We start from the raw sequence: 125569 nt of genomic DNA on the forward strand, positions 1-125569 counted from the left end.
GTATGTTGGACTCATTATCAATGTATTCACTTCGTTAATGAATATCCACTTTTGTCGGGTAGATTTTGTGCATTATTTGCTTTTTTTTGAGTTATCATACTTCAGGGTTCAGTGGTACTTGATCTTTTGCTAGCCGATATCTTTGGCTTAGTGGGCTCAGCATTATATTGGATGGCCAATTTCTTCAACTTTGTGGCCTTGGCCTTTGGCTTTGGTTCTCATTGGTTGAAGTCTTCGGCTTTGGCCTTGATCTTAGGCTAGACTCGGTCTTTAGCTTTGATTCTTGTCGAATGAGGTTTTGGATTAGTGGCCTCAGGTTTATTCTGGCTGAGGTGCTTCCAAGTTCTCAACGTTATTGGGGAGCTCGATGGCACCTAGTCTTGAAGGGCTTCACGCTCTTTGACTAGGCTAGTCATGGTCCTTAGTAAGCTTTACTCTGACTACAAGTCAAGAGGGTGCATAGAGTTCGATAGCCGTCCTATAGCCATTATGTGGTGGGACATACCAGGTTCTAGCGACTCTATGGAGGGTCACGGTGAAGGCCTTGCACATGAGACCCTCGGATGAGCCATGCAACATCATCATTGTCTTGAACCCTTCATTATGGTCGTTTGGGTCCGAGGCCCCATCGTACTTCTCAAAGTGAGGAGGTTAGCATCCGACTAGGGGAAGCTCATCAACGATTTCTTGGATGAAGATGGGCTCTTCTGCGGGTTGCCAACCGTGACGATGCTCTATTGGTCGGGCCATCGGAGGGGCCACGTTGTGATTTGCTTGGCTAGATTCTAATTCAATCAACCATTGTTGTAGGTCCTTGATTTTAGCGTCCCTTTTCGCCAATGCCGCATTGATGGACTTCTTTACTTTCGGAGCTACTTGCTGATCACATATTGAGCTAGATTCAACTATCGAGATTGGAAGTTACTGCATGCACTGGCCAAGTTGTTCTCGCACTAGAATCCTTGTGCGAAAGTGATGTGATTTACTTCCGACACCAGCTGTCAAGTTGGGCCTCGTGCCAACCTGCGTGGTGCATTTTGGAGTCCTCAATACGAAGGTTGGCCATGACAAGGCGAGTGGTCAGGGGTCGACTATTGTCTAATCCTGGAGCTCCCAAGGCGAAGAGTAGCGGAGTGAACGGGATCACCAAGATGGAGAATGGGTTCCAAAGCGGTGGAATTCATTCTTAGGGCATGGTTGCTTTTGGCATACGATGAGAAGTTTGGAAAATGACTTTTTGTACATTTTCCACAAATGGTGCCAATTTGATGTTATCCGATTCAAGGTGTTCCGAACTAAGGATGCTGTCAGATAGTCTCGCCAACTGGACGAGGCCGAGGTAGAAGGACGAAGCCGAAAACCAAAATTTGCAACCAAATGAAGAGTCAGAGGCCCGATGAATTATTCCTCGGGTAGGTATTCCAATGCTCAACTTAGTAGAATAAAGAGGGATGTGGTTGAGACGAGTAGATTGAGGCAATGCTAGTATGAGCCAAAGAGATAGTGAAAAGATAGATTTAAAATGAGGTTGTTGAGATGAGAGCTTGTGTCCTAAATGGATAGGGATTATGGGGTTGTTGAGATGAGGGCATCCACTAAGATATTTCAAAGGTTCCCTCTTCTCCGACGGAGTTTGCTCCGTTATCCCTATAGGATATTGTTTCTTAATTATGCTCTTCTATCATAAGTAACATTAACATGACCCGACCCGATAGAGAACGACCACATAAATAGCCACGGAACATCCTTGAAAAATTCAACCATCACCCGAACACATCATACCATTGTTACTACTACTAATCGGCCGGATGTATCTATGTATACGTATATCATCATCATTATGTTTATTTTGATACCAACCGTCTCAACTGTTTCTACATGATTTTGGGTGGGTTGGACGCAAATCCTAGCCTCCTAGCTAGGGTATTGGGAGGAGATACCTCATTTTGCAATTTGTACAGTTTAATAACAATAAAACCACCCATTAATGGATTTGAGTAGATGTCCAGCATAGCATTTTAAAATGAAAAAAGAAAATGTCATTCCAATTTGACTATAAATCACTAATAAAGAAATTCTTTGTTATTGACTTTGGTGGAAGAGGAATGAGTGGAGTGAAAAGATGAGCAGCATTTTGCCTTTCGCGCGCCGAGATTGAATAAGCGTGATGAACGCATGCACCAAGTTCCAGTTGGATTGCAACGACTGAAATGTGAAACTGATTTGATCCGTGATAGTCGGCGAGAGAGGGAGACCAAAACAAAAGCGGAGAATCAAGTAAAGTAAAAGGCGAGTTTACCAAAATCTGCAAATTTGCGCTGTGGAGCCATCACCCAACACCCATGACCCATGTAGCATTTGAGATTCCCAATGAACAAAGGGACCCCACTCACATGTGCAGTGCAGACGATGGGTTTGTCGATACTTGATTGTGAGTCTCTTGAAGTGATTGATACCTTTTTCTTATTAAGGTGTGTTGTGATGGCCGTTTAGGAATACCTTAGGACTATACTTTGTTAATAATATCTTCATCCCTTACTAATTACCCTCATTTCAAATAATTGTCTCTTTCAATTTCATAGATATAAAAGACAAAGAGATCAGGCAACGACACTTGATTCAACAGTTGCATAGCTATTACGACGTCCTAATCACATAATCTCTAACAGTATAACCTTGACCTCTTCTCTATACCATTCACCTTTCGAAAAGCATTTAGGTTATGTTTGGTTTGAAGGAAAAACTAAAGAAAAGAAAAAAAAAGGTTAAAAAAACTTTTATAAATCTTCTATAAGTTTTTTGACCTTTCCCTACTTTTTCCTTCAAACCAAACATCACTTTGTAACATCAGTTTCTCCCTTCTCTCGCGTCACGTCCAGAGTAAAAACTGCCTGGTAAAATATAAGGGGCTGGTCGATCACTCTTGAGTCTTGATCTGCCATCCATGAAGAGTTCTCACATCCATGTCCACGCAACATCACCGCCACAACCTCAACAGCTTGAGCTTGAATTTGGCCACCATTTAACTGTAATGCCCTCCAGCAGACCGACATGTGTTTTGTGGGGTGGGTTTGGGTACTTCTCTTTTCACATCCACCAACTTGATGAGAGAGCCAACCTATATTCAACAACAGTAGTATTGTTATTGTTGTACGCATTGTCCCATTCCATTCGATTGTTCAAATCGTTTGAATAAATTAATATTTAAAACAAAAAGAAAAACAAATTATCTTTACCGCAAACATATTCATTTAAATGATTTAAATGTCCAACTATGATAGCGAAAAAATATGATACCTAGATAATTTAACCAATCAAACCGCATCATCAAAATGACCAATTAGATCATATTCAATAAAAAAATCGAAAAAAAAAAAAACCAAAGCAAGAAAGGGAAAGTGAATTGGGATTTTCTCACAACAGAAACTGTCCCAACAGACTGTCAACTTGATTTGTGTCCTCTCGCATCTCACCATGAGACAGACCCATCATGTCTGAATCTGCGATGGGTAGACACAGGTTGTATTAGTGAAAGTTGTTTGGTATTATCCCCTTCATGCATCATATGAATTGCCTAATTTCAAATATAATACCAAAAAGGTATGATACCGATGACCAATCAACCACTAATATCATAAAAGTAAAAATCAATCAAGTGGTATTCATCGATCAAAAGTCAGGACGGAGGGTTTGATTAGTAAATCCTAGTGTTTTCAAAACCGGATTAGATCCGAGGGTCACATTGGAAGAATTAGAAATTGGTCCGTTCAAAACCATTTTTTGGCAAAAAAATCATTGATTTAGTCAATGAACTACTGGTTGGGGTGATTGAACTGTTGAATCATCGATTGAATAATGTTTTTTTGTCATTTTTATTTTTTTTTAATTCTTTTATCTTTTTTATCAGAACGGGTCATCCATTCGGATCAGACAGTTGGACTGTTCGACTTGAGAACTGGTTCCCAAAAACAGTTTCCTATCCAGTCCAATTTTAAAAACCTTAATAAAAACTCTAGTATCAAAATTAAATTACTTCGATGTAATTGAAATTAATTGATTGGTATTAGGATGTTAGTTGGTTCAAAGTATCAATTCATTATATAAACAAAAAATTGCATATCTAGATTTTATAGCATATAATACTCTTTTTTTATTTGTTATAATTTGTTACATATCTACAAATAGGAATATTAGCCTGAATATTAATATTTCCAGATGTTAAAAGGTCCAAACTCTCAAAAAATAGCACATTAATTGGTCCAAAAAATTGATACCTATTAGACCACGCACACTAATGCATTCCAATATTTCGAACCTTGATCTCGTAGCTTACATCCTTGGATTGATTTTGGGCCAGATTTGATGACTGGGATTAATTTGGTCCCTTGTACATTATTTAAGGCCATTTTGATAGACCAGATCTCATGATTTATTTGAATATGTCACACTTTTACATGGTCTGCGTAATTTCATATTTTACTTTAATAAGGTTAAAAATAATTGAAACATTGGAAAATTACTTATATGGTTGAGATTCGTCCACTTGTCCTAAAAAACCATTTTGATGTCCATTTGATTGGGTGCAACATTTTTTTTTTAATTAATTGTTTGAAAGATGATACATGCAATCCATTAGGCTGTGTTTGGAAAGGATGCAAATATGTGTGAAAGCAGATATGTAGAGTGTAAAACAGTCATATAAATTGTAAAGTTATGTTAGTTTTGCATTGACAAATTTATCTTCTTACCAAACAGACTTTTAGATGTAATGGATGCAAACATGAATTCCAATAAAACATATGCTTTTTTTATCAAAAGCCCACTTGAATGCAAATTTACATTTTTTTATTGATGTACTTTTACATCTTATTATCAATGTAAATATACATTAGTCTGTCATTTGTTAATGTAAAAATGTAATGTTTTCAAATAAACAGAGTGCAAATTTACCCTAAACTGGAATTTACACTCTATTTGCATTGTTTCCAAATGCAGCCTTAAGGGGTAACTGAAACAAGTCAGTTCCCTGTTACATGCCTTAGTAATTGGTTAGTTGATGAGCTGAAGCATTTCCTTGTCTATGTACTGCATCTCTTTACGACTTATGTTTCCAGTTGGTCATGTTGGAGATTCTGGTAATGATCTACACAATAGTTAGTGCAACAGAATGGCCTGTTAGCTGCTGTATGTTCTCTTCTTAGCATCCTGAAGACTCAACTCAGTATGATAGCTTGCCATTTTGTTTCAAATGGATGTTGAGCCGAGATCCTGTGCACTGCTGCTGCAAATACGTGGTCTGAATTTTTAAGTAATACATACGAACTGGCAGCACGACTACATGAGTGTATGAATGAGATCATACACATCAACAAATAGTTTGTACTTCAGATCTTGTTGAGGGTTCCTGTTATCCGGGAAAAAAAAGGCATTCCCTGTGCTTCAGTTTTTTAGATTGGTCATCATAGCTAACTATATCATGGTCTGTAAAAGTGGAAATAGGGTGATAACAAAGGTGATGAATGCTCCAAACAATCCAATCAGACACATTATTGGATTATGAAGATGTTTGTGATTGTGGTGTTTATTGTTGAAAAAATCAGAAGTATAGCAAAAACTATGCACTTTAATGTTCATTTGTGTAGAAACGCCAACAATCCAATGGAATACTGGAGATTTTTTTTGTGATAGAAGTCTGTATAAGTGTATGACTGGGGACAATTGTTATGGCATCTCCTCTGCGCTAGCACATTACAATTGTTTTTTTTTTTTTTTTAATTTGCCCTGTTTTTATTGCATTGCAGCTACATTTTTTTTTCAATTAACCAATATTTGGTTCCAACTATCTGGGGTAATAATTGCAATCAAATTCTCTACTAAAAAAATAGGGTAAATTGCTGAAGCCTCATCTGGACTTTGGTAATTGTAATCATCTCTCCTGAACTCTCTGACAGTTACAAGTAAACCCCACCTGTTATAATCTTCTAAAAAGAGACAAAAATGCCCAAATTACCCATATAATTACTATTGAGGCTGTTTTCTACAGAAAAGAAAAATCAATACAAACTTTATAAGCAACAAAAAAATAGAGAATAAAGTTGCAGGCTTGCAGTTTTACCTTTGAATAATTGATAATGAAGGAAAATTTTGAAAAATAAATCAATTTCAAAAAAGAGATTAGAAGGGTTTGGGATAAGGATTCATATGTAGAGAAAACTTGGAAAATAAACATTTTGGTCAGAGTAACTATATGGGTATTTTGGGCACTTTATGCCTCTTTTTAGAAGAATCTAACAAAAGGGATCTACTTGCAACTACGTCTAAAAGTTCAGGGGAGATGATTGCAATTACCAAATTTCATGAAATGTTTCAGCAACAACCAGAAACTTAAGGGGAGGTTTTAGCAATTTACCTTAAAAAATATAGATTGTGATACACCTCCAGATGGGATCCATAAAAAAGATGCCAACTGGCTCAATTGGTAATGGTCTCTCACTAATAGACCCGTCTATGGGCCAGGCTGCAGACCTGACTTACACTGTGTCGGGCTCGGACTTCGGGCCAGGCCCATTCAAATTTTAGTAAAATCCAAGTCCAAGCCCGACCCATGAACAGGTATACTCACTGGCTTCAAAGACTTAAAATTGATTTTCGCCCTCACCATTGTTGTGGGCTATGGGCTTTGGGCTTGGGGACAGGCTACACCTATTGTGAACTTCCTACATAAACCAGTCACTTGGTAACAGCTGTTTCATTACACAGGTGTGAATACGTTGGGCGACCTGCATCTTATCACCTCATGATGTAGATCTAAACCCTAAACCTTAAAATCTAAGCTTTAAACCCTTAAACCCTAAATCCTATGCCCTTAAATCTTAATCCTTAAAGCTTTAAATCAAAACTCTAAACCTTTAAACCCTAACCCTAAATCTTAAACCTTAAACCCTAAAATCTAAAATCTAAATTCTTAAATTCTAAACCCTAAAATCAATGCGTAAAATGGCTATGGTAGGATGTATGTCCTCCAACATGGTACCAAAAATACCTATTGATGAGAAATATCTTGTAGGCAATTCTGGAGTGACAATGTACATGCTTTACTGGCCCTCATCATCATTTTGGCATTGGTTTTCTTGATTCAAGATTATTTTAGTTTTCTGGAAAGCTGGTGGCCATCATCAGCATTCCATTCCAGACCCCAATTCCAGTGAACCAAATGGACCCTTAGTAATTGTTGAATGAATTAACATATGGGCCTTTTCAAAAGAGATTATTTTGGTTATCAGTTTCAATTTTCAGATTAGAAAATTCAGTTAATCAATAAAATCAAATTAACTGAATTTCATTATACCGGGTATCTATATTATATATGTAAAGCAAGGTTGTTCACGTCACCCTTGCTCTCTTTTCCCACTTCCTCCTTTCTTGCTTCCACCTCAAATGTCCCTTCCTCCATTCCCCTTTCCCTGCCTTCCCACTAAGCCAAGTCGCCAGTCAACCTATCTTATTAGGCCACATCATCCTTCGTATCAATAATACAAATCTCTCTCTCTCTCTCTCTCTCTCTCTCTCTCTCTCTCTCTCATTCATGTTCCCTATCTTCCCCACCTAAAGTGTCTCTTAATCTATGTCACACGCTCATAAACCATCTAATTTTAACATCTCTTTCCCTCCTTATCTCTCTATTTCTATCTCTATCTCTCTCCACCTTTTAAATACATGCATTTAACTTTTCATTAATGTATCAAAATATTAATGTTTAGGTTAAAACTGTTTTTCTAAAAACTATTTAAATTAAAACTTAAATATTGAAATAAGATCAATAAAAATTTATCTAAAATACTAATAAGAGAAAAATAGATCATGCAACAAGATAAATAATAAACACAAAGTAATAAAACTTAGTAGTTAATTAAAATTTTATTATAATTATAAATAATATTTTAATATTGCCATTACAAAATCTATGGTCATCTACTAAAACACCCTCTATAGTTTCATGGATTTACTAAAACCTATCATATAACTTATCTTTTGTGAAAACACCCCCTATAGTTTGCAAGGAGTTTACTTAGTCAACCTTTCATTAGATGACAATGAAAAATGACAGTTTTGACCCTAATGTCCATTTGAATAAACTTAATCAAAAGAAAATAAAATTAAAAATATCATTTTTGCCTCTAATAAGACACAAGAAACCACTCTATTTGGCTATATTTGGTCAATTTTGTTTTTTTGTGTGAAGTGTTACAGGTACTTTTGGAATAAACAATCATGGGCCCATGCACTTGAACATTTTCTACTAAATTTAGGTGATCATGTTATTGTCTTTAGATGGAAAAACAAACACTTATTAGTGATCATATTCTTATGATCAATACCTTGTACTTTGGCTTGAGTGACAATTTGGTCCCCGAACTTTAAAATGCGACAACCCAGTATCCAACTTAAAAATGCGACAATCTAGCACCTAACCGTTAACTGGCTATTAAGTGGCATGCAAAAAGACACAAATGCTCTTCAAGTGTCATCTAATTTTCTTTATCAACCATATGCTAAAATCAGAACCAACCATCAAATTCAAATTTTTGAACTTTGATATGGATTCGAATAGAGAAAACACATTACTCTGTAGTACCCAAATGAAAAAGCTCCTCTTTCTGGATCTTTTCTATGGGTTATAGCTAAAGAACACACTTCTTCCATAACACAAAAATGAGAAAGCAAGACTTTTCTTTTGTTATGGCTTGGATCACAACAATAACCCTGAATCAAGAACAGAGAAAACTCATTAATATCCAAAATGCATATGGGAAAAGAAAGCTTTTTTCAGCTTTTTGGAGGATAAGAGTGGTCTCTGAACATGAGAGATGATGAAGTGGCAGAGAAGTGAGAAGAGAAAAGAATTTAACGCTAAAAGCTAAGAAGAAGATGTTTAAGTAACCTGAAATCTGGTAAGGCGTTTGCACTGTAGCTAGGCTGAAGAAGTAAAAACTAAAAGGAAGATGATATTAGTGGCGATTGTGGCGGAGCTGCTTGAGCAGTACATGGCGCTGCTGGTTAGGGTATTACATCAAATGTTTCACGCACCCCCTTTTCCATGGCGTTTGCATTTCATTTTTTCTTATTCTTACACCATCTCCCCACCACAATCTCAATTGCATATGGAGGGGGCTGTCTATCTCTATTTCTCGTTACTGTAATTTGTTTTTTGCGATCTGAATGGTGCATACATAATAGTAATTTTATTTTCAGTCTCAATATTTCTTCTGCTCGCCACAGTTTATGATTTTAATCTCTCTCCCTCTCGTTTTCTCCCCCTCCCTCAATTATGAACAGAGATGAAGAGGATGAACAGTGTGTTTTATTTTCAAGGGTAATTTTAATATATTCTAAAGTCTCAAATCGCACATGAGGTCACATGATATACATAACCGACGAGCCATTAACAGCAGGTACTAGATTGTCACATTTCAAAAGTTCAGGTACTGGACTGTCGCATTTTAAGGTTTGGGGAATAAATTGTCACTCAAGCCAAAATTGATCGAGAATTTTCCCTAAAATTAATATAATATAATAAAATAGTAAAAATTAAGATAAATAATAAAAAATAATACAAATTTATCTAGCAACACATAACCCAAAAATAATTTGGATAGGACTTGGTACCACTTGGCCGAATTGACATTGTTATAAGGCTCCTGCCACAATTTCTTCCAACAACACCCGTGCAACAGGGCTTGACTAATATATACAAAATAAAATTCAGTTTTGTTATTTTGGCATTGCCTTAATTCAATTTGAGGGTCCATTTGGTTTATAGTCATAATTGGAATCCGAATCAAAATCAAAATCCTTCGGAGTCGAAATCAGAATGATCCATTCCCATAGTCTGTTTGGTTTAGACATGATTGGGAATGGGAATGGGAATTTAAACAAGTAGGAATAAGATTTCATTCCCAAGGGAGGGGCAGGGAATGACCATTCCCTTAAATGGTGGAATGCCATTCCAGCAGGAATGAGAATGAGATTCCAATTCCACCCAAGGTTCTAAATATCAACCCGGGATGGTGTATCAGCCTATGTCTGTACATTTTTTTTAAGTTTTATTTATTTTTCGAAATCGGTTCAAAGGGGTCGGTTTAATGCCCGGCTACCCTCTAAACCAGTGGTTGACCCGATACAACCCTTGGAGGGGCGTATTGGTAAGCCATCGACATGATATGTATCAGTCAATACGGGCCAATACATATCGACAATTTGAACATTGATCCCGCCCAACCAAACAGTTGTAATCAGAATAGCCCATTCCGGTTTCAATTCCAGATCCTATTCTCACAAACCAAACGGAGCCCAAATTCTGTTTTTAACCAAAATAAACCGAATGCTTTTTTATTTGATAGAAAAAATAAACCAAATGCTGACACAAACTTAAATGGTTTTATATGACAGAAAAATACGGACAGGCCCAATGCAAATTTCCGATTTCCACTGCAGAGTTATAAACATTCAAAATGTCAAAAAAAAACCCATTCTACACACAATTGCCTGTGCATTGACATCAATTCCAAATTGGCAACCACCCCTACTATACTTTAGGCCTAAAAATTCTGACGTTAAGCTGAACCGTCGTTCTCCCGTTATCAAGCTGACCTTGATGGCTGTGTAACGATGATGATACATCCAGAGAAGTGGGAGATTGAATGGTTGTGGGGCATACACAATGAGGACGTGGGGCCTTATTATTGATTACACAAGCCCATCTCACAGCTAATCCTTGGTTTGTCAAATCAGACCTTAAAATGGGTTTAGTAGATTCTAAACCACTATATTCATGTAATCGCAGGACTATAAATCCACCTTTAGAACTTTTTTTATATTTCTTTTGAAGGGCTACAAGGGGAGTAGACCATCCCCCAAACCAGGTGCAGGCGGGAGTTGATCCCAAGCGTAACATGCTGCAAGCATTGATAGAAGGCCGGAGTTGATCCCAACCGCTAGGACTATTATACGATCTTTTCAACTTCCTTCCAATTAGAGGTGTAAATTGGGCCGTGCCACTTATGGCCCGGCACTGTTTGGCGCAATTTTGGACCAACTCGACATGATGGCATGTGGATCGTGCCAGGCCCGGTATGATGGTCTTTGTCGTATTGGACCTAAGGTTTTAGGTCTGTGGGCCAGATTGGCATGGCATGACCAAATAGGCCGTGCCACTCGCAGCCTGGCCTGGCATGGCCCATATATACTATTTATATATTTTTTTATCTATATATATTTTATATATTTATATATATAATATATAATATGTAATATATTATATATTATATAAATTATAATTGTATAATAATATATAGTATATGAACAATTGTTTTTAATTTTATTATACTAATTTATTTAATTATTATATATAAGTAATTGTATACATTAAAATTCATATAAAATTAAAATTTAAAAAAAAATCAATTAAATAGACAAAAATAGTTTTGACCCGATCTATGGCCCAACTTGAGCCCAGGATTAACCCACGCGCCAACCCAACCCGCAGCATAACACGATATGGCACAGGCCTGTATAGGCTTGGGCCATGAGCCGTGTAGGGCTGACCCCCAATTTTTTGGTGGCATGACCTGTGACGGCCTACAGGCCGTGCCATGCAGTTTGTACGGGCCACCCGCGGGCATGTGCCAGCCCGACACAGCCCACTATACTTCCAATAAGGTCCATTGTAACTTGTAAGCGTAGCATGCTGCATGCATTGATAGAAGGCTGGACTCTTTTTAAGGGTTATATCTTTATAGGGAATAAATGAGAGAGACGTGCAATTGAGCAAATATAATTAAAGATTGCCCCCACTGGTAATCTGGTATCAAACACAAAAGAAGCGAATTTGGATTTAGTAGTTACTGAACCGTTTTCACACCGTCCTCACAACCTTTTGCGGTCGTGTTTCGGAAACATGAAGCTTGGCCTCTTGGCCTATTCTGTGGAACACACGTATGAATTATTTTATTTCTGGGGAGACCTGTATACTTGGGGTCTATCTCTTTGCCAGTGGACACCAAGTGGCTTAACCTGTATTGCCCAGTCACTTGCAGATGGACATACAAGAAAAAATATCCATGCAAGAGGAGACAACCCAACCAACCGCACACGGCACACGTATCCCAAGCTCCTAATGATAATAAGCTAATAACAGAACAAATGTAGAAACGAACGATGGATCTTAGTACTTTCTCCAGACTCAAACATACAATAGCAGTTCAAGTGTATACCACCTCTGATCCACAACAATTCAAATTTGATTTTGATCCCAATCCGATAATATTATCTTATTTTTATAAGCAAAGTCTGTATTTTGCATTTTCAGTAAAGAGTCAGACATTAGTCTCTTCCTCTGTTCATATTTACTGCCCTAATTGAAGGGGAAGACAACCTTAGACTACAGTACCAGAATGGAAAACCTAGACCAATATCAAGAGACTGCAATTTAGCGGTATCAGAACCTGCACGTTTGCACTTTGCACATCCTGCAAACCAGGGTAACCATGTATTTGACCAATCTCCACTAACAGTTCATTGACCTACCTAGTCCTTCGGCATGGAAGAGCAATATAGGCAAACCGGCAAATGCACTAACAGCGTTTTGAACTCGTATGTCTTAACCTCATGCAACAAAAGAGCACCATCATATGCAACCACAGCTGTAACTCGGTTACGTGATAATAAAGATGGAGAGAAGTAGAGAACTACAACCTAAAGGCTGGGATACAGAACATGTCTTACCTGACATGTAGGAATCAGAGGATTCAATGATTCAAAGATTTCAGACAGGACAAGGTCCATTAAAACGTGGAAGAAACAAAATGTCGCAGGTGGGATATGAAACATAAGAGTTCAGAAACAAAATGTCGCATTTGAACTACAATCTAAAGCATCAACCACCCCATAAAAACACTACTAGATCAACCACAAAAGCATTCCTGGGTAACCAGAGATTAAAACTCAAAAAGATTACAAGCCAAAAATTCCATAACTATCCAAGATGCATTTAACTTATCTGGAATGGACTTCCAAATTTGCAATTTCGTGGCCGAGTCAGAAGTCCTATGGAGCACCATGGGTTTCATTTTTTTTTTTTTTTCTTTGGTGGAAAACCATGGGTTTAATTAGCAAATATTTATAAAGTCGCGTCCCACATGTTTATAGTGTTGGACATGCATTTCCTTGGAGCGTAGGATGATGACAATGATGACTGATGAGTGATGAAAAAAATTAGACGATAGCAGTATGGCACATAACAACCAACCCGAAATTTGAAGTAGATACAACTTACAAGGAATATACCAAATTCCTACATTATGGTGAATTACCCCGTCAGGAGGCAGAAAAAGATGACGTTAATGCTTATACAATTTATTTCCATCTATTCTACACAGCCTGCCATTGCAGAGGGGGTGGTAAAAGAAAAAATGACTTATAGTACCCCAAAGGTGGCTATTTGACCCTTCATCTGCCCTTTCTTGCATCTCTATGACATGGGTACCATTGTTGAGCAAAAACTCATAATTTTGCTGCATCATCACAACCAGGAGCATCAGAACGATTGGCAATAGATGACCCTCTTGATGCAGGGACACAAGACCATGCTAGAGCTGCAGCACCAACACTAATGGTTATTCCAACTGAACTCCAAATCCACCTCCACCTTCTTTTTCTCCTTTGCCTACGCTGCCGAACCATTTCTTCATTTACAAAAGAAGAGAAAGGTCAAACTATCAATAACAAAGTTTTACTTTTATATAAATAAGCAAAAGATAAAGTCTGTAGTCCCTACCTTCATACAAGCATATTTACCTGGTTTTGGGGTAGATTCAACATAGAACCAACATGCCTTTTTTATTAATTTTGTTATGCTGAGCACAAGCTTGGATTATTTTCATTAAATAAATGATTCTGGAAAACAACATCCAAGAAAAACTCAATATAAATGTGAACTAGATTAATCCCATTTGTGGTCCATAATTAGTCCAACCAAACCAGGTAGGTGTCTAGATGAGTACATAATAGCTATTTAATGAAATTCAGCTGGGAGTAAGCAGATTCATAAATATCAACAAATTTATCTTTTGCAAATTGCAATGCTTCTTTAAGCTATGGACCACTGCATGGTAAAATAATAAAATCTTGGGATGACAAGTATGAGAAAAACCAAAGCCAAAGGTTATGTCTGTATCCAGTCCACTCCACCATGTTCATGGGAAAAAGAAACACTTGGAATAAATAAATAAATAAATAAATTATTTAACGAATACTTGGTTCAGGTAGAGAGAAAAAATTTGTTTCCTAATTATGTAGTAAGAGATATGACATATGACCTTAGAAAGAACAGAATGCACAAATAAAAGTACTCCTATTGCCAATCCACTATGGTGGGACAAGGCAGATGATGGTGATTATGAATAAAAAGCTTACAGTAGCATGAAAGAAAAATAAATAAATAGCGTATCTTTCTGCATTATGATATGAATGTGAAACCAAATAATGAAAATTCTGTATCAAAGAAAACATAGCATGCATGGATGGTATTTGGTCGAGTTCAGGGAAAGGAGGAAAAAGGAAGCAAAAAAGTTGAAAAAAATGGACAATCAGGCCCATCTTTTACTATTAAGTTGAAGTACAAATATCAGGAATTCAGGATTAACCAATGCAGGAGAAAAGAAAGAAGTCAAGAAATCTTACCAATAGCTTCTTGGTTCCTTTGAGACATCTCGTGATTTACAGCTTCATAATAATGTAGCCTGTCCCATAATCGAGCTATCTCAAAGTTCTTCAACTCAATCTGAGATTCCATTTTTTCCTCAGCCTCAGCCTTTGCAGATCCTCTCCCAATGGATTGGGATACAAACCGTGCAACACAGATCTGTTGGCACAGATCTTCTCCCAGATCAAAATCTGAATTCTCACCTTCAACAGCACTGCTTGAAGCTGTTGGCAGTGTCAACCCCACAAGGGATAAATGTTGCCCTATCCTTTGCCATTGCCTTTGCATGTTACTGAGGGCTTCTTCTGCTTGCTTCCGCTTTTCAATCTCTGATAACAAGTTCAATCTTGTATCACGAAGTTCAGCTTCAATGTCAGAAAGAGATGACTGCCTACCACCTTCACTAGAGAGCTCTATACCAAATAAGAAATTGAGTTAGCCTGCCTATTTTGTAATTATGAAGTAACAGTAAAAGGCAATTTTCCAAAAACTGAAATGCATAACCAATCTTTGTGATTGGTGATCAATCTTTAAGTGTTAAATTAAACTAAATGCTTGAGAATCATCAGGTTATGCTAATCAAGACTTAGGTTAAGTTTAACTCATGGATGTAAGAGAATTACTTTGAAACCCTAAAATAATCAATATGCTACACAGAGATATTGAAGGAATACATCTTATGAATTAGACAAAGTACTCCACAATCATCAAATTCAGATCAACAAACCAATTTCAATTCATGATTGGAAAAAATAATTATTAAAACCTTAAAAAAGTCACTATGCTATGCAAGGCTCTAGAAATAATACTGAGAACTCAATTTAATACAGAGAAAAGAAGATAGAGAAGATAAAAAATCAACTAGTTAAAAGAAAATTATTTAAAACAAATTCACAATTTTTGTGTACTAAATTAAGCTTTTATTAGGCTCAGGTTCCAATTCTAATTGAAGCTGAGACATGTACCAGCCTTTAAAGGGACAGTTGATATGCATATCAGAAATAGCTAATTGTATGGCATCAATATAAATGCACTCATCTACCATAGTTTTAAAAATGAAGCATCCACAGAATGTCCTTATCATGACATATGCACAATAGTTACTGTTCAGGTGGCACTACCTCCACCCAAACAAGAAAGTGAGGCACCAAGACTTCTATGGCAGCCAATATAGAGTGCTTCCAGCATAGAGTCCAAATCAGAAAGGGGTAGAAGAAGCCTCAGAACCAAGACTTATAAGATAGCCAAGATCCCAATACAGAGCATGTTTCCAGCAAAGTCACAAGTCAGATAGGGGTAGTGGCCTTCAACAAACTCTCCAAGAGAATGTTCCCAGTTCCCCTTTATAAAAACATATATATATATATATAATAACGATAATATCATAAAATAAAACTATATGCAACTTCTGTCAAACTTGTCTTGATGAACATCAAATTACTGAACCTTAACTAGGCTCCAAAAGGAATCCAAGTAGAACTAAATCTTTTTCAGCTCAGCACCCTAACCAGTGGACTGTAATCATACAAGTCATTGATCAGGCCCCATTTATAAATGGGTGCCACTACCACCATAAAGATTGTGCAACTTTGCCTTGATCTAACTAGTTGAATCCAACCATCTAATACATGTTACTTTGACTTGCCTGGGAAAAATAATGAAAAATATGAAGTTTAAATTAGAAAGTATAACCAAAATAAACAAGTCCGTCCATTCTTACCAATTGTTGTTAATGTTTACGACAGGGACCTGTATGACAAAGGCAAGTAGTATTCCGGTTCTTCAAATACTGCCATGCAGATATGAGAACCTTTTCTCTTTCATTTTTTCCCCTTGGTACGAGATAATGAGGATGAAATACAATAGAAACAAGGGAAGAGAGAATAATTACCATCCCAAGCGTCATAAAACTCGCCCATTGGTGTAGTGAGCTTCAAAGGACGTTCGGTGCCCCTGGTGTCCTCTTCATCAATATTGCTAGTGAAACTTATCGATTCCTGAGGATCAAAGAAATCTTCACACTCATCTCTCCCATCAACAGTTGCGCCCAGCTTTGATTCAGTCACACCCAACCCATCATTGAGATTTCTGTTTCCTGGCTCCCCGTCACGGAAGCCATTCACAACAACCTCCTTGGCTGAAGTTGTTTCTACAACCTCGATATCCATATTATCCCCGTTTGCGTCAACCTTCATTTCCTCTGTACCTTGCTGTTGCAATGAGACATCATCCTGGACAAAGCTCTTTAGAAGTCGAGGCCCGCGTCTTTTGTGATTAACAATATACGGGGAGGGAGGGAAGGATGAAGGGGAATCGGGAAGAGGAGTTGGTACAGGAGTGGCATAGAGCGTTGGCGATATCTGTGGCAGGTGTGTTCTCTTTTCTGTTCGACTGTCCGGCTTCGTATTGAGTGGTTTGGGAATAGATTTTGGAGCTCCGTGTTCTAACAACCTATCTAAAGCAACCGCTGTAAGCGTCGGAGGCATGGCTTTTGCACCACCAAACGATATAAACAGAGCAGGGTAGTCTTTCAGAGAAGGGAAAAAAAAAAAGTTTCAGAGCCTTGTAGTTCAACTCCAGTCAAATACAAAGAAACCCTAGAATCGAAGCCCAAGCAGACATGATATATTGTCTATCGTTTGTAGTTATGACTTATGACCACATAGAACTGAAACCTGGTCGTGAAGATTGCCCTCATGGAATTGCAAAACCCAAAAAGTCATCCTAGGCGAAGAACCTCCAAGCAGCTGAAGCCATTAATTCAAAACTTTTCAATATCTGAATGGAATCTGAGCCAACAACTACGAACAGAGACCTCAAATAAGAAGGACGAAAGAAGAAAACGGGCAAAGAATTTCATGCTGAAGATTCTGAGAAAGATGTGGCAATTGTAAAGCGCTATGTAAACAAACAAAAAGGGTTTGTTACCTGGAAACCTTCGCGGTGATTTGCACCGAGAGATGCTCGGATATACATCAACAACCAGAGGTTTTTATTTGAAGTTTTATGGCATAAGCTTGTGATTCTCATCCCGCCAATGAACCTTCGCTCTCCTCGAATATACGGGGGAGAGAGAGAGCGTGCGGCGGAAAAAGAGTTATTATTATTATTAGGGTAAATTAGAAAGACCTCCTGTAATTTGCTTTGCAACAAACACCCCTCTTGTACTATAATCGTGAGACAAAGACCCTTATGTTAGCTTTTTATCCAAAAAAAAACCGTTGTAATATTTTTCAATACCTATATTACCCTCGAACGAAAATTCATCTTCCCCACCTCACGATACACTAACAGTAGCGGCATTAATCTCAATTATCTCAAATTTCTTCAAATTTATCTCTCTCTCTATCTCTTCTCTCTCTTTCTATTCTTACCCTTCCTAGTGAGAAGTGATACAAAGCTATCACGGATTTGGTGTTTTTCTCTTCAAGCGCCAGGCTGACATCACCGTAGACGAAAAATGGTGACACCGACTAGTGTTTTTCTCGTAGCCAACATTCAGTATGGTGGGGCGATAATATCACCGATAGCCGACATCCACTCACTCTTGACTTCACATTCGAATAACCACCATCTACATTAACTTTCAGAAAATTCCCAGGTGGGGGAGTCCATCGATACAATGGGCCAGGAGTGCTAATGTAACTCTTAACAACTGGCTAGTGGCGCGAACAAATCTGATGGAATTAGAGTCCATAAAGTCGATCCCTAACTCTAACAGTCTGAGACTGTAATGGAATCATTGATATGATTGATAGTCATGGTGTGAGGGTCAAAGATACCTGAGCTAACATTAATGAGGGAGTCCATTGTGATTTGAGAGTTTAACTCCACCACTTGTTGAAGTTCTACGGGATGAGGTAGCCAAAGTTCATGGAGGATTCTCACCTCACTCCCATCCCCAATTAAATAACAATCTCTTAAGCAAAGCAAATCTTTGCAACCGGCCACGTTGATCCAAATCTTTGCAGTGGAAGATAGAAGAGATTCTTAGGGTTGTTAGTGAGAACAGAGAAAGAGATCTCGAGGTTCCGCCAGATTTGGAGCCAAAATTCTGAGTGGTTCTTACAGCCATTCACACCAGTGCACTTAGACTTTTATCCTCGAGATCTATTAGTGTATCATAAGCAGTGCACTCTGGATTTCTACGGGGAAGATGAACAATGTTTTTCTTGTTTGAGGGTAATATAGAGATTAAAAGATATGATAGCAGAAAGGGATTTTTGTCTCGGGTCATAGTACAAGGGAGTATTTGTTGTAAAATAAAGAACAAGGAGGTATTTATCACAACCCCCATAGGACTGGGGGTCTTTATAATTTACCCTTATTATTATTATTATTATTTATGCTTGATTTGAAAAAAACATAAATACAAATACATATAAAATATAAGGTTTTACACTCTTTATATTTATATTTATACTAATGCAAATACAAATATACAAAATACAAAACCTTATATTTTATATTATTTTTTATATATTTATATTTATACTCCTTCCAAATGAGCCTTAGGTTTTAATGGGCTAACGATTAACACCACTTCTCATCCTCTTATTTTGAGGGGATAAATTATAATTTATAAATACCCCTGTGAATTTCATTTGTGACAAAGACCTTTCGAATTTTACGTTGTGAGAAAGACTGAAAGACTCTCTCTGTTAGCTTCCCATCATATCGGTTAACTTTAAAAATGATTATTATTTGCTGTTTAAAGCTTTTCAGATCCCAAATTACCGTTTTATTATTTGTTCCAAACTTTTAGTGTTTACACTTTCATAACCTAATAATTTCTGAAAATATTGATTGTTTTTATATAGTTAAAATAGTTGGTGTGTAATATGTGTATAAATTATTCTTCTCCAACAATAGCGTAAAATTTGTGGATGATTTTTTGGTGTTGTTGGAGATTATTTTATATATGATGATGGTATATTTTGAAGAGCTTTACCCTTTTTTTGTCATTTTGAAAATTTCATTACATGCCTTTTGTCGTCTTTAATTACAAAAAAGAAAGTTATTTTGGTAGTTTTGTCGCAACCTAAGAATTTAGGGAGTCTTTATCAAAAAAAAAATACAGAGGTATTTTGTCATTTACCCGCCCTCCCTTCTCTCATTGTCCTCCACACCGCAGAATTTGAAATAACATATTTTTCAGGAGCACAAATTTTGTGTCAAGCTTTTTTTTTCTTTTTTCTGTGTGGTAATCAAGAAGGGTATATATTGTGTGAAGCGAAGGACCAAACTTTGATCCATTGTACATCGAAAAAGCAACACGTGTTAAATTTGATGCACCCTTAAATGATTGTTGACTAGTAGGCCTTTGATAAGAGCTGAACCGGGTGGTCTGAAACTCTGAATCCTTTGTCACTTTGTCATCTAGGGAAAGCCAGTAACCTTAATGGCTGAAACGACTGCCCGTTGGAATTGGGTTGACTAGACACTTGAATATTTTATATTTTATTCCTTAAAAGCAAAGTATTAATCTATTCTAATTTTTAATAATTAAGTACTTAGTCATTCAGTTCAATTATTCAGCTCTTGTGCAGTTAGTTGTGCTCACTCTCATACTCTTGTGCAGTTGTGTAAACCCATCAAGTCACAAAAAAAAAAAAAATGCAGGGTTAGTATACCAAAGAATTAATCAGAAACATTGACATTTGAAAGATATTAAGTTTTAGGGAGTTAGAAGGAATACAAGTATAAAATCTTATTATGGCTCAGTTTAGAAATAATATATATAGTATAAATACATACAAAATAATATAAAATGCAAGGTTTTGTACTTCTTCCAAACTGAGCCTATGTAAAAATCATCAGAGCTAAATCCTTTGTTTTTCACCAAATTAACTTTTTCTTATTTCAAAATACAAATATTCATCCCACTATGAGGATTACCACCAAGTGATACTTCCAGTTCACGAAAGCAATCAATTCCAACCAAATGTGCAGTTTTGCATCATACTGTACGTCCTGTGTGTATGCACTATTATTAAGTTATTTTTTTATTCAACTGGATTAAGGTTAAATGTATAAATTGTATTTCGAATGGTAACCGGCAGCAGCTGGCATGTCTCCCATTGTATTAATAAAATTCTGAAGACCACTTTTGCTTTTAATTTATTTCAACTTTCAACCAGCTAGCGTGATCTTTCTTAATTTTAAAAAAAGGGGATTTAATGCGTTGACTCCATTTTACACATGGGAAGGAAAGCAGATATCATTCAGCCATTCAAATAACTTCGTTGAAATTCAAATTGCTCTCCCTCTATGATATATTAATTTATATATATGTATATGCGTATGTGTATATACAAAAGGGAATTTGATAAGATAAATTATATAAGATTTAGAGTCCAAATATTTTATTAAATAATATATTTTTTATTTTTAAAACATGAAAATGTCAAATAATGTTAAGTAATACAAGGTTAATTTAATTAATCTCTTTTTTTTTTATTTTACAAAAATCAACTTCTCACTTATTTTAATAAAATAACGTCTCTTCATGTGTTTATATTATTATGCCTTCTCAAATCAATAATCCAGAAAATATTATATATTATACAGGTCAATATTATACTTTTAAGTGTGCGTAATTCCCTAATATATTGAAAGATTGTAAATCATATCCACCAATTACAATATGCTTTGACCAAAACCCCAAAAACCTACGATTTCCGTAACTGTGACGTATCGATTAATAATAATAAGAGCGCCCATGGTATTCACCAGACAAAACATGATTGTTTATTGTTTATATGTGTTAAGGGTATCATCCTCAGAGTTTAGTTGCTTATCAAACAAACGAAGAAAAAAAACCTTAAGAGTTGAGTCAACTCAACTTGTAATATACAATTTATATGGGTTCATTATTATATCCGAAAAATTTATTAACGAATCAATCAGAATCATAAATATATTAGTTGGTTTTTATTCACCAGCGGGTTTTGAGGAGTTCACATCTCCGCCCCACTGTGTATATCCACCATGTATTGGGAATATTTCCCAGTGATACTACCAGTCTCCATAATATCATTATCGGGAGATGTTCTCAATACATGGTGGAGATATGATCTCGGTTTTGAGTGGTCATATGATTCATATCTTTTCCAGGTCATAGATTATTTCATTTTATATAACTAATCAACCCAAAAGTGGTATTTATCAAAATTCAAGAGGATTTTAATTAGTCAAAGCTCTTTCAATATCATATTTTTTCGGCATCATAGATTTTTTCAAATATTGCATTCGAGTCATGAAACGTAAGCCCAAATTCATAACGATTAGAAAAAGATTTTACCAATGCAAGCATCTTTCAAAATAAGTCTAGATCTTCTCTCAATAATAAATAAATAAAAATAAAAAGAAATAAATAAATAAATAATCTTTACCACAAGTTCTAGCATGATTTGTGTAGACACATCCCATACATAGTGAGTCTTAACAGTTTTTATTGGGAGGAGATCCAAACCATACTAGACTGCACCTTTAAGACTAGACATTTCAATATGACATTTTATTTGATTATGGGGGTATTTGATATGTGGATGACAAATTGCATGATGTAGATTAATCAATTAAGCTCCACTGTGGTATTATTGAAACTACAATGGGGATGTTTGGAACCATAGCCGTTTTTAAAAAAACGATGCCACGTTGGATCTGTATAGACGTTTCAATAAACGCTCGTGCATCTCATTGTTTGGTTCAATTGATTATTAAAAAATTGGGCATGCCTTGAAAATTGGGACCGCACTGATGCATGAAACGCTATCAGTGAACCATTTCCCCCAACAGTTGACTGATGTGTATCCTATGTGGTGCTTACCTGTCAGCACATACATGAAAAACGGTAATGAAAATCACCTTATCAAATAGCATAGTGTTGCTCACTGCCTATGTGGAAAAAGCATTTTTTTTTTTTTTGTGAAAAACAGGTCTTGGAAGTATGAGTATTTTTTTTCTTGAAAATCGATCCCAAAAAGTGTCCACGCTTCCAAGCACCATGAATGTTTTAATATCATACTGCACTTCTATAACAGCAAGTATTTTGTACACTAATATAGATGGTGTGGATGCCTTGTAAGCAAAATAATATTGATCATTTGTTGCAAAATTTTATAAGAATATTTAAATATATTGTGGTGTTAACTGATCCATGTTAAAAAAAAACGTACCACTAAAGATGTAGGGTGGACTAGAACAAATCAACAATGGTTTTGTTCACAATACATAATACTCCTCAAACTTGGTAGGGATTTGCTACAAATATAGTGCTCCCAACACTGTCCCAACATGCCACTACAAAGGATCGTTGGGAGCAGAACTGAACTCTTGACACTATATTTTAAAGGGAAAATTCCCAATCACTAACTTGTACTTTGGCTTGAGTGACAATTTAGTCCCTGAACATTAAAATGTGACAATCCAGTATCCAAACTTTCAAAATTTGACAATCCAGTACATGTTGTTAACCAATCCATTAATCAGCCGTTAAATGACATTTGAAAAGTCAAAAATGCCCTTTGAATGCCATCTAATTCTCTTTAACAAGCATTCGAAGGGCATTTTTTACTTTTCAAATGTCACTTAACAACTAATTAACAGACTGGTTAACGACAGGTACTGAATTGTCACATTTTGAAAGTTCAGGTACTTGATTGTCACATTTTGAAAGTTTGGGTACTGAATTATTACATTTTAAAGTCCGATGACCAAAATTTCACTCGAGCCAAAGTACATGATACCGATCAGGATTTTCCCCTATTTTAAATTTGACTTTGTCCATTTTATTTGTAAGAAGTAAAATCAAAGGACTTCCACTTAAAAGAGGAAGGAGATAGGAATGAATTGGATTTGGCCTTCACAAAACTATCTTTGCATTATCCTCATAGCCCCTTGCAGTTATGTATTAGAAATATCTCCCATAAATAAAAAGATACAAATACAAAGATGTTCCCAATACACTAAAAAAACCTGAGTACGGTATGAATACGGTTTTGTGAGGATTGGATCCATCCTTGGTGGGAGCAGGGGAAGAGGGCTCTAACCATCTAGGAATCTAGATGTGTGGTTTCCATTTAAATGAACAGGTATTGAAGTAGAAGGTGGTGAAATTTTGCATCAATTTTCAGTATAAAATTTTTACCTCCAATGAGAACAAAAAAGACAATAAAACAAAAATAAACTTTGTATCAAATATAAATAGGTAAATTTCTTAAACTACCCTTATGGTTTAGTTAATTGATTAAGTATACTCCTACTATTTGAAAACTGACTGACATATATAATGACTTATATTCCGTTAAATTCATATATAAGTGACTTACCGCTTGCATCCATTAATATTCCGTTAAATTCATATATAAGTGCATTACCGCTTGCATCCATTAATATTCCGTTAAATTCATATATAAGTGACTTATACTTTATTTTAAATCCCAATTTTACCCCTACTGTCTTCTTCCTTTGAGCAGCAAACCAAACTGGTTCAGTCCTTTAAGGAACCCAAACGAGGTGCAAAGCCATTCTCTTCTTCTCTAAAGTCTGAGCAATCCTAAGCAAACTAAGCTCGGTGAGGGTTGAGCAGGGATTCTTGGGTGGTATCTACTAGTTCGGACTTGAAAGCTGAGTAACAACATTTGTGCGGATTCGAAGAAACCCAAATCTGAGATATGAGAGATACTCAGATTTGAGATCCAGTCATCATCCGGTGTTCTAATAGTTCTAGAACCGCAAAAAAAATAAAATGGGAGAGATTGAATAATCTATAGTTGAGTGTAAAATAGTCTTTTTAATATTATCGTTGAAAAAAAAGTATTAATTAGCTAATTAGCTAAACTAAGACTAGTTAATAAATACTAACCATAATTACAAATAAATAAAATCAAAATTGGGCCCGTCTATAACCAAACGTTACTTCCCAAAAAACACTACAACCAAACGTAGCCAAATGCGGGCCGTACAGGTCATAGGCTGATCAATGCAACAGCGATATTTGGGCCCGTCTTCGGTCAATGCGGGTCATAGTCGTATACATAAAAATATCCTATATCTGTGGTGTTGATGGTTTTCAACGGTCAGCAAGGGAAGAATAGCACTACAGCCAAGCCAAGTGTCTGGAAACAGGATTCACCTGACCCGATTCATTCGATTCGCGGTCTGCTTGTTCCATGACACGTTTCACATTGTCTTGAAGTCGCAGAAAGTTGGTGACGGGTGTATTTGAATTCTGACGACGGAACGATAACAGAGAAGGTTTTGGAAAAGAGGAAGAGGAGGAGGAAAGGTGAAAGATGGATCTTAGGCACGTAGAGAGCATTTTGAAAGACTCGGAGAACGGTGGGTTGGTAAAGAAGAAAGAAGCACTGGTTTCGAAGCTTGACGATAGAAATGAAGTCGATTTCGGCACTGCTCTCCAGTTGTTTCTAGATCATATTTCTGTGGATTCAATCGTAGGGATCAGAAATTCACAAGGTAATTTCGTAGATGTCTTATGGTTTTTGCTATATAAACGGGAATTCTGCATGTTATCTTCTCTTTGATTTTTTTTTTTTAATTTAATGATAGTTCTGGAGCTGAACTCGGATGATTGCTTGCAAGATGCAATCCGTTTATTGTACGAAAAAAATGTATCGGGGGCTCTTATTGCAGGTGTCCTGGAATCCGATTCCACTGGGAGATACTCGGATCGATATGTTGGCTTCGTTCAGTTTGCTAGCATGGTTCTATGGTCTCTTGAGGTAATTCATTCCCACGACCTTGTACTTATTAGTGATCACCGTTTTCCAGATCTTTGTCAGAGGGAATATTAATTCACGGTGTCTTGATCTCATATATATGTGCTGTTCGAGTCAAGTATCCCTCATCTTTTATACTCTCTCCGAGACTTGGAATTAATTCAAATTCATGTTTTGGCTTCCCTCATTGCAAGTTGTATGGAATGTAGACGTTTTTTTTTTTTCTTTCATGCTGTAGCTCAAATTCAAAACAAGAATTCACGCGCTTGCGACCTCCTCGATCTAGCCAGTATATATATAATGGGTAAAGACAAACATCTCTTCGTTTGATCAAATACCAAGAGCCATCTCGATTTAATGATCATTAACGTGTGTCATGTAGCCTTTGGGGATTAGAAGTATCTTTCTCTTGTTCATTACTTGATGGTTTAATTTGGGAGAATTGATCAGTAAGCCTTTCAAGTGCTAGTTTTATGACACTGCTGTTGTTTGCATTTATGTGCAAACCAGGAACGTGAGAAAACAAATGCTGACATAATAAACGACGATGGGGAGACAATAAATATCAATGAGTTCTTCTCCATGCTGGAACAAATCCCTCAAATTGGGAAAACCAAGGTACGTATATATGTTTAATGCAACCATGCAAGAAAGGTTCACAATAATTATCAATACTTATATTTGCATGCAATGAATTTATATCAAGAGTTTTGTGGATTTTCTAAAGAAAGATTCAAAAACTATCAGGCCACTCTTTCCGGGCCAACGATGTAGAGAGATGCTTACTTAAAGTCATGAACAGGTTGGAGATCTAGCAAAGTCATTTCTATGGTACCCCTTCCTCCCTGTATATACAGATGATACATTCTTTCATGTCCTATTACTCTTCTCAAAGCATCGGCTTCAAGTTGTGCCAGTCATTGAGCGTTCCAATTCTTGTGTCCTTGGTTTTGTTACGCAGGTATGCTAATCTTTGTGGCTCGATGTCCATATATAGCATTGCAGTTGAACGTATTAGTTGGTGTTCAGGTTATTGACCTGTTCAATTTTATACTGAAACTGGCTCACCACTTAGTGGGCAGACAATAACACAGTGTTAGTGGTAACTCAAAAACTAACCACTGCTAGGTTCTCTAGGAGCAACCTAGATCATTAATTTCCACTAGGAATCAGGTACTAGGGCACTATGAAAATGGAATAAGATAAACTAGTAAACATGAGCGTAGATGGACTCATTATTTTGTATTGGGATCTAACAAGTACTTACGTACCTTCTCTTTCATTGCATTAATTCCATGAAAGAGCTCTAACGTGGTGAAAGAAAATTGCTGGAAGATATACTTTAATAATCATAACATCTTCTGATCATGTTGACAAATGATTATCCTTTTTGGTCGGAATAATTATCTTTATTTTAAAATGCAGTCAAATGCTTACGGTAATCAATATTACAAGGTTACTGAGTTTAGAGGTGGTGGGGGTATATAAATGAACGTGTGTATATGCACATATTCCTTAATCCTTGGTTATTTTCCATGTAATTTTCCTCCATGGGAAAACTACAGGGCAAAGACCAAGTGAAACAGTTGTTGAACACTTCAACTTTTTTTCTCTCTATTTTTAGTGGTGATAATGTGCTTTGTGCCTTTGTTTTAGAATGCAGTGGTGCAACTACTCCTTCAATCCAGTGGACTGGAATTTTTTGATCGCATAGCAAACAAAGCTCTGTCAGAGTTCCGGTATGTCAATCAGTGAAATAAAAACCTAAAGAGTAGCTACAATGAAATGGACTCTGCTGAAATAAGATGGTTGTCCATTGCTGGTTCATTTCATTGCCTCTTATAACTTGTTTACTGTTCACCATTAGAATTTAAGTTATTTCATTATACATAGATGAACTTAGGCAATGCTCTAGTATCCTTATCCATGCCATTCTGCTGGGGGTGAGATCTGACCTTTCGTGTGATAACCTAACAACTATCAGACCATTTGACCAACTGCCTTCTTTTGTGAAGTCAAAACTATCAACCACATAATGAAGCATGTAGTGGTATATAATGGATGACTACAATCATCTTATCATGCCAATTTCTATAGACTACTCTGCAATCCATGGATGATGACTTTCAGTTCTTCCAAGCAAGAAATAACTTCAGGTATGGGTGAGAGATGGTCTAGCAGCTAGAGAATCAATACAAACTGGACAAAAAGAGGTTTATGTGCCGGATATCAGAGGAAATAATAAACTTTTGTAAAAGTATAAAATTATAAATTATTTCTAGAGCACAATTTTGGATATACAAATAAGGTGCTCATTCCAGTGAAATCAGATTATGATAAAAACATATAATGCAGTACCTTAACTTATTGAAAAAAGTGTTTATGAGAATTATTCTGTTCAGGTTTGAGAGAGGGCGGTATACTTCTTATGTATATGGAGATCAGAGTTTAGCGCATGCTCTGCATATCTTGTGGGAAAACCAGGTTGATGGAATTCCGGTTGTCAACAGGGAGACAAAGAAGTTAATTGGCACTGTAAGGAGCAATGATGTCCATCTTCTACTGGACAACATTAAGTTATTTCATAACAGAAAGTAAGTTTGATATTTGATTTATTATTTCTTTTGGTAATTGATAAAGCTATTTACCATCCCATTAGATGATTGAGAACAATGGGTATTTGAACAATTGGGTAGTTCAGATTGGATCTCACAATAAGAGCTGGTTATCTAAGATCTAAGAAATGACAGATGGGTGAAAGGAAATGCAATTATTATGCTAGCTACCTGATGGGTATCCATTGGTGTCCAACACCTTGCAATGACCATCAACTCATCGAATACACCTATAGATTTACTCATCCCAACCTGATTGCCATCCTAATTCTTTGGGGTTGACTAATGAACCTCTGATGATTAATCCCCCAAGGGAAGTTTCTATTCCCATGGCCCAATGAACAATGACAAGGTGTAAGAAAATACCTTTTCTTTAGTGCCTACTTGATCTGTATTATGAAAGAGGACCATAAACTGGATGGACTAAGGTGTATTATGAAACAAGGGCATTATGAAAACACTGTCTACCATGATTATTGGGTTGAAATGTGCTGTTTGTTTGACAGTGTAATGGGTACAAACTACAAAATACAGTAAAGACTAGCATTAAAAAAATATCAACAGGGAGCATGATGGTTGAAATGATGCATGTTTCAATACAAATGCAGGATTATGAATGTAGAGGAGTTCATTCATTTGGATGTGGATGTCCCAAGCAAAGACCCCACCTTGGATCTCACAATCAACAAAGAACTAGGGACACTCATTTCTGCGGGTAATCTCCGCATAAAGGATGATTTCCACACAAGAATGGACTTCCCAGTTACCAATAGGAAAACAGACACACTCAAGCAAGTCATGGAGGTTCTGACAGGGTCAGCTAGCAATCGTAGCTTCCTGGTTGATGAATTCCAGAGCATAGTAGGAGTGGTGACATTGAGAGACATAATCATGCAATTCGCTCCCCCACTTATAGATTCAAGAATCAATGGAGGTGGTTTCTTTGAATCCGCTCTAGAGCAGGCAGGATGTCATATGGAAAATGGTATAATGAAAACTCACCGTTGATTTCTTTCCCCTTGCATTTGCATCACCTTTTTCCTTTTACCCTCTTTTTAGTCACAGAACCACTCATCTTTGACAATTCCACCAGTTTCTGGAGACAGTACATATACAAAAGAATATCATTTGACTCTAGTGGCATGACTTTTTTTCCCTCAACTCAACATCTTAAAATGTAGATAACTTTATGAAGAAAGAATCGGCAGGTCCAAAAACTAGAAGTGGATTATAAAGCTGAATTGCATGCAGAGTAGGGATCCAAGATTGAGGTAAATTTGCCAGTTCTGCTCCATTGAATATATATGATTAGTGGCATTTTCATGATTTTTTTTTGTAGATATCTACCTAATTGCCTGGTTCACTAGGGTTTTTTTCTTGGGGCAAATTATTTAAATATGCGTGTGGTTTCATTGAACTAATTTAATATACTCTATGGTTTCCAAGCCCACTTAAATATACCTTACTAAAGCATTTAACCATTAATGTTGATGGAAAAAAATTAAGGACAAAAATGCCTTTGATTGTTCTTTAAATTTTCAAAACATGCACTTGACTTTATGATGGCTTGCCATGCTTGCTGGCTCTTCCCAAATGTGGCCTTGGAGTTAAGTCAGATGAATCTGAAAATTTTAGCAGTCTTAATGCTGATATTGCCATTGCCCCAAATGTTTCTGAACCTTTTTTTTCTGAAATTGACCCCACAAAAGTTAGTTAATTATCAAGAAAATTTGGCATGATTTTCTTTCTGTTGAAACAAATTTCACTATGGTGAGCCTATGGAAGTGAAAGATGATCTTTGTCCAGATTGCCGTGGGAAGACTGTATCTCTCACTCTGGCCTTTTCAGAGAACACAATGTTTGTGTCTCAGAGCACCACAGTTCACTCTGGGATAAATTTGGAAGAAAATAAATCCTTACATGAAATTGGGTCTGAGATGGAAGCATCTGAAATGCCAGAAAGTCCTAGCAGGAGAGAAGCCATGGCTGTTCAGAATGAAATGAAATAAAGAATGTTGTGCTAGATGAAAGTTGCAATATTTATCATTCTCAAAGTTTCTTGCCAGGCAATTCTCTTCCAAGATCAATTGTGGAGGAAGGGAAGCATCATTCTGTCAGGAAATGGTTGGTTAGACAACAGGTGATTTGAGTCAATCTAACAAAGACACTGCAGACAGGCAATTGCAGCATTTTAATAACCATCTCGAAGTGGTTGGCCAGACAACAGTTGGTTCCAGCCAATCTAACAGAGTAACAGTGACACTATGGACCAGCAATTACAGCATCCTCATAACCATCCAAGCTTAAAATTTGATGTTTCAGAAGGCTCAAGTAGTATTAAGTGTCCTGTTGTTCAAGGGAGGACTTTTGCTGCTACCAGAATACCTTATGATGATCCCTCCTATGCGAGAGATGCTCAATTGCGCATGGCAGTGCTTCAGCATCTTCCTTCGTTGATTGGAGCTCTTCCAGACAGGAGTCCCGTGTGCATAAGCATTTAAGTGGCAAGAAGGCTGGCTTGGAGAATTGAAGGCATGATTTGTATACAAAAGCTCAAAGCACTGGATTCTCTTCCTCTGGAATCTCAAACCATGCACATCAAATTATTGCCAAGGGCACGAGCGAAAAAACTTCTGATGCGTCTGTTAGAAATATGGAATTCAAGGCTTTGAAAGGGGATGATACTAGTTACTGATGAGGAAGATGTAACTTCAGAAGTTGTTGAGGTGGCTGTTATAGATTTATCTTTTGTCAATCCAGCGGTTTTCGAGGACTATAAATTGAGTGCATAGAGAATTACAGAACAGAAAATCCTTCTGTCTCAGAATTATCAAGCATTCAATTAAAGGATGCTTCGTTAACAGCATTTCCAACTGACAGAGTGTGTTTCATCTGGTCTTTCTGAGGACTTCTTAAACTAAACAAGGGGTGCCTCAGTTTCGGAGATGGACATAAAAGATATCATTCTAGAATCCTCCAGAGAGAAAAAGAAAACAGTGTCAGTGGCTTCGATGATGTTGAGGCTCCTGGTCATGACTTTCAAGTTGCATATCTGCAGAATTAGAAAAGGGCAAATTTCTTAAACTATGGTTTAGCTAATTGAGCAACTATACCCTTATTGTCTTGTCATCGTCATAAAATTAAACTATGACAAAGGGGAAGAACAGAGAATTAAACTATGGTTTAATTATTGTCTTGTCATCGTCATAAAATTTTAACTGGATGAAATGTCAATTTTAGTCTTCCGTTAAATCCTATCTTTCCTCCAAACCTTCTCATCTTCCGTCAAATCAACTGTCTTTTTTCTCTGGATCAAGGTCTTTACGAAGCTGTTCTGCTTCTGGAGCAAGATCTTCCCTCATGCAAGCCTTATCGGAATTTCTTCACCACCGCCATTGCAATTGTTATGGTAATCACGCTCCCCCAGATCTCTCTCTCTCTCTCTCTCTCTCTCTCTCTCTGTTCTTCCCCTTTGTCATGGTAATCATCCTCGGTCTGCCCTCCTTTGACAAAAAGTTAAACCCTTGTTTCAATTAAAGCCAATTGGTACTCCACAGATACGGCCACCATGTGAGAACAGAGGACTTTAGAGAGGATTTTCTCTTGGATGTCTGGATGATTGAAGCTGATTGGGTTAGATTGGATGAGGCATCGAAAGTGCTGGTGAGTTGTGAGAAGCGAACCGTTCCAGCGGTTTCAAATCCATATACACGTTAGAGGATTTTCTCTTGGATCTCCGAATAATTGAAGTTGAGTGAGTTAGATTGGATGAGGCATCGACAACGCTGGTGAATTGTGAGAAGCGAATCATTCCAGCGGTTTCAAATTCATATCCACGTTAGTGGTAACCACCAGGTAGCATTCGTCTCCTCATATCAGAGATTGTCCACAATACTTTTGATATCCACCTTCTCTCTGGAGTTTCATCGAATGGCATTCAAGAAATTGCTAAAACCCGTCACCAAACCTTTGCAATCTTCTTCATCGGCTTGTATTATTTCTATAGAGAACCCTAATCTAGCCTCTTCCTCACCTGCTTGTGTTATCTCTATAGAGAACGCTAATCTAGCCAGACTACCTAGAAATTCGTCACCTGTCCCTCTCCCAAGAATCCCACTCTCCTTCATGTCTCAGTGCAACTATGGGAATCGAAGTAGGGGATTTTCAGGCAAGGGTTGTAAATCTGTCTGAAACGCTGGGAAGAGGTTCTCAATGACTTTGATCTTCCAATCGTACATGGCATCTCTAGGATTCGAAAGATTTTCCGCTTTGGGATCAAGAGTGGTGGTGCTCTCCAAGTTTGAGATGCATTTGTTGATCTCCACTGGTGGTGCCGCCAATTCTGCCTGGCAAATGGTGCCAAGGGTTTCACCTTCTCCCTGTTGGCCATGATGGGTTCTTGGGAAGATGGAGAGAGAGAGAGGTCGAAGGAGGAAAGGGTGCTGATGTTATGCCGCTGCATCGAGAGGAAGGGGACGAAGGTGAGATTGGGTTTTCAAAAAAAAAAAATAAACGTGGTATCATATGTGTACGGATCTAGATGGAATATTAACAGACTAATTAACGACAGGGTAGAGCAAGTAAGGGTAATTTAAGACAATAGTTAAACATTAAGGGTACAATTAGTCAATTACTTAAATGATAGGGGTAGTTTAAGAAATTTGTCCATTAGAAGCCTTTGAACTAAGTTAGGGTTCGAAACCATAGGTATACAATTATATCCATATTTATATCTATAAATTATTATTAAATGTGTGAATGAGAGTGAAACTTCTGTTTGATTAAAATAATTCAATTTTTACCAAAACAAAAACCTCTATTTTTTAATTTGGTCACTTTCTAATTGAAAGGACAGAAATGTAGATTGAATGATTCTTTTTTACTTATTCAAACTTCTCTTATTTAGTTTTATATTTAAATCTATATTTATACTAATGTTAAACGTATGAATGAAAGTGTGGAACTTTTATAACTAAAATATCCTAATTTTTGAATTTGGTCCCTTTCTGATTGATAAAAATGTAATTTGAATAACTACTTTTTTCCTCATTCAAAATTTTCTCCTTAAGTCTTATATTTAATCTATAAACTCCCATCAACATTCATTGAATCTTATATTAAATAACTACAAAATAAGTGTGACAAAGAATAATTGTTTTTATTGATGATAAAAAAATAATATTAACAATAAATGGAATTGTTTTCATATGTAGTGGCAAGTTAAAATTCAATATTTTGGGCCAAATGTGTCAATCCTTGATTAGGCACATTTTTAATATCGTATAATCATTGTATTTAACAAAAATAAATGTGTCAAATAAGAATTATTTTATAAATATAAAAACATAAAAAATTATAGAAAATTTTGGGAATATATTTTCAACACTTATTAGTTTAGGGTAAAAGACTTGAATCTCTCCTAAAGTTTGGGTCTTTCATAAATATTGAAACCTCTCCTGTTGATGTTATGTCTAATAGATTAATCAGAAGTTTCTTTTATCCTTATTAATTCTTCAAAATTTCAAAATATTGGAATCTCTCTTGCTCGAACATAATAATGGCATCATAGATATGTGTTCTCAAGCACAAACTAAGAAAAAAAAGGATGAACATTCATATTAAAAACAAGAGGAAATTTCTAAGGGAAAAAGAAAAAAGAAATGCATATGTTTGGGTTTTTGGAAGCCACGTGATTTTTTTTTTTTTTTGAAAATTTTATCACTATTCAAGCAGGATATAGATTACTCTTTTTAGGGTATTTTGGTTAGTATAAAACCATATGTTTTATCTAAGGTCAATCTTGATATTTAAAAATGTTAAGGTAATGACATCTTCAATTTCAGATAACATTCTAGCGAGATAACAAAAGGGGGTGTGGATGCAATGATGTAGGAAAGTTCAGGGGAGGACAGTGCTATTAGCATAAAGTAGGTATTGAACCATAACTTTCACAAAGTAGAGAGGGGAGGTTTGAGCAATTTATCCATGATCTAATCTATTTAATCCACCTAACTCTTTTCTCTTCATGCTTTTGATTTTTGACCCCAGAAAAAAGTAGCAAATTTTCTATTTAGTTGCTTGCAAATGGATTCTGAGAGCTTAAATATGTTCATCAAGTGCATTAGAGTTGAGGGACCTTGATAAGAACCTCCCAACTCGCTGAGGATAAAGTTCTCTTCAACCCACTAATTTTGCTTGTAAATACCTCCTTTATGCTTCAGCCAGGAGGCAAAGGAATTTTGACCCCTCCTCCCCCATTGTCTCAAATGCCCAATATCCTGGAGATCATTTTTTAAAGGGAAATTGCAAATTAGTACTATCTTGTACTTTAGGGGTAGTTTCACTTTAGTACCAAAACTTTAAAATGTGCCACTACAATACTTGAACTCTCAAAAACCACCACCGTAATCCTTCAAAAGCCTAAACCCACAATCATTCCTCTCTCCACTCTTATTGTTCTCTCTTTTCCCTTTCATCATCTTCCCTCCACCCTATGTTGTTGATGTCAATCAAGTCTCCAAGCAAGAGATAAAGGATTACAAGGCACCTCGAGTAGGGACTTGATGATTTGCAATCTAGTCGCTCCTTGCTGGAAGGCAGTTCGGACGTCGAACTAGCTACGTGGCCAGGTCAAATTGCAAGGCAAGAAGATCAGAGTGTTCTGGGATGCTTTACTCGGTGTGGGCACTCTGATGCTTAAGTTAGCAAAGGAGATTTAAAGAGAGCTAATTGCTTGTAAGTATGAGAATATGAGAGCTAAATCACACGTACCATGTGAGGCTAGATGCGAAGTCTTTATATAGGCAAGCTATTGTGGGCCTCACAATGTATGTTCGAGATCACCGACCTATCTAGCCCGGAGTTAGCTTCGCACCCAAAGATTGACTCCAAGTAAGTTGATAAAGCTTATCCAGGTCCATTCAATTTGGGCACGGTGAAGATAAGATCTATTGATGTGTGCCATGATCCTGAGGAGATCGGAGACAACTAGCTTGCTTCTAAAAGAAGGCTATGTGGCATCTCGGCACATTGGTGAGTGTGGCAAGCTGCTTAAGCCCTGGTCTTAGTTGAGTGACCCGAGGTGAGTAGGATTGCTAAGGTGTCCGAGATTGCTGAAGTGTTGCCATTCACTACGTCACTCCACATGTCATTGCTTCATTGGACAAGCCAAGAAGGTTGGTGTAGGTTAATCCACATTGAGGATTAGTATAGATTCAGTTTCCTTTGCAAAAGCGCATAATCAAGGTTAATGCGCATAAAGTCATTGGACCAAGGGAAGTAAGGGTAGATATGGAGGAAGAAAAACGATTTGGTTTGTTCAAGAATTAAAGCAAAGGCTTCATCACCAATACGACCATATCATACCAAAATGTTCCAATCAAAGGTAGGAAGTTATTTCTAGCAAGATTCAAAGTATCGATACGTATCATATCAGGAGCACCCCGATACACCCCTATAGAGGGTGTATCAGGGTTTTGATTGGTTCAAGGGGTGGACCTTAAATCGCCCCCCCTAAATCGGATTTGAAAAAGAGAAAAAAAAAAGTATTCATACTGTCCGATATGCCTCTAGCCCCTTTACCGGCATATCGATATTTAGAAGGAAAAATTCCCGATTAGTACCCTGTACTTTGGCCTAGTGCCACTTTGGTCCCCGAGCTTTAAAATGCAACAATTCAGTACCCAAACTTTTAAAATGCGACAATCAAGTACTTGTCGTTAACTAGTTGTTAACCGGTCGTTAAGTGACATTTGAAAAAGATAGAGATGCCCTTCAAGTGTTATTTAATTTTCTTTATCAACCATCTAAACGTTGACGAAAAAATAACAATCCCAAATTCTTGCCTCTTCCACTCAAGAAAATTAGGGTTATGTTTGAGTGGGCATTCTAGGGACCCCAACTTTCTTGAATAGAAGAGGCAAGGATCTGAGAATGTTAATTTGTTTGTCAATGTTTGGATGGTTGATAAAGCGGTTGTTTGCCATCGTTGCCGTTTCCTGGAGCAACGGCGTCACATAAAAAAAAATGGTGCTCCAGGAAATGAGCATTTGTTTGGAACCGTTTTTCCATAAAAAATGGTGCTCCAAGCCATGCCTTGAAAATCGGTAAGCCATAGCTTGGAGCAACACCAAATTTGGCGTTTCCTGGAACTACAGCTCGTTGTTGCCAATAGGGCAATGATGTGGCACTGGATAATGGGTACCAGTGCTGAAAACGTTTCATGGAGCATTGGTACCAAATAGAAAAAGTTGTTGTTGCTCTAGGAAATGTCCTACCTAGCAGCAATGGTTCCAAACAAAAATGGAAGGCACGGTGCTTCCAACCACACATCAGCAGCACCGTTTTTTATGCATCTGCAACATCAATGCCAAACATGTATAAAGAAAATTAGATGACACTCAAAGGACAATGTCTTTTTCAAATGCCACTTAACGATTACTTAACAATTAGTTAAAAGCAGATATTGGATTGTCATGTTTTAAAAGTTTGGGTACTAAATTGCCACATTTTAAAGTTCGGAAACCAAAATAGCACTAGGTCTAAAATACAAGGTACTAATCAAGAATTTTCCCTATTTAGAACCTTGGTTTCTAGTACATCCATGGTGATTGGTGTCCCAACTCCCAACTTTGATGTTTCAAATGTTATAGGTAGAAGTAAAATTCCATTGCCAACAATGAAGTATCAAATCAAGGTCTTGAAACAGAAAGGGACGAAATTTGTCCCTAGCCATTCGTCTGCGACAACCTAGCTAGAAGGGATATTGGAGATTAGCTGGTTAGGAACCATTATTGATACTTGGATATTGGTCCCGGACCAGACCAGACGGTCGAACCGGAAAAAATGGGAACCAGTTCTGTTTCCCCCCAAAACCGGATTTTCTCAAAAAAAAAAAACATTGATTTTGGTCAGAAAACTGCTGAACTGGGCGATTAATCGTTCGAACGGTTTTGATTGTTTTTAATTTTTAATTTTTTTGTCAGAATAAACCGACCATTTGGTTCGAACAGCCAGACTGTTTGACCCGATAATCGGACCCCTGACCGGTTCGGTCTTTGGGTCGGTTTTAAAAACCATGATTGGTCTGCATGAGGATAATTAGGATTTTTGGGTTTGCATTGTACATAGTAACGCAACCTAGTTCCAAGGTTTTGATGAACTTGATGGACAAAGATGGTGATGGGTGATTGTTGCCCGACCAGTTGAACGTAGTTTATACCCATCTGGCTAGAGATATCAGCATTTGTTAATGAAAAGAAAATGGGTTAGAGATGAATAAAGAAAGAATAAAACCCTTATTTCAGTTCTTTTTTTCAAAAACCAACGGAAGCTAGGAGACTGAAGGAAGAATAGAAGAAAAAGCATCGTCGCCATCACTCCATTTCGGCATTATGTTTCCATTCCCTGTTGCTTCTTTTGTTGGAACAGAACTCTAGAACAATGTAGGACCAACAAGGGGGAAAACACCACCACTTAACCCACCAATATTCAGTTTATTCTGAGCATATAAGTCTTGAGAGAGATCAATCAAAGTAGTAGGGCACCATCAATCAGATTGCTAGAAGAGCTTGGTAGTTTTATTATGACAGTAAAGGATAATTTGATAATTTTACTATCCACAGTAATGTTCATTACTGGACTAAAGTGGCAATTTTTGAGAATTCAAATACTATAGTCTATAGTGGCATGTCTTTAAGTTCGGGCATTAAATGAGATTACCTCCAAAGTACATGATACTAATCGGCAATTTACCTTTATTAAAACAGGAAAGGGTATTTAAACCAATTTACCTCATATTTATGGAAATTAATAATTTGGCTAGAGGCTTTTGCATACGAATCTGCTTTGAACAACGAGCATTTTGGACTTGTGCTTAAGAATGTTAAACAGTCATCCGCGTAAAGGAAGTGCGTGAGATGCTCTTTCTTCCCCAAACAAAGGCTTCAGCTCTCCTGCCTCTATCGCTGAGGAAGAAAATTTTGTCGTCGTAATGGGAAAATCTATGATGCCGAACAGATATGATACCGGAAGAATTCTGATTTCTGACCAACATGCATTTGCTTCCCTTTTGAACTTTTTTTTATTCAATCATCGTCAAGTACTGGGAAATTTTCAAAGCCAGTCTTTTTGAGCTGTAGGATCAGATAGATTGAATGCGTAAACTGTAAATCCAATCAAGTTATTGGCTCTGCTCCCAATAAAAGATCATTCTAACACGATCTATGTTCGCACATCAGACATGGTGGAACGTGTTCGGATGGCTTTTAGTTGGGAACAGATCCCAAATTCCCAACTCGTCACTTCGCTTGGCATCCCTCACGTATCCTGTTCCCACTTCCCACCTCTTAATCCCCCTCCAATGTCGCTCCGGGTCTGTTACCAACAGAGTGTTCCCACATCCTTACACACAGAACACCACCGCCATGTATTGAAAATATCTCCCTATAAATAAAAAATACCAATACAGAAATTTTCCTGAAGAACGGCTCCGAAAGGCTGTGATCATGGTGTGAGGACTGTTCTGTGAAGACTGAATTCATACTTAAAAAAAAAAAAGGCCAATAAATGTAACAAATGCCAGCAGAGGTAAACCATTGTTTTCCAGGAAAGTTGAAATATGAGAGAACCAAACAAATCAAATTATGATGCGGAACTAGGAATTGCAGAATATATATCAATACTTGACACAGGCCTCCAAATCCCAGACAACAAACTTCCTCTCTGATCTCACAAAGTCGAGAGGAGTTTTAACTGTTCATCTTCTTCCATCAGGCAGCAAGTAATCTTAGAGTAACCTTAGAACCCCTCTGTATTCCAAACTACAGACGTCCCTCTTTTCCTGAACTCACATGGACGGAAACCACTCATGGCCTTCCCCACCAATGCCATAGCAGCAATACTTGGAAATTGCTTCCTTTCTAGTTCCTCTGAAGCGGCCTTGGAACCGTGTGGTTCACAAACATAAGTTGATGCTGGCTTCATCAATGGCGCCACTGCATGATGGCGACACCATCTCTGAATCCAAGAATGTGATAGATCCCAACTTTCCTTCATCAAACCCATGGAAGAACATTCCCCACTAGTCAATAACATCACGGCTTTATCTGATTCCATCTGTCCCTTCCCAAAACGTTTACCCAATATGGGCTCAAAGGTACTTCTGCCATAATTCATGACTGTGCCAAACAACTTATTTACTTTTACATTGGATGATGCATCTCCCAGTTTTGAACTTTTGGTATCGTGAGCAAGAGAGTTGGAAGCACTTGGCTTGAGACGCTTAACCCATCTGTTGCCAGGATCCAGGCCTTGAGCGCTCTCCTGTTGAGGACTAAAGATTGAATCATCAGGCTGCTCAGTGTGGGAAAGAAGGTAATCCACATCCAAACTCTCAGTTCTTGATGTGCTCAACCATCCGTTATCCATTGTGCCTGCTGCAGCTGAAGAGGCAGGAGCCTCCTGGCTCCCATCAAAAACTTCTGTCTGTGCTTTTATACTTTCAATTTCTTTAAATGAAGCCGTCTTTACTTCAGCTTTTGTGGAACCATGGTCGACCATGACACACTGCAAAACATGCCGTTGATGATGATTGAGTTATCCATTTTCCAAATTAGCCTCGCCACATGATGGGCATAGATACATGTGATGGAAAATGGCCAATGTTAGAAATAGTAATTTTTTTATAAACTATTTCATAAAATTTTGGTTCCATACTTTAAAGCAGAGACTTTTTTTTTTTTTTTGGGGGGGGGGGGTCGCTGTTTAGAAAACACAAGTTTTGAATCCTGATCATACACGATTAGACATGTGATGTCAGCAATCAAACTGCCTATGTAACTATGTATTATGTTCTACATTTCTTGTCACGTGATTTATGTTCACGGGAATTCTTATCTTGGAAAGTTTCATCCTCATGGCTTGATATGTCTATAATATTCAAAGGGACCCCATCTTGGATTCCTGCGCTAGATATCAGCTCAAAGTAACAAAAAACATAAAAAAAAAGAAAAAAAGAAAGAAAAAAGAGTAGCTGATTGCAACTTCGTGGGAAGAAAATTATCAAAAGCATTGACTGCTACAAGGAAACCTGTGTACAACATGAATAGACATTTCCTGGGAAACCTGCTTGGGTTCTTTCCCTTGTTCATTTTGAGGGTATTTCCTCCTAGACAAACTTAGCACCCAATTTAGGAGATCCTTCCAATTTGCACTTAGCTGTATCCTCCCTGAAGTAATGTCGTCCTTGACAACTATGATATGATTAAAGCTCCAAAAGACTCTAGAAATTATATGTAGATAAAGGGGTTGAAATGTTGAATAATAAGGGGGTCTCAACAGATGAGGGGATCTCAAACTTTACTTAACAGGAACCATGATCTCATTTAATGGGGTTCAATCAGATAAGAAGAAAAATTTTACACGATGACTTTAAGGCCTGTGGTATCTATCATATGGAGCAAAGTGCCATTCAATCAAAAAACAACATTTCATAAAACGAACACACTTGAGATTAGGTGTTGAGATGGATGCATGACAAAACTAGAGAGGCTAAAACTGGAAAAATATTGCACAATTGGAAATCTAGGAGTCTCAATAGGTGATATAATGAAGTAGAATAAGATGGTCTGTGAAGTAGACTAAGAAAAAATTCATAAAATGAGTATACCATGAGAAACATATTGTGACGGATATGTCAAAATTAGAGATGCATGAATACTTGGAAATTTGAGGGTGGGCTTCGGCATAACAGTTGGGTTGCTGCGTTCAACCTGGGAGACCAGGGTTCAAACCTTGGAACAGCTTCTCTGTGGAGCAAGGCTGCGTACACCTAAAGATCTTGCATATTGATATTGGCAAGAACCACGTTCACAGGACCGCCCTTGAATACTTGAGAAAAAAGAGATAATGAGAAGGAAAGTATAAAGATATGTTGCTGCCCCTATCCATCTATTTATATTAAAATAATGATGTTGTACAATGACCATTCTACCCCTGCTACCCAATCTAATATACTCTGACTAAAGAACTCCTTTAGACACATGGCTTCCCATCTTTTCAAGAAGTATCCAAGAAGTGGATACTTCCACTCTCAAAATTTCAAATAAAAGCCTTCTTCCTTAGACACATCTCTACCCGTTCTAAGAAAAAAGCAAGGGTAGTTAACTCTACGTCTCCACTCTTAAAAAAAGTGCTAACTATATGGGGTCCGCTACATAAATTGTGTTTCGCCATTCAATTCTGTTTAATGCCATGTACATTGTTAAATTAGAGCACTTAAATCATTTATTACTATGTCGGCCCATGTCCTTTAGTTTTAACAAGTTCCCAATAGCCTAAATAAATCTTACTCTACTAACCAGTAAGGATTTAAAAATTTAAAACAAAACAGAGGAATGACAAAATAGAGAACTAGGTCCAAATTTAATTGGTTTGAATCACATGAATCATGTAAATTGTGAGATTTATGAATTAATCATAAGACTCAAACAATAATGTAAGATTTAAAAAAATCAGCTGTAAGATTTGAATCCAAATCCTTGGGATTCATGATTTTATCCATGAATTGTAATATTTTTAGAACTATGGCCAAGGTACACAGGAAATAAAAAAGCTAAATGAGGATAAAAAGACTGAACAAAAATAGATTAAATTTTTTAACGAGGAACGAAAAAAGAAGCACAATGAATAACCGGAAATTAGGCAAGGTCCACCTGAGAAAACATACAAGAGGAAGAATTTGTTGCGTACCTTATTTGATGTATGCAAAGCTTCACCTGCAAATCATAGATAGGTAAGGGACATTAGGCCGGGAAAAATTATGCTCATAGATGGTGTTCCACAAATGAAAACTGACAAGGCCGCATACCTGGAGGAGAGCTCCTGGCATGAAAAACATCCATGTCCATAGTGTCAGTTTCATCTGATGATTCATTCTTCAAAACTAGTGAATCAGTTTTGGCATCCTCAACATCTTCTTTTCCTTCTTGGTATGTGGAGTTCTCTAGAGGCTCAAGCTTTTGCTTACCATGCGAACCAAAATTAAAGGGTAATGTAAGCAGTTCATAGAATGCACTTCCTTTGAATTTTGTAGACACCATTGACTCTCTGATAATTTGGCCTCCCTTCAACATGTTAACATCAGTCTTTTTTGTGATCAACAAATGATGAGTTGTCTGAGAAAACTTTGATGGGCCACCAGGGACTCCTTCCACAGAATCAACTGTGGTACAAATTCTCAGAGTTTCTACATCATTAAAAGAACAACTTGGAGTTCCGTGTAGTGATCTATATCCATAGTTTAACTCCTCCAACTTGGATTCCCCAGCAGAGCTGCCGTGGCTTGGTAAAATTCCAGAAATAGGAAAGTTACGCTTCTTACCTTGTTTTCCAATTAAAAATGGGGGACTCAAATCAGTAATTGAAGGATCAGGCAGTTTCAAGATTTCACTATTCTGCTCCAAATATGGATATCTGGAATTTCTAGCATTTGGATGGTTATCCATCTCCTTATCACAGATTAAAAACTTAGAAGAGGCGCCATAATTAGATGTTTCATAATGATGAAGTTTACTTTTCTTGAGGTTTTCTTTGGATGATAATCCAGAGTACTGATCAATTTCTTCATTTTTGTAGCCAACGGATTTTAATGGCATCTGTACAGACTTAAAATCACAAGGCAAAATATTATATCTTGACTCCATATGACCACCCCACAATGGCCTCCAGGCAGGGAAGGTTTTCTTTTCTAGAATCTTATGAGAATTCACCAGCTTCCCAGAGATTTGTGATATATCTTCAGTCAGATGATATTCTCTAGATGAACATTCTAATCCAGAAGTACATAATTCAAGCATTTTTGAGTGAAAATGGGACTCAGTTCTGCCATCCATGGCAGTAACATGCCCAGTGTTGTCATTGAATTGAAACCTGGATGGCTGCCTGTCATTGAAAGGTTGATTGTTTTTTGAAGCTAAAATATATTCTTTCTTTTTATCAAAATTGAAAATTGGAAAGGATTGCCATGTTGAACTTGCATTTCTGTAATTTCTTAAGTTCATTGCCACCATCTCATCTGCCATTTCAACTCTTCCAGTTTCAGTTATTTTTTCAACTCGCTTTCCATATTGGGAAACACTGGATTCCACCTTTAAGCCTTGTTCACGTCCCCACTCATTCATGTGATCCAAAACATTGTCTGGATGCACATCTACAACTGACCCTGTGACCTTAGGCTCATCAGTTTCCACAGGCATGGGGCTCTGCCTAGTATCATGATGCTCTTGCTTGCTTTCATTGTGAGGACAGATATGGTTATGAACCCGTGAAGCTGAGTCACAGTTTGTTTTCATCCAATGGGCCATCCACACAGATTGGTATGGGTGTAATGACTCCCTGACTTTTGTATCACCATCGTGAAAACTTTGCACAACATGGTCTGACATGATGAGTTAGAATATCTAAAACAATTTGAAGCTAAAATGATCCCCCATCAGAATGCCAGTACTTCCCTCTCACAATGCAGCTAAGAAGATAATGGTCAGAGACCAGGCTCAATCAATAGTGCATTATGATACATGATCTGCTTGGGGAAAGGGGCAAAAGATACTTCTGTTTAGCAACTATCAAAAGATTTTTTTAAAGGATACAGCAATAAAATGATCAAATAACAACCTACTTGAAACAAGAAATGGATCAAGCAACCTTTTGCTTCATTTTAGATTGAAAGGGGGAAAAGAAAGCAGCTTCTGTTTCTTCCAAGGAAAGATGGATATATGTAGCTGGTAATCAAAACTTGCATTTATCATTGTTTTTTCTTTTCTAGTTTTCCCTATCAGTAATTAAAGGTTGGGAGGCCATTTTTTTGTGCTTTGGAGAATAATTGAGCATCAACAACTTCTATCCCCAAGGCTATTGTTTCAAGGAACAAAATAGGCAAAAAGGTATTAGTGGGTGAACATAATTTTTTAACCCAAAATATGGTATAATAGGTAAAAGAATTACGAGTTGATAGTTGGTTTTGACCCTTTTCCCTTATTTTTGATAGATTTAAGTTTGGGTTTGGTAGTTGGAAATTCCACATGAGGGTTCTTTAACTTCAAGCATATATAGGAACTCTATGCTGTGTTGATATAGTAATTATATGGCAATTCCTACAAGTTTGAGGACCAAATAGACAAAAACAAAGGAAATCTGTGTTTGTCTGTCTGCATGTATGTGTTTGAGAGAGAATAATGGAAAATTAGCACATCAAGCAACCCATAAGTTATGATATACAGATACCCATAGTCCTATACATACCTAGCACATTGGTATTGGGTATGATAGTGTTTTAAATGTGAAAGATGAAAAATCAGGCACATGCCTTAACAAATGAGGCAACACTTATAAAAAAATAAAAATCTTACTATACAAGAATTTGCAAATCTAAATTTGAAAAATAAATAAAATATTTCAAAAAAGTCTATTAGCTCAAGGGGTCAGAATATAGTGTTTTTCAAAAGAATGTTGTAGTATTGTACATTAATCCTCCATAGGCTAAACTCTTTAAATTAAACATCATAGGTAGAATTTACAATATAGTTAATTATCTATTCAGCATTAAATTAAAGGTTAATTTATAAAAACCTAGCAATAAGCCAGGTGAGGTGCACCTCTGTTCAGCCAAGGCACACACCCACAGAATGAGCCTCACCTTTGGGACACAATTTGACCTGATAAGATACAGGATACTGTTAGGAAGATACTTAATGGAAACTTCTAGAATACATTTTATAGCATCAACACTTTCAAAATATGTAAAATTGTATGTTTTAACAATGTCATACTAGAAAAATAATCTTTATATGTTCTGAGTTTAAATGAATTTGGTGAGATATAAGTATTGAGAAACAGCAACTAGCTATAAAGACTAGATATAGGAGCATGAGATGTGCATAACCATAATCATATCCAAGTCCAAGATCATAAGAATTGGAGTCATATCTCCATTTCCCAATACCTATCTCCATATATGTACCCATATCTAGGCATCATAGCCCATGTGTAGATACAGATCTTACCCACTCCAAGATTCAATAGTCCACCAGTCACCATGACAAACTAGTGCAAAAAACTCAAACTCAGCCCCCCAATATTGAGAAAGTCTTGCCAAAATCCATGCCTCAATCCTAAAACTAAGTAAATCAACTTCTATGAAAAATGAACCTGATAATCAAGAAATTATTTCACTACTTGCTCATAGCTAGCTATAGAATTTCCAAGATAATTCTGGTTGAGGAAAGAACAAAAAGGCTTATGTCTATTAATTTTGAGTGTTTTTAGTAGGTTCATAGTTAAACAGTTAATGTTATTTTGCAGTTGGAATTCCTTGAAAGAACAGGACTCTTCATTTTTGTTATAAATGGTAACAAAAGCATAGATTGTCTTCATAAATAGTCACATAAAAGGATCTAAAAAGTACAGGTGCAACTTGGGTTGGCCCGAGTTAGAATTTTACACTGCCTCGGGCCGAGCCCATTCAAAATTTGACAAAAGCCCAACCCAAGCCCATCTAAATTGCACCCCTACTAAAAAGTGGGCAATATTGTCTTAAGATAAGGTCCTCTTCTGCCCTGCTTAGAGGTTTCTCCACTTTTGGATAGGGGTGCAACTTGGGCAGGCCTAACCCAAGACTGACCTGACCCAATCTGGGTTTTTTATGGGTTGAGTCTGCATCTTCAGGATGCAGACTGGGCCCGGACCCATTCAAAATTAGACAAAAGCCCAAACCAAGCTCGCCCAAGTTGCACCCCTACTAAAAAGGTGGACTCATAAGTGTCTTAAAAAGTTACAATAGGTCCTTTGCTGTCCTGTTTAGAGGCTTCTCCACTTTTGGATAGGGGTACAACTTGGGCAAGCCTAACCCGAGACTGACCTGACCCAACTTGAGTTCTTGCATGGGTTGGGCCTGCATTTTCAGGATGCAGACTGGGCCCGAGCCCATCCAATTTGACAAAAGCCAACCCAAGCCTGCCCAAGTTGCACCCCTACTAAAAAGTGGGCTCAGTAGTTTCTTAAGATAAGGTCCTCTGCTACCCTGTTTAGAGGTTTCTCCACTTTTGGATAGGGGTGCAACTTGGGCAAGCCTAACCCGAGACTGACCTGACCCAACTTGAGTTCTTGCATGGGTTGGGCCTGCATCTTCAGGATAAAAACTGGGCTTGGGCTAAAAAACTTGGGCCTAACCTAAACTTCAGTTGAGCTTGGGTTGAGGCTTTGGGTAGCCTTGCCTGACCCTAGCCCAGCCCAATCTAACCCGAGCTTGCCCAAACATACATATACATACATGCATTATATTTATAGAAAACTATATTTTTTCCTAATTATATATACACGTATGTATGTATAAAACATCTATACATATATTTGTAAATGAAACTGTACATATTTTCAATAAATTTACTCTTAAATTGGACAATAAAGCCCAATGCAAGATGATCATATAAAATGTTTTCATAAATTCTTTCAAACCCAACCAACCTGACTAAGCCAGGCTCGACCACCTCTCCGATTGAGCCAGGCCAGAGCCTGAGGTTTACACCTTTAGGGTTGGGCTGGGTTGACCTTCAATCCGCCCGACTTGCACCCCTACTTTTGGAGGAGCTGATCTGATACTTGGTGGTAATCTTTTGATGGTATTCATGAGATTGTGAAAATTTGGCGAACCTTGAACACAGAACGAACCTCAATTAGAAAGGAAAACGTACGAATGAACAGGCTGCATTAGAGGATCGAGTGGTGTGAGAAATCGAAAAAGGAAAAAGGCTGAAATACCTGTCTTTCTCTTTTTTAGGCAGAATTATTAAAGTTAAATGGTGATGGTGTTTCAACAAAACAATTTTGAACTTTGAAGTGAGCAGATGAAAATAGAGCGTACTTCTAATATCTGAAAGCACGGTTCATTTTTTTAAGGAGAAATTTTGTATAACATTTTGAACTGAAAACACAGTTCTTTCTTTTCTTTGTGTTTGTTCTACAGAAAGGTCAAAAATCTAAATCAACCAGTTCGCTACCGAAACCCAAACAAAAAGTGGCAGAATTAGCACAATTAGCAGCAGCAATGATTACTCTTAGCAGTAGAAACGAGTAAGTGTATGTGCTCAGCGAGACAGAAGTTCGGCTCCGAAACAGGTGTTTCCAAAGAAAATCGAATCGAGAAGAAAGGCACAAAATTCCGCCATGGATTGACTTAGAAAAATAAAGTTTTTTTTTGTTTCAACTTCTAAAAGAAAAGAGAAATGAAGATACATCAAGCCATAGTTAAAGTTTCACAGGGAGAAAACAACATCAAGGGCCGTCACGCAGAGGAGAAGAGGTAAATCAAAGAAGAAAACTAAAAGAGAAGATTCAGCATCAAGATCACAAAATGCTATAAAATAAAACTGACCTCCATCATCGAAAGCAACAAGATGCAGAGCTCGAGAGCTAAACAGATACAGTCAGGATAAACCGTCTGACCAATTAGCAACCGATCCATACACACACAAAGGGAGAGAGAGAGAGAGAGAGAGAGAGAACAGAGAGACGAGTGATGATGAAGAAGAAGAGAATTGGAAGATCTGTTGCAGATGAGATTTGATAGAGGAAGAGTGGAATACAAGTTCTGCTGCTACTATTGCTACAGCTTTGGTGCGAACTGGGAATTTTAGGAGTGGATGAGGCTTGTATGAGAGAGAGAGAGAGAGAGGGGGAAATCATAAAGCGAAGGGTCAAAGGGATGAAGAGAGCAGCCTCCACGTCTACCTCTACGGCTCTACCCTCTAGTGGTCTAGTTGGTAATTTGGTATAAACTATAAAATATGAAGTATGAACGGCCGATGCCTTTTTTCTTTATGGCCTGAGCCACGTAAACCAGTGGAAAGACGATGTCAACAACAACCACAAACCATTAAATAATGAATGGTGGTCCAAAAACAAACGTCCACATTCACGCGGCCCCCACCTACCATTCCTTGTCTCCATTTGCGGGTTCAAATCACAAAGATTCAAATCCAAGGGATTGAAACTGGAGTAACACCCATAATAATAATATCACACAGCAATAAAACGGTTAAAGGAGGACATCATATGAGAACAAACATTGCTAATGTATATGTACGCCCATGCTTTTATCTCTTCATTTCATCTTTTTGTTCCTCGTTGTCTTTTCCCTTTCTTTTCCTCGTTCGTAGGTGAAGAAAAATAATACATCATGAAAGGGAAAGGTTTTATGGAAATGGTACATTAAATAGGTTGTTTTCTAAGAAAATAACAATGATTTTATTTAATACAAAAACATTAAATTTGACATTTCTTCTAACCACACTTCTGAAAATCTCAAACAATATTTGTTTTGAAGACACGACTATTTTCTGAATCGCCGCATTTTCTAATATGGCATTGCTTTTTCAGAAAACGACACCATGCTAAACACCGCCCTAATCTGATTCTCGAAACATGCCAACCGAAAATCTGGAGTCAGAGACTGGCGGCTGAAGGAAATAATTGTTAAAATCAAGAAAATATCTGAGATAAATATCTAGCTGGCGTGCGAAAACCACGTGCTAAGTGCTACTTACAAACTGGTGGTAGGGCAGCTACATCTCAACATGGGACCCACATCTGGGATAATTGGTCCGATTACATACACGGTAAGATATTGATATGAATTAAATACTTTTTTCCTAAAAATAAATTTAAAAAATGTACGGATCTGACAAACAGCGAATTAGGTCTCCCTAGTTAATGTTTATCAATTGGCATAGATATTTTATAAAAATATTTTTTGTAAAAATGTTTTTATAAAAGTACTTTTATATTTTAGTAAAAGTGTTTTTATAAAAGTATTTTTATTTTATAAAAATGTTTTCATTAAAGTGTTTTTATAAAAGTACTTTCACAAAAGTAAACATATATGGCAACAGTTTTATAGGTAGAGTTTCCTTAAAGAATGAAATGAGCAAGATGTGATATTATTTTTCATATTACAGGCTAGTCAATTTTTGTGCTATAGAGCTAATTTTTCATTCTAAAAAGAATGTAACTCTTGGCAAGAATTTTGTAACCAAACACTTTAATGTTATTCAATCTTGCATATTCTTACCTAGCATGAACAAGATTTAAAATAATGAAATCCAGAGTAATGAATCAAACATGGCCATAACCTCCCGAGGATGTGATAGGATCTGTTCCTCACACCAATCTCACAGCCTCACAAGACATATCAGCCCTGCATTTTAAACATCTCGTATTTGTAAATTTTTAATTCATAGGAAATGTTCTAGATGTATGACTGATATGTGCTATGAAATTGGTGTGAGGTGCACCCAGTGAGGAGTAATCCGAACTCCTCGAGGATGACAAGGAATGGCAAGTAAAACATTTGAATTCATCTGCGCCCCCGCATAGACATCTAAGCGTCCATTGAGAATATCTCCCGTACTTATTTTTAGGAGATGTTTCCAATGTACTGTTTAAATGTTCTATGACTCTACGAGGCGTGAGACGTCGGTGGGGTGCGCTCTGTAGGCGCCAATGTGATCTCAGAACATTTAAAGAGTCAGTCCGAAACTTGTATGTGAGTAGATCAGGTGACTTAACTAGTTAACTGCCCATAATTAAGTAACCAAAAAAATTTAATTCCTTTTTTCTAAAAAAGAAACAACCTCTATTTGATGGGATCTGTTGGACCCGGATCACCCGGTGTCATAAAACTATCCCAAATCCGTATGTTATTTTAGTATTAATCATTGCCCAACACTCCCGAGATGTTTGAAACCCTGGTCGTTTTTCAAAAAAATGGTGTCACGTTGGATTTATATAGGCATTTTAATAAATGTTCATGTATTTCATTGTTTGGTTTAGCCAATTATTAAAAAAAATTGGGCATGCCTCAAAAATTGGGACCTCATAGATGCATGAAACGCTAAATTTGGTGTTTCATGCATCGGTGAACCGTTTCCCCTTGACTGATGTGTATCTTCTGTGGTGCTTATTTGTCAGCACATACATGAAAAATAGTGATGAAAATCACCTTACCAAACAGCATAGTATATTGCTCACTACTAGACCCGTTCATGGGTCGGGCCAGGATTTTGCTCTTTATTAACATAAACTTTTCAGGTCCGAGCTCGAGCCCGGCTTGACCAATGGGCCTAAAACTTGGGCCTGAGCCCGGCCCTCATAAAAAGCACGAAACCCGGGCCCTAGTCTGAAGCCCGACCTGGGAGTCTGAGCGCCAATGCCCTCTGAGGATTGAGAGAATGGTGCCTGCTGAGTTTGCCAATTCTTGGGAGTCTGAGAGTGAGAATAGAAACTGAGAATGTGAGAAGATAAAAGATGACAACAGTGCCGGCCAGAGAGAGAGAGAGAAAGAGAACTCACCGCTCGAGAGAGAGAGAGAGAGAGAGAGAGAATCTAGATCTGGTGGCGCTAGCCGTCGGTGCTTGAGTTCATAGAATGAAAACGGTGCACCTAGATTCTGATGGCACCAGCTAGAGAGAGAACTGAGAAGATAGAAGACCTAGTTCTAAGAAGAAAGAGAACCGAGAATGAGAAGAAAGAAGATGAAAGCGGTGCTGGTTGGAGAGAGGGAGAGAGTGAGATCATTGCCAAAGAGAGAGATGACTACTTCTGGTGACGTCGGCCACCGGTGACTGAGTTCATAGGTGCAATTGGGTTCGCCGGTTTTGAGAGTTGAGAGGGAGAAATGAGAGCCACTTCTGAGAGTGAGAGTGAGAAAGGAGAATGAAAAGAAAAAGTTTTAAATATTTAGGGTTAGGGTTAGGCAGTTTAGGAAAAGTCGGGTCAGGCTTTTTTAACAAATCCCGAGCTCGGCCCGTAAAATAGTCGGGCTCGGGCTTTTAGGCCCAAGGTCAAGCCTATGGACTAAAACACATGCTCAAGCCCATTCAGAGGCTAGGCTGGGCTGGGCCGGGCCGGGCCAGGCCGTCAGGCTACCCAGCCCATAAACAGGCTTACTCACTGCCTACGTGGTAGAAGCGTTTTTTGTGAAAAATAGATTTTAGAAGCATGAATGTTTTTTCTTGAAAAATGCCCACACTTCCAAAGACCATGTTAGATGTCGTTAAAAGTGAATTCATCCAAAACACAGCAACTGGAGTACATTAGGTTAGTTCATAAGTTTAATGCAGTTGTTGATGAACACATTTTGAAATCTAGCAATTCAATTGTTGATATGCATATCTATCGCTTACTTTGCATGACCATCTGAAACAAAATATGCATACGATCTTTGTTGATGGTCCATATTTATCATCCTACAAAGATGCCCTCCGTTTTGTTGCTCTAACCCCCAGAAGGACATGCTTGCACTGTGACCGATCCAGAACAAGAGGAAGGTTGGCCACTTCCAAACGTCCACAGTTTTACAGAGTATATTATATACTATCACTTGTATAAAATAGATGCAAGTTTTTCGTCGATTGAAGCTGCAGCAGCTGCTCACGTAGGTGTCAATTGGGCTGGATTTGGTCTAATCTGATCCAGTCCAATGTGAGTTTATTATAAATGGATCAGGTCTAATCCAATCCAATGAATGTTTTGGATCAATTGATCTAATTTAATGTTTGGACCGTCCAATCTGTTTGAATTTACCTTGATTTAGATTGGTATTGAACAGAATTCCAATAATAATCATTGCATTTTGAGCTTCAACTCAAAAAGTCCATACTTTTTTGCGTAAAATTAATACTAAAGTTTGATTTAATTTTAGAATAAATTACAAAGACCTTCCTAATATAGGGTTTCTGACAAAAACCGCTGTAATTTGTTTTGCAACAAAGATCCCATTGTATTATGATTGTATTATGACCATGAGGCAAAGGCCCCCTTTGTTTTGATAATGCATTAAATTATCAAAATACCTTATTAAACTTTTTTCTATTTTCTTTTTGTGCCCCTTTTCTCTTAAAACCTATTTAACCCGCCCGAGTTGGGTCCGATGCCAACCCCGCTTCAATCAATGCCCAACCCAGAAAACCCAGTTCCAAAATTACAGCTCAACCTCTTATCAGCAGCCCCAGAAGCAGAAGCAGGAAAGAGGTGCTGATCTTTGCTGCTGGCAGCCTCCTCCTTGACGTAAGTGGGAATCGGGATTTGGCCCGACTAAATTGCATCTGCATCCTCGACCAAAACCTTGTAGTGTTTCTTCAGTTCAGCTACAGTCTTACTTGGAACCATGGAAGCAATCTTCTCCCATCCGTCTTTTGAGTTGTTAGCAGCCCAGTGCATCGCAGTTGCAGTCTAGATTGCCTTCTCCTCCTCTCTGTTCCATCCTCCTACACTAGCCATGTTCGTTTGTCTAGTATTGTTCCAATCATGCTCAATCTATACCAAACAACGATGATGACAGATTAATTACAAGAATCCAGTTTCTTTCGCTATGGCTATGTTGGGACTCAGGAAGGGAAGAATAAAGCAAGGTGCGGAGGATAGCTGGATAGGGAGATGGATCGGTTGTCATGTTCAAACAATACATATATATTCTCTGTCTCTCTCTTGTGACTCTTTTTTCACTTACATAGACATAGTAATCATGGAGTGTGTAAAGGGGTGACTGGTGAGGAGAAGACGAGAGCCAGAGAATCTTTCCTACAATCCAACTACCGCCCATCGCTTGGAGTCACAGCCATGAGCCAATCAGACAAAACCTTTTATAAATTTGTGAACGTTTGTCTCCTCATCTCATAGTCACAAATCAGAGATGGGTTAGTATCATAATGAACTCAGATCATAGTTGTTGTTGTTGTAACTCTATAATCATCAGATGAACTATAATTTTGGAGCAGTTAGTACAGGGTTGGCATCGGACCCAACTCAAGCAGATTCCGGTGTCGATGTTCACCCAGAAATTTTGTTTTGGTGTGTCCAGTCCGATTTTTCTCCATCTGCAAGGAACGGAAAACAAAGGAAATCTCAAAAAAAAAAGGGGAAAGGGAATAAGAGAGATAAGGGAGAGAGAGGGAGAGAGGGAGGACTTCAACGGAAGTCTATTGCCGCCACTGTTCGTGTATCATAAAATCGGGGAAGATAAATAGTGTTTATCTTCGATTGTTCAAATAATTATTACAAAAATAATATGAGAATTAAAAAATATTATAACAATAGAGTTCAACGGAAAACTAATAAAAGGGGGTCTTTGTCTCACGGTCATAGCACAGAGGATCTTTATAATTTACCCTTAATTTTATCAAGACATCAATTTATTCATTTATTATTAACTTATACAATACTAGTTCATGTGGCCAAGCTCGGTTAGATTTAAATTTGACCGACTCAACCACAAAAGCTATGACGGGACTCGTGCTAAGGCCTAAAGAGTAAGAGTGTAAGACCATTTCATCTCAGAAATAATTTAATTCCGCTACAAGGTCAAAATATATATTTAATTATACCACCTAATACCATACTTGTTCAAGCTTAATTGATGCCAAAGTGGCTGCAAATGAAGAAGCGTCATGAAGAATATTAAATTATTATTATTTTTTTTTAATAAGAAGCAAGAAATCAATAATAAAACGAAGAAGAGGCTATACACAGCAGGGGGAAATACATTCCCAAATGTCAGCACAAGAAATACATTTTAAAGATAAAGGAAAAGAAGCAAGAGAAGAAATGTTAGAATGAGCATAATTTGCAAGTCAATCAACAACTCCATTTTCTTCCCGATAAGTGTGCTCATATTCAACGACGTCGTCCATCCTTCGATCAAAGTCCTGCAGCCTTCAATGATCATTCTCAGTCTTCATGGAGGGTTCACTTGCTTTTTCAAACTATTAATAACTAACTTGGAATCACCCTTAATGATGACGGATTTTCCATTGAAATTGAGAGCAAGATTGTGGGCTTCTCAAGCAGCCCACATTTCAGCAATTTATATATCACTATTCAGCTTTGATCATACATCCATTTATTTATCATAAGCTCAAAGATATATATTGTTACATGTAAAAATATAGGTTGCCTTTTATGCAATATAGGAATATTGTCCAAGATGTAGAATCACATGGTTGCATCAGCTTTCTTTTTGAACCATGTGGTTATGTTCAAAAAGGTGTCTTCCATAATGTTCAAAACATTATTGCCCAAAATTCAGTCCACACATTTTTGTCTACAATACATAACAATTATCTTGATGAGACATGATGTGTTATGTGTGATGTGTTTGACAACACACCAACCAATTCTTCATCTACATTATAGAACACCCACTTAATTTGCTGGTTTTGAAATCATGATTTGCTAGTTTTAGAACCAATAACAAAATCAAAATATCATTTAAAAAAATTAGAATATTAATTGTGTTTATGAAGCAGATGGGTGGAATGCAAACACAACCAAGAACACACCCATAATATATATAGGCAACAACCCCCACCCTTCAAGCATGTGGCATTGTAAAATTTCAATAGATTGAATCTTAGAAGAAGTTAAACTCTCACTCTTAAAAAAGTCTATCCACTCACAAAAAAAGTGATAATTTCACTCCTAAAATGGACACACACAGCATCCTAATCCCTAAGAAGTAGCCACTTCAAATGTCATAGTAGTAACTAAATTTTATTCAAACGCACCCACTTCAAAAGTAACAATTAAACAAATAATTTAACTTAAAAATATTCAAAATATTAAATGGATAAAAATAAATAAAATTCATAAAAATGACTAAACGATTAATACAAATAGTATTAGTTTCATTCTTTTAGATGAAATAGTTTATTAATTGCAAAACATATTTAACTTTTTTTTGGAAACATAACTTGATTTAGCTTTTCAAAATAAATTTATCGAATAAATAGTAAATACCAATTAAAGTGGGTTACTGCTTACAAATAAGACCTCATTTAATCTTTTAAATTATATTAAAAACAACATAAATTAAAAGTTATTTTCAAACAAAGTAGGTCAGAATAGACTGTCAATTACAAAGATGTAAGACCCATGAGGCTATAGCCCCCACCATTCATACACGTGGCTTTTCATTTTTCTGGAAATTTAGACACATGGCATTTTCTGAGGAGTTGTTGTGAAAGCCCACAGTCTGATACCATCATTCAGACAAGCAGAATGAGCATTTCAAAAGTTTTTTGACACTTGTTCCTTAAAATACCCCCAACCTACCCTTGAAAAAGAGTAAAGACACCTTTTGACAATTGTCAAAATATTTATCAAGTGCTCATTAAACATGATTTCTATGTTGTGCTTACTAGATCCAATCCCATTAATTACCGAGTGATATTTTACTTGAATGGGATATGTTCTCTCTCCATTGTGACTTGCATCGTCGAGCCACAAACCTCAATCCAATACTTCAAAAGGGTCTAACCATGGTTTTTAAAAACAAACCAGTCAGGGGTCCATTACCGGTTCGAACGGTCCGACCATTCGACCTAAACGGCCTGCCCGTTCTGACAAAAATAAATAAATAAATAAATAATTGGAAAATGGTCAAAACGGTTAACCAGCCGATTCAGCAGTTTGCTGACCAAAATTAACGATTTTGAGAAAAAAAAAAGTGATTTTAGAGGAAAACGCAACTGGTCAGGTGATCGGTTCCAGGTTTTTCCAGTCCGACCATCCGGTCCAGTCCGGTTTTGAAAACAGTGGATCTAACTGTTCCATGACGATAGCATCCTAAAGAAAGAGAGAAGAGCCCTTCATCTTAAATTCACACTTGGGATTTTAGACGAAAATTTTGATAGGTCAGATCAAGGAGAATATCTCTAGCACAGAAAACATCTACACAACCCGATAGAATATCATTTCGAGTGAGCTTTCATTACTATAGACTATGACATATTAGACCTTCATGCAAAAGGAAGTGATTAGTTAAATCCACAATCAATAGCGTTCTGAAATCTGAATGTCGAATCAGATGCTGAAGTGGAATCAGATGCAAAGCTTGTCATCTCCCAGATCACTTTCAATGACAATGACAGTATTAACTCCAAGGAAGGGAACATTATCTCCGATCTCAGGCATCTGATGTCTTCTTGTCATCACAACTCTATCGATATGTCAACAGCTCTGCAAATAGGGCTGCTCGTGATTTAGCCAATCGGACCAGGACTGAAAGCTTTCACTACACAGTTTCTCCAATGTAATGCTTAATTGGCTAAGCATCATTGTAAACCTGGACTATGAGGCTCTTCACCCGTTTTAAAGTTTTAATGATACGTTTTTTCCTACAAAAAAAAATAATAAAAAAATCAATAGCATTCCGAATGTACGTAATTAGATCATGCAAGAAAGCCCCGACCGTTAAACCTGTTGTCTTCATATATTCAGGATCATCCACAGCTAGAGTATGATGAAACCTGTTAGAACAATTTCGAGCACTGCAGCGTATTAAAATGACCGGCTGGGTACGTTAGCCTGCGGATCATTGTTTTGAAAACCTGATCGAAAATGGAACCGCTTTGCCACCGGTTCCCGGATCAAACGGTTTGACCTTCTGGTCCAAAACTGTGTTGGATGGTTTTGGAGTCCAAAACCGGCCCTGAACCCATGACTGGTTCCTAGGTCAACTGGTTTGACCATCTAATTTGATCCAATTTTCAAAATCATGTTGTAGATCACATTGACCAAATGTTTTGATTTCATGTTAGGTCATACGATTAATTTTCAGGGCCTGTTTGATTTGCAGGAATAGGGGACTGGAATTGGAATTGGAATAAATTATTTTCATTCCAACTATTTGGTTGGGCAGAATCAAAATCTTATTTCAATTCCTGGTGGAATGACATTCCCCCATTTGAGGTAATAGATATTCCCTCCGGAAAATAAAATCATATTCCAGCTGATTCCAATTTCCATTAACCAAACAGATTTCGATTCCAATTTTAAAGGATTTCAATTTCAATTCCGATTTCAACTGTATAAACCAAAGGGACCCTCAATCTTTCATCCATCAAACAAAATCAAATGTCTACCGTAACGATCATATTTTCGTCTTAGAATGGTGAGACTGAGAAGAAGTCTACACCAGGCCACTATTTAGACCAACTGCATATACATCGTGAATTAAAATATACACACTTACCATGGCTCAACGGGCTAACAACCCATAGTCCTCACTCCTCAAGCTTGGATTTGGCCCACAGCCCAAACCTATCCGATGGTCAGATGGACTTGGATACCTAATGGACCATCACTGCAAATGTCTTCAATCAAGAATACTTGGGAAATTTTCCTTTAGCATGTTCCTGCGATTTTACTAGTAGTTGCTGCAATCGGTTGTGTGGTACTGTGGATTTATGCTCTCGCCTCAATTCTGCAGAATTCAAACGACTAGCCCCATTCAAAATTTCAAATTCATGTAAAATATGAGAAATTCGAGGGTTTAAAATACTTCAAATTGCATCGGTTGCAGTACAATTTTCATTTGCACTGATATAAATGTATGGTAGTTCAAAAGGGCTGTATAGAACTACAAGTTCTGGTTTACCTCTACTTTAAATTAAATGAAAGAGAATAGAGGTGGAGGGTTATCTGTCTAAGAATAAGGTTTGATGCAAGATGTAGTCCCCACTTTATATGATAAAAAATTGAGATAGGAGGAAGGTGGTGCAAATTTTGTGGAGTGCAACATTTGCATTACCAGTGAGTGCAAAAAGGACAAAAAGTATAAATTTTTTACCAGGTAGGAATGCAAATCATAATCACAAATAATTGAAAACAAAACTGAACCAAGTACAAAATAATTTTGGACATGATTAAAATTTGCACTGAAACCAATTGCAATTTAGGGTGTGTTTGGTTCATGGACAGGATTGGAATCGGAATCGGAATCACCTATTCCTGGTACTTGTTTTGTTCAGTCAGGAATCGGAATCGGATTCCGATTGTTACTGTTTGGTTCAACTAGAAGCTGGAATCGGAATCAGCCAAAATTTTCATTTCTGCCCTTCTTAAAAAAACCTCAAAAACAGCCACTTATTATATATTTTTCAACATATACACACATTGGCAACTTGCTAACAAGTGCATATATGGAGAAAATATGAAAAGAAAAACACATAAACAAACAAAAATTACAAAAAAAAAAAAATCATTCTTCACCATAAACTTTGCCAAGAATTGATCCAGCTTGGATCTATGCACTGTTATCTTCTATATCAACATCAATGGATCGAAAATTTAGCAGGTCAACAATGATGAATGGAACATCAGATACATATGAAAGTCCCTTGTAGTCGTGGCCACCACTTCGGCCTCTAGGTTGCAGACCTACTTTTCTGGAACAAATAACAGTTCCTTGGATATGAGACATATTGGTATTGGATCCAATTGCAGGGATTAGTTGCTTCTGTTTATAATGGTCCCTGTGAGATATAAGATATGTATTAATTGACTAGAAAAATTTTGGAATTAGATAGTTTCAAGCCCATCTCAACTTAAAAAGGCAAAATTGATGTTTCATGCTTTTAATCTACTATATAATTATTGGATTAATGGTTCAAATGTTTTGAAGAAATTTCAAGAAAAAAAAAATGAAGAAGAAATAAGGACTGAACTTACATAGTTCATAATTTGGTGCTGATATGGTGTTACATGGTTCATGATAAGCTGGACATATAAGCTCCATTGCACACAGTTGGATGAGCCTGCATAACCAGGTAAATGAAGCCGTATGTTAGAAAAAAAAATAGGAATATACCAGTCTTATTTGTCTGTGTTATGTGCAACTCCCTCCCAAATTGGTTCCACTCTCAAGCATACGGAACCAAGTCATTGTGGATCCATGATCCTTCAGTACCTGAATCAATCAAGTGTTTGATTCCAACAATTCCTTTTGACTCCTACCCAAGTCACATTGACTCTAGTCAACCTTCATTACATTTTACCCATAACCATGTCAACGTTTGGATGAAGGCCTATTGATATCAGCAATAGATCAAAGAGAACAATCAGCTAAACTCTATGATTCCCCCAAAGAAAAAATAAGGCTCCCTATTCAATAACTAGGATTTTTGTATTTCTCTTAAGGGCATTAAGGCATTGGCAAACCTTGAAAACCAGATGAACAGTCAGCCATACTGCTGGTCATCTTTGGTCATCTTTCTTGTACTCTCCTTTTTCACTTTAATAAAATTTTATTTTTACCTTCAAAAAAGAAAGAGAAAGAAAGCCCAAAATCATTTAATGAGCAGCTAGAATCACTCTAAGGTTTAAGGATATCACTCACCATAAGCATAATATGATAGAACCCATAGACAATAGCGTAACCAAAATACCCCACTGTCTAAAAATACAAAAAATCATAAAAATCGAGAAATTTCCAATTTGACTCTTTAGCTCCTACATAAGGTCCAGTTGTTATTTTGCGGGATTTCCACAATTGTACAAGTGGACCTTAAAGAAAACTTAAAAGCCTCAATAGAATAATTTGGTTCTAGATTGCAGGATTTCCAATTTGTTCATTATTGGTTTTAGATTGTAAGTCTGCAGTATCTGCCAATCTTACCTCAAGAAGTTGACTGAACAAGAAGAAAGGAAATGCTTTCAGCAATTAATTGATGCAGTAGATTACTGTTGTGTGCCACTACTAAGTTGGCATCTACTTGGTGTCTGTTTGACAGTCTGAGAACCTACTAATAGCAACACTCAGCATAGCAACTTACAGAGGATTTTATCAAACCCTGATGGAATAATATCCCAGAGATCTCCAATCTACTACTTGTGGTTCTAGACGTCCAATTCATGAGACCACAGAAAAAATCAAGGATGCTACAAAGGATGCAAGTTTATCAATTGATCCTTCTTAATTGGGATGATGTTTGTGAAATTTTGGCATTCTTTTAACACTCAAAAATGCAGGACAGAGAAATTCCATAAATAATGAGAAAATATTTGCTATTGGGTGTTATTTCTGATGGTGAACATCTTATGTGACGGGGGAAATCAGCAATTTCTTGGTGTAAACCAATGGGCGTGGTGTTGATGGTTGGGTGGATGAATGGGTTGGGGAAGATGGACAGTAGGTGGACCCCTTGGAGGGGTTGAACTACAAACCCTTTGGAAAGGGATCGGGCTGATAATAGTTCCTATGGTTCTATATTTTTTAATTATAACAAAGTGTTCACATGCACTATATTTTTTAGTTAACCACAAAGCTAACCCTGACCTACCAGTTATCATATTAATTAATTTACATGAAAAAAATACCCTTGGTTTGTTTCTCTATCCTTTCCAAAGGGTCATCAACTTAGCATTCTTCTATCCATTGAGGAAAGTGATGCTCATTAGCATGGCTTTGCAACATCAACTGTTTCAATTGATGAAGATGAGAAACCTATCCAATCCAATGCAGCAAGAGATGGACACCCAAAGTGGATGGAAGATAATAGTAGGAATGGCATGGATGTGGTTTCATTCACATTCACCTCTCCTATGATAAAATATATTCCAGGATCACACTCCTCTTGTCAGGTTGTAGAAAATAGTAGTAGCTCTTCTTTAGATTCTCATTGTAAAAATCTCCCTGCTGCAGCAAAAAGTTCCAAATTGCCTTCCCTTGGTTTAAATGTGATAGGAGGTGATGCCTTGAGTATTCTTTTGGAAAAGAAGCTGAGGGAACTGACATATGGAATTGGGTCTTCTTGTTGTAACACAGTCAAAGAAGGAACTGTTTCTAGTTCTGCATCTATTCTGCAAGATATGGTGTTTGCTTTAAGTGCAATAGGCACCACTCCAAGAGAAGCCAACAAGGTTTCCCAACTTCAGCTCCACACAGACAATTTTGGTAGCATGTATGATGCTACTTGCTCATCAACTGATGCTCAGATGCTTAAGATGAACCATAGTGCCTAGGTATGATGACTAGTACATGCTCTTAATCTCATGCACTTAAGCTTTAGTTAGTTAGTTGTTGTTGGTACACTGATTAAATACCTAGAATGCAATTTATTAAATGTTTCAATAGCCTAAATTAATCTCCATATAGACGTTGGCTGGTGATATTTTGCTTAAGGCTTTGTTTGTTTCAATACAAATGAGGTGAAAAACAATTTCACTTTGAAATATATCAGCCATATGTCTTCCCCTTATTATGGTGAAAAGTGAGAACAAAGTTTTCTGCCTACTTATATATCAAAATAAATTCAACCTAAGAAAAATAAGAAAAAGAAAAGAAAAGAGAACTTGCTAGAAATTACATTGTTGACTTCTTCGTGATACATGATAAAAAAAAGGTTAATTTATATATCGATTCGTCTTAAAGTTCTACTATGTTGTTATCATGAATGGTAATACTCTAATCAAGTTACAAGAATGGAAATTTCTTCTTGCTAATTCAATCTATGTATAATCTTTTTGTTGTTTATTTCCCTTGGGAATAAAGAAAAGAGTTGAACTCACCAACAGTTATATCAAAACAATAAAGGCAACAAAAATAGAAAGTAGATTTAAATATTACCAATAAATTTATCATTGAGATGCTGATGGATCCAACTATACTAACCATTGTCATTCTCACTAGTACCTTCTAACAACTGTTTAGGATTGGCAACATAAGAATACTGAATTTGCTTGGATTTCAAACTCCAAATCAGCACTTATATGAAGGGGTTTGGCAGAAGTTTTTCAACCAGCACCCGATTTGACATGACCCCCTCCGATCTGTGCTTGCTTGCCATTGGAAATGCACAACATGAGCATAATCTAAAAGGTCCTAATTTCTTTTTCTTTTTTTTTTCTTTGATTTTTTCTCTGAAGAAAGCTCATTACTGGACTCTAGTACACGAGATTTGGTTTATAAAACTCTTGCTATTGTTTCTGATTTGTTGATTTCAAACTCTTGCTTGCTATTGTCATTATTCATATTTAATCAGACTTCTATCTAATTTGAAATTAGATTAGAATGTTATTATACTCTAATCAACTTGATAGAGATCTTTCAGACTCATTAGCTACAAAGATAGAGTTGAATCAGGTAAACAACAGAATAAATGTAGAAAAATTCAAACACCATACAGAACTAACAACCAAATAACTTTACTCACATAAGGATGCACCCCAAACTGAAATTGGGAAAAAAAATCAAAACACATTTAAATATTTGAAAGAAGAGCTGCTAAATTTAATATGCATTTCGAGGTCAAGTAGAAACAACCAAATTTAACATGCATTTCAGGCCTTCTACTAAAGATCTATATAAAAAATACTTTGCTAGAAGGAAAATCGAGGAAAACATACCTTGCTGTGGTCTGGTCTGGTCTGTAGCGGAAAAACTGAGGAGGAATGAAAAAATAAAGTGACAGAGAGAGAGGAAAGGAGGAAGAAGAAGAATAGGAAAGAGGATAGAAAAAAAAAAAAAAAAAAATCGACAGTGATTTACCTCATCATCACCGTTGCCGGAGTTTCGGTTCAGATCAGTAATTCGAACTTTCTGCCGAAGGAAGGAGTGAGACCGGTGCAAGAGTATAAAGTGCAATTTCTGATTTACTTTTGCTTCAGGTTTCAATTCAATGCAACAGTGTTTTCAACCCGTTGTCAGTCTAACCAGTCAGACCGGTGGTCTGTTACAATCTCGATTTGGTTCAACCTTTAACGGTTTAACCCACCCACTGTATTACAAAAACTGCTGACCTGATAGATAACCTGTCGATCTAAAGTCCAAACAATTGAACTGTCGACACGTATATACCAATTTTGTTGTATTTATTTATAACTAAAAAAACTATAATGCACGGGGTTGATCCATTAAACTATAATGAACTTGGTATATATTTTAGTGGACTTCTAAAACATAAATGTTTTTTGTTTTCATTTGTTTTTGAAATTATAATTCCAACGAAAAAATAAAATAAAACATGTTCTTAAATTCTTTTTTCTTTGTTTTCAAAAGAGAAAAACAAGTTCGTACATATTTTTGTAACCATTAAAACAATGGTTTTTAAAACAAATCAAATTTTGTAATATAAAAATTACATTATTTATATCACATGATATTAAGTAATCTGATGAAAATATGTTTTTTTTTTTTAATCAGAAGTTCAATAACATATATACAATCTTTTTAAAAAAAAAACAATTTCTTTTCAACCCAAACGGATTTTATTTGATTTTAAAACAAAAAAAAAAAGAAAAAATTCCTGATCCCTATGCTTCAAGTAGAGAGCCACTTTATTTAAAATTGGATAATATAGTACTTGAACTTTGGAAATGCAATAATTTAGTGTCTACCATTAATGGACTGTACATCATGTGAACACATGTGTAATTTAATATTTTTAAAAATATCAAAATTATCCTTAAACTAAAACACTTTTCATTATCTTCTTTCTCACGAAAATAAAACAGATAATCTTGAATCTTTCTTGAAACAAGCTGAGTAACAACTCCTCCCAAAGGCAGAGTTTCCTTGAATCTTCACATTTTAGACATAAATAAAATGGACTTGTCGTTATTCGGATTCATGTATCTCATCGCTTTATCCTCTTCGTTTTCTATATCCCTTTCTGCAATCCCATCGGAATCTCAAAGCGGTCCCCAGTAGCGCATCAAACCGGGTGATTTCTCTGGTACAAACATCGTTCCCACCTTTCTCGTCCAAACGCAAGTACAAACATGCCATCTCGACCTCTCCGAAGAGCTTTTCGACGGCATCAGTGAGGCATGCGGGCACAACCTCGATCGTAGCCGTTGTTGTCCGATGCTCGTCGCCTGGCTCTTCGCTGTGCATGCTAGGTCAGCACTACAGATGGTATCAGATGACTGCCAGAAGTGCGTCAACTCACTTTAGAGCTCGTTGCAGAATCATAATATAAACATTCCATAGCCCAACTCCACATGCGACGCCATTCTCTGTTTCTGTGGCATTCGGCTCCATCAGATTACCTCGCTGAGTTGCCCCGCCACATTCAACCTTACCTCCCACAGGAACGCAACTCTGATGGCTGCTGTCAAGAATTTGGAACGGAATTGCCGGAATTCGTCCTACTCCGGCTGCACCAAGTGTCTCGGCGCCCTTGAAAAGGTTAGTTTTTTTTTTACTATTTCTTATCGTTTATTTCTTCCCATTGGTGTTTTCTTTCTTCATAATTTCCAATCATCTGTCGTTACTTGAACGGCAATCGAATTGTCAACAAAAATCTGTTGCTCTGTCATCTCTTCTGTATATTTCCTATTGCTAACGTGCGCCATACAAGCATACCAAGAACAAATTAACAACCAATTAAATCGAGATATAACAACCAATTAACACTCCATCTCACTAGAAGCAAGATGCTTCATCAAAACTAAATTTGCAAAACACCACTACAAATTCAAATCTGCCCAGAACTCCCTAGCCGAACCAAAAAAATTAACTCAACTCTTACGGATCGATCCCAGCCAGCAAAACAATTTTCAGTCTCTCTCTAAAAAACAGAGAAAAAAATTAAAGATTATCTATCTCCGCCACTGATGTGCAGCAACAGCAGAAATCGAGATGAACCGTTGTTAACGGCAGGTACTAGTAAAGCTGCAACTCTCGTGTTCATTCGAGATTATGAGACGTTTATATTGTCATATTACGGAGAGGTTGATAAAAATAAATAAAATGATCGTTTAAGGGCAGTTTTGTTTTTTCACGTTTCATCTAATGATTAATTAATGACAGATACTAGATTGTGGCGTTCAAAAAGTTTAAGGATTAAATTGTCACGGTACTAACACTCGACCTAAAATAAAGGGTACCTATCAGAAATTTTCCAAAAACAAATGTTAAGATGATATTTATCAAAATTGATGGGGTTTGATCGGAGAAAGGGGCCCGTTCCTAATGTTTTCGGCAGCACAGATTTTGTTTTTTTTTTTTTTTTTTCATTTTTCTATTGGGAAGGAAATTCGACTGAATTTGGTGGCGGAGAAAAACGTAAAAACACGCCGTCTGTGGGAACCGAACCCTGCTATCGGTTCGTACATATAATGCAAGGAACCTTATTCAATAACAACATTTATTTTCTTGTTTACTTTTCTCAATTGATGTCTCATGTTGTGGTTTCGAGCCCTGCATCCCCTGCTATCGGTTCTCACTATCTTTCAAAAGAATTATTAATGTTGTTAGAAAAAGTATTGTACTATGTGAGTGATTTAATACCAAAAAAAAAAGATGTCTAATGTCTGTAATCAAATCAAACATACTCAAAAGCCTGGAAAACTATGAATGCTACTAATTTTTGTTGGACTGATTTAGGTATATATTTATGGAGAACAAATAATCAAAAGAAACACAAAAACACAGAGAGGGAAAGTGGATGGTTATGGAGTTATGTTTCTTTAATGAAAAAGGAAGCTTTTGGAGTCAACCAAAGGTACTGGTCCACCACTTGTGGGTTTACATGGATGGATGGTGTTTCCCTGTATTCATTTAGAAGTTTGTAACGAAGTTTTCCAAAAGTAAAAGATTTTAAGGCTGCGTTTGGAAACGATGCAAATAAGTGTGAATGCAAATATGTAGAGTGTAAAACTGTTCATATAAATTGTAAAATTGAGTTAGTTTTGTACCGATAAATTTACCTTCTTACCAAATAGACTTTTAGTTGTAATAGATGCTGATGTAGGCGCACATGGCCCAGACCAATAGCATGCACATGCATGGCAGACGGCAGCACGTAGGGCGGACCCAATGAGGGCACGCACAGAGCAAAGGCCGGTGCACGACACGGGGCCAATAGCACAGTCGCATGTGGCGGCCTCAAATAAGTGTGAATGCAAACATATGGACTTTGGACTATTAAGAGCTCCCTTATTCCCTTTGTGGCCTCGTCTGAGCATCCTAACCTCAAGCCTCGTCCACCCTTCATTGCACCCGTACTAACTTGATCGTTGGAGTCTCCTCCTCGGGTATTCATCAAGGCCTCTAACGTTCTCCCTCTCTCTCCTCGTAGGACTGGCCTACTGGCCCTCGGCCACGATAGACCTTGGACTCCTCAATCAACCCTCGGCTCGAAAGCGGAATTACCTTGTTGCAGCCCATCCTAGGCTACAACAGATGCAAACATGAATTCCAATAAAGATTATGCTTTTTTTTATCAAAAGTCCACTTTAATGCAAATTTACTTCTTTTTATTGATGTACTTTTACATCTTATTATCAATGTAAATATGCATAAATGTAATGTATAAATGTTATGTAAATATGTACAAATGTAATGCATAAATGTCATTTGTCAATGCATAAATGTAATGTCGCCAAACACAAGCAAAAGTGAACCAAAGTGCAAAATTTATCGTGAACCGGGATTTACACTCCATTTGCATCATTTCCAAACGCATCCTAATGGAGACAATGTTTAAGGAATTCTATTCACCGAGTTGTTTCATAGTTTTTTCAATGAACTTGAATTTTGAATTTATACATATGATAAAATAGTTACAAGAGATTAGATAACGGCTCACAACTTTATTCCATTTGTTATGTACTTGAAATGCATTGATAACCTTTGTGTTGTTGATTTGGTAGAATCATTATTTAGTGGTATTAGGGGTGAGCAAATGGATAGGTTCTACCTATAATCAAATGGAACTTATCTCAAATTGGCCTTGAACCAACCCTACTCAATATATTAAAGGGTGAGGTTTGTTTCCAAATTCTTGGAACTAACCCCCACCTAGGCCAAATCCAAGGTCTAGAGGTTTACCCTACTTAAACCGACCTGATGAACAACTTTGGTTGGCCTTCGTGGAACCAAACTTGCCTTGAAATAAACCCCAAAATATTTTTTGATGACATGAAGATTTGAACCTAAGCATTCATGGTTACAATGGCTATTGTCTTATTTGACCATTGAGTTACTTAGTGATTTGATCATTTATTTTCATTTTAATATTTGAATATCTATAATACGTAACGTAAAAGTAATGTTTACAAATTTTAAATTATAATGATAAGTCTTGAACCATATATTAATATATTATGATAATCCACATATTAAATTACTAAAATTAATCAATAAAGGTAATATAAGTTTTAAACTATATATTAAAGAAACTAAACCACGCTACCATGAGACCTTTGGTGAATATATTTGCGAGTTGGCCTCAATTGCAAATGAAGCAAATAATAAGAAACTTGGAGCCCACTTGCTTATGAACAAAGTGGTTGTCAATTTCTATATATTTGATGCAAGCATAGCAAATAGGATTGATGGTTGATATATATTGCAATAGGAATATCATAGCACGGGGGGGTTGAGTAATTAGAATTTGCAGCTCGTAACATCAATGTTTTAAAAAACAACCCAAAGGCAAAACCATTTTTGCCTTTGGGTCACGGGTTACTAGTTTGACCAGCCGGGTCGAATAGTTCAAACCGTGCCATATCATCGTATACATATACTAGGTGGCGGTTCAAATAGTTCGACCAGCCAGGTCAATGGTGGGTCAAAAACATTGCTTAAAATAATAGGAGAAGCCACATGAATTCAGTTTTAGCAATGACTACATTTTAGTATTCAACTTCGCTACTTGACCAAGAAATAGTAGCTTGTTTGTGCAAACTCTAAGTCTCCATTTGGTTTGTGGGAAGATTTGGGTGGGATGGGATGGGAAAGTGTAAAAATTTACCTTTCCATTGTTTGGTTTTATATATGGGGAAATAATAGGAAAAGCACTATCACGAGCTGCTTCTTCATCGGATTCATGAAGAAGAGAGCTCCATGATTGTAGTGACGATCAGAGAGAGAGGGAAACTGGGGGAATGAGAGAGAGATGGGAGTACTGAGATTCTCATATCACCACTGCCAAGAGTTGCAGCGGCGATCAGAGAAAGGGAAGAAGGGAAGAATAAGAAGAAGGACCGAGAGTAGGAATTCCGGTGAGACGAAGCCAAAGGAAGACGAATATCTACGAAGCTAGAAACAATGGATGACCAGAGGAACTAGTCAAAACTAGTGAGACGGTAAGAAAGGTGGAGTATAGCCTCTGTGGGGTGCTCTATTTCACCAAGAGGAAGACGAACAATAGTTCGCCAGTGGAAAGCGAAGATGTAAAGGAAGGGGGAAGAACATGGAAGTAGAGAAAATGGAAGAACAGAGAGGTACTAAAGGATAAATGATCCTGGTCACCGCCGCTGTTATTTCTTGTGTTCGTTGTTGAGAAAACGATGAACAATGCTTTTTTTTGGGGTGAAAAACAAAAGACGGAAGAAGAAGAGAAGAAGAGAGGAGAGAGGGAGGAAGGGAGTAGCTGAGAGGGGTGCCGTTGCCGCTGCTCCGCTTCTGGTTTCGAACGGGGAAGGGGAGGTAGCAGCAGCACAGTGGTAATAGTGGTTTCTCAAGTTTTTCCACTGAGGTCGCACTGTTTTGGTGCAATCTCGTTTCCACGATTTTGGGATCTGGCATCCCACATTTTTCTCATCCCATCCCTCTATTTCCCTCAAAATAAATAAGAGAAAAGGGAATATTTTTGGAATATTCTCTTTTTCTCATCCCCATCCCATAAACCAAACAGAGCCTAAGAGAAAAGGTCTAGGCCCATGAAGATACAAAAGCCCATTTGTGAGTGTATGGCATCTAAAAAAGTCATGAAGCTGAACCAAAGAAGAATGAAGATAATATGAATCCCAAAATTCAAAGTCTATTTAAGATGACGAATGATATATTTTTTTGCAAGGAAGACAACAATATCAAGTCTTGTAATGGATAAGTAGAAACCTTTCAAACAAAAAAAAAAAAAAAAAGATTTCAGCTTCAATCAAGGCAAAGTCTGTCTGAGCAGCCTTTGTTGCCTTACATTGAGAGTATCTTCGTACTTATGTGCTTTATTTTATGGGGTGATATTCCCAATGCAATGTCGGGAAATGCTGTTAGAACGGTGTGGGCACAAGTTTGCCCTGGTGGAAGCCAATCTCCAAAAAAAAGAGTAATGGATAAGTAGAAAGAGACAAAATTTCAGTGGTCACCCCCTCCATCGAAAGTAAAGTTTGGGTTTAAGAAGAAAGTGTAGAAAGGCAACATTACTTATTGAAAGTAGACTTGTGGGTCCTATTTAAGAAAACAAATCAAATAGTGCTAAGCTTGATTACAGAGTTAAAGGGTCTCTTCATAATTTATACTTGTTCTTTGATTGGGACCTTGGCCATTAAACAATTCTTGAAGCGATCTTTGGTGTTTATGACATGAAGTTGGTGTACTTAGGTTCACCTTAATCATGTTTGTGTCAAAATTGTATTAAAGTGGTAATAAACATTTCAATTTCGAATTTACCCACTTAATTTGAAAATCTATCTATATGCTTAAAGCATTATGAGGGTGTACGGCAACATTGTGAGGTTGACACTTGTATAATTTTTTCTCTAAATTATTGACACGTGTCTCTCTCTCCTTTCTTTTCTTTATTCTCTCTTTTCTCCCACCTCTCTTTGTCTGAAAAATTCATATATAAGACAAACCTCCCTATATAATTGTTTCTATAATATTCAAAAATTATAGTAATGCTACATATAAGACAAATCTCTTCATCTAATTGACTCAATGTCATTCGAAAATTATAGTAGTGCCGCATACAATTATTTACGATTATGACATCCTATAAATAAAATGCCATTCCTGTTCTTTCTCTCTCTCATGTTCTCTATCTCAACTTTTATTTATTTATTTAATTTATTATTATTATCTAAACAGTTTATTTATTCAATAAAATTAAATAAATTATTTATTTTAATAAAATAATCCGGTAGAATAAAAGAGATGTGACATTAAGAGATAGTTTTCAATAAACATGTATTTATTTATTTTACTAAATTATTTATTTATTTAGAAATCATTTACTAACAAATTATTCTCTCCCCTTGAGCCCAATATTTAGTGTTGTCAACAGGTCTGGTCTGGTTTGAGATAGCCTATACCAGTCCCATCCCAATAAACTTTTATTTATTTATTTAATTTATTTAAGAAAAAACTATGGCTGAACCAAGGGGTTGGGTCTATCCTAATGGAACTAAATTGACTAAACATAATTATAACAGTTTTGGTTTCATGATTTTGTTTTGATTATTTATTGGATTGATTCTCATTCTTACTTGTCCATAATTGGTTCAGGTCCGGAACTGACCATTTTATGAAATATATAATTTTTTATCTTTCTTGTATTTTTTTTTATCACGTTTCATGTTTGAAATAGTAAATTTGGTAAATAATAAACAAGATAATATTAGTTAAAAATGTTTAACTTATTAACATAAAAATAAATTAGTATTATTTTGACTATTGTTTTCAATATAATGAAGTCTATGATTTGATCCTAATTAAATAATTGGTTCAAGACTGGTCCTACATGGTTGTTTATTATTCATAATAATATAGTTATAATTATTTTATTTTAAAAAATATAACCTAATTTATTATTGTATCTCCCGTGGCTTTCAAACTGTTGTTGACTCAGACGGTTCGGCCCAGGAACCGTTCAGTTAACCAGTTCTGTTTTACCCCAAACCCGGTCCCTAGTCAAAACCATTGAATCAATCAATGACCTGTTGACTCGGCAGTTGAACCGTCGATATGTCAACCCGTTCAATGGTTTTTGATCGTTTTTTATTTTTAATTTTTTTTTGTCAAAACAGGCCATCCGTTCAAGCCAGATGGTCAAACCGTCGACCAAAAAACCGGTGGCCATAACAATTACGTTTCTGAATTATTTTTAAAACCATGATATATTTCCAAATAGGCGTAAAAAAATTGTATCTCCAAATGGCATTTTTAACCCCGCTAGTGATGTATTTATGACCCAAAGTTTAAAATATTAGATCATGTATATATATTTGAATGAAGTATTATTTTGATATATAGGTATACATTTAATGGTTTTTACAAAATTGTTTAGGTAATGAATTATTGAATTTTTATTTTATTGTTTAATTTAAACAGTTGATTTTGTATTATACATGCCATTTATAAATAATTAAACAAGTTAATCATATAAATTTGTTTTACGCAGGTCATGTCATGTTACATGTATAACAAACAGATTGTACTCATGTTTGTAATTTTGACATAATTAATTAATTGTGTGTCATGCCAACCCATATATCCAAATACTCCTATCTCAACGTATCATGAAAACATGAATTGCCACCCCTAGACCAAACTTATGTAGCGTGGTTTTGTTAATAAATTACTTATCAAATAATTTTCTCGGCTTTGAAAAATAAGTAAAAATATTTATTTTGATTTATACAAGAACCAATTATGAAAAGCTTCATATTAACCTTTCCACGGTGGAGATTTTATATTGTCAATAAATGATTTATTAAGTAATTTTCTCCGCTTTGAAGAATCAAGTAAAAGTATTTATTTAATACATCGAAAATGAACAACGATTGTGATGGACCCAAAACCAGGTATTGATCTCAACGATCTAATCGTAAAAAATTGGTTTGATACGGAGGGTGCATACCTCGCCGTTGGTTCATATTTTCACGGGATCATTTTCATTTGAACTCCTACGGTCCTACCCTATACATAAGCATCACAAGCCAAGCCATCAGAAGGAAAAGGAAGAAAGATTGGTAAATTGGTGTCGACGATATACCAACCAGCGGTGATGGCGGCGATCTCTTTCAACTGTTCAGTTCGATCGGACACCGCGTCTTTCTCCTCCTCTCTTTCCCCTCTCTCCCGACAACTTCTTCGCCGGCCCCTACTCTCTCACGGAAGATTCTCCGACATATCTATCTCCTCTCATGCCGTACTTCCGTCTCTCCGTCGCCGCATTTCCTGCCAGAGCTCATCTGCTGCACCTTCTGTTTCATCTGCCGTTAATGGAAAAGGTCGGTTGTATCCTATAGAACTATCTCCGTCTTCTCGGTTTTAAGTTCTCTTTTTTTTCTTTTTCTTTTTCTTTTTTTTTTTCTACTATTTCTTACTGCACTTGCATTTTAGTATCATTTGTTCAAAATCTGTTCTTTGAGACAAATCAAGTGGAGATGTTGTGTTTTGTTAACTCGATGTTTTGAAGCTATATCCAATAAGGTTGTCTTCTTCGATAGATTAAAAAAATGAAGAAAATGCAGTGCTATTGAGTTGTCTCTGCATTTCTCTCTGTAAGTTTCAACTTCAACTTCTGCCATTTGAATTGAAAGTGTTCTGATCTTTAACTATTAGGGTTTATAATCTACCATTTATAAGTATACTTTAAGATATAATATCAGATGGAAACGTAAACGACCAGACATTAGACAATAGACACGATGTTCGAAATTCTACGGTATCTATACATTTTTGGTTCGTAAGTTGGAGTGTGAATCTCCCACTCTTTAGTGGAAGGTCAAATCTGCCTGGGATAAGTGACTTTCTATTAAATATCCAAGTTATTGTGATGTGAAGATATGCCACCTTGTTGGCGTTCTGAGGTACGCGATGTAGCTTGGCTCGTCTTGCTTTATAGATTCATACTTAACCTTTTATTTATCTTAAAAGGCATGAAATGTGCTATTTGAACTTTGATGGTCTAAGATCCCACTGAAAGGTGGTCTTCATGAAATCCCGTTTATAGAGGATGTTTTGTTGAAACTGCAAGTGTATCCGATGCTAGACCTTATTGCTAATTATTTCAAAATTTGAGAATTACTTTGCAACATTTCCACTCTCGGGATCATTTCTAATACCTTTCTTTTAAGTGTAAATGTAGTAAAACAAATGCAGTGGAATATAAAAAACTAACAAAAAAAAATCCCCAATCTAAGTTCCAAATTTATTAGTACTTAGTAGTTGGTACTTTGGACAATGTAGTTTCGCAATTGAATTAAGTAATAACTAATAAATCTTTGTCTGCTGAAATACGTTGTGTGTTGGTTAGGAGTCAGGTATGGTCTAATTCCATGTTTTTCACTAAAAACGCATCTTGATTCTGTATTTCCTCGTTAGTATAGAATGATAAATATATAACAAATCTGAGCTGTGAAGTTCAAAAAGTACCAGCAATAATTGGCTTCTTTTATTTTTACTGTTGAAAAGTGAAAGTGCTCAATTCCATTTGGAATTAATGAAGTTGAATGATTTTTTTTTTCGTTTAATGAGAAAAATGCTATCTTAATGTCAGGAATGAAGAAGGCACAAGCAATATATAGAAGCTAGATATAGTGATGAACAAGATTGCATCTTTTTGATAGACAGAAAGCTAATGCAGCTTAGCTTAGTGTTTTCTTTGTTTTTTCACATGTAGCACTCTCAAATAGAGCATCTTTTCGTCCTGATTGCTGGAAAGTATTCTTGACCAAAATCACCTCAGCACCATGGGTTCAATAATTTCTCAATCATTCTATTTTTCTTTTGAGATTTCCACAAAGTGATTAATAACCAAGAAGAAAAGCCATTAGATCAAAATCTTGAATATACACATGATAATTTGTTTGGTTCTCCTAGACTGGACCAGAAATATCATGCATGCAAATGACATTTTATTTGCTATTATTGGATGATTCTAGACATCCATTTATATCATTGTAGCATAACTGTATTTAAGGCTCAGTTTGGAAGGTGTACAAATACAAATATGTATGGTACAAATACATAAAAAATAGAAGGCTTTGCATGTACACTAAAAGGCTCTGCATAGTTGTATTTGTACTCCTTCCAAACTGAACCTAAATGTATGCCCCAAGCTTGGATCCCTATGGCTCCACATGTACACTAAATCTTTTATTATACTATCCCTGATGAGTATATTTTAGTTTCCTCAATTAGAAGTGCCTATATTTGGCTATTGTTTGAGCTCTATTGGTATTAATAAATATTGGTCATTTGAACTGTAAATGCTACTTGTTCCATACTAGGAGCCTTATAAAAACTGCATTAGCAAATGATTGAGTAGATTTGGCTTTGATGCTCTTCTGTTTTCATTTCAGTGAAAGAAAATATGAAGGACTTTCTGCATATTAGTGATTTTGACAAAACCACTATTCTGAAGATCTTTGATCGTGCCGTTGAGGTAAAAGCTCTGCTAAAATCAGGGGAAAGGACATTTCTCCCATTTAAAGGGAAGACAATGGCAATGATCTTCACAAAGCCATCCATGAGGACTCGGGTTTCATTTGAGACTGGGTTCTTTTCGCTAGGTGGGCATGCCATATATTTGGGTCCAGATGACATTCAAATGGGCAAGCGGGAGGAAACACGTGATGTTGCTCGTGTTCTCTCTGGCTATAATGACATCATAATGGCACGTGTTTTTGCTCATCAGGTATGACAGTGAGTCTTCTTGTTTCCATTGCTCCCAAGAGTGTAGCAATCATCATCAGCATCATTTTCTTTTTTTTTTTTCCCTTTAATCTAATTGACTCAAAAGTCTCAAATAGTGGATTCTTTGTGTCATAGACCCTTCCAGTGCCTTTCAGTGTATTACAGTAAGAAATGATTTCTCATGTTCAATATTTTGAAAAGATTAATCTTTTAGTAATCTGAGGAATAGCCATAGTAAAATCTCTTGTTTTAATTACCACAACATTGTTTAGGATTCTCAACTTTTTTTTTTTTTTGGGTTCAATGTCAATAGTACAAATTATCTTTCAAGTTGCAAACAAGGCCATGAGTATCAGTATATTACATGGACTCGTTAAAATCCAAAGGAGTCTCTTATTTCCCTGTTTGGACATAAGAGAAATCAAGAGTTCAATGCAATTAATTAGAAATCAATTATTCATTTTCAAGTTGCAAATTCGTAATATTTGATAAGTTCAATGTATTCATTTTCTTTATCAACAGTTCAATGCAATTAATTAGAAATCATTTAATTGTTTATGTTGCTTGGATTAATTCGTTTTTCTATGTTTAATTTGTTATATTTCCCAGAAATTCTTATGTTATTAATATAAAGCAAGAATATATTGTAAGATATGAAAAGTAAAAATATATTTGTTAAAGTTCATTAGTAAATGAGTGATTGCACTATTTAGAAAGGACATAAGAGAAAATCAAGAAATACAAGTTTACAATGAGATCGATATTGGCAACATACATGGTTTGCCATGAAATCTAGGGCAAAAACGTCCCTAATTATATGGTTAGTCTTCAAATGTTCATTTTTGTGTCCTGTTCCCCAGTTTTATTTCATTCCTCAAGTCCTCTATTACCTTGGGGAAATAAAACTCTTCCATGAGCCCCATCCCATGGAGAAATTTAATAGCCTTTTATAGAATTACATATTCAAAGGTAATTACCTTTCTGTTCATCCAATGCTTCTTGCAACAGATGGCTAGTATTCTCAAGATAGCACCCGCCAAAACTTCATCCATAACATCTGATGAAATTCCACTTGATAGCATCATTATTAGTTGATTATAGTGGCATGTGGAGAACTACATGCAGTATCATCTTTTGATCACATGAAATATCATCTTTCATAATATCTTCCTAGATTTCCCATACAGCACCATATTCCTATGTGATGAAAGCATATGAACATACTGCTTGTGCATCTTTTCTATGACAGAGTAAATGTATTCATATGTTGAGATGTCCCTGCACTTTCTGCCTTTAGGGCATCATTGAGTACTAAAGGATGGGTGCCCTTATTTTACATGTTATCTAGGAAACCGATATGTGGATTTCCTTGTGTATTATTGGTTTACATGCTCTTTATTATATTACTATCACTTAGGCCTCATTACTTTTCAGTAAGTTACTTACCTGGGTAAATGCAGTTACCTGGGTAAGTTTTTCCTGGGAAACACTTACCTGGGTAAGTGCATTTACCCATGTTCTTTTATTTCTCATGTAAATAAGGCAATGGCCATTTTAGCCATAAAAATCCATTATCAAAAGGGCATTTTTGTCCCATTCAAGTATTGGCAATTTTCCCCCAAGGTGGGAAAGTTATTTGCCCACCTAGGAGATGGGTATCACTTACCCAGGTAAGTGATACCCAGGAAAATAAACTTTCCCTGATCCCCACATAAATCTTAAAAAAGAACATGGGATTCTTGGTCAATGGGAACCAAAAACCCATTGACCAACTTCCCCCCTTTCAAAATCCGTAAAAAAGAACGCCCCCTTGGTGCCATCAAATGGATGGTTTGAGTAAGTAATGGACATTTTTTAATAGAATAAAACCACCCCCTTTGTATCAGTTTTTAGGGTAAATTACAGGAGCCCCTGTACTTTGGGTAGGGGTGCAACTTTAGTGGGATAGGGTTGGCATTTTGTCAAATTTTCAATGGGCCCAACCCAAAGTCTGTGCCCGAAACAGTGTAAACTGTTAAGTTGGGCCAAGCCGAGTTGCACCCCTAACTTTGGGGCATATAACTCTTAATGTTGTAAATGGCAAGGATTTATATAGTTTACTGTATGAAAACTTCAGCATCACTTAGATGTCTCAGATCCATTAATTTATCTTTGTATACCACTTCAACAATTTGGTTTAATTATGTACATCACTTGGATGGATGAGATTATTGCATTGTTCCAGGAGACCACTTTGATGGCCTTGATTGGGATGATTTGATACATTATTTATATGGGCTAGATTGGTTGAAATCTTGGTACCACTTGGATGGTTAAGATTAATTCATTGATCTTAAGAGACCACTTTATTGGCTTAGATCTTTGGGTTGATTGGATACATCATTTGAATGGATTGGATTAGATGAAATCTGGATAATCATTTGGATGGTTGGAATTAGTTGATTGATCTTGTTATGCCATTTTCATGACTCAACTTTTAGGTGTTGTTTGGTATATTACTTTATTTGTCTTAGATTTTTTAGAAAATTTGTTGCTTTTTCTGAATGGCTTAGTTGATATTTTGGTACATTGTTTGAATGGCTAAGATGAATTCCGTGCTCTTCAGAGTCTATTTTCATAGCGTAGATTTTTGTACTGAACTGCTGAATTGTTACATTTTTTATGCCTAAATTAATTGAATCTTAGTACACCGTTTGGTTGGTTGAGATTAATGTATTGATTTCAAGAAATCACTTTAATGGCCCAGATCTTTGGATTAATTTGGTACATCATTTATTATACAACTCTAATGGCCTAGATTACTTGAAACCATTGCACACTGCTTGGATTTTCAAGATTAGTTGACTGATCTTAGATGTTGAGTTAAAAATATGACCAGAAATTTCTCTATTAGATTTAAAAATATGACAGTGCACATGGGTATATACTAATACCATAACTTCTCTAACAGAATGATATCAGAAAGGGCTGATATGGAAGTACAAGGGGCTGAGTCCCGAAAAATGGTATAGTGGGGCTAAGTGTCACACCCCCAAAGTTATTTGTACTCATTTTTATTGTTATTTAGAATGTGTCTTTTATCATGTTGCTAGGGGTTTATCAAAAAAGGAATATGCTGAAATTAGTTCCCTTTCAATTACTAGATTGACTGTGTAAAAAATGTTTTTTGTAACAGGTGCAAAAAATACTTTATTTTGTAACAGAAAACTTTTAAAAATAATATTCTTGTTTCATTTCAATCCAACTTTATCAGACATTTATTTGCTTTATAATTGAATATGTTGGCAATATGATACCTGATCATTGAATTACTAGATTAGCACCAAACATGAACTCCCCAAAAAAATCATTAAAAATGAAAAAAAGAAAACTCTCATCATTCAAACATGAACTTATACTTCCCTATATCGTGCTCTATTTCCCACAGTTTTCTCCTTAAAAAAGAACTTGCTTATGTTTGCGGTTCAAGTTTCTTATGTTGTTATCTGTGTTCCAGGACATCCTCGATCTGGCTAAATATGCTACTGTGCCCGTCATTAATGGCCTGACAGATTATAATCACCCATGCCAAATTATGGCTGATGCACTCACAATAATTGAACATATTGGTCAGCTGGAGGGAACCAAGGTTAGCCATTTTCTGTTTAGTTAAAACTCAATTTCTACGAACAACCCGTGTGCTTTCTGGAGTCATTTGTCATCTCCTAACCGTAGATTTGGTTGTCATGATTCTTCCTAACTTGAATTCTCACAATGCAATTTCCAGGTTGTCTATGTTGGAGATGGAAACAACATTGTACATTCATGGCTATTGATGGCATCGGTGATTCCTTTCCACTTTGTCTGTGCCTGCCCAAAAGGCTTTGAACCCGATCAAAAGACTGTTGATAAGGCCCGAAGTGCTGGAATTAGCAAAATTGAGATAACCAATGATCCAAAGGAAGCCGTTAGAGGAGCTGATGTTGTCTACTCAGATGTTTGGGCCAGCATGGGTCAAAAGGAAGAAGCTGCATATCGTCGTCAAGCCTTTCAGGGATTCCAGGTAATTTGACTACAATGATCTCATATTATTTTTGTTACCAGCGTAGGTGTCAAGCATGTCTGCAAGCACATGATTGTGCACCAGTTTTTTAACAAATCAAACAAAAAAAAAAAAAAAAGAGAAAGACCTCAAATTTCTCTATGGTTGACACAAGTGGAAGTTGGTTGTCAAAACAGTAATGCTTCTTCCCCAGAATATTACTGGAATATGCATTTCACATTATAATAGCTGTCGTGTCACGGCACCAGATCTCAACTAGTGGAGCCAAATACGTCTTAAGATTTGACTTTCATATGCCTTAAATCTCCGAGATTATACCATGTAGCATGTAAGCCGCTTTTAATAGTTAGCACTGGTTTGGTTTTGAGAAATTGTACCAGAATTGAATGATCATGTTAGTAAAGCTTTCACAAAAGCAACTCTTTGCGGGATTTCTAAAGATTACACATCTGGACCCTGTAAGGCTGTGTAACCTTCCTTAAATCACATGGACCATAGTGTAACAATAAACAATATGCCATAACTACCCACTTTAGGACCCTAAGCTATAGTATCGTAATATTGTGGAAATCTCAAATATTGTGGACATTTCCATGCAGGTAGATGAAGCCCTTATGGAGATAGCAGGTCCAAAAGCTTATTTCATGCATTGTCTACCAGCAGAAAGGGGCGTAGAAGTCACTGACGGGGTAATAGAAGCTCGCAACTCTATCGTCTTCCCACAGGCTGAGAATCGGATGCATGCACAGAACGCTATCATGCTTCATGTGCTTGGTTTGTAACAACTTCCTGACAACTTAAACACCAGCTTTGGATTGAGCGGACCCGTCCATACTCAGACAACTAAAATGCCAATTTAGGGTTACAGTTTAAAACTTTAAGATGAAACGAAAATTTTGTAGCAATTAACGATGCATCATCTTCATGTAGACTTTACGTTGATTCACCCTTTAAGGCATTAGCGAAGTAGCGAACTAAATGGATTCGGGCAAAGATCTCAATTCTCAACTGAAAGAAAGGCTCTACACCCCTTTTTCTTCATCTAATAGCTTGTTTACAACAGTTTTCTGGAGCTAAGCTTTTCGTTCAGAATTACACAAATAGCTGAAAGAATAGCTAAAGATACTTAAATTTTATCCACTGATGCATGAAATTATACAGGATATTCGCAATTGCTAGCAACTTCGATTATCGCTCTTCCGAATTGAATTTGTTCCAAGCGTCCTGCCATAATACCGAATGTCAGATTAAGGATAATTAAAAATAATTAAAATAATTGCTTGGCAGACATGCAATTACTAAGTTTTTGGAAAAGAAATGGAAAATTTAAGAAAATAAAGCACATAAGCCTATGGCCACCTGGAATTATCATATTTGAATTTAGAAGAACAGATAGAACAGGTACCTAAATCATCAAATCTCTTAGGGATTTACATGATACATGAGCATCTTTTTTTGTAACACATGCACAGACCCTCATATAAACAGCAGAACAAATATATAATGATTTTATCTACTAAATGTTAAGATACTAGAGTGATCTTTGGAGATGATAATTGTTTCTATTGGGAGACCGATTGGTCCAGGCAACTCGATTATAAACATATGACACCACATTGTCACCACTTAAGGCCCTAAGGTTGTTTTGTAAATGTTTGTTTCTTGAATTCTTTATTGCAACAACTTTCATGACCTGCTCCAAATTAAGTAGATAAAAACCCAAAGACAATTTCATGTGGTTTCTAGTGGATGCGTAGGACTTGAGCCACTAGTGGTCTGTGAGAGAGGTAATGCGCAACTCTATTCTTCACCATTGATTTATGGTGGATTTCTGCGCCTTTGTCCGTGTGGTCATAGGCTATAAGCTGAATCACATAAATTCGTGTTCTCTGTTCTTTCACTTCTTTGCATCTGTTTTCACTTCATTTTGTGTGCCATATGAAGTTGTTTGCACAACACTGGTCCTTGGCTATGTTTGCCATCCTATTTTCTAAACCATTTAGCTTTTGGATTGAAAACCTCGTTCAAGTGGATCATAATTAATGTTTCTTCCCAGTTCAGTGAGTATGTTAACAATTTTATATTCAGGAGGAGATGAGTATAGGGTCACGTGACTCATATCTACAGCATGATAAATGTATAAATATTTACATAAATGCAAAAAACTTGCAGTGCACAACGTCAATTTTATATCTAATACGTATACAAGGCTACATGAATGTATTATACATAGTGAGTGCCGAGTCCCTTGTGCATGCGTGCATGCAAGGTACATACTACATACTGCATACATATGATTCATACATGAGCAACATAGTCGACCATATAATATATCTATTTCTATATCATATATCTTTATGCAAGTATTGATTTTGAAAAGAAATGTATATACATATATGCCATCAAATTGAACTTTAAACAAGATAAACTAGTTTGGTGGTTAAGGACAATTAATTTCAATTTTAGGCATTGCTTCCAATCACAACTTTAAAACTAAAAAGTCGTTAAAATTTCAAGCTTCCCATCGTTCATTCTATCCCAAAATACGGCCTAGCAAACCATCACCCCAAGCCCCCACCCACACCCACACCCACACCCAAAAAAAAACTGATGCCTCTTGAGTCTTGACCCTCAAGAGGCATCGGATTTTAAAATTAGTAAAGAGGACGACAGATGATGGCTCTTTACTTTTAACCACTCCAATGTAAAATAAGTTTAGAATTCTCCAAAATGAATGAGTTCTAACCTGAAATATCAGTAATCGAGCTCTTGATGGTCACTAAAATTCAAATATCCATGATCACTAATATTCTCCTTTGTGGTTGGGGGCAGCCGGGCAGGCATCCAACCGTACATTGAACCAGGAGGTTATTTTCAATGAAATGGCCCCAAAAAATGGGAACGAGAAATAAGGTTATTTTCAAAAAACAAAAAAAAAAAAACCATTGAACCAGGAGGTTCGCATGATTATTGAGTTCGGGCCCTGATTCAACAGTCCTGTCCAGTTTCAAATCTAGTTGAGTTCAATAACCAGATCATAACAAAGGGTCCGGTCCTCGTCTAACCATGCAGTCCATTCCACTCCTTAAAACGCTGAACATACAGTTGAAAGGGAAGGACTAGGAGGAACAAATTCCAGTAAAGAGAACATGTGAAAGAACTTTCAGAAAGACCCAAATATAAAACAAGGTCAGAGAAAAGGCAAGACAATATTTCTTTTCCCCTTCTTCACGGGGCTACACAACGGGGGATATCCCATGTTTTATGTCATCTTGTTTCATTTCTTATTTTATACTTCTCGTCTTTTTAATTTTTCTTTTCTATTTTATAATTTTGGGCTGTTAACTCAGATGATCAAACCACTCGAGAAAATATTTCAAGCCTGAGTTTTGCTGATAAAAAAAAAAAAAACTTTCAAGCCTGAGTAGTTTAATATCCATTTATCCAATACAATTACCAAATCATCATATCATATGAAATAAAAAAAAAATAGCTATGTCAGGGGCACATATAAGCCAGGTCTGGTTAGTCTCTAGGTTAATCCAAACCCAATGCCACTAACCCTCAACAGAGTGGACCGTGGAACCATTTCTACGGCTGACCCATAACATTTAAATTAAAGCTATGATAAAAGGGTAAATTACAAAAGACCCCCTGTAATATGAGGTCAGTGGCAATTTCCCCCCTGAACTTTTACTTTGCAACAAATACCCCCTCCAATATAGTTCTGTCAATTAACTTCAAAAAAGATTCTCATTTAGCTGTTTAAAATTTTAAATCCCCAAACTACCATTTTCTTATTTATTTGAATGATTTATGACTCAATTAGTTTTCTAAATATAATATTTAAGTCCTCTCATTTGCTCTAATAAATCCTTGCAGATTTCTGGCTGGATTCAATATTCAGGTGAAATAGTAGAGGTTTCTTTCTGATAAATATAAATTTAAGGTTTCACTTGGTTTTTCTTGGTTTATTGGAGAGAGAGGATAATTTTCTTTTGAAGCCCAGGCTAATTTTATATTTTAAGGTGAATTTAAAGAAACTTCTTTTTCTATTTCAGTGAAGTGATTCTTGTTATTTTAGCTGGTTTCTTTTGGAGATAATGGAGGTATTCTTGGGTCAATTAGGTTTAAGAGAAAAGGGTGAGGAAAAGAAAATAAGAAAAGTTCATGTGGTTATTTTGGTAATTTAATGCATTCCATCATCTGACTTAATATGGCTAGGGGTATTCGTTTCAAGGTGAAAGTTCAGGGGATCTTTGTTGCAAATGCAAGCTCATGGCGTAATTGTCACTGAGCCCATGGTACAGGAGGGTCTTTGTAATTTACCCAAAAAGACTTACAGATATTTTTGCAACATAAGAAAAAAAAATCATCTTTTTTCTGGATAAATCTAGAAAAGGTTCGACTATGATACTAGAAAGACATAATACCAGGGGGAAAAAACTCGTAACCAATCAACAGTATCATAAAAGTGGTAACCAATCGGGTGGTTATTTATGAAATTCACAGGGTTTGATGGTCAAAACCCTTCTGGTATCATGTTTTCTGGCAACATAGTTTCTTCCTAAAATCATACAAATTAATCATAATCATGCATTGTGAGTATTAAAGAATTGGGAAAATTCTTTTATAATCCCAAATTTGCTCTAAGAACCTTCAAAAAATCACTCCTGCATATAACAGAAGCTAGCTCGGCACTGATGTCTAAAACTCTAGTAGATTTTCAGATGATTGAACTTGATCTTCCTCAATCTTCATTTGAGAGCAAGGCAGACAGCTTTTGGGAGCGAATCTTTTAAAGATATAGGTATAAAGCTCGAATTAGTTAATTAAAGCTTCCATATATGATAGATTGAAGGTTCTAACACTTACAACAACAGGATTCAGACACAACATGTTGCATGACTCATGGTGTTGGAACCTGCAGGCTATTTGATATTTTATCTTTTTTATCTGATGTTTCCATTTTGATGCTTGTGCATCCTATAAACAGGTGAATATGAAACCGGATCAGAAGCAGCCAGCTTCTCATTTCACTTCTTTGAATTCCAATTATTGAATTTGAATCACGAAACCCAGTAAGTATATTGCCATCTTCCTTATCGCAAGGATATCTAAAATTTAGGATATACATTAAGATAGTAAAAAATCAATACCATAAATATAAATATTATATACTACAAAATATGAATGAACAATCAAAATTTAATAATGGCTTTCTTCCAAATTAAAACAAAAAAAACCAATATAAAACGTTGAGATAAACCCGGGAAAAATTCTATTTATCCATACTTCCCACAGAAGTTCATCTTCTGGAATATGTTCAGGTCAGGTAATCATTATCCCACAGATGCAAACATATAGCCAGAGAAGAAGCAGCAAATAATGCAAGTATGATATAATGCCTTTAATATGTTCTTTGCAACTAGGTTGATACAAGAACTGAATAGTTTGAGATTGGACTTATTTCTTGGTTTGTTTCAAAATGTGTGGACAATGGTGCAAGTGATCTTTGATTATATGTTTTCATGTCTAGATGGAATAGTAATCAGCTTGTTTGTGAAAATAAGCTGAGCTTTCAACATGTTCTGGAAATTTAAAGGATAACCAATGGTATTTTTGTCCTTTAATATGTTCTGTCGATCTTAATGGTAGAATGTTCTGACAGGGCATATTAAGTAATTTCAGAAACCACATTGTATACTTAAGTATTTTTGAGATACCTCAGGGTATATTTAAGTAATTTCCCCTAAAGAGTTTTACTCCTTGATAATCTTGACAGCAATTAGGATTAGTGAAGAAAGACACACCTTTAGAAGATCAAAGACCTTCTCACATATGTACTTCTGTTGAATGCTCGCACCCCGTTGCTGAAGTTTGTCAGGATGAACACAAAGAGTGGCTTTCCTGTAGGCTTTCTTTACAGCAGCAGCTGTTATAACTTCTGTTAATGGAATTGGCTGCCAACCACTATCAGGTCCAAGGATCTGCTTAACAACAAAAACCCAATTAACTACCAAAAAAACAAAAGCAATGTATAGTTTACCATCTTTTCAATCAAAACCACATTGAACGGTAAGGTGAATTACAGCAGCAAAAGGTTGTAATAATAAAGAAGAAACTTTTTTAGCAATAGCAAGTAGCTTTTATTAGATTAAATAAGAAGCTTTCTTCACTATTTAGAAAGTTAACAAGTTGTTAATAGTGGCATAATATACTAACCATCAATGACAAATTGCAAATGTAATATTCATATCTCAGTAAACTTTTGAGAAATGCAGTGCTATCTAATTTCTTAATACAAAGGGGTCATTTTAACTTAGTTTTTGACATCATGCTCATGTGAGCTATACATAATTGTTAAAGCTAAAATAAAATGTTACATCACGTATAACTTGAGCATGATCATGAATGTAGCATAAAACTGTACTAATGGAACTTTAATTAAAAAAAAAAAAGCTACTTCTTTTACTGGATGCAGCCCAATGATTGCACCATCAAGTCCCCAAGAAAACAGGGAGTGTGCTATGAGCAATCAATGGGGGAAATGCATTTTCCAGTTTGTTGAAAACATTAAGTCAGTAGGATCTGTAGGCCATAATACATTAAAAGCCCTGTTAAATCAATATGGTGCATGCACACAATCAAAAGTTCAATGGATTGGTCCTGATTAGATGATGTACCTTATCTCCAAATACAAACTTGTATGTGTAAATAAGCTAATTGAAATTTATAGCATAATACATATCAAGGTTTTTAAAACCGAACCGATCAGGGGTCCGGTTCCCGGGAACAGATGGCCTGTTCTGACAAAAAATACAAAACGGCCAAAATCATTGGACGGTTCAAACGGTTCGACCGCCCAGGTCAGTGGTTTGCTGACCAAATCAACGGTTTTTGGTGAAATAACGGTTCTGGGGTAATCCGGTCCGACCCTCTGGTCCGTCTGGTTTTGAAAACCATGATACATATCATTAGATGCTTGTTGAAGACAGGAGGCATACATATTGTAGTGTTGAAAGCAGTGCACGCAAGTTCCCCTCTTTCCCACTGGACCACCTTTTGACATCAGCATCAAGGGATTCTGCTAGCCTCTGTAATCAGAATAAGATCCAGGCCAGTCAGACAACAATGCAAGCCTATTCAGTCACCATTCCTCCAACAATTTGGAATCTATAATGATGCAACCAAGCAAATCTCTAAATTGTATAAGCAAATAATTTACATGTCTCTCTGCTTGCTCTCTATGAGCAAGAAGGTCACGCATATTTTTCTCTGCTAGGGCTTTTGCCTGAAATAGAAAAAACAGAATGATTTATCTTCTTTAAGTTAAGATGTGGAAAAAATAAAAAATAAAAAACACCCAAATTTAAATAGCATGGAACATACCACACGTTCAACTGTTCGTTGATGCCTTTGTAACCTAGCTTTACATCTCTGGGCTGATTCAACTTCTGCTCCTTGTAATTTCTCAGCAGCATAGGAAGCTAACTTATACAAAAGAAGCACTGTTTAGAGTAAGAAGTGCAACTAAATTTCTAAATGAAGAGTGTCAGGGCATGATACAGATACAATGCTCTGTAGAAACAATCAGTGTTACTCCAAAATCATATACCAGAATAATTTGAAGAATTTGGATATCTTGAACCACCATAGGAACCTGAGCTTTGAAACTGTGGGTTCCGTTGGTCCTGCATTTGGACATTTAGTTAGAACAGCAAAGAATATGCACCTCAAATAAGAAGTATAAAGGGTTTTGTGTAACTAAATCCAATTACACTTACGGAAGTGCTTTGCTTCAAACCACCATCCCTAGGAGTAGTGGAAGACTTTTCAGCAGAAGATCTTTCTGCACGTTCTCTTGCCTCTAAAGCAGCTTTTTCCACAGCACGCTCCCGAGCCTCTGCAGTTGCTCTCTCCACTGCAGCACGTTCTGCCCTAAGTTTGGCTTCTATAGAAGCCTTCTCAGCTAGTGACTTCTCCCGAGCTTCTGCAGAAGCCTTCTCTAATCTTTCTCGAGCCTCAGCCATTGCTCTTTGTCGAGCTTCAGCTGCCGCTCTCTCCACAGCAGCTCTTTCTGCCCTTTCACGAGCATCAGCAAATGCCCTTTCACGAGCTTCACGGGTTGCTCGTTCAACTGCCATCCTGTCTTTTTCTCTTTCCCTTTCCCTCTCCCTCTCTTCTTCTATTTTTCTTAGTCGCTCCTTTTCCTGATCTTTTTCTCTTTGCATTTCTTCTTTTCCCTTCACCTCTGTCACAATAGTGTCACTATAGTTCTTCTTTCTTCCTGCATTGTAGCTTGTATTGAACTCCTGAGATACTTTTGGCATGTTTCCTTTCTCTTCCAAAGCATTTCTTCCTTTCTCTTCCCACTCATGGATTATCTGAGGGACTCTTACTTTTCCCTCAAGGTTTTCCTGAACACACCCCACCTGATAAGTTTTGTTATTTTTGAAACTCTGATCTTGACAACCATCTATATCAGATTCTCCTAATTTCTTCTGATTGTCATCTAACGGAAGTGTCTCTGTCACATTTTTCATTTTGTTTTCATTTGCATCATATTCATGGACAATTGAGTGAGCTCCTTTGAACCTCATATTTCCATCTTGTTCATTCATCACATTAGCTGCTCTCCATTCCTTCTCCTCTGCAAGTCCATCAACATTTTTGCCCAAGTTTTCCATAACTTCTTCCTGAGCTGCTTTCAATTTCCCAGTAATTTCATGTTTGCAGGTCTCTTGAATTGATTCTAAATTCTCATGATCATTCTGTATGCATGTCTCATTAGTTGCCTTCAAATTTATCTCCTCTTTGTGCTCATGAGTTTCTTGACCTGCTTTTAGTTTCTTCCCATTTTCTACTTGCTCAGGAGGTACTTTTTGATTGTTTAAATTTTCTTCCTGCTCACAACCCTCTCTTGGTCTCTTCTCATTTTCTTCCCACTCATGGCATTCTATTAAATTCTTCTCAGTTTTTTCCATGTCACAAGCCTCTCTCTGTTTCTTTTCATTTTCTTCTCTTTTAAAACCTTTCTTTAGTCTATTTTCAATTTCTTCCTGTTCACCAACCTCCTTCAATCTCTTTTCACTTTCTTCTTTGTCTTGCGCCTTTTTTAATTTCCTCTCATGTTCTTTCCTCTCATAAGCTTCTTTCGATCTCTTGTCCTTTTCTTCCCTTTCATGGGCTTCTTTCAATCCCCTCTCCTTTTCTTCCCTCTCACAAGCCTCTTTCATTCTCCTTTCGTTTTCTTCTCTCACATGAGCCTCTCTCAATTTCTTTTCATTTTCTTCTCTCTCAAGAGACTCTCTCAATCTCTTTTCATTTTCTTCCCTTTCATGAGCCTCGCGTAATCTCCTTTCATTCTCTTCCCTTTCATGAGCATCTTTCAATCTTCTCTCCTTTTCTTCCCTTTCACGAGCCTCTCTCAATCTCTTTTCATTTTCTTCCCTTTCACGAGCCTCTCTCAATCTCTTTTTATTTTCTTCGCTTTCATAAGCCTCTTTCAACCTTCTCTCCTTTTCTTTCCTTTCATAAGCCTCTTTCAATATCCTCTCCTTTTCTTTCCTTTCATAAGCCTCTTTCAATATCCTCTCATTTTCTTCCCTCTCCTGGGCTTCTTTCAGTCTCCTCTCATTTTGTTCCTTCTCACAAGCTTCTTTCAATCTCTTTTCATTTTCTTCTATCTCATGGGCCTCTTTCAATCTCCTCTCATTTTCTTCCCTCTCCAAAGCCTCTTTTAATTTCCTCTCATGTTCTTCCCTTTCACAAACCTCTTTCAATCTCTTTTCCTTCTCTTCCCTCTCAAAAGCCTCTTTAAGTTCCTTCTCATTTTCTTCTCGCTCATGAGTTTCTTTCAATCTCCTCTCATTTTCTTTCCTTTCAAAAGTCTCTTTAAGTCTCTTTTCATTTTTTACCTGTTCACAATCCTCTTTCAATCTCCTCTTATCTTCTTCTATTACACAAACCTCTTTTGGCCTCTTCTCATTTTCTTCCTTCTCATTAGCTTCTTTTAGTTTCCTCTCATGTTCTTCCCGCTCAAGAGTTTGTTTTAGTTTCTTATTGCTTTCTTCCTGCTCATGACCATGAACCTTATATGCCTCTTTTAGATGCTTCTCATATCCATTCCATCTGCATGGTTCCTTGGTTGTTTTCAACTTCCTATCACCTTGTTCCCGTTCCTGAGCTTCCATAGCTGTTTCAGGGGCTACTCTTAACTTATTATCTGTTTTTATTAGTTCATAAAATTGTCTCTCTGCTTTCCATTCTCCTGCTCCATCTTCCTGACTTCTAGACTGTTGAACTGACTTTGATCCCTTCATGTGATTTTGCTCTAAAGATTCTTTAGCTAAGTCTAAACATTTTCCACACTTTTCTAAATCAGGAGCTACCTGGTTGGCACCCATGGCCTTTTGCCCTTCCTCCCTAGAAATATCTTTAATTCCAGTACCCTCTCTTTCACAAGTCTCATGAGTTCTTTCTTCCTTGAATATGTGGACTTCATGAGCAGCTTTACCCTCTCTTTTTTCCTTATTCTTTAAGTCATCTTTCAATCTCAGCTTCGTCCGTCCTTGAAGACCATCCCTCTTTCTTTCCATTGATTCTTTTGCACTTTTTAGTCTTGCCTGAGCTTTCTCCATTGCTTCTTTCATAGCAGCCGCAGAGGCTGCAGCTGCTGAACTAGCACCTACCTCCACATCAAAGAAAGGAGGTGAATTGTTACCTGCAGCCCCTTCATGACCACAATTTTTAGAAGCATTAGCATTGGATGGCATCGACCCGATAGCATCTCCCTGTTTGATAGCCAATTTAGGTGGTTGCCTTACAGGTGGTGGCACTGGAGAGGGTTGTGTCTTAAGGCTGATTTCAGAGACAGTTAAAAACACCTCTTTAGGGTTAGATTCATTCCTTCCAGACCCTTGTTGAGTTCTGAAATCATTCAAATTGGTCTTTGAGGCAGTACAATGTGTAGTGGAATGTGATGTAGTTATCCTGATATTTTGTCCTTCCATTATCCCCACACTAGGATCCACATCAAAACTGATATCATCAGTTACCTGTGTTGGTAGTTTCTCACCTTCAGCTTCTCGCAAATGAGCACTTTCATCAACTACAGATGTAAATGTCGGAACTGCCTGGTGTTGGTTTACATGTGTTGTCCCATTTGTCCCATCTTCTTCATTTCTTTGATTAGCTTTATTATGTGAAATATTGCACTGCTTCACACCATTAACTGAGTGATCAGAGGATGCATTTGACAGAAGTTGGTCCTTTTCTGAACAAGCGATATCTCCATTTGACCCTTCTGAAAGCGAACCTGTTTCAGCTGGTGTCCTATGCAAGCAACAGGCAGGAAAGGAAGGAGAAAATGAAATATAAGATAAAATATTCAATCCAGAATAAAAGACACAAGCCAGAAAAGAAGGGGGGGCGGCAAAGAAAAGTTTCCCTTGATATCATTATTTATTAAATTTTAGAAAGATGTAGCAAAAATAAAAATATTAAAGTAATACAGAACAAAGGCCCTTGAGGGTGAGTGCTACTTTATTAAATGATCAAAAATAGACTATTTAATTATTTTCTGGGAATAATATAGCAGAGGCAGGTGAATTAACTCAGAATTATAAAATTGAAAAATCCCTGGCTTGAGAAATATCACATCTTGTTAACAGAGATGATTCCAGAAAAGCTATTGCTTGAAAAGCATCATCTACAAGACCTCCTAACAATTAAACCATGTCCACCTTTCCCAATTCCCAAGATTTCAGGTAGCTGGGGACAGCACTGGCTAATGGTCTTTTTAACATCTGCTGAAACCATTAATAGTTGGGTACATGAAGAGAACAGCAAGGTACCTGAGTAGTGAATATATAACTGCTTGACAACAATGATAATGGCATCAAAAGAAGGTGCTTTCTGTGGGTTAGCTTTTCCAAGCATTTTAAGGGCATCTTGATTTCTGATCTTCACAGAAATGTTGTAAAATTCCTTTTTCTCCTCCCCAAACCTTTGATCATACCCCAAGTATTTAGCAAGAGAGGGGAAAGGGGTGATGCACTTAATTTTGATGGGAGTGCTTCTGGAAATACGGGGATGCTGGAATAGGAGGAGTAATCAGAGGAAGGGACGGAAATGTTTGCTGGGTTTTCAGTGGACTAGTGGGATTACCAACTCACCAAAGGCTGAAATTTTGGCTGCACCCACAGGTATTTACATTGCTAGAAGTTTGAGTATCTCGCATTTAACCATTAGAGGAGATTCAACAAATAACATCAAGTGGCTAGGTGATAAGGAGGTTGGCCCTTGCAAGGCTAGCACATTACCTCACTGAAGCTAGAGAGTCTGAGTTCTGTGTTTCTTAATCTGCAATGGATGCCTAGGAATCAAAACACAACTGCAGACAGGCTAGCTAAATCTGATGCTCACTTGAGTTGTTTATATAGTGATAGATCTTTTCCTCTGTAGCCTTTTGCTATTTGGTTTGCTTTTTCTGTGTACCTCCTCATGTATTTCCTCTTTTCAATAATAAAATTCTATTATCTTTCCTCAAAAAAAGAAGGTGAAATTCTAGCACACAGTTCCAACTGTTCTCACAAAGCACTACAGACACCTGGGGGCATGAGAAGGAATGCTGCAAAACAGTGGTTTTCATAGGCCCTACCATGTCTGTAGCAGGGTTAAAGAAACCAAATCAGCTCCTTGATAGCATGGTTCTAAACAATAATAAACAAAAACTACATATTTAAGTGGTGAGGGTTATAAATCCCAAGGATTGCATATGGAAGTTAACATCAACAAGTAGAATGATTCACTGGATATTAGGCTCATGGTGCTTTTATTACAAAATTAAAAATACAATTCTTCAAGACATTGTGCTTTTGAACTTTCAGTGAACATAAGTGGTGTTATACTTCCAATTTGTACAAGCATTTTGATACATCTTGTTTGACAATTCTAAGTACCATTTTATTATATTTGTTAATTCGGGACTGCATCTGGATTTTTTAGGCTGTGGGGTTAAGCGGGAGTTTTTAGATGTAAACAATAATCCAGCTCTGGCTGGATATCATCTCGTCTAACACTGTATGTGTGATATCACAAATCTGATGATGGTTCATTTCAGAACCATGAATGAAAATTCAGCCCACAATACTACAAGGATGCACCAATCCATGACAAGAGCTTGATAAGCCAATAACTTGCATTAATATGAACAGAAATGACAATTTTACTATTTAGTATCTCAAATGTGCATTTTATACATTTTTATCAGTAATGCGCACTGTATACTTTACCTCTTAGATTTTTCTTATGCACGAATCACGAATTTAAAAGGGAAATCATCACCCACAATGTTAAAATAACAAATATAGATAAATTGTAACAGTTTCAGACTTTCAGCATTTCCCTCTTTCGGGTTGATTATGCTGGAGCAGAGCAGTTTCAATGAGTGAGATTAGATCCAAAAGGGGGAAAACAGCAAAAAAGAAAAAGAAAAAGAAAAAGAAAAATGTCTTCCTACTTGATCACCGTTGACGTCGTGTTGCATTACACGGGCACTTACTAATAAACATTCAAAAAGCAAAATTTCCTCAATAGTTTTCCTTCACTAATTTGGTCTCATACACTATCCTATCATCAAACCTTTCGTGATTACTGAGTTAGCTATGGTCCCACCAACGCCCATGTCAATTGATTAACTCGTTTAAAAGCCAAACATATGACTCACTCAAACTGAGAATACCAGGTACTTATATTGTTCTTCACGAAAGTCGGTTGAAGTTGAAATTCCAACCGCTGAGAATAACTCGAGCGACAAATGAAATAACAGAAAAAAGGTCTAACAACATCCCCCTAGCATTGGAAAACATTCTTCTTCAAAGCAGAAAAAAAGGAAAATGAAGCAAAGTCAGACAGCTTATAACCGAGAAAACAACGTACCAGGCCTCGTCAGAAGCCGCTTCTTTTGGCTCCGCAAACAGTTCCTCGTAAGAATCAGCAAAATCTACAACATTGAAACCGCTAAAAATCTCCGCATAATCAAACTTTGAGACTGGAACATCAAAGGAGACATCGCCCCCGTTGACAACCGGGAGATCTAGAATTGGAATCGAAGAACCACGAGAAGTGCGAAAGTTGCCGAAAACCTCATTGTAGTCTTCTATCCGAGACGAGAAGGTTGAAACTCGAAACTTGGGAGGACCACCGAAGACGTCATTGTAGACAGTTGTAGAAGTGAAGCCATTTCCATTAGAGACTTTCTTCGCGAGAGTTGCAGAGGCTTGACTTCCGTGCAGGGAATGAGAATGTGAGAAATCCTCCATGGAATGGAGCCTCTAGGCTTTTCGCTTTTCTTTTCTCTTCTGCTCCCTTGCTCGGGAGAGAAAAGCGAAAGAAAAAATAGAGTTTCAGGTGTGCAGAGTGAGGAGTGAGGAGCGGAAAAGGAGAAAAGAGAAGGACGAAAGAGGAGTTTGTCTTTTTTGTCTATTTTCATTCATAAAAAATGCAAAGCAAAGATGAATGTGCTCGTCTTGCTGTACAACAGTCAACAGTGTATTGGGTGTAGTGTTCCAGCTTTTATGATAATCGACAATCTTTTGCCGACGATACATCAAGCAGATCGGCTGTTTAGTTGATGAGAAGGATGGAAATGGATGACCAGTGAAGCCGGTGACATGATTATTATGGCCTTCGCCTTATGGGTTGGGAAGATAACTTATTTCCCGCTTGGCTCTTGCTTCGCACCAAACGGTCCAAACGTCCCAATGGGCAATGGCCCCCCAATACAATCTTTTTCTTTTTTTTTTTTTTTTAATTGACCAACAACTAAAACTCCTTTGTCAAGTGCTAACAACAGAGACGTTCTTTGACTATATGTTAAACTTTCCTTTCTTTTATTTTTTATTGGTTGGGCAAACAATTTAAAGGCTTTTATTTTGTTTTTCCTTCTTTTTTTTTTTTTTGTAAAGAGAATGCTAAGGCTTAAGTTTCGATCGATCTTAATTTATTTTACTAAGATACATCTAAACCATAGATATTAACAAATTGATCTGGGCACACCTTCCTACTTAGGTCTTAACTGAGTTGAGATTTATCAAAATGACAAAGATAGCCTTTTTTTGGTTGCTTCTCACAACTTAGAAGCCGAATCATGAAATAAACTGTATAATTAAAAAAAAAAAAGTTGGTGATGCGGGCACGTGAACCATTTATAATACCACTCTGTGTTTGGAAATTGGATGGTGAGGGTGTGAATCATTTATTTTTCAATTTTTGGTAAATGCATTTATGGGTATTTGATGGATCATTGGTTGCCCGGCCAGCGGCCATGGCCCATTTCAACAATAAGGACCTCGAGAACGACTGGCGGGCAGGCAATACGATACTGAGAGCATCTACGAATACAAAACAAAAATCCAAAGATACAGATCCTCCCCCTCTCTCTCTCTCTCTATATACATATATATAATGATCAGCCCATATTACGAGTTGAACCATGGACAGATTTGTTGCTCAAAACCCTACTGATTAATAATCTCCCATTATTGATAGCAGCATATTTATAACAATTAAGGCATGGGCCACTACTTATCTAAAATAAGAGAGACTCGGTGACATTTAACCTATGCATGCCACTTGAGAAGTGGGAAGGGGATAAGATCTAACATTAATGTATCTAAATAAGCCACACCAACATCAAACAAAAACACTTTGTTTTTTGAATATGTATCATCCTTTCAAAATAAATTGTAAACACTTTCAATTTCATCAAGAAAAATAATTCTACTTCTGATTCTTCCTCTCCACGAACCACGATAAAAGAAAAGGACACTTTTCAAAACAAAAAACACATCTTCATTTTCTCACAAGGCGAGATACCATTTGGTGTACGGCACACTATGCCAAATTCTCCTCAAACACCTTCTTACATGTGCTGTTTTAAAGTTCCTATGAAGCTAATTATGGCGGTGTTCGGCATCTTTTCGGTGCATCTTTCGGTCCATGGACATGCAAGTTTGAAACATGAAATACGAAAAAAGTAATGCACCGAATAACCAAAAAGAAAAAAATAGGGAAGCCTCAGTTTTAACGATGATTACCAAACGGTCTTTGATAATGGACAAACAAATGGAGAGGAGAATGAATAATTTTGTAAATAATTGTGCATTAATCTTGTAAGGTATATTATATATGCCTTACAACTGGGTTGTAAAAAAAAAAAGGAAATTGTAAAAGGAGACTAAATCAAATCTGTGATTACCTCAAACTCAAGGTGGTGCAATAACACATATATTGAGTTTGGAAGTGAAATTTAGAAAATGCCCTAGTGAGTGAGCTTTAGTGAAGGTGTCTGCAATCTGGCCTATAGAAGAAACAAATACAAGAAGTACAACGCCATGTTGTCTAATGAAGTAACAATCTGTTTCAATGTGTTTAGTGCACTCATCAAAGACATCATTATGTATTATGTGCAATCTTAATTACACTACGATTGTCACAATAAAGTGAAGTCACGCCTTGATGTTGACTCCTGTATCTTCTAATAACCATCGAAACTAAATAAGTTCAGCAGTGTTGTTTACAATTGCTCTACATTCAAACTCAGTGCTGAATCGAGAAACGACAATTTGTTTCTTACCACGCTAGGAAGTAAGACAATTACCCAAAAGAAAACAATAACTAGTTGTTGAACATCTATTAGTGGGATCGCCAACCCAATTGGCATCTGAGTAAGCACTCAATTGTAAAGAAGAATTAGTAGCAAAGTGCATTCCATAAAAAAAGAGTACCCTTGATATAACGAATAATATAAAGGACCATAGCATAATGACTAGAACAAGGGGTTGTCATAAACTGACTAACAATATGAACTGCATGAGCAATGTCTAGGCGAGTGACAGTAAGATATACAAAACTTCCAACAAGTTGCTTGTAGAGTATGGGATCAGAAAGAGGAGTGCCATCTGTAAGGGTTAGTTTGGCATTAGTCTCCAGTGATGCAAAAGTGATCTTACTATCTGTTAATCCAACTCGAGAAATGAGATCAAATGCATACTTGGCTTGAGATAAGTAATATCTATCAAGTCTAGTTAACTTCAAGGCCTAAAAAATAATTAAGTAAACCTGAATATTTCATTTCAAATTCTTGGCTAAAGTGCATTTTAAGTTCATGAATGCCAAAAGTATCATCTCTAGTAAGAAGCATGTCGTCAAGTAATGAGTTGAATCATAGGAACTGGAGGTAAAGTCAAACCGATACATACCAGTACTAAATTTTGATAACGTACTTGAGACCATACAAAGCACAACGAAGGCAACACACTTTATTAGGTGGGTGAGAATAACCAAGTGGGGGTTGCATATATACCTCTTATGTAAGGTCACCATTAAAAAATGCATTTTTTATGTCCATTTGAAATAATTTTCATTGGCATGCTACAACAAATGCAACTAAACTCCTCACATAAGAAAGTCAAGCAACAGGGGAAAACATCTCATCATAATCAATGCTATACTCTTGAGTGAATCTTTTATCGTGCTTTATAATACTCAAATGAGCCATCAGAGTGGGTCTTAATTTTATAGACCCATTTATAACGCACTATTAATTCTTTAGGAGGTAAATCAACAAAATCTCAAGTACTTGTTTTTTCCAAGGCTTGTATTTCGTCTGCCATTTCTTGATGCCAAAGAGGATCAAAATTGGCCTCGCAAAAGGTACGAGGTTCATAAAGAGAACTAATGGCAAAAGAACAATGATAATCACAGAGATGACTAGGAAGTTTGCTTACCCTTGTATAGTGACGTAGAGGAACAACATCAAAAGAAGTTTGTGAATAGAAATAGGAGGTGTATGATTAGCAAATGGAACAGTGCTATTAGGAAAAGTTGTAACAGTGGGCATTAGACTAAGCTCACTAGAGACTCTTGCACAAGCATCGTCAAAAAATAACTCAATAAAAGGATTAGTGGAGAAAGAAGGGGTTGAAGGAACAAAGAATGTGACATGGTTGAAAACATTTTATGTTCCCCAAAACAATATGACGAGATATCCATAGTCTCTGAGAAATTGGATCCCAACACCAATAGCCTTTGGGCTCAATCCCATAACCCATGAAACAACATAATCGAGAACAAGGTCCAACTTTGCTACGCTCATGAGACTGAAGTTGAACAAAACAAACACAGCTAAAAACTCAAAGCAAATTATAGTTAGGAGGAGTATTAAGAACCACTCATAAGGAAACTGATTTTCAATTATAGGAGAGAGATTGTGATTAATGATATAAATAGTAGTAAGTGCAGCTTCTCCCCAAAACTGTTCAAGACACGAGGTAGAAATAAGAAGTGCACAAACAGTATACGTTCTGCCCTTCTATTTTCTTAGAGGTGTAAATCGAGTTGTGCCACCCGTAGCATATCACGATTTTCAGTCAGCCCTACACGATGGTTCATGGGTCGTGTCAGGCATGGCACGATTGTATGGTCCATGACAGGCTTAGGGTTTTAGGTCCGCAGGCAAGGCCGGCACAACAAGACCAAGTTAATCATAGCTTGAGACCAAGCAACATAGTTTGAACCATTCAGCACCGTTTCAAAAGGTTAGGAAACCTTAGGCCGAATCTCACCAACTGCCATGATGAGATAAGTAACTGGTCCCTAGAAGGTGATACTGAAACAAGTTGGCAATTGAAGTTTCACTAGTGAATATAATGAATGAAAACAAAGACATGACCGAGATATTGTAGCTCTGATACTGATGAAGGAAGATTTGGCCCGACCTCTCTATTATGTGACACGTGGCAGAAACAACAGCTCGGCAAAAGGGGCCAAGCCTAGGCGGGAACAAGGGGACACACTTCGCCGAACTGACCCTTGTAACAGCTTGGGATACACTTCGCCGAACTGACCCACCTTGTAACAGCTCGGGATACACTTCGCCGAACTGACCCACCTTGTAACAGCTCGGGATACACTTCGCCGAACTGACCCACCTTGTAACAGTTCGGGATACACTTCGCCGAACTGACCTGCCCTATAGATACCTCCGAGCTCAAGACCGCCTCGCTCAGCACTTTGCATCACCTTCTGGGCACCAAAACCAAACAAGTCATACCATGCCTGACACTAGGGAAGTCCGTGCCCGAGGGCGCCACGCCTGACTGACTTGGGATCTGACGTTTGGCAGCAGCACTCTAAACGGCCACCTGCCACCGCCACTGACACCGCCATCTCCAGTTAGACGGTTTGGCAGTGACGGTTCTGTCTCAGCAGAAAGGACGACGGCCGAATTGACAAGCACAAGGGTAATCATACCCGATCTGATAAGGGCCTCGGGACGAGTACACGAAGTGACTATAAGAGCCCCCTGCCCCCCGACAATGGAGGGATGCAAACTTTGCGCTATCTGGTATTACCTTGCTTTTGAAGGATTCTAACTTGAGCTTCGGAGCCTCTACACCGGGTTCCCCCCCGGAGCTTTCCCATCACCTTCGTTTCAGGTTCCCTGCTACCCCGTTCGGAAGCAAGGCAGCGGACAGCTAAGACCATCCGGATCGCGCTCCATCAATTGGCGCCGTCTGTGGGAAACGCTTCAAAAAGCCTCCCTCCAAACTTCAATAACCCCTTTTTCTTCAAAAAACCCAACACTCATGGCCTCCTCCAGCAACACCGAACGTGGCACGGAGACAAACGCCACCGGGGAGCAACTTCAGGTCCCTGTAATGTGCGTTGGATAGTTCACCATCCCCCTTTCGGCGGATGGGATCCCCATCTTGAACGCACCACAAGCAGTGGCACCCGTAAACCCTCCTACCACAAGCGTCCCCTTTCCTCTCCCCATTGAGACAACCTTCACTGAACCAACTGCCGTCCCCCTGGCAGCTAGCCAAAACCGATTGGAGGACCTGATGCAGTGCATGAGGGCAATGCAAGCCCAAATGCAACAGTTCCAGCAACACCAGCTTCACCAGCACCAAGTGCTGCACAACATCTCCCAGTATCACTATCAACAGCAGTTCCCCCAACTGCCACTGAACCAACCACTACTTCCACCTCGCCACCCCGCTCCGAGGCCGATCAAGGCCTCCCCGTAGGATAGGCGCCCCCGCCAGGCGAAGGCCTTCCGGCCCCAGAACCACCCCAACAGCCAGGCCTCGTCCCCAGGCCGAAGAGAGAAAAATGTCATCCCCGCCTCGCAACCCACAGGCGGGTTGGGAACCTCGCCCGCGAGGTCGGCACCCCGGCGCTCCAAGCCCGAGCTCCCGCTCACCGAAAACCGATTCAGCGCCCTGGCGACAGACTACCAGCATTCCGGACCCATCGAGCTCGATAACACGGAGGCTAGCAGCGCCAGCACAAGGCCCGCTCAACGGCGAAGTCGCCAAACCGCCACCCGCGCCTTGTCGGAATTCAGAGGCAAAGACACGAGCTCGGACGAGGTAGGGGCTGCCCCGGCTCTCTCCGTTCCTTCCCCCCTCGCATCGGAACTCCCGGCGGTCCCCTTACCCAGAGACTTCAAGCTCCCACCTCTGGACAAGTACGACGGGTCCTTCGTCCCCAACGACCACGTTGACGCCTTTCAGTCGCAAATGCACCTCGCCAGGGCCAGCGAATCGTGCATGTGCGTGGCCTTTACCACCACCCTCAGGGGGGTAGCCCGCACTTGGTACAGGAACCTGGCCCCCGGGTCGATAAAGTGCTGGGCCCAGTTCGTGCAAGTCTTCACCACACACTTCGTCACCAGCCGACGGTGCCCCAGAATAGAGGAAAGCATCTTCGGAGTGGTCCAAAGAGAAGGAGAATCTATTCGGGGTTACATCAAGCGGTTCAACGAAGCATGCTTCCAGATACCGCAGTTGGACCCTGCAGTGCAACTCGCGGCGGCCAAAAGAGGGGTGACGCACAAAGAATTCAAATGGCACATGGTGGCCAACCAGCCCGCGACCATGGCTGAATTCCTCAAACTCGCGGATAAGTTCATGAGGACAGAGGAAGAAATCAACCAACGAACCGAAGGCGGGAACGAGAAAAGAAAGAGAGAAGGCGAGCTCTCCAACCCAGTGAATAGAAAAAACCCGACTCGGGAGCCGAAGCCAAACCAGTCCTTCCGGGCCCCCCTAGCAGTTCGGACGGACTACACGTCGTTAAACACGAGGCGGACAGAGATCTTAATGACGATCAAAGACGCTCCGTACGTTAAGTGGCCACCTCGTCTAAAGGGAAATCCGAACGAGAGAAACAATAATTTGTATTGTAGTTTCCATAGAGACCATGGTCATAGCACCGAACAGTGTAATAACCTCCGGGACGAGATAGAGGGAGTCATCCGTCGCGGATACTTGAGAAACTTTGTACAGCACAGCAATAACAATAAAGCATGTCGGCAAGGGGAGCACGAAAAGGATGCCCCCGAGTCTAGCAACAGACCTGCCGAACCGTTGCAGAAGCAGCCTCCAGAAGAGAGGCTAGTTCGGGGAACCATCCATGTAATAGTGGGAGGTTCGGTGGTAGCGGGGTGTACCTCGGCAGCAGCCTGGACTTCAGTTCGCGAAGCGGCCCTCGAAGAACGGAACCCCCCAAAGAGACCAAAGACCGAAGAACCAATCTTTTTCACGGAGGACGACGCGCGAGGAGTCCACTACCCCCATGATGACGTGCTTGTCATTAAGCTAAGGATCAACGACTTTGAGGTCAGGCGCGTACTCGTAGATTCGGGCAGCTCAGCGGACATCCTCTTAAAATCAGCATTTGACCAGCTGCAGTTACAGAGGAGTGAGCGGAAGCCCACGAACACTCCCCTGGTAGGTTTCAGCGGAGAGGAAGTCAAGCCCCACAGAAAAGTAACTGTCCCTGTGGAAGTCGACACATGGCCTTGTGTGGTCAGACTCAACCATGATTTCCTGGTAGTCGCGACCCCCTCCCCATACAATGCCATAATAGGGCGGCCGATCACGCATATCCTACGGGCAGCGGTCTCCACCTACTATTTGGCCATGAAGTTCCCTACGGACTTCGGTATAGGGGTAGCGCGGGGCGACTAGCTCGAGTCCCGCAAGTGCTACGTTGCCACCCTGAAGGGAAAAACCAAGGCGGCCGACGACCTCGAACTGGAGCGGCCTACGGAGCAAGTGAGGAGCGAGCTTCGCCTACGGAGGAAACAGTCGCAATCCCGACTTCAGCTACGGACCCAGCTCGCACACTAAGCATCGGAGCTTCCATCGAAGACCCCCTACGAGCCGAACTGGTGAGTTTTTTACTTCAAAATTTAGATGTTTTTGCCTGGTCCATGGCTGACATGCCCGGCATTAGCCCCGGACTGATAACTCACAAACTTAATACTGACCCTGTAGTCAGACCCGTTAGACAGAAGAAACGCAACTTAGCCCCAGAACGCTGGAGAGCGGTCGACGAGGAGGTCGATAAGCTCATCGCAGCAAACTTCATAAGGGAAGTCCATTACCCGAGCTGGGTGGCCAACCCGGTGTTGGTAAAAAAGGCAAGCGGCAAGTGGCGCATGTGCGTCGACTATACCGACCTAAACCGAGCTTGCCCGAAAGATTGCTTCCCCCTCCCCAGAATTGACCGCCTAGTGGATGCGACCTCGGGAAACGAGTTGCTAAGCTTCCTGGATGCCTACTCGGGCTACAACCAAGTTAGGATGGACCCATCCGATGAGGAAAAAACCAGCTTCATAACCGAGTTCGGCCTGTATTGCTACAAAATCATGCCCTTCGGACTAAAAAATGCCGGGGCGACTTTCCAAAGACTTGTACATAAGCTATTTCGGCCCCTGATTGGTACGAAGATAGAGTGCTATGTAGACGACATGGTCGTCAAGATTCAGTTTTCACAAGAGTTAATACAAGACTTAGATTCTGTTTTCCAAATCCTGCGTCAGTTTAGCATGAAGTTGAACCCCAACAAGTGTGTCTTCGGCGTCACCTCGGGCAAGTTCCTAGGCTACATTGTCAATCGGCACGGTATTGAGGCCAACCCGGACAAAATAAAAGCCATTCTAGATATGAAACCACCTCAAAAAGTAAAAGAGGTTCAGAGGCTAAACGGCCGCATAGCCGCTCTAAGCCGCTTCTTGTCTAAGTCAGCAGACCGCTGCCTACCCTTCTTTAAGGCAGTCAAAGGCAAAGGGTTCGAGTGGACCCAGGACTGCCAGTTCGCGTTCGACGAACTAAAAGGTTACCTCACTAGTGTGCCAACCTTAGCTCGGCCCGAGGTGGGCGAGGTCTTAGAACTGTACCTCTCGGCGAGCGACGAGGCGGTCAGTTCGGTACTGATAAAGGAAACAGACCGGGTCCAACGACCCATATATTATGTTAGTAAAATTTTGCAGGGAGCAAAGGCAAGGTACCCGGAGATAGAAAAACTAGCATACGCCCTAGTAATAGCAGCTCGAAAACTCTGCCCGTACTTCCAGGCTCACACCGTCATCGTCCTAACTGACAAACCTCTTAGACAAGTTTTACTCAAACCCGAAGTCTCCGGTCGACTGGCGAAATGGGCCATCGAACTCAGCGAGTACGACCTCCAGTACAAACTGAGAACCGCTATCAAGGCCCAAGCTTTGGCAGATTTTATCGCCGAGTGCACTTTCAGCCACGAAGCCCCACAGGTCGAGCCCGAGGTCCCCAGTTCGGGTGAACCCAGAGCTCCTGAGACCATAGAGTCCGAACCCCGTGAAGTAGCAGCCAGTGTGGCATCTTTCCTGGTCAGGCGAAGCACAAACTGGGATGAGGATCCCTGGATCCTTCACGTGGATGGTTCCTCGAATCGGCAAGGCAGCGGAGTTGGAATAGTGTTGTGCGGCCCGAGTGGCACAAAAGTAGAATACGCACTACGCTTTGAGTTCGCGGCATCCAACAACGAGGCAGAGTACGATGCACTGATCGCCAGGCTGGACCTAGCGCAAAAGGTGAAGGCAAAACACTTGGTCATCTGTAGCGATTCTCAGCTCGTGGTAAACCAAGTTATCGGCGAATACGAAGCACGCGATCTCTCCATGATCGCATATTTGGCCAAAGTAAAAGAAGCCCTGCTCAACTTTCGGTCACACATCATCAGGCAAATCCCAAGGTAAGAAAACACTGAGGTCGACGCCTTGTCCCGGTTAGCCAGTACGAGTCACAACAATATGGGAACTGTGTACATAGAGGACTTACCTCAACCTAGTATTCTCGGGGGGACAGAGGAGGTCGCTCCCGTCTTAGAAGCAGAGCCGAGTTGGATCGATCCACTTGCGAGCTTCCTAATAGACGGAACCCTCCCTGTAGAACGCAATGCGGCCAAGAGGGTGCAGCGCCAGGCGGCCAAATACGTCATAATAGACGAACGGTTATTCCGATGGTCGTACACGCTCCCCTATTTGCGTTGCCTGCGACCTACCGAAGCCGAGTTCGTACTCCGTGACACTCATGAAGGCCTGTGCGGCGGACACTTGGGGGGCAAAGCACTCGCCCAAAAGGCACTTCGACAAGGATACTACTGGCCAACGATGAAGGCAGAAGCTGTCGAGCTCGTCAGAAAATGTGACAAGTGTCAGAAGCATGCTAACATCCACCATCAACCTGCCTTCGACATCAAATACCTCGCCAGCCCGTGGCCCTTTGCACAATGGGGCATCAACCTCCTAGGGCCATTCCCACTAGCAACAGGCGGAAGAAAATTCTTAGTTGTTACGGTAGATTATTTTACGAAGTGGATAGAAGCCGAACCTCTGGCATCTGTTACGGCTCGAAACATACAGAACTTCTTTTGGAAGAACATAGTATGTTGGTTCGGGTTACCTCGGGTTCTAATCTCTGACAACGACAAACAGTTCGAGGATATCAAGTTCCAAGAGTGGTGCCAAAACATGGGGATTCGGTAAAATTTCACGTCAGTCGCGCACCCGCAGGCAAACGGTCAGACGGAAGTAATGAACAGAGCCATCCTGTGCGGACTGAAAGAACGTCTGGATCGAGCTAAGGGTTTGTGGGCTGAAGAGTTACCAAGTGTCTTATGGGCTCACCGAACGACCGAAAAAGCAGCCACGGGAGAAATCCCCTTCAACCTCACCTACGGCACTGAAGCAGTGATCCCGGCAAAAATCGAAATACCAACGTTGCGATTAGAAACATACGACGATCGGACGAACGGAGACGAGTTACGCACCAACCTCGACCTACTGGATGAGGTAAGGGACCTCGCACACATCCGAACAGCGGCATACCAGCAGCAGGTAGCTCGCTACTACAATAGCAGAGTAAAGCAACGAAGCTTCTGAGTCAGCGACCTGGTCCTTCGTAAGATTATGGTGCCCGAACCCAGCATCGGCAAGCTTGGACCTAATTGGGAAGGGCCCTATAAAGTAAAAACAGCGCTCGGGGGGGCATACGAACTCGAAACCTTGGAAGGCAAATGAATACCTCGAACGTGGAACATCGTGAACTTGAGGCGATACTACCTATAAACCACCTAGCGAAGTGGACGAAATCAGGCCCTATGTGCCACAAGGCAAGCCGAGGAACTTCGACGTAGACAGCACATTATCAGCTCGGCAAAAAATCAGTTCGCGGCATAAAAGACCACGAAAAATTAAAAACCCGGCAAAGAAACAGCTTGGGGAAGATGAGCAAGGGGAAAAAGACACTCCATTGCAAGAAACAGTACATTGGCAAAAAAAAAATTTACATGCCCGGAGCCACTTCTTCGCCATCGGAAGGCACTTCAACAACACCCGAAGGCCCTGCCTCTCCTTCAGAGTCCGGCTCGCCATCGGCAGCATTGGCCATCTCCTGAGTTATACGCGAAGTGGTTATGGCACTTACATCGAGGTCGAGGTACGTATTCCGGATCATCCACCGGCTCAACTTGAACCCCCTCCTGTAAGAGTCCACCATCAGATAGTCAAAATGCGAGGAGGCAATGTAGTCTTCAACTGCCTTCTTCTTGGCGTCTTCAATGCCCTGGGAAAAAATCAGTGTTCTCTCCCTGATGTCCTCCTGAAGATATTCGACTTGATGCTGCAAATCCAACTTCAAGTCCGCCATATGCTTGATAACTACCCCCATGGCCTCGGCGTCATGCTGAGACCTCGCCTGTCTGGCCATCGCGACGCGAGCAGCCTCTTCAGCAGCATAAGCAGCCGCCTCAGCAGCCCGGGTATTTGCCTCTGTAGCACGGAAGGCTTCTTCAGCAGCATGAGCGGCAGCCTCAGCAGCTCGCGCCTGTCGCGAGCTCCTCTCCACTTGGGCCGCCAAGGCATGAATCGAAGAATTCACCTACCAAAAGAAAAAAGTGAGCAAATGACAGCAGAAGCAACAGAATAAAAAAGGAAGACAGAATCTAACTTACCACCATGGCATGTGTTACGGCGCGGCAAGCGACCTGATTCAAGGGAAGATTGGTCCACGCCGCGACCTCCTCAGGGAAAGTAGCGTCCCTACTCTTCTGAAGAGCATAGTTTCGGCGTCAACATGCTCCTAAACTCCCCTTGAGCTCCCGAGCCTGAGGGCCCAGCCCGCGTATGAGCAGACCCGGAGTGAGCAGGAGCACTTGAGTACGCAAGAGCGCCCGTATGAGTGGTTTCTGCGTAAGGTGTCCCGGCAGTCTCGTGCACCGGTGGAGTCACTTCGGGCTCCCTGGGCAGATCCTCTGGCGTATGGTCTGGGGCTTGGGGCTCCTCATCCAGGGGCAGCTCGGTACGAGTTCGCTTGGCGACCCGCTTCCTCCTCTTCATACCTTGGAACAAACGCCCCCCACGAGTTCTCTCCGCGTCCATCACACCTACAGAAACGAGTTCGACATTAGAAAAAAATGAAAGAACAAAGCAAGCAAGAAACCGCATAGCTAGAAACCTACCCGAACTCAGGGCGGTTGCAATAAGCTTGGCCTCCGTTAAGTAGTGGTGGCACTTTAAGCCTTGTCGTGCCCATTGCCAGAGACCCTTCACCGTCTCTTTATCAAGAGTTACGCCCAAATCGGGAGTAGCCTCACCCCACCCGGTCTGAAAGGGCCATCCTTGTGCACTTCGCACGCCGAAGTAGTCCCGCTTCCAAGCCGGGACCTTATTAGGAAGATCGTGCAGAAGCTCGAAACCCTGGCGAGGAGAAAGGTAATACGCCTGTCTCCCCCCAGGAAGAGAACCCGCCTGTCTCTTGAGCATCAAGATAGAGGAGAATATATCTAAGTCTAAAGGAAAGTTCTGCTCGCAAAAAAGGGAAATTGTCCCCACCAGGTTCCGAATAGAGTTCGGATGAAGCTGGCCAATGGTGACACCGAAGTGGTTTATGACTTCGACGAGAAGGGGATGGAAAGGAAGTCATAACCCTGCAGCGAGCTGCTCTCGAAAAATCACGATCTCGTCGGGACCGTGTTCCCAAGGAAAGCTACCCGAAGGAATAAAATATGTGTACCCCCCAGGAAGATTGTAAGACAGAAGTATGGATTGAAGCCCCTTAGGTGTCATGGTCGAAGGGCCAAACCGGTCTAGCATCCGACCTCGGCGGGAGGTAGATGCCAAACTGCCCGAAGAGACTCGACCTACTGGTTCGTAGTCCTCAAACTCCACCTCAGGATCACTGAGGCAGTCTGGGGACACGGCTCGGTTGGTGGAACCTACATCGGCCCTACTCGAAGAATCGTCTAAGCTATCAAAGCTAGACATTGGGGAAAAGACGAATTCAAGAAATTACTCACCGGAAAGTTTGAAGAAAAACCAAAGAACCGTGAAGACTGTATAACCAGCCTTGACGCGAGATGGAAAAGACTTGGACGCGAACTCAGTAGACAAACCGCAGAAGTGACAAAACAACCGGGGTCCCCCACTATTTATAGCTACAGTAACCAAGAATCGACCGTGCAGACCGAAGACGATCCGACGGTCACGTTCTTACCGACCGCACAACCCTTAAGGTCGAGACGTGATTGGCGCACATCTTTCCGAAAAAAGTGAAACGTCAGCGCACGTCTTTTTGAAACCGACGTTGCTTCGACACGCGTCTTTTCGAAACTGACGCACTGTACGTCTCCCTGACAGTCGCCCGCGCACGTACAGCAGTGGCGCGCCTTTTTGAAATGACCCGCTGTCACGTCCCAGCAGCGCGAATTGGTTTGAAATTTAAAACACGCGGTCACAACCACCAACATTCTTGAATAAGCACGTTTCCAGCCTTCTCGAAAACCGAAAGAACCCTAGCAAAAGCATCTCGTGCAGTGAAGGTTCGAAGGACGGGACAAATCCACCAGCTACCTCGCGAAAACTCCCCGCACCATGGCAAGATCCCCGGCGCAAGGAGTGGGGGGCAATTGATGAAGGAAGATTTGGCCCGACCTCTCTATTATGTGACACGTGGCAGAAACAACAGCTCGGCAAAAGGGGCCAAGCCTAGGCGTGAACAAGGGGACACACTTCGCCGAACTGACCCTTGTAACAGCTCGGGATACACTTCGCCGAACTGACCCACCTTGTAACAGCTCGGGATACACTTCGCCGAACTGACTCACCTTGTAACAGTTCGGGATACACCTCGCCGAACTGACATGCCCTATAGATACCTCCGAGCTCAAGACCGCCTCGCTCAGCACTTTGCATCACCTTTTGGGCACCAAAACCAAACAAGTCGTACCATGCCTGACACTAGGGAAGTCCGTGCCCGAGGGCGCCACACCTGACTGACTTGGGATTTGACGTTTGGCAGCAGCACTCTAAATGGCCACCTGCCACCGCCACTGACACCGCCATCTCCAGTTAGACGGTTAGGCAGTGACGGTTCTGTCTCAGCAGAAAGGACGACGGCCGAATTGACAAGCACAAGGGTAATCATACCCGATCTGACAAGGGCCTCAGGACGAATACACGAAGTGACTATAAGAGCCCCCTACCCCCGACAACGGAGGGATGCAAACTTTGCGCTATCTGGTATTACCTTGCTTTTGAAGGATTGTAACTTGAGCTTCGGAGCCTCTACACCGGGTTCCCCCCCGGAGCTTTCCCATCTCCTCCGTTTCAGGTTCCCTGCTACCTCGTTCGGAAGCAAGGCAGCGGACAGCTAAGACCAGCCAGATCGCGCTCCATCAGATACCATGATAATGGACAAACAAAGGCAGAGGAGAATGAACAATTTTGTAAAGGGAAAATTCTTGATCAGTACCTTGTACTTTGGCTTGAGTGAGAATTTGGTCCACGAACTTTAAAATGCAACAATTCAATACCCAAACTTTCAAAATGTGACAATCCAGCACCCGAATTTTCAAAATGTGACAACCCAGTACCTTCCTTTAACTAGTTCATTAATTAGTCGTTTAAGTGACATTTGAAAAGTTAAAAATGCCCTAAGAAGGCCATTTAATTCTCTTTATCAACCATCCAAACATTGACAATATAATGAACAATCCAAAATTCTAGATTCTTCTAAACAATCACCGGCATTTTTTAATAGAAGAGGCTAGGATTTGGGACTATTTAGCTTTTTTGTCAACGTTTGGGCAGTTGATAAAGAGAATTAGATGGCATTCGAAAAGCACTTTTGACTTTTTAAATGTCACTTAACAGATGATTAATAGACTAGTTAGTGGTAGGTACTAGATTGTCACATTTTAAAAGTTCAAATACTGGATTGTCACATTTTAAAGTTCAGGGACCAAATTGCCACTCGAGCCAAAGTACAAGGTACTGATCAGAAATAATTTCTTTTGTAAATAATTATGTCTCAATCTTATGTATTATATACAAAGAGAAGGAAATTTATACAAAATAAAATTAAATTAAATCTCTGATTAGTGTAATTACAGCAAGACACAACCAATATCATATCTTAAAAGCCTTCATCTTTAAATATAAGATTCAAAAATGAGTGAAATTCGTGCAACTGTCGAAAGATCTACTTAAAGGGGTTTACCAAATGTATATGTGTGATGGTTATTACTTGTGAAGAGCATAATACCAATTTATAAGAGCTCATGTATTCAAACAAAAAAAAAAAAAATCAATAGCATGTTTTTTACATGATTTGGATCTAAGTTTGTGGGACAGAGATGAGAGAACTGTTAATCGTAGTTTATAATAACCAACCCTCTTAACTTACGGCATGGCAGATATTTAAGAGTTCAAAACCCATTATGAATTCCACATAACTTCACCAGAAACCAGTAGCATGATTAATTGATTTTATATTTTGACCATCTAATTTATGAATCATATTAGAACTCTCAAAGAGTTCAAATGAAATTTACAATCGTCATATAGATATCAAAATTTAAATAAGTCATAACATCCCGGTCATTACTTGCGTAAATAAGTTCTTAGTTTAAAGAGAAAATGTTTCATTACCTATTTAAAATGTAATAAAATTTGATAAGCGAATGCTCAAGACATAAGAAATTAAAGGTGACAATTTATGGAGAATCAAACCGGTATATAGTGTTTACAGACCCAAAAGACTGATAAATCCAAAATAATACCGTATAGGACTGGCAAAAAATGGGCAATGAAGTCGAGTCATTACATGCCTTAGATAACATGGTTTGATTGATTGATCCTTTTTTCTTTTCTTACTCCACTACATCCATTTCAAAAAAAAAAAACGTAACATGGCCCAGGTGACTTGGAAATTGGAATTCAGCGATGGCAGCATCTTCTTTTTGATCACTTTCGTTTGGTGTGTTGTTGAAAATCTTACATACACTACTGATACACCCACCATGGGAACATAAACCGGAAAATAATTGTTGGGCTCGAGGGTTTAATCTTTGAAAGGAGGCGCCCCTTTTCTCCAGATCCACATCCAGCTCCCTGGGGCCCGTGTGCTGGCACATTTGAAAAAGTTCCATTCCTCTTTTAGCTCAGTTAGGAAAAAGAGTACAAATATAAATTTATAGAATTTAAAATTTGTATGTACTGTTTCCAAACTGAAGAGAAATATTAACTCGAGCGACGCCATTGCTGATCCTGCTCTTATCGGTAGATAATGTGAAAAATGATAAGCAATCAAATGACAGTGATTATTGTTTTCACTTTTTATGAGTTTGATGTCTGCGCCCTTGATTCGGTCTATAATACGCACATAAATACCAGAAGATAGGATATATGGTCATCATGATTCTCTGATACTGTTATTAAGGGTGGAGCTGGAACCCAATCACTTACGTTGGACGTATTCAACGATAAGACCCCACTCCTGAACCTATGATGACCATAAAAAGGACAACCACTGCCCCTTAACGTGTGTACCGTGCCCTTAAGCCCAAGACCCAAGTTGTCCAACAGCTACCCAACGGGGTGGCCCAATCCCATGCTGCATGGCCAGCTATTTCTGAGCTGTGGTTCACTCTTCCTTCCTCCAATTGGCCTCTTCAATTTTCAGGTCGAGAGTCTAGCTACTAGTTACAACCAGTGTTTTCAATTCGCCCTTAATTTGATCGGTTGAACTGATCGAACAGTTACCCGGTTATGATTTCATCAAAACCATCTCATCTAGACAGTTAGACTGATGATCCGGTGATCAGGCCATAGTTTGCATATTAAATGATTGATTGTGTATGTAATCTTTAGGATGCCATAGCTTTTTATTTTAATGTACAATTAAGGTGGTTTTTTTTTTTTGGGTAATTTTTCATGATTTATGTATTTTAATGTAATATAAGTGCTTTACTTCATTACTTTTTTATCTTAAAATGCAATTTTAATATTTTTATAAATAAAATTTTAAAACTAAATTAAAGAATATAAATTTAATATAAAATATTTCATATATTATATAAGATATAATTATAAAATATATATTTATACATACTTATACATATATATATATATATATATATATAAATTTTCATATGACTAATGTACAGATCTGACATTCTAATCCAGTTGATTGAACTAGGGACCCACAACCTAGAGAGAGAAGAAAAAAAAAGATTTGGTCTCTAGGTCGGCTTTTACAACAGTACAACGACAGTAAGGGGTTTATTTCCATTTCTTTTTTTGAGGTGCAAAAAGAAGAAATTATATTAACTAACAGTAGCTTTACAACAGTAAGGGTTCATTTCCATTTCTCATGGAGTCATGCCAAATAAACTAACTTCGGTAATTTGTTAGCTTTTCATTTGATTCATTTGGTATGTGCCAACTACGAGATCTGGATTCACCCTTATCGATTCATCCTAAAAGTAAATACTGTCCATTTTGTACATCGATGCATGGCCCCTTGATTCCTGATCCTCTATTAAAAATATGGTGGTAAGATGGCGATTTCTAGTTGTTGTCGATTTGTCAACAGAGCGTTTTTTTTAATTCTCCGCGATATTCAAATGAATGACACCATGACGGAGATGTATTTAGTTGGGATAATTTATTCAAGCTAATTTTGTTCCATTTCTTTGTGGGTTGGATGAAGTCAACAGTAGGGTCGTAGTATCCTTAAAAGCATTAATGATGCAGGAATACAGGCTCAGAATTCACATGGATATGATCATCTCTCTCCAATTGGAAATCACAGCGAAACCAATTGTCCGTGGTAGAAATCAATGTTTTCGAAAGGCCGTTCATTCGGACAGTCAGATGCGATTCTTCGCTAAAAATTGTTGAATTGGTCAATAATTTATTGATTTGGGTGATGAATCGTTGATCTGTTTAATGGTTTTTGACTATTTTTTATTTTTTTTGTCAAAATAAATTATCTATTCGAATGGAGCAGCTAGATTATTGACCCAAAAATTGGTAGTTAGTATGGTTTTAATTCCAAGTCAGTTTTTAAAACATTAGTTAGAATCATCATGTTAGCATGATTCTTCGTTTGAAGTCTTTTTGACAATAAATCCACTATGCCCCTAAAGTAGCATAATGATTTAGTTATTTTTTGGCAAAATATATAGTGTATCCACGGGCAAAATCTATTTACAAAAGAGGTAATTTACATGATGATGATTGAGCATTATTAAAAAAAGTATATTTTATGAAAAATGAATGATAAATTTACTTTAATAAAATAAAATTAGTTGAGATTTAGATTTAATGTACAGCTAATATTAATGAATGCATTATAGTTAAATTCTTTTTTTTTTCCTTAGTAATAAAAATAGCCAAACTTGGGGCATTGGATATAGGCATATCCAAATTTGGTTTATTTATATTTGAATTTTAAAATGTGAATAAGATCTTGTCCATAAGGTTCATCTTGGGTTTGATTCAAATTCAGATCGAATCAAAATTAAGCTTAAAATGATCCAAACATTATACATTGTTAATAAAATTAAGCTTAAAGTTCCACTTGGTTTGCATATAGAATTGGAACTAGAATTGCACTCCATAAGATATGCACAACTCTCAAGAAGGATTGGCATTAGGTAAAGAGAAATAGGGTTTAGGGGTTTTAAAGTTGCCCACTTTTTTTAAATCAAATGGAATGAGATTTTCCATTCCCACGGGGGAGGCTGGAATAGTGCAGGTGGAATCAAAGTAGGCCATTCCAATTTAGATTCAAGACCCCTATTCTTGTAAACTAAAGAGACCTTAAAAATGACTTTAACTTATATTTCAGTAGTGAAATGAATTGAAAATAATTTTATGAAGCATAAGCCTATGACAGTTTAGTAATGATACAACATTTAAACTATGGTTTTTAAAACCGGACCGAACTGAATGGTCGAACCAGAAAAACCAGGAACTAGTCACTTGACCGATATTGTTTTTTCTCAAAACTATTGATTTTGGTCAACAAACCGCTGAACCGTCTGATTAACCGTTCAAATGATTTTAACCGTTTTCCATTTTTTTAATTCTTTTCGTCAAAACAGTTCGGCCGTTCAAATCAGATGATCGGACCATTCGAACCAATAACCGAACTCCTAACCGGTTTGATCACTGATTAGTTTTTAAAAACCATAATTTAAACCAACTTTACTGCTACATGCAATATATAAACTTGAAGTCTGAATATATCAGATTGGATTGTTTTGATACATATTAAATCCAATTATATATGAATTGAATTCCAATCACCCTTACTTTCATAACATTTGAATTGGAATCCGGACATGTGCATACTTTTGAATCCCCATTGTGGGTAGCTGGACTTTACAAGGCTTTCAAATATAATTAATCCAATGCCATATATATAAGACGTGACAATTTTCTTTACCAATCTCTTTTGACTTGCAAATGACCTATTACTTGAGACGGTCACTTGGCATTCAGGAGGCGTGGAATCAAACCTATGGTCTATATCAAGAAAAGAAGAAGAAGAAAGATAAAATTCTCAAAACTTCTGACTTTCTATGGCAATGCTCAGATCTGCTACCTACAAGTATGCTTCCCAAATTATCCACAACACACTGCAACTATACATTGGGAATTGAATATCTATTATATCCATTTATTGTTATTCATGTGGGAGATGTTTTGGCATGTGGCTTTAGTGTCTTGTACATAGGGATGGCAATGGGGATTTTAGACCCTATCCATCTCTCTAAACCTCCTAATCCATATCCACACTAAAATCCATAGCGGATTGGATTTTGAGAATCTAAATCCTCTCCATACATGAAAATGTAAAATCCTTCCTGACCCCATTTTCTCCGCATTCGATGGTAAGAGTGGTTTGGGTTTAGAACTCGCATATAATCTTCCATATTTCTTGTTATATATAATCAATAAATGAGTAAAATAATACAAATAAATAATATGTAAATCGGGATTAGCCTAATACCACACACTACTCATACCTATATATATAAGTTGCAAAATCCCAAAACCCGCCCTTAAAGCAAAAATAAAAAAACACGGCGTCAAAGTGGATAGGGGTGGACACCCACCGGATAGAGTAGAAATTGTCATCCATACTTGTATAGATTGCAGATCCGGACCCTCTGCACGTGGCATGGTAGGTTTCCCGTGCAACTTGCTCTTTCCACCACCGAGTCCCTGTAACTTATGTAGTTTGCGTTGTATATAATACCCCCTCCCCTATCGGTAGGGGAGATGTTTTTTTCATCATATTTAGGAGAGAAAAACATTGTAAAAGAGTCATAAAAAACCAACCATGGCTCTTCAAAGGTTATCCAATCCTCTTCCGTAAATGAGAGGCTGATTTGAAATACAACAATATAAGTTTTGAGTTCATGAACATTAGTGAAAGGATCTTGGGCCTCCTAACGGAATATATGCCAAGAGCTTATGCTGAAAGGTTGGCCATGCAGATTGGTGAACCTGTGCCTTTAGATGAAGATGATGCCAAGGATAGCAACGTACCGAAATGGGACCTATACCACAGAGTTAAAGTTAGAATTAATATAATAAACACCCGCTTAGTGAGATAGGAAACTAGGAAGGACGAATGGAGAAGACAATAATTTCTGTATTGCATATTATTCAATAAGTTGCAGTTCTATTTATAATAGAGCAAGATACAATTAGGAAACTAGGTCGGCGATCAAAAGTAGAATACAAGAAGGAAAGAAAAAAGAGAGGAGATAAGATAGGTACAGTTAATTATCTCCTAGAAGTAAGGAGGTAATGATACAAGTTTTGATGAAATATGCTAACATCCCCCCTCAAACTCAAGATAGTGATGTATCAGTCATGTGGAGTTTGCCAATGAGAGCACAAAAGCGAAGAGGAGAGTGTGCTTTGGTAAATATATCGGCAGACTGATCCTAAGAAGGGACAGGAATAAGGCAAACAGTATCCGTGAGCACATGATGACGAACAAAATCATAATCGGTCTCAATATGCTTAGTGCGTTCATGAAAGACATCATTGTGGGCAATCTGTATGGCGCTACGATTGTCACAATGAAGAGGAGTTGCAAATGAATGAGAAATTCCCAGGTCATAGAGCAACCATCGCAACCATAATAGCTCGGAAGTAGTGTCAGCAAGAGCTCGATATTCAGCTTCAGTATTGGAACGAGAGACAACCGTTTGCTTCTTACTACGCCAGGATATAAGTGAATCTCCAATAAAGAAGCAATAACTAGTAGTTGAGTGTTTATCAGTAGGATCACCGGCCCAATCAACATCAGAATACGCGATCAAATGGAGAGAGGAAGAACTTGAGTAGTGAAGTCCTTGAAACAGAGTGCCCTTGACATAACAGATGATCCGAAGCACAACAGCATAATGAGTAGTGCAAGGGGCAGACATGAACTGACTCACAACATGGACAACATACGCAATATCAGGACGAGTAACAGTAAGGTATACAAGACTACTAACAAGTTGCCGAAATAAGGTGCAGTCACTAAGAGGAGTACCATCAGTGGCTGAAAAATGGGCATTAGGCTCAATCGGAGTGTTAACAGTCTTAGTATTAGTGAGTCCTACACGAGAAACAAGATTAGTGGCATACTTGGCCCGAGGCAGATAATATCCCGATTGGTCGGAGGAGACCTCAATGCCTAAAAAATAATTTAGTCGACCAAGATCTTTCATGTCAAACTGTTTGCTAAGAAAAGTCTTAAGAGCGGAAACGCCTTTCAAATCATCGCCAGTAATGATCATGTCATCCACATAAAGGAGGAGAAGTACACAACCCTGAGAGGTCTTCCGGATGAACAAGGCATGATCATAAGTGCTGGATCGGAAACCAAACTAACAAACAGTAGAGCTGAATTTGGAGAACCATGTTTGAGGTGCCTGTTAAGTCCATATAGAGCCTTACGGAGACGACACACCTGATTAGGGAGATGATCATAACCAGGAGGGGGCTGCATATAGATTTCTTCAGAAAGTTCACCATTGAGAAAAGCATTCTTAATATCCATCTGAAATAGCTGCCAGTGCTTAGTTGTAGCAATCGCAATAAGACTACGAACAGAAGTGGGATGGGGCTATGGGGACAAAAGTCTCCTCATAGTCAATGCCATACTCCTTTGTGAATCCTTTAGCTACCAATCTAGATTTATATCTTTCAACTAAACCATCAGCCTGAGTCTTGATTTTGTAGACCCATTTGCAACCAATCACGGATTTATCTGGAGGCCGGTCAACTAAATCCCAAGTATTAGTGCTTGTAAGAGCTTTAATTTCTTCTGCCATTGCTTTCTGCCATAAAGGGTCAGTACTAACCTCGCGATAGGTACAAGGCTTGTATAAAGATACAATGGTAAAATAACAATGAAAATCACGAAGAAGAACCAAAGGTTTAGTAACCCTACCAGAGCGACGGAGTAAAGCACCAGAATGAGCATGGTCTAATTCATCAGGGGGAATCAAGGGCTCAGAAGATGGCAGAGCTAGAGGATTCATAGCCAAGGTAGATGCATCAGGAGAGGCTGCAGGTTGTGCAGTACTATTAGAGCTATTAGATGAAGAAGTAGTCGGACCTGTAGGTAAATCATCAGAAAAAAGCGAGATAGTAGGATCAGTAAAAAAATGTGAAGATGTCATGGTAACCCGAAATGGGGAGAGACTGGAGAATATTTTGTGTTCCTAGAAGGTAACATGACAAGATATGCGAAGTCGTTAGGAAAGAGGATCCCAACACCGATATCCTTTATGTTCAATAACATACCCGAAAAAACAACATAGACGTATTTTTGGTTCCAATTTGGTATATTCATGAGGTTGTAATAGAACAAAGCAAGCACAACCAAATACATGAAGAGACTGGTAATCAAGGCAATGGCCATACAATCGTTCATAAGGAGAAGTGTTACCAAGAACAGGAGAATGAATGTGATTAATGGTATAAACAGCGGTGAGGGCTGCTTCCCCCCAAAAACGTTCAGGACAGGAGGAAGAGATTAAAAGAGTTCGAACAGTATCAAGAATATGCTTATGTTTTCGTTTTGCATGCCCATTTTGTTGAGAGGTACCGGGACAAGATTTATGAATGATAGTTCCATTTTGTGAAATATATTGGGTAAGGATAGAATCTCTATATTCCATGGCATTATCAGTGCGAAAAGTTTTGATAATAGAGGAAAACTGAGTTTTGATCATGGTGGCAAATTGAATATAAATTGCATGTAATTCAGATTTATTACGCATGAGATAAATCCATATATATCGAGAGAAATCATCAATGAAGATCACAAAATAACGCGAACCACCAATGGTATTATGAGGCGAAGGGCCCCAAATATCAAAATGGATAAGATCAAAATGTGCAAAAGAAATAGAATCACTTATAGTAAAAGGCAAAGCATGATGTTTTGAAAGAGGACATGAAACACAATCAAAGTGTGTTGTTTTAAGAGGACCCAAACATCCATTATAAATTAAAGATCCTAATCTAGAGGTAGAAATGTGACCAAGGCATGAATGCCAGACGCTAGATGTGACAGCAACAGCAAGAGATGGTAATTGAAGAGATGATAGCTCAAACAGTCTCCCAACCTTACGGCCTGTCCCAACGATCTTCCCTATCCGTGGATCCTACACAGCACAACCATGACTTGAGAAATGTATTTCAAAACAAAATTCACATAATTGTCCAACAGATATAAGATTTAGAGATAATTAAGATACCAAAAAAGTGTTAGGGAGTGATAAACAAGATGTTGAAATAGTGCCTACACTTTTGACAGTTAAGGTGGAATTATCGGCAGTATGAACAATTGGTGCAATAGAAGGATATGACTTGGAAGTAAACAGTGAGGAATTTGATGTCATATGATTGCAACAGGCAGAATCAAAATACCATGATGAGGTAGTACCTGGAGTGGCGGACAAGACTGAATTAGAAGGCATACCAGAATAAGGTTGGAGTTGGTGAAGAAGAGCTTGGAGTTCTCTAAGAGAAAATTTTGGAGAGGTGTTATCAGAAAAATTCTCTGTGGCAGCAGCTGCAGTAGAACTCAAAGCCTGAGAACCCATGGATGAAGACTTCTGTCCAGACGCCTTTTTGGCCTGCAAGTAGCGGCACTCAGAAATAGTATGACCAGTCTTCTTGTAGTAATTGCAGAATGTCCGTTTTGAAGATTTAGCTGAAGGAGCAGCAGATGTACCCGAAGTAGCAAGAACAACATCAGTAGATAATAAGGACCGCTCATCTCGAAGTGTTTTTAGACAAGTTTCTTCAGAAAGCAAATCTTTGATCACAACTTCAAGAGAAGGCAATGGGCTACGGTGAAGTAGAGTACCACTAATAGGCTCATACTCATTCCTGAGAGTCATCAGAATATGCCAAACACGTTGGCGATCGCGAAGCTTGGAATAAGTAGTAGTTGCAGAAGTACTATCCCATTCAAGTTCACACTGTGCTAACTGATCCCAAAGAATTTGTAATTCACAGACATATTTGTGGATGGTCTGTTCAGGTTGCTGCTTCATACGGTGAAGACGCTTATACAGCTGAAATTGATGCACATCATCAGAAATAGAATAGCGGCTTTGTAAGAAATCCCATACCTCTTTAGGAGAGCCATATCTGCGAAATTCCAACTTGATGTTTGCAATACAAGTATTGCGAAACTAGGTCAATATTTGATGATTTTTCCCGTCCCATTTTTCTATTCGTTCAGCAAATTCATCTTCAGTTTCAACAGCAATTTTAGTAGGTTTGGAAATCTCACCGGTCACATATCGCCATACAAGGCGTCCCTTGAGAAAACTGCACATCTCTTGGGACCATAAATCATAGTTTGAGCCATCAAAGGTAACAGTGATCGGATGATAGATATGTTGTGCAGCTTTGGATGAATCCATGAGGAGAAACATAGATCTTTGGAGCAACACGAATTACCGGAAAATACTGACCTTAAAAAAAAACTCCACAGAGTCACTAATGTCTTCTTCGTCGGGGCAGCCTCAGTTCTGGTGCACGCAAATGCTGACGAAGGTTATGTACCTTCAAGCGCAGCAGGTCTCGTATGCAAATGAGATCACCGCCTTTCCTTGTTTCTCACTCCCAAATCCCGAGCTGTCGATCCCTCTCGGAGCTTTACTCAGTTACTTGTCAAGAAGTTCGGGCACTAGAGCTTTAAAGAAGGCAGTATCCAGGAGCAGCAAGGCCGGGATTCAGTTTTCTGTTGGAAGGATCGCCAGGTTTCTGAAAGACAATAAATACACAGAGAGAGTCGGTGGCAGTATCCAAAAGCAGCAAGGCCAGGCTTCAGTTTCCTGTTGGAAGGATCACCGGGTTTTTGAAAGCCGATAAATACGCAGAGATGCCTATCGTCCATGATCGCAAACGGTCACGATCGCAAACAGTCACGATTGCTTGCTTGGTACGGCCACAATCGCAAACGGTGAGGAACGATGAAGAACTCAACAAATTGCGTGGTACAGTTACGATCACAAACGGTGGTGTGATACCTATCATCCACAATTTGTTGTTGCCGAAGAAGACCGGGAGCGATCTTCCAAAGGTGTCTCTACTAGCGGCAAAGCCGATGATGAAGCTTCCGGTGGGAACACGATTGTCTTATACGTCAACTCTGGGGATTCGAGGGAGGCAGCTCCAATGGGAGCAGACGCTCACCGAGTGCTCGATTTAGAACGATGCAGGGCTCCAGTTGGTTGGGCGGATGAGCTTCTGAAGCAGAGTCTCTGATACCAAGGCAGGAACCAGGAAGGACGAATGGAGAAGACAATAATTTCTGTATTGCATATTATTCAATAAGTTGCAGCTCTATTTTTAATTATCTCCTAGAAATAAGGAGATAATGATACAAGTTTTGATGAAATACGCTAACATAGTGAAAGCAGTGGAAAGGGTTAGGAGGGATGGTGGGGACAAATGGTTGCCAGTAAGGTATGAAAACCTCCTGATCTTCTGTAAATTGTGTGGGAGGGTGGGACATGAGAAAGAGAAATGCAAGTTTATGGAGCAAAAGGACCCCATAGCGGATCTTGCAGAGAAGTTTTCCCTCCAAACAATGACAGAAGCTGGTATCCCAAAAGTCTATGGCCGAGGGTTGAAAGACAGAGGATGAGGAGGAGGAGCTGAAATTTATCAACAAACCCAAGAAAGCCCGGGCAGCACAGAACGAGGACGTTGTCAACAAAGGTAAACCCCCCGGGAATTTGGCAATGAATCGGAAGGATCTAGTGAGGGCTCTTCGGGGCTCCGTGGGGGTAAAACACCGAAAGATCATGAAAAAGTAATTTCACTATCTTCCTGCAATAATTTTTCCTTCGAGTTGGGAGGGCAGAAATCAAGCTCAGTTGGAAAGCTATCTGTCTGGTATGAATTTCAAGCTGGTTTTCTCGTCGGTGCTCCCTCTCCTGTAGGATGACCCCCATCTTGTAGGAACTCTGGAAATAAAGTTAATCTGTCAAATTTGGGGGGCTCGAACTTTACCGGTTTTAGGAATAAACCAGCAATACAAAACCACGAAAACAGGGTGATCTCCCATTCTAGGAAAACTTCGGGTGTCATCATCGAGGAGATCTTGGTTCACCATGAGACAAAAAAAATACAAGATCTTGGACCCTACAGAAACCTTGGAATAGAAGGAAAGCCCGATAAAAGGAAAAAAACAAAAAAAAAAAAAAACCTCCTTCTCAAGCCTAAAAGAGGACAGAAATGAGGCCAGAGGAAAAGCTGCACAAAAACTCAAAATGCCGATGTCGCAGCTGAACGGTGCGGGTTTCAGATTGGATTTCATGGAAACTGGGTCAAACCAAATCCCAGATTTAAAACAAAAAAAATCAAAATTTGAATCTGCTCGAAGTCTAGTTCCCTTGAGTTCGAAGTCGACAACAAAACTGCTTTCAAATGATATTCTGGTTGTATGACACATAAAATTCCTCCCTTTCTTTTTTGTTCGTGTACGAGTAATAGAGTAAGCAATTCTATCTCTCGTGTATCAGCAAACTAGTGAATGACCCGTGCTAAATACGGGGAAAGGGGGAAATTCATTATATATATATATACTGCAACCCAATGCAAAATTTTGATTTAGCATTACTTGCTGCTAATGGAAATAATAATTATTAATTTCCCCGTACTAAGTAATGTTAATTATAGTTAACATTACATAATTAACATTACATGTATAATTATAAATTAATTATTATGAATATAAAAGAATTATTATTATTTTTGTTATTAACTATTAGTATTTAATTTAATCAGGTTTGATAATAATAGCTAAATATCATTAATTTATTTTTATCTTTTGAAAAACTGAATAAGAGATAAATAAAATGATTAGTATTGAAAATGAAAAATTATATGGATTTTTGCAAAAAAATATATTTATTGAACATAAAAAAAACCAATTATTCAAAGATAAGGTCATTAACCAGAGTAATTAAAAATATTGAGTAAATAATAATTTAAAAAAATTAAATTTATTACTTAATAATTAGTTTGAATTAAACTGGTAGTTTCGACAATGATTTTTAAGTAATTAAAATTTGCTATTAATTTATTATTGTTATTGTTGTTGTTGTTGTTGTTCTTCTTCTTCTTCTTATTATCATCATCATCATCATCATTATTATTAAGTAAATAATTTATTATAATTAATATTTTTAGTTAATTCATGAAAAAATAATTGCTGTAATAATTCTTTTAGTTTAACAATATTGAAGAATTCACAGTTTTATAATTTAACTTTCACTAAATGAAATATTGATTGGAGAATAATAATAGTATTAATTATAATTACTTATAATAATAATGTAAATAATTAACACTAAATATATATATATATATATAATTATATTTATATTGATATGAATTAACTAACCTGATAGAATCAATTTCTCTGAATTTGAAAGTTTGTATGAGTTGCAAACACAGAGAAGTTTAGAGAAATTCAGTTAACCTTCACTTAGAGAAGTTTAGGAATGACATTTGTTTAAGCAAAAAAATGTCTAATTTATTATTATTATGTTTTATTTTTTGAAAGATTATTTGTATTATTATTATTATTATTATTACTATTACTATTACTATTATTATTATTATTATTATTATTATTATTATTAAGTATTTAACTAATGATTTTAAAATACTTTATCTAATGCCGAGTATCCAATGAGACTTTACTCCTAATTTACGATATGAATTTAGAAAATGCACACAAAATAAACAATTATTGAAGGCTCTGTGTGGTCTCTCTTCTTAAAGTACAGGTGTCTGAACTCTACTTTTGGGAATAAATTAAGGAAGCCTAGCTCTAGTGGGACTGTAAGAGTTTGTTCGGTAGAAAATCTTCAGTAGATTGCTACAAGAGCTATGACCTCAAAGCCCAAAAAAAGATAAAAAAAGTGTTGTATAAATGCTGACTTTCTCTTCCGTAAAAGAAAGGCCTCTATGGCATGGCATTCTTGAAAATATAGGGGTTCCCTAAATTTAGTGAAGTTTCTTGAGACTGGCTTTCCATGGATGTCTTCTATTTCAAGCTTTTGTAGTGATAGTGGTGCAACCTGGGTAAAGACAAGGAAGAAAACTATTCACTCTGAGTTTCTATTCTTTCCTTTGAGGTTTTGGGGGTTGTCCCTAAACAATCCTCCAAGAGGGAATGAAGATCGCAAGGTGGAATTGTCAAGGTCTAAGTTCCCCTCGGACAGTTTGTTCAGCGAAGATGATCCACAGTAAGGAAAAACCTTTAATTTCTTTCTTATGGAAACTAAATGCAGTTTAGTAGAAGGCGGGAAAAAAATCAAAAAAAGAAGAAGCTAAACTTATTAAGGGACTGGGGCTGTTGGGGTGTAGACCTGTGTGGCCTATCTAGGGGGCATGTGCTTTTCTGGTCTCCAAAGGTAAAACTCAAGGTCTTAGGGGCAAATAAAAATTTCATCAATACAGTGATTGCTAATGACTCTAGAGGGGAATGGTTTTGTACTTTTATGGAAGCTTGGGAACATATTGCAAATAATAATAGGGGCCCATGGAGAAGTATTGGTGGCTTATATCTCACTTTCTCCAATCAAGACAAAGCAAGAGGTAGACTGGAAAAACATTAGGTTTTACATAAAAACATCCAAGCAATCAAAGAAATGGATTTATCCATGATTCCCTCTTTTAGTCCTAAATATACATGGAATAACAAAAGGGAGGGGAGTGAAAATGTAAAAGAAAGGCTGGATCTAGCTTTAGGTAACAAGAACTAGATGATTCTCTATCCTCATGTAGTTGTGTTCTATCTCCCCCTTGGGGGATATGCCTATACTTTTTGACACATCCCCCAATTTAGGAAGAAAGAGAAGACCATTCAGATGTGAGGAAATGTAGAGTAATTATGAGTAATGCACTGGGTTTGGATTATGGTAATGCACTAAGTGTTGGATTTGATTGTTTTTTATATGTCAATCAGTGAGATCCATTAAGAGTCAAAACCTGGATATATTGGATCAGTCTAAAAATTCACCTGAGTGAGTGATCATAGTGATAGTATTGACCCTTTTGTCGGACAAAGTGAATGATAAGGTTTACAGTCTCTTTGATTGAAACCTAATCTATCGGTAGGGAATTTCAACTCTGTTTGAAATCTGATTTTGTAAAATATATTTATGATATATATATATATCTTAATGTTTTATAAAAAATATTTGCAAAATGTTTTAATTCTCAGGATCCATCAGAGCAGAGAGTGTGACATTGTACCTTGTAGTCAGAGGAGAGGTCCTTCATTGTCGGACTATGTTGTAATCATTATGGGCCGAGAAGTTAAGTGTAAGTGACCATTACATAATTGATTACCTAATGGGTATATGAAGTCATTATGGGGTCCCACGCCATACAAATCAGGCCTAAGTTGGCTATGCAACATCTTGAGTCATGAGCCTTTGAAATAAATGGGTATAAGGCCCATAATTAATAAGATTAAGTAAACTATCACATGACAACTTGCTTTGGGTCAAATCTGAGTTTGAAAAAGGGTATGGAGCACCCATCATCTTAAGAGTGCTCCATAAGGAGATAAAGGGATAAGAGGGCAAACCAGACTAGAACACCACTCTCTCTTGTTCTCTTTTATTCTCTTTTGTTTTCCAATAAATCCTATCATGACCTAGGCTTTCAAGAATTGATTTAGATCAATTTTCTTTTTTGCTTTTGCAAAAAAAACTCAGAAGAAAATCAAACTCACTCACCTCATTCAACTGATTTCACCTACACACTGCACCATCTTCACTGGAGGCTAGTTTTAGGAGTGATTTGGGCATGGACTTCTACCTTGGGATCTACATCTATGGAATTGTATCAGGTATACATCTCCCTATTTGTTTGGTTTCAAATATGGTCTGATTTAGTGCAAAATCGATTTGGAAAATTCAGTTTTTAAATTCATAGGAAAATTAGTTCCTGTAAGCGTTAGAAAATTTTTTGAAATTTTGTCAAACCATCTAGCATAGTTCGGCCATCCATATGATTAGACCGACTCATGGGCCGAGCTCGGGCTTAGCTTTTGTCAAAATTCTAATGGACCTGTCCCGAAGCCCAAGCCCGAGACAATGTAAAATCGGGCCCAAAGCCCGACTTGTGAACAGGTCTGCATATGATGGATTCTAAACCCCTCCACATTTAAATCTTATATGAAGACACCACAAATAAATAAATTGATAATATAAAAATATAAATGGCAGAAAAATCGAGAATTGGTAAAGGGCGAGTACTTCATAGCTAATAGTTTCTGAACTAAGCTAATGGATTCTAATCTCTAGCGCTAGCATACATTAGGAGTTCATATATGCAACCAGAAATAGTTAGTCGTGATTTCACTTGAACTAGGTTTCAAAATATTGGTCAATTTAGGGGTGCACTTGGGGCCGGCCCAATCCAAACCCTTAGGTAGCTTGAATCCAAGCCGATATTATCCCAATCCAAGCTCAACCCAATACACATTCGTATGCATGTATACAACCTGAGTGCATCAAATCAAATTTAGTGTGGGCTGAGCCTAGGTTGAAAATATCAGGTTTTACCTTAAGCAAGATCTAGGCTCAGGCCTTAATCAAAACATGTTTTCATTTGATTATTCAAAGTCATGTTCCATATATCATATATCATATAATTTTTATATTGGAAAATTTAATTTTGTTTTAAAAATCAATATTTTGTTGGTTTTAAAAACATGTATTGTTTTTGAAACAAAAAAAAAAAATTATTTTTTCCTTTTGAAAACAAAAATAGATTTCAAAAACATGTTTTTGTTTTTTTCATTGATGTGATGATTACAAAACAAATGAAAACAACAACATTCATGTTGTAGAATGCCCCCTAAGTGATCAGATGAATACATATTTCTAAAATCATAAATTCAAAAACATGCTTTTGTTTAGGAATGGTCAACATCTTAAGATGAGTAAAAACATGAAAGGTCATTGGCCTAGGTTTTTTATTCTAAAAATACCCCTAACAACTCTAACACCAACCTCTTAGAAACAAACCGTTGGGGGCAAAATCAATGTTCATATTTTTTTTAAATTTCATTTTAATTAATTTAGTTGAATGGGATCTATAAAATAATGTAATAACTAATATGTAGGGGTGCAAGTCAGGTAGGCTGGGCTGGATTTAAGCTCAAACCAAAGCAACCTTAAGAATTGGGTTTCAGGCTGAACCGACTCGAGCATGTGGTCAAGCCTTATTTGTCTAATTCGATCGCAGCTCGTACTAAAATTTGATGCATTTGGGTTGGCTTGAGCATGGACCAAGCCTAGGTTAATCAATCAACCCGTATTAAAATTTAACATAAATGCATATAGTTCTATGTGCATATATATGTATATACGTGTACAAATAATGTATGTATATGTACATGCATGTTTGCATATAGTTCGAATTGGAATTGTTTTGGCTACTGGTTTTTGAGTCAACGGTTCGACCATCTAGTTCAGAAGGACAACCCATTGCAATTTAAAAAAATAAAAAATAACAAATAAAATAACTAAAGCAAAAACAACTAAAAACCATTGTTCAAGTTGATTGGATTAATGGTTTGATCGCTTGGGTCAGCAGTTCACTAATCAAGTCAATGGTTTTTGACAAAAGACCGAATGAAATCAATTCAACCATTCACCAACTTTTTTTTTGTAATACCAACTAGCTTATAAATAAGGCCCATTTGGCCTTTAACAACCCTTAAGGCCCAACATTGCTCCATCTCTGTTCTTATTTATTTATTTATTTATATATCATTTTTTAATATCTTATATCAATAAAATAATATTTTTTAATATTTAAAATATGTATTTTTATTTTTATTATTTTAATATTATTTTTATTAAAATGAATATTTATTGGTTAATATTAATTTATCTATGCCTTTTTCAATATATTTATCATATAAAATGCAAAAATTAGACATTTAAATCATT

At 38.0% G+C, this 125569-nt stretch overlaps 5 protein-coding genes and 1 pseudogene across 15 annotated transcripts; 3 read left to right on the plus strand and 3 right to left on the minus strand.

The window, feature by feature from the left end:
• Positions 1-13288: 13288 nt before the first annotated feature.
• LOC148850843 (uncharacterized) lies at positions 13289-17927 on the minus strand. Of its 3 annotated transcripts, none has more exons than XM_088943550.1 (4): positions 17690-17927; positions 16653-17562; positions 14740-15174; positions 13289-13742 (listed from the first exon to the last, which is right to left on the minus strand). In XM_088943550.1, the coding sequence occupies exons 2-4, from the start codon at positions 17245-17247 to the stop codon at positions 13561-13563; spliced, it is 1212 nt and encodes a 403-aa protein (XP_088799676.1). In that variant the 5' UTR covers positions 17248-17562; positions 17690-17927; the 3' UTR covers positions 13289-13560. The 3 variants fall into 3 exon arrangements, with proteins under 3 accessions (XP_088799676.1, XP_088799678.1, XP_088799677.1); XM_088943552.1 differs by having other exon boundaries at positions 16653-17508; positions 17690-17823; XM_088943551.1 differs by having other exon boundaries at positions 16653-17550; positions 17690-17823.
• A 7046-nt stretch (positions 17928-24973) lies between these two features.
• Positions 24974-31370, plus strand: LOC148850844 (SNF1-related protein kinase regulatory subunit gamma-1-like). 3 transcript variants are annotated; one of them, XM_088946060.1, is made up of 9 exons: positions 24974-25240; positions 25418-25506; positions 26014-26121; positions 26306-26464; positions 27160-27242; positions 27906-28097; positions 28727-29103; positions 29300-29389; positions 29925-30997. In XM_088946060.1, the coding sequence occupies exons 1-8, from the start codon at positions 25060-25062 to the stop codon at positions 29350-29352; spliced, it is 1242 nt and encodes a 413-aa protein (XP_088802186.1). In that variant the 5' UTR covers positions 24974-25059; the 3' UTR covers positions 29353-29389; positions 29925-30997. The 3 variants fall into 3 exon arrangements, with proteins under 3 accessions (XP_088802186.1, XP_088802187.1, XP_088802185.1); XM_088946059.1 differs by having other exon boundaries at positions 24981-25240; positions 25334-25506; positions 29925-31370; XM_088946061.1 differs by lacking the exon at positions 26306-26464 and having other exon boundaries at positions 24976-25240; positions 25334-25506.
• A 6380-nt stretch (positions 31371-37750) lies between these two features.
• On the minus strand, positions 37751-48021 carry LOC148850845 (uncharacterized). Of its 6 annotated transcripts, none has more exons than XM_088946054.1 (6): positions 47545-47825; positions 46638-46823; positions 44812-44830; positions 41986-43698; positions 41868-41893; positions 37751-39683 (listed from the first exon to the last, which is right to left on the minus strand). In XM_088946054.1, the coding sequence occupies exons 4-6, from the start codon at positions 43559-43561 to the stop codon at positions 38916-38918; spliced, it is 2370 nt and encodes a 789-aa protein (XP_088802180.1). In that variant the 5' UTR covers positions 43562-43698; positions 44812-44830; positions 46638-46823; positions 47545-47825; the 3' UTR covers positions 37751-38915. The 6 variants fall into 6 exon arrangements, with proteins under 6 accessions (XP_088802180.1, XP_088802181.1, XP_088802179.1 ...); XM_088946055.1 differs by having other exon boundaries at positions 44771-44830; XM_088946053.1 differs by lacking the exon at positions 44812-44830 and having other exon boundaries at positions 47545-47958.
• Positions 48022-63534: 15513 nt separating this feature from the next.
• Positions 63535-65652, plus strand: LOC148850846 (putative GPI-anchored protein At4g28100; annotated as a pseudogene). The gene is made up of 2 exons (XR_016098985.1): positions 63535-64134; positions 65335-65652. The product of XR_016098985.1 is annotated as a putative GPI-anchored protein At4g28100 (transcript).
• Positions 65653-71429: 5777 nt separating this feature from the next.
• On the plus strand, positions 71430-79399 carry LOC148850847 (ornithine carbamoyltransferase, chloroplastic-like). The gene is made up of 5 exons (XM_088943554.1): positions 71430-71906; positions 73983-74317; positions 77813-77944; positions 78083-78358; positions 78958-79399. Exons 1-5 carry the CDS (start codon positions 71681-71683, stop codon positions 79138-79140), a joined length of 1152 nt encoding a protein of 383 aa, XP_088799680.1. The 5' UTR covers positions 71430-71680; the 3' UTR covers positions 79141-79399.
• Positions 79368-92988, minus strand: LOC148850848 (uncharacterized). The gene is made up of 8 exons (XM_088943553.1): positions 92303-92988; positions 86146-89695; positions 85977-86052; positions 85751-85848; positions 85587-85652; positions 85366-85455; positions 84172-84348; positions 79368-79582 (listed from the first exon to the last, which is right to left on the minus strand). Exons 1-8 carry the CDS (start codon positions 92683-92685, stop codon positions 79547-79549), a joined length of 4476 nt encoding a protein of 1491 aa, XP_088799679.1. The 5' UTR covers positions 92686-92988; the 3' UTR covers positions 79368-79546.
• Positions 92989-125569: the final 32581 nt, after the last annotated feature.

This window comes from Nelumbo lutea, chromosome 5 (assembly GCF_056320005.1).
Source record: "Nelumbo lutea isolate HS-2025 chromosome 5, American lotus-T2T, whole genome shotgun sequence".
In the NCBI taxonomy this organism is placed as follows: Eukaryota; Viridiplantae; Streptophyta; class Magnoliopsida; order Proteales; family Nelumbonaceae; genus Nelumbo; species Nelumbo lutea.

Bases quoted from the DNA above. Each gene is read 5' to 3' on its own strand.
- LOC148850843 (XM_088943550.1), bottom strand. From the start codon at position 17,247: ATGCCTCCGACGCTTACAGCGGTTGCTTTAGATAGGTTGTTAGAACAC. The intron at 15,175-16,652 runs GTAATTATTCTC...TATTTGGTATAG, and splicing joins GTTTTATGACGCTTGGGATG to AGCTCTCTAGTGAAGGTGGT. The intron at 13,743-14,739 runs GTAAGATTTCTT...TTGTAAATGAAG, and splicing joins AAGGAACCAAGAAGCTATTG to AAATGGTTCGGCAGCGTAGG.
- LOC148850844 (XM_088946059.1), top strand. From the start codon at position 25,060: ATGGATCTTAGGCACGTAGAGAGCATTTTGAAAGACTCGGAGAACGGT. The intron at 25,241-25,333 runs GTAATTTCGTAG...ATTTAATGATAG, and splicing joins AGGGATCAGAAATTCACAAG to TTCTGGAGCTGAACTCGGAT. The intron at 25,507-26,013 runs GTAATTCATTCC...TGTGCAAACCAG, and splicing joins TGGTTCTATGGTCTCTTGAG to GAACGTGAGAAAACAAATGC.
- LOC148850845 (XM_088946056.1), bottom strand. From the start codon at position 43,561: ATGTCAGACCATGTTGTGCAAAGTTTTCACGATGGTGATACAAAAGTC. The intron at 41,894-41,985 runs GTATGCGGCCTT...TATGATTTGCAG, and splicing joins TGCCAGGAGCTCTCCTCCAG to GTGAAGCTTTGCATACATCA. The intron at 39,684-41,867 runs GTACGCAACAAA...CATGTTTTGCAG, and splicing joins CTTTGCATACATCAAATAAG to TGTGTCATGGTCGACCATGG.
- LOC148850847 (XM_088943554.1), top strand. From the start codon at position 71,681: ATGGCGGCGATCTCTTTCAACTGTTCAGTTCGATCGGACACCGCGTCT. The intron at 71,907-73,982 runs GTCGGTTGTATC...TTTTCATTTCAG, and splicing joins ATCTGCCGTTAATGGAAAAG to TGAAAGAAAATATGAAGGAC. The intron at 77,945-78,082 runs GTTAGCCATTTT...TGCAATTTCCAG, and splicing joins GTCAGCTGGAGGGAACCAAG to GTTGTCTATGTTGGAGATGG.
- LOC148850848 (XM_088943553.1), bottom strand. From the start codon at position 92,685: ATGGAGGATTTCTCACATTCTCATTCCCTGCACGGAAGTCAAGCCTCT. The intron at 85,653-85,750 runs GTATGTTCCATG...TTTCTATTTCAG, and splicing joins AACGAACAGTTGAACGTGTG to GCAAAAGCCCTAGCAGAGAA. The intron at 85,456-85,586 runs GTAAATTATTTG...TTCTGATTACAG, and splicing joins GAGAGCAAGCAGAGAGACAT to AGGCTAGCAGAATCCCTTGA.